This window comes from Cucumis sativus, chromosome 4 (genome assembly GCF_000004075.3).
Source record: "Cucumis sativus cultivar 9930 chromosome 4, Cucumber_9930_V3, whole genome shotgun sequence".
Taxonomy (NCBI): domain Eukaryota; kingdom Viridiplantae; phylum Streptophyta; class Magnoliopsida; order Cucurbitales; family Cucurbitaceae; genus Cucumis; species Cucumis sativus.
In genome coordinates this window covers 24147339-24279861 of record NC_026658.2, presented here as the reverse complement: position 1 = coordinate 24279861, position 132523 = coordinate 24147339, and the positions used below count along the sequence as shown (strand labels likewise).

General features: G+C 32.2%; 16 protein-coding genes and 1 long non-coding RNA gene across 35 annotated transcripts in view; 7 read left to right on the top strand and 10 right to left on the bottom strand.

Annotated features, from left to right (window-relative positions):
- Window positions 1–26282: 26282 nt before the first annotated feature.
- On the bottom strand, window positions 26283–28771 carry LOC105435299 (BRI1 kinase inhibitor 1). Its single transcript, XM_011655804.2, has one exon. The coding sequence runs from the start codon at window positions 27408–27410 to the stop codon at window positions 26496–26498; it is 915 nt and encodes a 304-aa protein (XP_011654106.1). The 5' UTR covers window positions 27411–28771; the 3' UTR covers window positions 26283–26495.
- A 1569-nt stretch (window positions 28772–30340) lies between these two features.
- On the bottom strand, window positions 30341–35336 carry LOC101211986 (probable protein phosphatase 2C 12). Of its 3 annotated transcripts, none has more exons than XM_031884192.1 (10): window positions 35011–35336; window positions 34317–34604; window positions 33980–34151; window positions 33389–33542; window positions 33237–33300; window positions 33022–33129; window positions 31921–32046; window positions 31577–31812; window positions 31225–31427; window positions 30341–31112 (listed from the first exon to the last, which is right to left on the bottom strand). In XM_031884192.1, exons 2-10 carry the CDS (start codon window positions 34512–34514, stop codon window positions 31087–31089), a joined length of 1287 nt encoding a protein of 428 aa, XP_031740052.1. In that variant the 5' UTR covers window positions 34515–34604; window positions 35011–35336; the 3' UTR covers window positions 30341–31086. The 3 variants fall into 3 exon arrangements, with proteins under 3 accessions (XP_031740052.1, XP_004141247.1, XP_031740053.1); XM_004141199.3 differs by having other exon boundaries at window positions 35114–35336; XM_031884193.1 differs by having other exon boundaries at window positions 34317–34589; window positions 35114–35336.
- A 2070-nt stretch (window positions 35337–37406) lies between these two features.
- On the bottom strand, window positions 37407–41665 carry LOC101223178 (putative dihydroflavonol 4-reductase). 2 transcript variants are annotated; one of them, XM_031884168.1, is made up of 5 exons: window positions 41224–41665; window positions 40954–41082; window positions 40663–40827; window positions 38872–39177; window positions 37407–38150 (listed from the first exon to the last, which is right to left on the bottom strand). In XM_031884168.1, exons 1-5 carry the CDS (start codon window positions 41488–41490, stop codon window positions 38148–38150), a joined length of 870 nt encoding a protein of 289 aa, XP_031740028.1. In that variant the 5' UTR covers window positions 41491–41665; the 3' UTR covers window positions 37407–38147. The 2 variants fall into 2 exon arrangements, with proteins under 2 accessions (XP_031740028.1, XP_011654104.1); XM_011655802.2 differs by lacking the exon at window positions 37407–38150 and adding an exon at window positions 38274–38564 and having other exon boundaries at window positions 41224–41652.
- Window positions 41666–41723: 58 nt separating this feature from the next.
- Window positions 41724–44618, bottom strand: LOC101212227. Its single transcript, XM_004141200.3, has 7 exons — window positions 44235–44618; window positions 43649–43706; window positions 43472–43552; window positions 43335–43373; window positions 42976–43215; window positions 42754–42895; window positions 41724–42516 (listed from the first exon to the last, which is right to left on the bottom strand). The coding sequence occupies exons 1-7, from the start codon at window positions 44411–44413 to the stop codon at window positions 42029–42031; spliced, it is 1227 nt and encodes a 408-aa protein (XP_004141248.1). The 5' UTR covers window positions 44414–44618; the 3' UTR covers window positions 41724–42028.
- A 2949-nt stretch (window positions 44619–47567) lies between these two features.
- LOC101212714 lies at window positions 47568–49218 on the top strand. The gene is made up of 2 exons (XM_011655801.2): window positions 47568–48036; window positions 48281–49218. The coding sequence occupies exon 2, from the start codon at window positions 48521–48523 to the stop codon at window positions 48977–48979; it is 459 nt and encodes a 152-aa protein (XP_011654103.1). The 5' UTR covers window positions 47568–48036; window positions 48281–48520; the 3' UTR covers window positions 48980–49218.
- Window positions 49219–49818: 600 nt separating this feature from the next.
- On the top strand, window positions 49819–52618 carry LOC101222945 (probable carboxylesterase 2). Its single transcript, XM_011655799.2, has 2 exons — window positions 49819–50447; window positions 52031–52618. Exons 1-2 carry the CDS (start codon window positions 49959–49961, stop codon window positions 52520–52522), a joined length of 981 nt encoding a protein of 326 aa, XP_011654101.1. The 5' UTR covers window positions 49819–49958; the 3' UTR covers window positions 52523–52618.
- Window positions 52564–56045, bottom strand: LOC101216036 (26S proteasome non-ATPase regulatory subunit 14 homolog). Its single transcript, XM_011655800.2, has 6 exons — window positions 55763–56045; window positions 55327–55504; window positions 53954–54035; window positions 53541–53717; window positions 53247–53414; window positions 52564–53007 (listed from the first exon to the last, which is right to left on the bottom strand). The coding sequence occupies exons 1-6, from the start codon at window positions 55893–55895 to the stop codon at window positions 52816–52818; spliced, it is 930 nt and encodes a 309-aa protein (XP_011654102.1). The 5' UTR covers window positions 55896–56045; the 3' UTR covers window positions 52564–52815.
- A 503-nt stretch (window positions 56046–56548) lies between these two features.
- Window positions 56549–59918, bottom strand: LOC101212471 (26S proteasome non-ATPase regulatory subunit 14 homolog). The gene is made up of 6 exons (XM_011655797.2): window positions 59644–59918; window positions 59211–59388; window positions 57922–58003; window positions 57492–57668; window positions 57255–57422; window positions 56549–57006 (listed from the first exon to the last, which is right to left on the bottom strand). The coding sequence occupies exons 1-6, from the start codon at window positions 59774–59776 to the stop codon at window positions 56815–56817; spliced, it is 930 nt and encodes a 309-aa protein (XP_011654099.2). The 5' UTR covers window positions 59777–59918; the 3' UTR covers window positions 56549–56814.
- A 3473-nt stretch (window positions 59919–63391) lies between these two features.
- LOC101222471 lies at window positions 63392–69959 on the top strand. 4 transcript variants are annotated; one of them, XM_004141325.3, is made up of 10 exons: window positions 63395–64368; window positions 64889–66034; window positions 66216–67370; window positions 67479–67520; window positions 67738–67814; window positions 68390–68474; window positions 68572–68655; window positions 68798–68899; window positions 68980–69078; window positions 69434–69959. In XM_004141325.3, the coding sequence occupies exons 1-10, from the start codon at window positions 63619–63621 to the stop codon at window positions 69542–69544; spliced, it is 3651 nt and encodes a 1216-aa protein (XP_004141373.1). In that variant the 5' UTR covers window positions 63395–63618; the 3' UTR covers window positions 69545–69959. The 4 variants fall into 4 exon arrangements, 2 of the variants coding, with proteins under 2 accessions (XP_004141373.1, XP_031740337.1); XM_031884477.1 differs by having other exon boundaries at window positions 64200–64368; window positions 64932–66034; XR_004216153.1 differs by lacking the exons at window positions 68798–68899; window positions 68980–69078; window positions 69434–69959 and adding an exon at window positions 68077–68129 and having other exon boundaries at window positions 63393–64368; window positions 68572–68605.
- Window positions 69960–70413: 454 nt separating this feature from the next.
- Window positions 70414–83371, top strand: LOC101211749 (probable inactive heme oxygenase 2, chloroplastic). Of its 7 annotated transcripts, none has more exons than XM_031884455.1 (8): window positions 70415–71143; window positions 72729–72952; window positions 73334–73441; window positions 73549–73680; window positions 76360–76403; window positions 79165–79388; window positions 81602–81775; window positions 82708–83371. In XM_031884455.1, exons 1-4 carry the CDS (start codon window positions 70579–70581, stop codon window positions 73639–73641), a joined length of 990 nt encoding a protein of 329 aa, XP_031740315.1. In that variant the 5' UTR covers window positions 70415–70578; the 3' UTR covers window positions 73642–73680; window positions 76360–76403; window positions 79165–79388; window positions 81602–81775; window positions 82708–83371. The 7 variants fall into 7 exon arrangements, with proteins under 7 accessions (XP_031740317.1, XP_031740315.1, XP_031740313.1 ...); XM_031884453.1 differs by having other exon boundaries at window positions 82616–83371; XM_031884457.1 differs by having other exon boundaries at window positions 70414–71143; window positions 76325–76403; window positions 81602–83343.
- A 4985-nt stretch (window positions 83372–88356) lies between these two features.
- On the top strand, window positions 88357–92426 carry LOC101211504 (polyadenylate-binding protein RBP47). The gene is made up of 6 exons (XM_004141197.3): window positions 88357–89015; window positions 89852–90335; window positions 91114–91181; window positions 91263–91393; window positions 91521–91617; window positions 91929–92426. Exons 1-6 carry the CDS (start codon window positions 88689–88691, stop codon window positions 92100–92102), a joined length of 1281 nt encoding a protein of 426 aa, XP_004141245.1. The 5' UTR covers window positions 88357–88688; the 3' UTR covers window positions 92103–92426.
- A 6384-nt stretch (window positions 92427–98810) lies between these two features.
- On the top strand, window positions 98811–104620 carry LOC101211254. 6 transcript variants are annotated; one of them, XM_011655791.2, is made up of 13 exons: window positions 98811–99185; window positions 100200–100428; window positions 100890–100959; window positions 101538–101639; window positions 101737–101853; window positions 102028–102217; window positions 102372–102526; window positions 102614–102972; window positions 103075–103174; window positions 103295–103354; window positions 103462–103545; window positions 103637–103753; window positions 104086–104385. In XM_011655791.2, exons 3-13 carry the CDS (start codon window positions 100900–100902, stop codon window positions 104383–104385), a joined length of 1644 nt encoding a protein of 547 aa, XP_011654093.1. In that variant the 5' UTR covers window positions 98811–99185; window positions 100200–100428; window positions 100890–100899. The 6 variants fall into 6 exon arrangements, with proteins under 6 accessions (XP_011654093.1, XP_011654095.1, XP_011654094.1 ...); XM_011655792.2 differs by lacking the exon at window positions 98811–99185 and adding an exon at window positions 99818–99863; XM_011655793.2 differs by lacking the exon at window positions 100890–100959 and having other exon boundaries at window positions 98812–99185.
- Window positions 104426–108259, bottom strand: LOC116403206. Its single transcript, XR_004215854.1, has 3 exons — window positions 107916–108259; window positions 107528–107638; window positions 104426–104653 (listed from the first exon to the last, which is right to left on the bottom strand). It is a non-coding gene; the product is annotated as an uncharacterized LOC116403206 (long non-coding RNA).
- A 660-nt stretch (window positions 108260–108919) lies between these two features.
- LOC101222235 lies at window positions 108920–109801 on the top strand. The gene has a single exon (XM_004141324.1). The coding sequence runs from the start codon at window positions 108920–108922 to the stop codon at window positions 109799–109801; it is 882 nt and encodes a 293-aa protein (XP_004141372.1).
- Window positions 109802–111273: 1472 nt separating this feature from the next.
- On the bottom strand, window positions 111274–118085 carry LOC101211004. 2 transcript variants are annotated; one of them, XM_004141195.3, is made up of 19 exons: window positions 117695–118082; window positions 117428–117612; window positions 117203–117307; window positions 116990–117061; window positions 116723–116870; window positions 116249–116331; window positions 115853–115908; window positions 115206–115342; window positions 115016–115106; window positions 114846–114911; window positions 114469–114691; window positions 113843–113944; window positions 113615–113700; window positions 113378–113500; window positions 112796–112865; window positions 112618–112709; window positions 112384–112488; window positions 112172–112300; window positions 111274–111551 (listed from the first exon to the last, which is right to left on the bottom strand). In XM_004141195.3, exons 1-18 carry the CDS (start codon window positions 118039–118041, stop codon window positions 112187–112189), a joined length of 2205 nt encoding a protein of 734 aa, XP_004141243.1. In that variant the 5' UTR covers window positions 118042–118082; the 3' UTR covers window positions 111274–111551; window positions 112172–112186. The 2 variants fall into 2 exon arrangements, with proteins under 2 accessions (XP_004141243.1, XP_031739653.1); XM_031883793.1 differs by lacking the exons at window positions 111274–111551; window positions 112172–112300; window positions 112384–112488; window positions 112618–112709 and having other exon boundaries at window positions 112796–112899; window positions 117695–118085.
- A 1135-nt stretch (window positions 118086–119220) lies between these two features.
- LOC101221995 lies at window positions 119221–126153 on the bottom strand. The gene is made up of 18 exons (XM_011655789.2): window positions 125749–126153; window positions 125422–125609; window positions 125216–125320; window positions 124985–125056; window positions 124694–124841; window positions 124489–124571; window positions 124349–124404; window positions 124001–124137; window positions 123784–123874; window positions 123631–123696; window positions 123330–123552; window positions 122621–122722; window positions 122114–122199; window positions 121891–122013; window positions 120760–120829; window positions 120558–120649; window positions 119894–119998; window positions 119221–119619 (listed from the first exon to the last, which is right to left on the bottom strand). Exons 1-18 carry the CDS (start codon window positions 125928–125930, stop codon window positions 119539–119541), a joined length of 2010 nt encoding a protein of 669 aa, XP_011654091.2. The 5' UTR covers window positions 125931–126153; the 3' UTR covers window positions 119221–119538.
- A 3966-nt stretch (window positions 126154–130119) lies between these two features.
- The window catches only part of LOC101221766, a 20259-nt gene continuing 17855 nt past the window's right edge, over window positions 130120–132523 (bottom strand). The window contains exons 15-18 of the mRNA XM_031884339.1: window positions 131505–131574; window positions 131300–131391; window positions 130610–130714; window positions 130120–130329 (exon numbers count right to left, since the gene is read on the bottom strand). Of these exons, the coding sequence (XP_031740199.1) occupies window positions 130249–130329; window positions 130610–130714; window positions 131300–131391; window positions 131505–131574 (348 nt within the window). The 3' untranslated portion in view covers window positions 130120–130248. The remainder of the gene's footprint in view (window positions 130330–130609; window positions 130715–131299; window positions 131392–131504; window positions 131575–132523) is intronic.

The window sequence follows — 132523 nt, the reverse complement described above, 5'->3', positions numbered from 1 at the left end:
AGTGTGATTTGGGATGTGACTATATATATAACAAAACAAAAACAACATTTATTTCCATTAGTTCCAATGAAAGGTGCAATTCAATTGTAATATTAAAGACAAGTGAGATTCCTTTGTTACAATGTGGTCAAATGTTGAATAATTCAACCAAAGATTGATGAGTGCAATATATTATAATTATTAATATATGCTTTCTTTTTTCCGAATATTATTGGACCTATCCTTGAAGTTAAATGATTAAACTTTGCGGGAGAAAATTAATATAAAAAAAGGAAAGGGGAAATTTCTTACATGCTTTCCTTCATTCCCTCCAAGCTTTTATGGAATTTTAAAGAAAAACATTTTTTTGTTGTTGCTTCTAAAACCTTTTAAGAAAACTATATACTAAAATATAAAAAAGTTACATAATTTTTTTAAGAAAAAAACCACTTCTCACGAATCTCTTCTGCATATTGTTAATATAGCAAATGCGACTATTAAAAGACTAGAGAGTTATCTTCTTTTAAATTTACTTTTTTTGTAATTTAAAAAATATAGTGACATGAGTTTTTATTATCATTAAAAAGAAGAAAATTTGATATTTTTACGAGTGTTTCTTGAATATAATAATTAAAAATAGTTGAATAATCAAAATATTTCAAACTAATTTGATCTTATGATTAAAAAGTATATTAATTTGCCTTTTTAATTATATATGTTGTGAAAAAAGATTAGAGAGAGCACCTCGACATTCATTAATAAAATATATTACTCTTTACCTTGAGACCCAAGGAACCTACTTTACTTTAGAAAAATGAATTATTTTAATCGAGAATAATTAAAATTTCAAAATCAAAAGTATTGTATAAATTCTTTTAAATCATATACTTAAATAATCACCGTCTTACTCTAGACGTCAAAATCCGATGACATTTCATCAACATTCTAACGTGTTTTTGAATGTTTAAACTTCAAACTAAAAACAGAGTCAGCCGTTGAAATCCATCACAAAGCACAGTTCCTAAATTGTACGACACTCTAAAGCCGAATTGGATTCCAATTTTGTAGCCGCACCAATCCCAATACAGAACACAAAGATAACTCCGCATCTCAATTCTCTAATCACCGCCATTAATTTCCATTTTTCTCTATAAATTCCCCTATTCCCCCACTTTCCATTTTCAACAACAAATCAAATCAAATCCAACTCCCCAATTTCCCAAACCACAATCAACTACAGAACCATGTCGTCGATGTTCCGTCCAAAAACGAAATCGAATTCACCGCCCGTCTCGTCGGAAAGCGCCTACTCTGCCAAAGAACTGAGACAGATCTTTAACCAAATGGATACGAATGAAGACGGAGGATTAGGATTGTTCGAGATCAAGAACGCATTGAAGAAACTGGACGCTGAAATGCCAGTTCATCTCGCTTACAGTGCTCTGTGTCACGCAGATCGAAACAGAGATGGAAAGCTTGGCGAGGAAGAGATCGATCAGTTCGTAAAGTACATGATGAGCAAAGGTTATGTTGTCTGATTTTTATTTACTGCCCCGCCGCCTCCCACGACGGCTTGTTGATCATATCGTCGGTTTCTATAAACTTGTCCAATAAATGGCGGCTGCTTCTTATGTGTATTTTTCTTTTATTTTACTTTCGAACCTCTGTTGCCTTTAATTTATTGACAATATATATCTCAATCAGTTGTATTTTAATTGTATATATCTTCAGTTCGTATGTGTTGTTATGTTTAGCTAATTACTCATTTTGTGTTCATCACACTTTCAAAAATTGATAGCACCATGGCAAGCAATGATATAGATGATAAGCAATTTTCTTACAACTACTATGCCAACTTTTTTCAACCCGAAAATTGGAAAAATTGGAATCCAATTCTACTTTTTATCTTACTTTACTGGAATCGGTATCTCCAAGGTTCAATCCTCATCCTACAAAATAAAAGAAAACAGTAAAGAGAGTTTATTAGATAACAATACATGATTAAACAATAGGATGAGATACATGAGTTATGTATGTAAATTAATAATTTATCACATTGGATTATTTTATTAAATTGGGTCTATTACATGATCTATTTAATTAAGACCAAAAATTCCTAATTGAGTATGGATTGAAGGGGTAAAATGGTGTAAGGATCATAATTAAACTAGTATATAAAAAGACTTCGAGCCTACTTTCATGTATTCCATAGAGAGAAAGATCACAATAACGACGTTCAAGGTTTTGATTGAGGTAGACGATAGTCATTTTTATTTTATAGTCATTTTATAGCCATCATCATTTGCTTGAAGATGGATCAATATGTAATTTGAAACAGTTATATGTTCAAATTCTTAACAAATATTATACATTTAAAATTTGATTGATACAATCTGTCAAGTTTATGATGTATATATTTATTTTGCTATATATGAAAATGGTAAGAAAAAATGGATCAGCATCTAACAATTTTTTTGAAAAGAGTTTTTTTTTTTACTTGGGAGTGGGGCAGCTAGAATTATATATATATATATATATATATATATGGCCATTATTACTACAGTGTGTGATAATATATCACTACCTAAAATTCTCTTGTTGGTGACTATATACCAAACAAAAAAAAGAAAGCATAATTCATTTCAAAATTCTCACTTTTACCACTTAACTAACATATTCTTTATATCTTTGGAAAATAAGGAATGAAGAATTTGCATGTATGTTTGTCTTCAACATATGATATTCAAAACGTTTTTAGAGTAACAAAAATCGATCTTTTATGGTTAATTATTATTACTATTAAAACGTACTAAATTTTTGTTGATATAGTCTGACCTTTGGTCCACTCGTTTAGTTGAGCTGAGTTCATGTTGGTTAATGTTAATTAGCCTATCTCTTTAAGTTCAAATATTATAGCTAAAGTTGGATGTCTTAACTACTATATATTCTCATGTCTAACAACTCTTTTTAATTACGCACTATCGATATATATTCTCTTTCTTTGTAGCGTCCATTAGCTTGTTTGAATGTTTTGCACCATACCTTTTATGTGAAAGATGAGAATTTTCTAAAAAGATGAAAACGATCGATGTCAAAATCAACTCATGATGTAAGTTGAATGCGAACAGAAATTGAAAAAGATGACGACTTAAACAAATGACAATAATTTAGATCTCATTTGGTTATTTATTTTTATTTTTTAATATTTAGCCTATACTTTCAACTTTCTACATTTTACGATTTAAAAGCCCAAGCCATAATTTTAAACTAAAAAATGCAGTTTTTAAAAATTTGTTTTTGTTTTTCAAATTTGACTAGAAAAATATGCAAATGGTAGTAAGAAATGAAAAAGGAGAATAAACTTAATTTTTAAATTAAAAAATCAAAAAGCCAAATACCAAACTCAAATTATTTTGAAATTTCACAGATCAAAATTGTTTTTAACTTTTTACATTTTCACATACTTAAAATTGACAAAAGCAAATATATAGCAACGATATAGTACTCTCATGGTCTATTCGTTATAGACTATATCATTAATGATTTATCATTAATTGACCAAAGACAAGTCTATCATCAACGATAGAATTTGCTATTTACAAGTTATACATTTCGTTAATTATTACCCCAGGTTGTAATCACCTTACTAGAAAATTATTCCTACAGCAGTTTGTTTGATAAAATAGTTTTTACAAATTTGATATTCTTGTCCAAAATCAATAACATATTTGTAAGAGTATAATATTTGGATTGGTAAATTTAAATTATATTTAAAAAAACATGTTGTTAATTTCATACACATGTTTAAAATTATCGAATTATATTCGTTTAGGTAGAAAAATAGTATGATATTTAAATTTTAATTTTTATCAGAATTAAAATTGCCCACACAGATATATATATATATATATATATAAATCGAATTATATATATAGCTTTGTTTGTAAGCCATACATTACTTTTGAAGATTCCATCGCTTAGCTTTTCCTTCCTAACAAACCTCTCTTATTTTTAATTCTCGTTTTCTGTACCTTTGTTGATTCTATTTTAATTCATTGGATAACTTTTTAATTTTATTTTAGTTTTATGATTTTTATCAATTATTTCTCTAGCTAGCTTAATGGATTACAAAAATTTGAAGAAATTAGAATCAATACTTTATCTTTTCAACTACAACTTGATCGATATATAAGATCATAAAATTCGCTAGACCTAACTCAATTCGTAATAGAGTAAATCTCAAACTAAAATGGTCAAATGATTGATAGAAGAAAATATTAAAACATTTTTGAAATTAGAGACGTTCATTTAACCCGTGGAGTAAGGGTCCCATGAGAATCTGTCGCGAAACAGAAATACTCGAACAGATAATGATCGAAGTGAGAATTATTTTTCTAATTCATAGTTCAGATGGCCCGGGGATGGGAAATATATTCCCCAACCTCCATCCCCATGGCACCCCAAAAGAATATATATATATAATTTTATTTTAAATTTACATTCAAGAATCTTTTAAATGAATGATTAGATATCTTTACCCAATTTTTTTATAAAAAAAACCTTATTCTTGACATTGCAATGTGATTAATTAATTTAATATCAATCAAATTCATCATTATTTGGAGTATCTATTTCATTTCACAAATTCTATTTTGACATATTTTTAATTCGAAAATTTTCTAAATTTATATCCAAAGAATAATTTATATTCAAATGTCAGCAATTTGAAATTTTCAAATCTATATACTTTTCTAATTGATTATAACTAAATCTTTTTAACATTAATCTTAACTACCGTTTTAAACGTGAAGTATATGGATACATTTGGTTTTTCTTCTTTTAACAAATTCTTCTTATATTAATTTAGAGTGTTTATTTTGTTTTAAACTTTGAAATATATAGGATTAATTCATAGTTCATAATTTCTTGTCATTACCAACGATCAACCTCAAAAGATCAATGATAGCACCACTTCTTATATTTTAACAAACTTTTTTAGTTTGTATCTTCAAATTCTTGATGCATGCATGCATGTCGTTTTTTGTGTAATATTACCAATTGACATACAATCTCACTCTTAGATTAGTGATCGTCGATTTTTCTTATTTAAGTTTCTTTATATTGGTGGAGTACGTAACTTTGATAATCGAGAGATGGAAAGCTTTTGAATCTATTTTGAGATTATGCTTTTGAATCTATTTTGAGATTATGGTGTGGAGTTATGGGGAGGGTTTGGGATCAAACTCTTAATTTACCTCCAACAAAAAAAATTGAAACTATTGACAAACTAAATCAAAATCACTAAATTTTCTATCATTGTTATTAGACTCTTATCTTATCGTGTATTAATAATAAGTTAATATTTGGAGTATAGTTTATCAAATATATTAATATATTTCATTAAATTTTAATAATTTTATATTAATATTATGAATCTAATAGGTATATTTATAGTTTTATTTTCTCTGTTTGAAAAGAGAGAGAGAAAACCAAGTCCAACAAATATTCGAAAGAGATAGAAGAAAATTCAAATTCAATGCCAATCCAAATACCAAAATGCTCCCCTAACTTTTTAGGGCCAAATATTGAAAAGGCAGCGTCAAAGCCGAAGGAAATGAGCAATAAATAGCAGTTTTGCCCTTCAACACTTTCTTCAACTCAAACAACATATTTCTTCAACCTCCTCCTCATCATCATCCCGTAAACTTATAATAATAATAATAATAATAATAATAATAAAAAGAAAATTCCATGGCTTTGAGTTTCGTCTTCAGCAACGGCGTTAGCGACTACAAGCGATGTCCTGTTCCTTTCTCCAGAGATCAGCTTCGTGATATTTTCCTCAAGCACGACGGCGACGGCGATGGCCGTCTTTCACGTCTGGAGTTGAAATCGGCCTTTGAATCCTTAGGGTCTAATTGGAGCCGTTTCAGAGCTCGCCAGTCACTCAAAGCCGCGGATGCCGACGGCGATGGTTACGTTACTCTCGATGAACTTGATCGCCTTCTTGATTACGCTGTAAGATGCGAATACGCTATTATTTGAATCCTTCGTCTTAGTTCTTTGTTTTGTCATATTGTAAACTATTTGTATTACCACAACTAAGTGAAGTCTATGCTTCTTATTTCTTCTCGAGATCGGAGTTTCAAATCTTTCCGTTCCCCCCGCCGCGAGTTCGCCACTTGTTGTAGTTTGAAGTCTACATGTATTATATACTCAAAATAAATTTCAATAACTGCCCTTCACCTTCTATTATTTCCTTTTTTTATCTTTTATACTTTCAAGCTTTTTGCTTGATCTTAGATGAGACCAACTTTTTTATCTTTTATATTCGATGGGGCAATTTACATGCCCTAATTGAGCTGATTAACAATAAAATTACTACTTTAAACGGATGGATGATTACGTTTGTGTTTTGTAATCATTTTCAATTTTGTATTATCAAATTAAAGAACTTATAGTTCACTGCAAGAAATTGGAATTTTTCCGATGCACAAAAACTTGTTTGGAAATGTCGGAAAAAAGAGTACCTAATGGTGTATATCCCGACGTATTCATCCAACGTCGGGAGTTATCCTTCTATTAAATCCTTTAGTTTTACATAATTGAAAGAGAAAAGAGAAAGAAAAAATGAGAGAGAGGGAGACCGAGAAGAAGAAGAGGAGATCTCACCTCTACTGTAGGGTTTTTTTATATTAGTTTGATGTAATTTATTTTTATTTAGATTAGAAATTATGTTTTGAATTAGAAATTTGGTTTTTGAATTAGTTTTTGTGTGAGGAATAGGATTTTGAATTATGTTTTAGGAATAATATTATGTTTTATGAGGGGATGATTAGAATGGTTGATTAAAAATTAAAGGGGTTTAGGATTGGATTAGAATTTTTAAGGAGGGGGTGTTGAATTAATAATTAAAGATGGGTGAATAAAAAATTAATGGGAGGGGGTGAATACAAGAAATAAATGTATATACCTTCCATTTAAAATTGAAGGATTTTTTTTAAAGAAAATAGAGGAACTCCCGACGCACATCATTGTGTGTTGGGAGTTTCGAGACATCTTCTGACACTATATTTACATCGTCTTCGACGTTCATACAACGTCGGGAGATGTCTAGAAACTCCCAACACATTTTTTCCAACTTGGGCGTATATTTATGCGTCGGAAAAGGCTTTTTCAACGTTTTTCATATATCTCCCGACGATTTTGTACGGAGAGCCCCTTTTCTTGTAGTGGTTTGATTAAAGGATCGCTGTTTGAATTTTATGTGGAACCCACTTACTTGTTAACATTATTAGAATTATAAACTAACCAATAGGTTCTAGCAATGCTTAACCAAAAATATGATAGATTATATCCATGGTAACAATATCGTAACAACTTAACTTGATAATTCTAAAATCAAACAACGAACATAGATTCATTAATGAAATTTTATTAAGATCAAACTACTTTTCTTTATGGTTGGGTAAACATGGTAAATAAGAATAACTATCATCACTATCTAGATCAAATGCAACCTTTTGGGATGAAGCCAAACTAAAATTTATCAAACTCTAGGTTTCCATATTATTTTTATATTCCATATTTGTTGTGGTACTAAAAAGGTACAATGTGTATTTCTGTGTTTAATGGAATAAAATAGTAAGCAAATTTCATTAGTAATGCAAAATGTGGAAAAAAAAAAAAAACTTCTTATTCTCAAATTAAACTCCCATGAAAACAGTTTCAATTTCTTTCAATTAAACTCGGCCTCTAGATAATTGATATTTCTTTCAATTATTGAGTATATATTAGGTTGGCAAGTTACTCGATTTTGAATTTGCTCTAACAATCATCGCAAAAAGGAACACGTTAATTATTTTGTAGAGCAATTATAATTAGTTGCAATTTTAGAAATAATAATTAAGTATATAACAAAATTTAAAAAAATTGTAAATACACTAAAATATATAGTCATAGACTTCTATCTTTAATTGACCAATATTTACAATATTATCTATGGGCGATAAGATTTCTAGTTTGACAGATTTTAGTGTATTTACAAATTTTTTAAAGTATTACTATCATATTTTAAATAAAGAAGAAGGAAGGAAAGAAAGAAATAGCATATGGTTGAATGGGTATGGATATAAAAACTAGAGGCTGTAGAATTTGGTGGTTGTAATAGAAAAGCCCATGGGCTTTGGCTTATTTATTTCAGAAGAATATTGTTGTATTTCGTGGGCCTCTTCTCCACCTGATTGCATCGCCCAATTTATTGCCTCATAGGGAGGGCTCAGGTATTTGCTTCTTGGATAATAATTTGTATGAAATTATCTCTTATTAGATAATACTATTTTCTACTCACAAACCATCTTCTTACTTAACCGACTATAGTTCTACTTATTAAAAACAAACAATATTCTAACTAAAACCACTATAGTTCAAACTAATCATCCAACTAAAATTATATTTTCTACCATTTTTTTTTAAAAAAAACTATATCGTGACAATGTAATTATATGAAATCTTTAATTATCGTTAAACTCAAACCATACATTTAATTGTATATACCAAAATTGCACGAATGAAATCGTGTAATCTGAAAATTCAATCAAGAAAATCATTCAAACAAAATGTCTTCATTATTTTTTAATTTATAGCCATTTTGCTTATGTTGATATATTCTTCTATATAAGCCTTTAAGCCTTTTAGTGTTATATTCATATTTTTACGCTATATCTTCATTTACACATAAATATATATATATATATATATATCATTTACACATAAATTCAAAACAATCAGTACAGAGTATGCTTATTATAATTTTAATATTTATAATTCAATCTTACTATGTCCTTTTATATATATATATATTGAAAATGAGTTGTTTTAGTTTTTTTTTGTTTAGGAAGAATTTTTAACTTAACGAATTAACGAAATAAAGCTGAGAATTAAAATAATATAAAATAAAATAAGATTTAATCTAACTTGGGTAGGATTAGGAAAAGTCATATATTGATCTTAGACAGTTAAATCTCAAATCCTCTAAAAATACACTATTATAACTCCATGCGTTATTTTAAAAACTTCTAATTATTGTAACACCTAGTTTTTTTCTTTTCTTTTGTTTGGTAAGTTTTTCCTCTCCAAAATTACAAATTTATCGATGAAGGATCAATTGCATTTTTTATGAATAAAAAATTTGGCATCTAACCTTTATAATAATAGATATGTTATATATTGGCAATACCCCTAGTTTTTTTATAATCTAATGAATTTTTGGTGACCAATATAAGTATTAGATGATTATATTTGTATTGTATTAGGAAATGAGTGGATTGAGGTAGCTGTATAACAGTTGTATGTGTCTTATTTTTAATTTCATAAATGAAAAACTTATACATACAAATAAATAAATAAAATCAAAATGGAATACTCCACTTAGGGCTCTGTTTCTTTTAGACAAATGGTCGTTGTTACATTAATTAATTGAAGAATAATATTTTTATTATACTATATGCTTTTTAAGCTTTATAAATAAACATGTGCCACACCAATTTTTACACATATATATCGCCTGCACCGGCTCATACTTCACACACTTTATTTATTTGTTAATTATAATTACACTTTAATTTTCTTCTTCTTCCTTTTCTAACTGATGGAACCAAATCTAATTTCTACATTATAATAACCACATTAATTAATTTAATTAATCATTACAATAAAATATATTCTTTAAAATCTTATCTATCATAACAATGTTCTTTTTCTTTTATTAATATGAGGTTGCTATAAATAAATATTATGATGGTTGGAGACGATACTTGGGAATTTTCGAGAAGATTTATCTACTGAAATTTCACATATTGATAATATTAAAATAAAATTTAAAAGATAAAAAAGAGACGTTTTCAAAAATAGTAAAATATTAAAAATATTTATAAAGAACAGCTGTAATTAATTTTTTTTACTATATTTTATAATTAGTTTTAATATTTGGTCATTTATATTAAGATTTTAAAATATAAAATGATATTTAAACTCTTTTTATTTGAGAGTGTGAGTGATTATTCTTGGAATAAATTAAATAGAATATAGAAAATGGAGAATGGAGAATTTTTGTTTAATATAATTTGGGGAATAGACACAAAGAATGTATTACCCATCCTGTCTTCAACATATTATCATATTCCTTTTGTCCCTTTTTTTTTTTTTTCTTTTTTGTACATCAATATCTTTCTTTTATTATTTTATTTAAATTTTGGTCTTTTTAAAGTTTATTTATACATTAATTCCAATAATTGTGTCTATTTACAATAATTCCATTATAAGCTCACTCCTTATTTTTCTTTGAATTATGCTTTTCTTTTCTTTAATTTCCCCCATTTTTTAAAAGAAAATTGTACAATAATTTCATTAATTGTACATTAAAGCATAATTTCATTCTGAAGACACCTATTATTTTTCTTTCAATTGAATGTTCTGTTTTTCATCCAATAATGATTTTTTAAATTACATAAGTTAAGCTTAAAGATCCATATAATTTATTTTTAGAAAAATATCAATGTCAATTTATTCCTCAAAATCAACTTTCGGTTGATAAATATGGTGTTAAACTTTCATTTTATTTTTTTCATACAAAATAAGTAAAAGGTCGAATCAAAAGAATAAAAAAGGCAAATTCACTTTAAATACAGAATTTTAGTTATATTCATTAGCTAAATTTTAAAATTTTCACTTATGGTTTCTTTAAAAATAATTTGCATTGATTTTAAGATAATCTTTATTAAAATGTCTAGCTCGATTTACATTGGAAAAATTATGAAATTTAATTGAGATAATTATAAATTTAACTCAATAATTTTTTTTAATAATGAACTTTGACAAATAAGAATGTAAATTGATACACGTGAGTCTAACAGGAAACGATTTTATGAATAATTGTTAAGTATATACTTTTTAGAAAATTATAAATATAACTAATAGATTTATATGTTTGATAAATTCTTATAATCTATAAGTGATATTGGTATAGATCAAATTTTATTAATATTTTGAATTTAATCGTCATCTTTCGTAATTTTTCATTCTAAAATTTATAAATTCAATAAAACATTATAATAAAATTCATAACCAAAGATAATCCTCTATCATAAAATGAAAAGAAGAAAACAAGGTACAAAAGAAATATATCAATACAACAGCTTTATGCTAAAGTTTGTGAATTGTCAGTTCTAAGAAGGAATAATATATCTCAACCTTATAAATTAAACCATTTTTTTCATCACAATTTATAGATTTTCTTTAATTAAATACTTCAACTCTTAATTATTTCTCTAATAATTATGAATTTCACTACAGATGAAACAACACTTGAAAATGCTAACGAACTTCTTTAAGTACATTTTCAAAACTTGGATTGATTTTGAAAATGTACATAGAAACTTAATACAAAAGCATAAATACTTACATTAGAGATATTAGAGATAGTAATAAGGGTTATAAACTTAAATTTAGAAAAGTAGAAACAAAAAATCGGTTATTAAAATAGAGCTTCAAATAATACATCAATCATTCATCAAAATTTAATAGTATAATTAATTCTACCATGGTAACAATGTAACAGTTGTAGTTTATAAACACATCCAATTTTGTTCATCTACCTATCAATGAATTAAACTTCCCTTAACAATATCTTTAATAATATTGTTCATACTATAAAATAAAATTTAAAGGTTAAATGATTATAAATTAAAAATATATTAACTCCAGTTTATTAGCATTGAGATCAATATATTTTTTAATCGATTTATTTTTTGAAAAAATAAAAATAAACATTTTAACATTTTTAAACGAATTAACATGTATACGACTTATATTATATTTATATTAGTAACATTTTTTTTTATTGTTTATTATTCTTTTATACTTTGATTTAGTATTATGGCCAAAGCAACTAGGATGGATTAAAAAATTGACATGAGTTTGTCTTTAAATATCTTGCTTTAAAAATATAAAAAAAAGTTAAGAATACTTGAAAAATAGCAAAAAAAAAAAAAAAAAAAACAAAAAATACTGATGTTATTATATTTTCTAAATTGTAAAAGTAATAAATTTAAAAGTCGATAGTCGTCTGATATTATTAATCACTTGTTATATTTGCCATGCATATTCAACAATATGCAAAAAAAGAGATGTGATGAGTTGTTTTTCTCTAAATGTTTTTGTCATATAATGCAACTTTTCAAAAAGTTATCTTAATTTATCTTTTGCCTTTTGACGATGAGACAAGTATATATGTATAAAAAGTGACAAAAGATAAGAAAAGAAACAATTAAAAATTCTTTTGTGTTTTAATAATGAACACGTGTCGTGCTAGTGAAAATGTCAAAAGCTATAAAGTAGCATTTATTTGTGTCCATAGAAAAAGATACCAAGACAAACATAAGACGTATTATATACAAATGTTTTCATTTTTTTTCTTCTAAAACTATAATAACAAAATAAAAAATCATAAATTAAATTGTTCAACATACCATACTTGTTAGAAAGAAGAAACCAACCCTTGTCACACCTCAACTAGAAAAGAAAATTACATAAAACATTTAAGTAAATAAATATCTTAAGAAACAACTACGAACCAAAACCTCACAAATAAAAGAGTCGAGCATCACCAATTATTCATATGCCAGTTTAATGTAATTGTAAGAAAAGTAAGAGAGTACACATAAAAAAACTACTTACTTCTATTTATCTTTTTAGTCTCTCTTTTTTTTTCTTATCCCTTCTACTTTAGGTTTGTTTACTTTTATCTACACGAACATGAAACAATCACAATCAATTAATAGGATTTTTACTACTAAATATATTCTACTCAGATCATTTTCCAATAATATTTTAGCCTTAATTCTTCATTTATTTATAATTACTTTAATATATTTTGAATTTATACAACGTATATCTTTTTATTAATTTGATTTTTAAAAGAAAATGATTATCATTGATATTGTTTTTATATATATTTAACATTTTTCTTATAAAATAAGGATTAGTTTAAATTTAAATTGGAGTAAATTAGAAGTCACGGTGGAGAAGGAAACAAGTGAGAAATAAAAATGATAAGCTCAATCTAAGAATGTTGAAAAGTTGTATTTTTGGATGCTTTCCATAAGAGTGTTTAAATTCATATACATCTAAGTGATGACAATCCACATATTCATCTTATATGAAGCAAAATAAACATGATAATTCAAATAGTTATTTCAATTAAAAAAAATATTGAATTACTAACAAATAAATACAAAACATTTTGCATAGACAAATAATATATTGTTTTTTAGGTTAAAATCTTATTTTAGTTCATAAACTCTGTATCGAGTTCTATTTTGGTTTATAAATTTTAGAAAATGTCCTTTTTCGTCCCAGAAGTTTTTAATTTTTAAGAAGAAAAAAACTTACTTTGATCCATGTTATTAGAATTTCATTGAGTCTTACTAATTTATTCTATATTTGAATGATTAGACTTTAGATTCATCGTATTAATCAAATTGATAAATATTTAGAAAATCTTACTAATTTATTCTATAATCTTTTACGTCAACACTACATTTGAATCAAATAAAACCTAAATTAAAAACTAATCTTGTTTAAAAAAAACTTAAATCTCTCACATCCTCTCATCGCTCCTCCTCCTTTTTTATTTTTATTTCAAATTGAAATGTGGAAACAAATGATCAAAAGGATGACATTGAGTAGAATAAAAAAATAAATATAATGACAAGGTAAACTAGAAAAATAAAATATATATAACACATGTATATAAAATAAACTCACAAAATTGCAGGTAAATATTTTCACAAAGATTCACAACCCCCCCCGAGAGGAAGAAGAAAAAAAAAACACCCCAATGAATCACAAAAAACGTCAAACTTGAGACACTAAAAACTGTGTATGTGGATGAGAATTGCATCTTAGCATGTGAGTTGAGAAAGTGACAGTTGAACGACAATGCATCAAAATGATGATGAACAAAATTCTTGAAGACAAAGTAACTTTTTTAGTTCTCCGATGAAACATCTATTTACCATACAGTCTTTGATTAAAAATTAAAACCCTAGATTGGTAAGAGTTAATTATATTATTTAGTAGCATTATCATCGAGATATAGAAGTCATCTCATCATTTCGTTAGAGTTAACGATATTTTATATAATAAGACATAAAGTTTAGAAACCAAAATAAGATTTAAACCTATCATTTAAAAAAAACAAAACTAGAAATAAAAAAAAAAACCAACTACGACCGATGAATATTATTAAAATATTAAAATGTAATGTTTCCCCAATTTACGTTTTATTTTATATTTTTAAAAAATTATTTTGTTCACATATTTAGAATCAAACCTCTTCTATCTCAAATCAAATGTCATATCAATTACTAAGTTAAAAGCTCCATTAATTAGAAAAATGAAATGTCATAGTATGACCAAATATTACTATTCTCTTTTTTAACATCTCAAACCGTTAACTATCTTTAAATATTCACGGTCATTTTTCAAAAATTTTAATTTCAATTTTTGCGTTAAATTTTATATCAATGAATTGATGCTCTGTCTATATTTTTTTAATTACCATAAACGGAAACAAACTTTACAGATCTTGTCATGTCGCTCTATCTTGTTTTATTCTTAGTCCAAATTAAGCTAAAAAAGAACTCTATTGGTATAAATTCGAGTCAAATATATCTCAAAACTATAAGATTACCATACATGTATTTAGATTGATTAAGCACACGATGTATTTAGATTGATTAAGCACACGTAATAATATCTCTCCATTCAAACTAATAACTAAGGAGAACTCAACTACAAGAACATAAGATACATAATCATATCGTCCTATTATGTGACATGCAAAAACTCTAATATTTTTGATCGTATCCAATGCTCGATTGAGTCTTGTCTTAAATTTTTAAATGGTTTTTTTTTCATTAATTACACATGGAAAAATAAAATAAAATACTAATAAAATGTAGAAGGAATATAAATTTATGAAGGTGGGTGGAAGTGGAAGTGGGAGTCTACATTGAAAAAAGATTCTTTACAATTTTACTTTCTTCAAAGTGCCAAATGATGACATTAATCTTAACCCTATTTTTATCGTTTAACATTTATATTTCTTCTGGATCATATTCTTCTGTTTCTTTTTTCTAATAAAAAGAACAGGCAGAGAATTATTTCTAAATACAATGAATTATTGGATTCCAATATCTTTCCATATCACAATCTAATTTTAAATTTCAAGTTCATGTTCCCAAAAAAAAATTAACAAAAGCATAAACTTAAAGATAACTCCAACTATACACATAATTAATTGAAAATTTCCAACCTCCAGAATTTGAATTCATTGCTTTAAATCTGATTTTGTTCCTAAGCTTTTCTAAAATTTGAAAATGGAAACATCTATTTTTTAATAATTTTTAAAAGTTATCAAACATACACCCAAATTTTTAAATTATATTGATAATAAATATTAATAGAGATGGATAGAATCCAAAATTGTCGTTAATTTATTTTATAATTTTAAAAATGTTATTGTTAAAAGCACGTTTAGATTAACTTAAAAAAATGATTTATTTTTATTAAAATCAATTTAAAATAAACTTTATAAATACTTCAATAGTTAATTTTTTTTTTGTTCTTTTTGACTGTCAAACCCTCCAAATTAAACTAATTATACGATAATGAATTAAATAATGACATTAAATCTAAAAGTAGTTTGAAGAAATTGAATTGTTTTAGTAAAAAAATTAAAGATGAAGATTTTCAAGTACAGTAAATATAAATGTGAAATGAAAATTATTATCAATGAAAACATGTTTTCTTTTTCCCTCTTCTCTCGTTTTAAATATTTTCATTTTTTAATCCAAAACGTTGCTTCTTAATTAATCTTTTTATTATTATTATTAAACATGTATTAAAAGAAACTTTGACAATGTATGTTAATTTATTACAGGAGTTGAAACTTTTAAAAGTTAAAGCTTTAATTAGTTTAGAAAACAAATTGACTTGATTTAAATGTTTTACCACGAGTAACATTAACTTACTGTGTTGGATAAAAAGCAAAAGAGTTAACATATACTATATGCTTGTGAAATTACCATGAAGTACATTTATCATAAGTTTTGATTTTTCTTTTTAATTGTACTTCAATTTTTTAATTGTTTTTTTCTGTTTTAAATTTTTTGTTTATTAAAATAAAAAATTATATATGTTTAAATAACTTATTTTATTAAAAAAATTAGAAGTACCAACCATATCTATTTTAAAAAAATTAATCTTCTAAAACAAAAAAACAGAAACGAAATGAGAGTTAATCCACATGTCTTAAAGAAGTCTAAGTTTTTGAAATTACGAGGCTTACCAAATAAGTTAATTTTAGAGACTCGCTACCTTCCTTAAGTTGATTAACACTATATATATTCATTTAATTCATCGGTCCTACGAGGACTCGTTACTAAACGGAGAGAAAAATTGGAAATTCAATAATTGAATAATTGAGTTTTTGTCATACAAAATTAGCACTTTTTAAAGATATGTTCAAACAATTTTTTTCAATCCACACTAAGATTTATTTATTTTTTCAACTTATCAATTATTTTGAATCTTGTCGGGAGTAATTTTTTTCAAATATTTCCCATACTTTTCCAAAATAGTTACCTTCACCCTGTATGATATCAAAATCAAAACTAATTATATATCAAAATCTTAGTAATTTTTTAAACCTTTAAATCCGTTTTTAGATGGACATAAGACTTAGGTATAATATTGAGTAAAATAGTTGAATTTTGAATTTCTTTTAAAATATACCAAATTTGAAAAAATTACTAGAATCTTAGTTTGATTGTTGAGAAGGTCGAAAACAATCAATAAAGTGAAATTTTTTATTTTATTTTAAGAGTGGTAAATCTCGAACGATTTGTTTGAAGGATTAATATTAACGTATTTTATTGAACAATAATTATATAAAATTTTAAGAAGTCTTGAAACAACGCTTTCCCTCTCTCATCTTACCCGATTCACCATTCATTAATGTCATCTCTTACAAAGTTTGATTAATCTATGATGGATATGTTGTTGTATGGTTTTATTTTCTTTAATAAAAAAACTTTATCGTTATCTGTGTAATTGAAAACTTGTTTAAGACTTTTTCTTGCTTTATGACCTTGAATGTTCTATTATATTAATTTATTTATAAATAAATAATGTATTAATATTTAGAAATAGTGGAATTTAGCGCTTTAAAAATCTTTGCATATTACATGTAGAATATTATTGTTGATTTTATAATCTTGTATTTAAATAATATTTTTTTTTGAAAATGTGTCATTTAATTAAGCATTTAAGAAAATAAAGAATTATTTGGTTGAAATTAATCAATAATTAGTAAAAAGAAACAAACAAAAATGGGAATGGAAATGGGGAAGGCTAATTCATCTACTCTCGTTCATTAAACCAAAAAATTATTATTCAAAATTGGAAAAGATATACAGAAAATAAACATATCATTTGTTATTTTTTATGTTAACCCCTTTCATTTTATCTATTCTTACACAATTATATAGCACAACTTATTTATTTACTATTTATTTCGTGTAGTAATTTACTTTTATCTATTAGCTTTATAAACAATAACAGTTAACAATATGTAGTTGAGATTTAAGCATCCAATGGTAAAATAGAATAAGTATAAAGTAAACTATATTAACATGATCTCTATCTGAATAGTCACAATAAGCATTACATCATGGACATACTATCAATCTTTGTCAAAATTTGATGCCTTCACCCACATATTCAAAAAAAAAAAAAAAAAAAGAAGCAAACTTTATTTTTCCTCTCCCTCACCCAAAATATTTCTGACTTTGACAGAACAATTCTGACGTTCAAGAATCTAAACCCTAAACTAAAAGAAAGGAAATGTTAGAAAAATATATAAATAATAATTAATTTAATATCCCCCACATGACTAATAAAACTCCTATATATAAAGACAACATATGCAGAACCCAAAACACAACTACACTTCAAAAGCTCTTTACAAGCAAATAGTGAGAGCAAAAGAGAGGAAGGAAGAAGAATTGTAGGGATAAAAATGTCGAGAAAAAGCAAAAACTACTACCCAAGGGCAAAGCTATCAAGAGAACAGTTACTTCTGATCTTCAGAAACCATGACAGCGACAAGGACGGCCGTCTCAGCACCACCGAGCTCACTGAAGCCTTCCGATATATCGGCGCCTTTCTCCCGACCTACCGAGCTCGCCACGCTCTTCTTCATGCCGACTCTGACAGAGATGGATTCATCGGCGAGAAGGATTTCGAGTCACTTGTTAATTATGCTGAGCAACGCCAATATACCATCATTTGATATATTCTTTTACCTTTTATTTTCTATTCTTTTCTTTTTTGAGTTTCTTTTTCCCTTTACTATATATGGTTTAAATGATTTCAGTGTATAATCTGTGGGACGTACTATAAAAAAAGATGAAAAATCATGTGTGATCAAGATTATATATGATTTTTCATATTTTACTTTACGATCCATCAACAAATTATACTCGAGATCGTGAAACTATTACTAAATAACTGTTTGTGAGTGTTTAGGGTCAAGTTCAAATCTTTATTTCCATTTGTTCTAATCAAAAACTGCTTATAGTAACTCTTCTTTTTCTTTTTTCTTTTTTTAAATAAAGGATACTCTCTCTTGTTGTAAACTGCTTCTAAGAAATATCTTTGAATAAAGAGATACTTTCTTATTGTGTATATGTACGAAATGATAATTAATATATTATTTATTGAATTATGTTCGTCAATATATAATTTTTTAAGTATATTAAATCAACAAATTTAGTATCATAGTTTAAAAGATCGATGGTCTACAGACTCTACACTTCAATTCCTATATTTGAATTCTATTTGAGCTAAAAAAAAAAAAAAGAGAAAGTCAGTGATTAATTAATTAGTTGTGCATATGGAAATTCCTTTATCATTTTTCTACTTACTAAGGTCCAAATATAGAATGGCATGCTGTCCTTTAGGATAACACATTATTGTTTTGTATTTTATTTAATAATTTTGATGATTTTGTATTTTTTCCCCTCATTTTATTAATTTGTTATGATATATTAAGTTTTTTAATTTTAATATAATTGATAACGTTTGACATTATCTAAAGTTTGGTTATTATTGCAGTAGATATATTTGAACATTTTTTCCTAGAAGAAAAAAGAGAGATGCATGAAGTTAATTAAGTGTCGCCTAGAGTGCAACTATGTATATATTACCTTTTTCAAAATGTAATTTTGGATTGAGATGAATTAAAAATCATAAGAAATCAAAATAATGAACTAATTAATAGATTAAGAGATTCAATCATAACATTATTTTTTAGGGTATTAATTTAAATTTGGCTATTTGATGCCTTTGATTAGTTGCATATTTCAACTGTCAGTGTTACTTTTTGGCTTAAGGAAAAGGTTCCTATGCCATGCTTTAAATAAAACCAACCTTTATTTTCTGTTTTCATGAATTTGTAAATGTTAGGACAAACTCTTTTGTTAAACACAATATGCTATAAACTTATAAGGGAATCAATAAGAATCCATAACAAAGAATAAAATTAAAGTTTCCCACTAATTAACTCTTTAAAATTCGCTTGGATAAATAATAATAATAAAATAATTTAATATTTGTACTATATCAATTTTGAGGTTAGGTTTAGGTTTGATTGTTCCATCCAACATTTCAAAGGCTGTTTTGAAATTAATTATGCTGTTGGTTGCCCCTAAAATTGAAAAAAGGAATAATTTTTTTTAAAGAATCTTCTAAATGTGTTTATATAAAGTGATGTGGTATCACATGTGTTATATTGTTCAAGATTGAGAATAGTGGTTGTAGTAATTAAAGTTTAGATTCATGTAACTTACTTTTTTGCTTTATATTATTCCCTCTTCTCACAAAGTTTAATTACTCTCGAAATTTACGAAAACATAGGAGAGATGACATGAGTGCTAATATATAACTAGGACGAAGAATATCTTTTTCATTCTTTAGTTTTGAATTTAGTTCCTATTTAATATTTAAGTTTTAAAATGTTAAACGTTAAGTTTTGAGTTTGATTGAAAGACGAGCTGAGTGATATTAGAAATATACAAAACTCCTTCACATACCAACTACATTTCTTACTCGAGTAATCTAATTTTAACTACATTTTTCTTTCCAAAAAAGAATGGTTTAATGTCCGAAAACTCTTAAAATTGTAATTGAAAATATATTATTACTGTCTACCAATTGTAAAGTATATTAGAAAACATAGAAAAATGTTAATTAGGGAGTAGATGCTGATCTTAGTTAAGCCTAGTTTACAAGTGGTATAATATAAGTGTGTGTGTTTATTAGATCATTTTCCAAAAGAATCAGAATTTTTTTTAAGAAAAAGATGAACGTGTTCGATATTCTCTTTCAAAATAAATAAATATTGCATTTTTTTTAAAAAAAAATTACGTCTGTTTTTTTCTCAAATTGTCAATTGATTTCCCTCTTTTCAAATTCTAAAAACAATTTAAATTACTTTTTTATTTGAAATTTTAAGTTGCGTTGGTACAAAATATATATTGGAAGGAATCAATTTAGAAATTATTTGGTTTCAGTTTTTAGTTTATAAGAATGAGTTTCTTACAGCTTCTTGTACTGTAATTTTAATTCATATTGTTTAATTCAGCAACACTCAAAATTTTAACCAAAATCAAGAGCAAAAATTAGTTTCTAAAACTATTTTTCAGATTTTAAAAAATTGAGTTAATAATTTTTAAAAGAGCCAAACAAGAAATTAAATATGTTGAAAGTAATAATACATATCATAGGGTCTTATATATTCTTTTTAATTAAGAAGGTCAAAAATAGAGTTTGGGTCTTAATTAAACCATAAATTAGCTCTAAGAAAGAAGGAAAAATAGATAAATAAATAGATGGGGTTTCTTCAAAAATTAAAAAAAATGATAAACTATTTTACTCTCAAACCCCTAAAACACAAAATTTATTACATGTCATTTTGTCTAAATATTTTGTTAAATCTTATAATTTTAACAGTTCTTCCATAGTCATTACCCACTCATTTTCAAAAATTATCTGTTTGTTTCAAAGTAAAAAAATGTTTTTAAATATAATAAAATGAGCTAGAATATCTACAGGTACATTTTGTTATATTTATATAAATAAATAAAAAAGTTTTTGAATCAGTCAGTTTTGAAAAATAAGTTTAAAAAAATCTTTCTATATAAAAAAATTTAATTTAATATTGGCACGACAATAAAAAAAGATCCTTTTGAAAGAATAAAACTTAGGCGCATCCCGAACATCGCCTACCTTCGTACATCCCAACAATTTGTTATGTGGCAAGTCTTTTATTACTTCTATGGAATATTTTAATTATTTGTTTAACGTGAATGATGAAAAAGAGATGCATAAAATATAAAACATTTCAAGATACACCCTAAGTATCACCCATTCGTAGTAAACTAGAATTCAATTTTAAACTAATGCATTTCTATTTTTATTCGTATTAAAGCAAAACCCACGTCTTAAATCCATGGATCGAGGAGGCAAACTTCGTTATTGCAAAGAAAATGCTCCTCAACTTTGATATCGATATTTGTGTCAAAAATATCCGTAATCTTTTAAAAGTTTCAAAAATACACTTTTACACTTTAAAAATAACTCAAAAATACTCTTAACATTAGTTTTTGAATTGAAACGGTTAAATTTGGAAAGTTTCAAAAATACATTTGAACTTAAGAAAAGTTAATAAATTCTCTTATTTATCCAAAACTCTCACCAATTAAAATCAAAATAAAAATTTTAAGTTAAGATAATTGTTTTAAATTTATTTAACTACTAACACACGTTGATATATCATACAAACACAACTAATCTTAATAATGTTTATTATTATAATTAACATATAATTAATTGATAAATAGAAAAATGTATTTGACTATTAACACAGTGTGATAGTTTCACACATCTATAAGTGTGAGATTTTTTTTATTTGACTAGTTATTATTTTATTATATTTTAAGGAAGATCTATTTTGAAACTCCGTGAGATTTGTCTAATTTTATGTTTTCAATCTTGATTGATATATCAAAATCTTAATTTACAAAATTTTGATTTTAATGAACATTTTTTTAAAATTATAAAAACAAATTCAAAAAATAATTTTAATTTAGTAATATTATTTTTAAATAAGTAAACATGTATATTATTTATTTTATATTTATATTGTGTCATTTTCATATTTACTTTTGTGATTCGTGAATTTTTCTACGATGTAATGGAAATATATATTCACCTCCTCTATCGATATCGAACCTATGAAAATATCAAAATATCAATAAAAATATCCACATCAATGAGAATTTTCTATAGTTTTAACTTAAAATTTTTATTTTTATTTTGAGCGTTAAGAAATTTGATGTAAAATTTGAATTAATGAAAACATTTTTGAATTTTTATAAGTTTAGTGATATTTATGAAACATTTTAATCGTTCACGAGTATTTTTGAAACAAAACTTTAACAATTTTCATTCAAAACTAACGGTAATTATATTTCTGAACTAATTTAGAAAGTTTAAAGACATTTTTTAAACATTTTGGAAGTTTACAATTGTTTTTAACACAAGCATCCACATTGTTTTAAAAAAAATTAGCCTTGTTTTTATTAAAGAAAAAAAAAGAATTGATAATTTTTTATATTATATTAAATTTAATGGTTAAATTCAATATAAAAAGTTTAAATTTAATGTTTTTTCCATATCATCTTGCTATGTTAACATTTATAATTTTTTTTATATTAAAATTTAATAGATTTTCAAGAGATCGAACTCTTTAAACTTTATGGACCACGCCAATTAAATGTATCTATGGTTCGAGATTTAAGAACTAAAGAGATATTTTTTTTTTCTTTCATAAATAATTTCAACCAATTGAAATAACTTTCCAAGAAAAAGAAATACATATAGAAATTAACGCTAAGTTATGGGGATACCAACCTTAATTTTGAGGAATAAGTTGAAGTCAAATTGAGATATTTGGAAAGATAAATTTAAGAATCAAAGATTTGGAAAGAGAAATATGGAAAACACTTTACCCAATAGTTTTAAACATATATTCCTACGTTACATTGCCCCTAAGCTTATCCATTCAAATACACATTTTAGAAAAAAATAAGAGAAATTGTAATGCTTTTGCCAAAATCAATTTTTTCCTATATATTTTCTATAACAAACTTTTTTAGATATCAATCCTCAAACCATTATTAGGATAAAGTTTTTTTCCTATCTTCATTCTTCATGGATACACGGACTAAGAAAAGTTAGGGTCTTGATGTTCATGCCACTACAAAAAAAAATCACACACTAGTTTTTTAGCTCAGAAAATACGTTCTTCAATATTTTCATCGCATTAGTTTTTACTAGCGTTTTTTGATCACCTTCCGGTCGATCATTCGAAGGCAACTTTTGCTAACCCACCTTCCTCTCCCTTTAATACTGCTTTTGCTACCTCATAATCTCATAGTTTGCTTTCTACCACTTCTTCCCTCCTCAGTTTAGGGTTTCTTGCAATTTCTTTCCTCCTTAAACCTCCATAACTGCAGGGATTTGATAAGAGGGATATATTTGTTCATTTGCTAACCATAATTATTGGAGGGATTTGATAACAATGATATATTTGTCCATTTCTACATTCTAGATTAGTAGATTTAGTTGTTTATCCAAACTGTGTATAGACCATTTTATTAGACAATGCATGGAAAATAGGCCCAAACTTGCCTCTTTGGGCCAAATAAATCACATCTTTGATCTCAATATATTAGAAGAGTTTTTTCTTTCTTTTCCTTTTTAATTATATATACTATGTGAATGAGATATCATATAACGCCAAAGAATGATTGTTTTAAAATGTTTATATATAGAATTGAGGGTTTTTTTTTAGGAATAAAAAGATCATAGACTAAACTGTACAAAGATTAAAGGGTAAGAATCAGTAACATCAGAATTAAAAGTTTGGTTGCTTTTATTTGTTTCAAGATAGTTTTTTTTTTTAATTTCATGATAAGATCTAATAGAAACAAATTCCTCCCAATCAACTTAAAAAGTGTATTTTTTTATTGACTTTTTAATTGTTTAAAAAAGTATTTATAAATGTAAAATAAATATTTATAAATATTTAAAAAGTTAATCCAAATGCACTTTAGATTATAGATTCAAACATCGTTACAAATCAACTTTTCTAAGACAATAAGAAGTCTTTACCTAACAACAAACGAGAGGGGGAGTAAAAACAACTTTTATTAAAGATCAATTTCGTAATTTTCAATCTAAAATATTTGTTTAAAAAAGTTACGGTTAAAATAATAATTTTAGTTATTGAACTCTTATAAAGCCATAACTTAGTCCCTAATGATTGAGTATTGATAAGGTAAATTTAGCTTTCGTCATTTACAATTTATAGCCATTTAATTCTTATTGTAGAAAAATATTATGAAAACTTATGCAATTTCTTACGCATATAAATGGGTAAGTTGATCATAATCAATATATTCTATAAACTATAAAGATCACAAGAAAGTTGTATGATTACAAATTAAAAAATAAACAGTACGTAATTAAAAAGTTTAAGAAGTAAATTATTTATAAATTGAATTTTAAATTATTAGTGACCACAATAGCTTTTAATCTATAATGGTAAAGTCATTATTTGAAAAGCCATAGAGAGGTATGACCAATCTGGAATTTTTCATAATGCTTGGAGTCGCCATCTTTGTTAGGATCAACCAATTTCAAATTAGATGAATGAAAAGGCAAAAAGCAAAAAGCAAAAAGTGAAGAAACTTGGCTTGCTAAATTTTTTGTCTAACTTGTGAAAAAGCAATCCTAATCTTCTCTGTTCAAAAGGGTTTTGTGATCTTTTTGAAACCATTCACATGATTGGTGAGCCACTTTAATTATGAACCCCCATTACCTCGATCTCAGCTCCAAAAATGGTCCTCAATCGCTTGCCAATGCCGTCGCACGGGCGGCTGAAAGCCCTCTTCCACCACCCACTCGTGCGCTCTTGATGTAAATTCAAAAACCCTTTTATGTTTTTGGATCTCTCTTTATATCTATCTCTCTTTTTATGCACTTTTATCCGTTTCTGCAATTCCATTTTCTCTATGATTGTTGAAAAGACTGAGATCCCTTTTTGTGTGGGACTACTGATTACTGGGTAGTGATATGATCATGTGGGGTACTTTATATACTACGAATATGGCCAATCAAGGCACCTATATCTCATCATCATCGTCATGATTGTCTATGATGGAATACCTTGAATTCGTTATTTGTTTCTCCAAATATCCAAGCATTTAGGGTCTTACTCTATGTTATAAATTGTATTCATATTTATGTTATTTACATTGTTTATGATTTTGATTCTAGAGTTTAGAGAAGTACTAAATCTCTATGCAGATTCTCTATGTTTTTGTTTTTCCTTGATTGTTGATTGTTGATTCCGTAGGACTCTGGATTCTTTTGATGGTTCAAAGATGATTAGAGTTTTGAGTGGGCTTTTGAATTATTGTTATCCCTTTGTATTATGGTACTTTTGGTTTTGGGGGGTAGTCTTTTTTTAAATCTGTGGCTATGGTTTTGTTGGACTCACTTGCATAACCCATTCCAACGCGTCCCTACTCTGAAATCTGATTCAAGCTCTTTTTCCACAAACCCGAAATTTGTTTGAGATATCAGTCTCTTTTCTCGTGGGGTTGGCCCGGCTCTGAATTAAAGTTCTTATGAGCTTTTTCATTTTCCCTTGTGAAGTTCTTATGAAGCTTCACTTTCAGTTTTACTCAGCAATCTTGTGGTTGGAATTCATAATGTTAAGAGTAAGATGATGATGATGAGAGATAGAGAGATAGAGAGAGAGGTGGGGAAAGAGTTCTGTGGTATGTCAATTCTAGGACAAGTTCGGTTATGGAAATATGCCAATTTCTAGCCTCAACTTTATGGAAAAATTTGAACCTTTTTCAATTGATTTTCTGAAATATTTATGTTAAGGTTTAATTAAACAGTGAAACCTATCTGTCTTTGATGAATGAACTTTTTCATAGCATTGTCAGCAAAGCGACTGAAAAAAAAATTCTGTTCTATGATGTTCTTCATTTATTGATTCATTCAATTCTTTGCATTAATAACACATGAAAAAGCGTAGTCTATGCACAAGCCAAGGAGGTTTTTAAAATTATTATAATTCACGATCAAGAATAGTGTATAAGAACAATTAATCATTGGCCTTTTTACATTAAATACCAACTTCATTTCTCTGAGATTTTGGAAGCCATGCAAGCAGTTTAAATGATTGACACCTCTGTGTGTGGATATTTTACAGAAATCCGTGTTTGCAAGCAAAAGAAGATTTACTGTTAATCTCAACTCTTGACATTGGTTTTATCTTCTTTAGCAATGGAGTTCTTACAGTGAGCAATCGCAGCTTGAATTGCAGATTGCAACTCTTCCATGGTGCTATCACTTGTAGCATAACTCATAGATGGAGTCGCAACGAGAAGGCCGCTATTTGTCGGGGATGTTCTCATGGATGCTGGTGCTGAGAATTCTCCTCTTCTTCCTCTCAATTCTTGCTTGTTTCGAGGATTCAAATTGCCCGAAAATGAATAAGCTTGACGACGAATATGCAGGTTCTCTTTCCTCCATCTGAAGAACAACAATGGCCTAACCACTCTTGCATATCGTTTTAGAACCTGACTAACATCAAACCCCAACTTCCTCTTGTGCTTTGCTTTATCGTCTTGCTCGGTAATCTCGCATCCTTTTCGCCATCTCGAAAATCCAAACAACGAGAAAGGCTTGGATTTGGTTCTCCCACCTGTTTCAGTAGGTTCAGTTTCCAGATTCTTGACGCTGCTGGTGCTACAACTTGAGCTGTCCTTGAGGGGCTCTTCATTGTCCCATATCTCTTTGATTGGGATGGTGAAACTGTCCATGGAATTGGTGGAGGAACGAGGCGAAGAAGGAAGATGGGACAGGAGATGGAGGGGAAGCAAGTGGCCATGGAAGAAGATATCATCTGCAGGAGACAAATCAATGGCAAAGGAAGGTGGAGTTGGTTTGTTTCTGTCAGAAGAGGAAGAATGGAGAGAAATTGTGAAGGAAAATTCATGTGAAGGAGAAGAAGAAGCTGAAGGAAGAAGAGGGGAAGTTGTTGATGATGAGTCTTGAATTGGTTGTTGGGTTTCTTTTTCTTCAACCTTAAACTTCTCTGTTTCTTGCTTCTTGTACTCTGCAAAATTCTCTGCTGTGGTATTGTGGTTCCGATTGGAGTTCATAATTCAGATTCTTAGATACTGTGTCTCTAAATTCAACTTTTGGAGAAAGATAAGGAGATTATGAAGTAGTGGAGAGATAGAAAGAGAGAGAGAGAGAGAGAGAAAGGATCTTGTCTATTGACTTGCCTGAAAGCTGAGAATGGAATGTCTTTTGTGGAAATAGCAACCCATTGAATTTAGGTTTGGTTTAAGTACATTTTTCCTCTTCATGTACAGAAATATGGGTCCCCAATTCAATCCAACAGCTATTAAAGTACTAAGTACTTTGATCATAGGGATCCCCTTCAGAAATAGCTTTTTTTCTGACATTATTATATCTTCAATAAATTAGAAAAATACTTCGGAAGATCAATGCTCTAATCTCTCGCTCTTACCATTATTGAACTCAAGAATTAAATAAACAAAAAACACACACACTCTCTCTCTCAGATAATATGATTTTTTTTGAGAAAATAGAAACTCAATTGTTTATTATTACAGTAGTAGAAGAAAACCCATTTTTGGAGATAATATTTTTATTTGAGAAAGTGGCCAATATGACAAATTAGATTGAAAATGACAAATGAAGAATATGTAATGTCAGTCAATCAATTTGAAAATTAATGAGTGTAATGTCTTTTTAACTTTCTTTCCATGTTGTCCTTTTAATTCAGCAATCAAAACTGTCTTAAGTTGGTCACTAAAACCATAGCAAATTACCTAACAATCATGAAAAAGTCACTCAATCTTTTGACATTTTCTTCTGCTCCAGAAATATTAATTCAAACAACAAATACAACCTTAATTTCTTATCTTCTTAGCTACTATTATTAATATCATTATTAGACATTAGTGGTGTTTCGAATTTTCTTCCTATTTTTATTTTTAAAAAAATAAAAATAAATATATTTTAATCACATTAAATTATTAAATATTTAGAATGGAGATCCAAGCACAACATAATATTTGATTTGTGGGGAAGTATGGGGAAGACACTTTTCACAGCTAATCAATCCAGACATTTCTGTTCTCTAATTATTTATCGTATTTTCATTTTAATTTATTGAAAGAGAAAAATAGAACTTAATGTAATTAAGGGTGATGAAGAAAATTTTGTCGTGTTTGGAGCCCAAATTATTAACTTTGTTAAGATTTAGAAAATGATGTATATCAACTGTTTACAGCACGTGCCTCCCCCTCCTAAACCAACATATCATTTCAAAAAGTTGTACCGACACAGTTTTTCTTATATCAATTTCAATCCTCCATTTTATCAATTCACATCCTATTTTTCATTTTTTCAATATGGTTTATCACACCATCCCATCAGGGCAAACCCTACTAATAAGAACGATCCTCTAGGTCCGTTCAACTGTTAATCACGCTCTAGTTTTAGGGCAGTGTCTCGGACATAGAAGTGCAACCTATAGAACAGGTTCTATTAAGGTAAAGTCAGTAGTTTCATTTAACATATTTCAAAATAGTTTTTCTTTGAAAAAAATCACATATTGTTCTTGATTTCTAAAAGGAAAAAAAAAATCATTTCTAGACTAAGATTCGACAGCACACGTGATGGGAGAAAAAAAGGAGAGAAATTACAATATGAGATGGAAAAAAAAGGAAGATAAGAATTTTCAAGCAGTTTGGTGGAATAGTAGACCCACACACGTGTGAAGGGTGGTCCAATCCAATACAGAAGCAGCAGAGGGTTACTTTTGAGGTTTTTTGAATTAGCTCTCAGGTCAACAACAAAATCATAGAGAAATAATGTAAGAGCCATCCATCAGAGAGAGATAATGTAAGAGCCATCCATCAGAGAGAGAGAGAGAGAAAGAGAAAGAGAAAGAGAGAGAGAGGACATTTCATAAATTTCATATCTCAATATCACTCGAAATGTTAGAGAGAGGATTGAATGTGAAGTGTTTTGGACCTCTGAAGCTTGTGGGTTTGTTTTCTATTTTTATTTATTTTTATATCTACGAGTGTTAAAGTCCGTTTATGCACATCTCGACTGATCTAACAACCCAATAGATTTTACAACATTTAAGAATTAAGAAAATACGTAGAAAATTAATTCATATGAAAATGACCAGAATTGATTGAACTTATGAGTTTGCAAAGAAAATTATTACTGTTGTTATGTCAAAAGACAAACATTGTTAACGGAAAAGAGCGGTATTGGGCAAGTTAGCTAAGAAGGAAAGGCTTTGATTAAGATAAGTATCGAAAGGATCTGTGGGTGAGAGTAAATGAAGAAGATGAGTGGATATGAGTATCTCAAATCATAACAAGAGAAATAAAAGGAAAAGAAAAGCACAGGACTTGTGAAAATGGGTCCTTAGAATCTTTGTCACGACTTGCATTTACAGGTTATTAATGCACCTTTCAATTTTTTCTATCTAAAATGATAATTGAATGAATCTTAAGGTCAAACTTCCTACAAATCTGTTTTTGAGATCAAAATATGCAAATCTCTTATGTTTCTATTTCTCTTTCACTCTCTCTCTCTCTCTCACACACACACACTTCATCTGATCAATAAAACGACCAGACTCTACTCGACATTGCTCGTAATAATGGGGGTAATGGAGGAATAGTCAAAGAAAGAAAAAGAAACTTTTAGATTTCTCACGTCTCTACGCTCAAAAGGAATAAAATCTAAAACACAAGACAATAACAAGTCCCTATTAGCTAGCTTGCAGTTCACGTGTGGGTTGGCTTCTACTGCCAAATACAACCAAAACAGTGTCTACTTCTTGCCTTGTGGCTTGTGACCACAACACGCACTAACCTCGGGTCGTCTATATCTATGGTTTCGCTTTCCTATCGCACAATAAGAGAAGAAAATCAGTAAGAGGGAGGATAAGTGAACAGAAAGGCCAGATTCAAGGGTACATATTGGTTCAAAGAGTTGGCAAAATAAAGACTGGTCAAAACGTAGGAGATGTCAATGTCTAAATAACCGAATTTGGATCGAATTCTTGAATCCATTCAGGTAAGAATAACAGAAAAACATAAAAGAGTTCAATTCGTACATACAAACTAAAGTAATGGGTATTGGACGATTTTCTTTTCCTCGGAAAAAGGGGCCTGCCAATATTTTCTATTGATATGGTTCATCATCTTGAACATGTCAGAGAATGTAATCAAATCTGTATGAACAATTCATCTAGGCAGCTGTGTTGCAAGGGATTTCCTCCTAACCAACAGTGAGCTAAAAATATCTAATTGAATCCCCCTATATATTAAATTACAATGACTAATATGTTCATTCAGTGGTATTGTAAGTTGGAAGGACAAGCAGATAATGAGATGAATGGAGAAACTAAAATGATTTACCTTCACTCTTCAGTGTCATATACAGGCGACTTTATCGAAAGCTTTCCCAAGATGTGAGGCAAGCACGTCAATCATAAACTGGTGTCAGAAAACAGTATCCAAAAGCAATCAACTCTAACTAGCAATCTCCTGCCTTGAATAGTAACACTAGAGAGCTATATTTCCCAATGGAATTGTCGTGGAATCCAAAAAGTGATCCAAATTCTCAATGAAAGCAATGAGAATTGAGGAAAACCTCCGAGAGGGGTCCATTTCCGAGATGAAGGTCAACTCTGAACAATTTCTAAGACTGGCCATTTTCAAGATCGCAATCAACGCTGCTCAGTGCACCCACAATGAAGTGTAATTGAAGAGTATGCTAGTCACTTCCGCTGCTGTGTCTATCTGTGCAGACGCATAAGGATAATCTTTAAGCAATTAAGGACCAAATCTGTACAAACAATTTGAAAAGACAAACACGCATACTCAACCATACACAAACACAAGATCCACAGACCTCCAGATGATCTTTTTCCTTCCATAGCTTCTTTCTTCTCTGTGCAACTTGAGCATAGAAAAGGTCCATCCCAAGCACGCAATTTCCCTCGGTTAGATGAGCCGGCATATATGGAGACACCCTCCCGTGGTTGGATCTCAATTTGGCATATTGCACATACAAACAGCTTAAACATGTTGCAGACTGGATACTTGGAATCTAACCTGCATTTCAGAAGTTGAAGTCAAGAGCATATTTACCATAACTTAGCACCATTACTAGAAAAGTAACAGTAAACCAGAATTCCCCATCTGAGTTGATCATTAAAATGTTAGCTGAATTAATTTAACTTCTCTGCTGTTAATGCACAAACCTTTCTGACAGCATAGCCGATCCTTCCTCAAATAATTCCTCGACAACATCTGGCTCATTATATTCCCTCTCAAAATGAGAAGATGATTCAGAAGACCTTTTGCGGAACATTGATTTAAACATTCCTTTTACCTGCTTCTTTGGTGGTGGCAAAGCAGTAGATGGTTTCTCCCTTGGTAATACGTCAATCACAATACATGTAGTATCATCTCGAAGTCCCTTTGACTGAACTGCTTCCTGGAAAGAAATGCATTCAATTAGTAGAAAATCAACATAACATTAAAGAAAGTTCTTGTAGCAGTACAAAAACAAGGACTAAGATAATCAATTTGTAACAATCCATACTTTCACAATCTGTGCGGCAGCAGTTTCCACTGGCATCCCCCGACAACAATCATAGGCCGTTTCAGCTGATAAAGCATCCCAAACACCATCACTTGAAATAATAACCCTACCACCAGTAGAAGATAGCTGCAAGATTAAATAAGAGCATGAATTTACTTGATAAAAAGAATGTCGTTTCAGATGCAGATTACACAAATATGTTGCAGTTCAATTAAATATCAAAAACTAAAACCAAGAAAGCAAATGGTTCCCTGACAACAATGAACTAAAAAAACATAAATAGTTTACTGATAGCTGAAAATAAGACCAGAAGTCAAGAATCTGGCCTCTCCTCCATTTAATATATCCTTAACCACAAAAAAGACAATGTCTACGTTTATCCTGTCTCTTTAGCTTTTCCTATTTATAAACTCTCTATCCTTCAACGGTTACATTGGCCATTTACTCGCTCATACACAGCTGTGTAACCATCGAAGACTAATAGTACTTTCTCATCTTTAAACCAACTCTAAAGTCTAAACTGCTTAAAACAGGATGTATTGGTTTCCTCTGACATCTCCTGCTACACAACTCCCATGAGTCTTATATATAAAATTCATCTGCAATTCAATTGGACCACATATTACCTAGCTCGGTTAGTAAGATACAGTTCCCATAACTGTAAAACATATTAATTTAACATTCAACGAAAATCAGTGCAAGAGTATTAAGATTTTTCCATAATCACCTATGAGACCTACAATCCAGTAAAATAAAGCTCCAATCTTATCCTCATACAAGGATATAATACGTTTGACTATTATGGATATCAAAGGATATTGAAGATCCAAAACAAGGTTCACATGCAGATCACATGCCAAAACATGGGGAAAGAAATTATAATAATAAATTAATGAGTCGCCATCTGTGCCCAGCCAGAAGCAGTTATATTAGCTTATATTCACATTTGGAAAAAGGAGTTTCTATAGGCAACAGCCTTATGCTAAATTTCAATGGCAAAACTATTACATAGAAAGAGAATTGGTTTGTAGCGAGCAAGGATGACTATAACTTTTAAATATATAACACGTAGAAAGAAAACATTGCTGGACAGAAAGCTACCTTAACTTGCTTCACGTGGGGAACAGGCACTATAAACTCGCCAACATCCATATCACCAATTGATCGTGATAGACACAAGCCACCAGGCCAGCATCTCAACGGACCAATCTAAGAAAAACAAAGGGCAAGCAAGTTAAGCATACAAAAGTCAGTCTTGGAAAATTAAAGTTGAAAAGGTAAGAATAGCTCATAAAAAATCAGTCAAACAACTGTACCTCTGCACCACCACCAGTATTCAGCCGGCCCACCTCACCACCACTAGCAATTATACGTTCTCTCCTATTCAAAAGCATTCAAGAATCTTAAGCACAATAATAATAACTAAAGTGGGTGGTAAAAATCATATTGCAATAAAAGGACCACATACTCTTCTTCGTTGCTTTCTAGTCTATGATCTGCAGATAAGTAGTATATGCCACCTTCAGATGATTCTAAAGTGCAACGGGAATCACCAACAGAGGCAACAGTGAGAACCCATCCCTCAATGATCATGAAGGTGACTGTGGTTCCTGATGTTTGTGCTGAAATAACAACAAATAGCAAGGCATCATTATCTCAAGGTTTTAAAATGTCCATACCAGAATTGCAATTTCTGGGTGGGGAACTTTTAAGAGAAGTTGTAAAAAAGATAAGGCCACAGACGTGCAGCCCATAGACTTTTGGTTATCGAGCAGAATTGGCTATGTCAAATACTTTCAAGACTAATTCTGAGCAAACAAAAATCATAAGGTCACGCATACTTTTTCTTTTTTCCTCCAAATGAAGTTGCAAATTTGCAATCTTGAAAGCACCATAATGGTAAACAAAAGTTTCCCCAACCCTTTCATCACCATACAAAATAAAATGAACTCCATTCCACAATCTTCTCTTTCTCAGGTGGGTGACAGTGGATTACCCCTAGAGGAGGTAACCAAGAACAACTAAGACCAAAAATTTAGTTACATGGAGATAGTCTCACCTTTTGCTTGAAAATCTTTGTCTGTCTTCACAAAACCTGCAACCAAGGCCCTTGGCAATGCTGCAACCCATTCGTCTCGGTTGAGATCCGATGGAATAGCAGCTAAAACATTGTTCAATAAATTCTCCTTAGAATAAATAGCAGCTGCAGATCCATTATGTCCATCAAAAAGCTGCAAAAATGAGAATTCAATTTTAATTTACAAACAGAAGTCCAATCTAATGCAGCAAAATTTCACATTCTCAGAAGTGGACATGATATACAGCATAGATGTTAAAAGTAAACCGCCGATCAAATAGAGTACATCAACTTTTTCAAGCAAACAAAGAGAACCTACCCCAAAAACCGAATAGGTTGAAACTCCATCTCCGACCACTCTCTCGCATTCCGTCTTTAGTAATGTAAAATCCTCGCCTTTCTTACTCTGACTCGCCTGACCATGTACGATTTCCGGTCTCTCAATCTTCTCAATCGCCAATTCACGCTTCAGGAGCACGGAAAGCGGGACTGTATGATGTTCACTCCTCGTGGACATTGTATTTCGCGTCCTCAAAATTTCAAAACGGCCTTCCGCAGAAAATAGGCACCGTCCAACTCTAAATCGTCATATCTAATCGAACAAATCCTGCAAGATAGATCATCAAAAACCGGAAGAACCAGACACTTCACATGCACATACACCAACATTGTGGAAACAAAAACCAAAAACAAATTTCGTACAAGAAATCACACATCTAATCATACGCTTCAAGGATACAAATCACACCATCATTACTGCCAAACTTTCGAGATCTCCAACAGGAAGATAAAAAAGTCTCACAAAAACAAAACCATATGTACAAAAAATAAAAAAACAAAAATAACAACATTACACAAACGAATCCATTCATAATTTACCACGAATTCATCATCGGAAACAACTTAAGCCTCTAGTTTGATCCTAAACAAATTATTCAGAGAGAAAAGAAAAACGCAACGACAACATAAATAAATTCGATGCAGTTCACCCGAGGATCAAACGATTATCATACCTTAGTAACATTCCAAAATCTTCGAAACCCCAACCCCAACCCCAACGCCAAAATAAAAGAAAACAAGAACGGGAAAAGGAAAAGAATTAGAAAGAGGATTTACAGGCAAGAGGAGAGGAAAAGTGAGGCGATTGAATAATGAATAACTACACCAAAATTGGAAAAAATTGCATCAATCGAATTGATTTCTTCGATCGAGAAACGCGGATCCCGGCATCCTGCAAAAATTCCATAGCTCTTTCGAGCGCGCGCGAGAGAGAGAGAGAGAGAGAGAGAAAGGAAAGAGAGAGAGATGTAATTGGAAGGGAAAAAAAAATTTAAAAAAAAAGCGTAAATGAAGGAGTTTTGTGGGTGTCCTTTTTGTGTGTTTTACAGGTGACATGGCATCATTTTAAATAAATGAAATAAAAAATTATAAATGTAATTAGTTAATTTGGCGCCCCGAGCCGGCTAGAAGCCGACATAGCTGTCTTTGGCGCTTGCGGCGCCTTCAAAACCGTTGATTCTCCATTTTCCCTTCCCTTCACTTCTTCACTTACTTTCTTATTAAATTCATTAAATAAATAAATAACATGCCGGTCACGTTTACTGTCTGGGCCTGCTTTTCTTGGGCCCACTCAGTTAATGGGCCCTACTATATCTTTTCTTTTCCACATTGGATCCGGTCCACTTCCAACCCGTCTCCACTCCCTTTCACTTCCCATTTGCCACGTGTTGCCTTTTTACCTCCTCTGTAAGTCTATATCCATTTTTTTCTATTTTATTTGTTGTTCTCTTTCTTTCTGTTTATTATTACTAACCATGTGAAAATTAAATTATTTATGTTATCCTCTTTCTTCCTCTACTAGTTGAACCAGCAGTCCTGTAGTGACGCATACGGATGCTTAGGAGGTAGAATTGTGAACTTTAAACTTAGAAAGTGTCCCGATCCCAACAAATAAGTAGTTGATAAAATATAAAATTGATGTTTTTTTTAGTATTAGAATCTACAAATTTCTCGGGACAAATAAGAAGTAGAGCTCACAACTCTACATTTATCGAGTTTTACTCTCCCGAATATTTAGGCCAAATATTCCTTTAGTAATGATTAATGATTGGTATTTTTTTAAGGTTGTTTTTCGAATATAGCAAAATAAATCTAAATATATATAACAAAATGTCAAATTTTATCAATTATTATTTTTTATATTGAAAAGTATAAAAGATATATTTTGTTGTACTAAATCTATCGTTTTACAGCCCCAAGCATAACAAACTACACATAATCACAAGTGAATGTGTAAGTAATTATAAGTTGTCTCACTCGGAAAAGAGTAAATAATCTCCCTAAAAGGAGTTATGAATTTACTTTTGTATATTTAGTTGAATTATACGCTTCCTATACTCACCTATGTATTCAGAAACCAAAAACATAATTAAAAAAATACCCTTTAAAAAAATGAAAAGTTATAAAAAAAATAGTAAATTTAACCAAATAGTAAGAATTTCAAATTATATCAATAATAGAGATTGATATAAGTCTAAGTTTCTATTTTAATAGAACTCAAAATTTTAGTATAATTTGTAAATATTTTAATTTATTTTATTATTATTGGAAATAATTATAAAAAGAATAAGGTGGGTCAAATTTGTATATATATATTTAAAAAGATATATGGATTTAGAAAAGAGAAACAAATAAAAGAGCGGATAGAGAAGGAAATAATGGAGGCTCGAGGGGCAATGTGATTGAATGGGTAAATCGAAATAATAATAATGAAAGCGAATAAAAGTCCGATTGGGGTGCTGGGGACAGCGTCAGGTTTGTGCTTTGCGAAATTAGCGGCGCCGTTAGTTGGAAGTTAATTGGGAAAAGAAAGAAAAAGAAACAAAAACCGCGTGAAGAAGTGAAACCCAACCACACCTCCACCACCACCACCACCACCAAGTCAAAACCAACTCAACTTTCTTTTCATTCATTGCCCATATTAAACGTTCCAAATCTCAATTTCCTTTTAATCTTCTTCTATACAAATATTATATTTTACCATGTGGAAAAAATATCATTCAAAACTATGAACTAATAATTCTAAAACACTCTCATTTGTTGACTATATATAAAACATGATATTCTCTCATTACAGCTATTTAGGTAGAAAATGGTTACATGTATAGAGGTGTAATCAAGATCTAAACATGATCTTTTATTTTCTTGTGTTTCATTCGTAATAAATGGATGGGGGGGCTATTTGAATAGAAGTGTGGAAGGTGAGCCGAGGAGGAAGAGGTAAAAGGTTAGAGATGGGATTCGGCGTTGTTGTAGTTGTGTTGGGCCAGTGCACGGCAACGCCAAAAACTCAAAAATCCCCATCTCTCATGCGCCTGTCTTGCTTTAAATAAATCCAATACTATTATTATTGTTTAAAATGTTTGTTCTATTTATTTATTTATAGTTGTTATTGTTATTATTATTATCCACAGCTGTTAACAACCCAACGCCCTCCAAACACCCTTTCTTCTTCTTTTCTTGTCAATCCCCTTAATTCAACCATACAATACAACACACATATATGACAATATCAAAACTCAATTCCCTACCTTTTACCTACGAAACTTCCTCTTACCTCCCGCCCCATGTGACTTCCCACAAATAACCAAACCACTTATTGGTCTAACAACCTGTTCAACTCAACTTTAAAATCTCTCTAATCTCTCTTTAATGTCACTTTACTAGTTTGAGTTAACTTAACTATTGCGGACCTCTTTGTACACTCCTGGTTGGCCTGCTTCTTTGATGAATCTTCCAAGTTGACCCGTTTGAGAGTACTTAGACAATTGTAGAGAATGCATTGTTCAAGTAAAGTTAAAAGTCCTTCTTTAGAGTTTATTTCATTCCCTTTGAGATTGTCGAATAAGGTTACTTAAATGTGGTACCGAACAATGTAGAGAGAATTACGATCCTCAAGGTTGCAGAGCATCAAGATTGAGTTTGACTTGATTGTTTCTCGATAGGTATATTCCTTTCAGCTCAATTAGTCTCAACTCAAAACTTAAAGGTTTGTCTTTTTTCTTTCGGAACAGACATTTCCTCATGCCACCTCTTAGTTTTACTTGATCTTGAGTCGACTTATGAACTTGTCTGGAGCAACCTTCAACATTCACTGTCGAACCATAATTAGAATTACTGTTCATATTAATACATTACAAAATAAATTTGCTAACTTAGTATTTTAATAGAAAATTCTGAGAAATATTATGATGAACACTCTATCACAGGGAGAGCGTGACTAAAATCCAAAGCTATTTTTTAAAATAAAATGGGGGATCACAGCTAACTTTTCAGTTTATAATCAAAGTTTGGTATTGCAGCTCTTTATTTTTTTAAGAGTGATATTACAGCAACAAAAGAAATTTGCAACATAGATCCATCTTTTTTAATATTTTATCAAACCCAAGCTCTTTAGCCATGCTAGCATTTCTTCTAATCCTTCTTTTAAGCTTCGGGGGTTATAATCCAGCTCTTGTTTTGCTTTCTCACAGGAATATGCCCACTGGTGTCTCAAAACCTTCACAGTCTGCTCCACCAACAGAAAAACAAAACAAAAGGTGTATTCCTTCAACTCCAAATATGTTGTTTATTAATATAGTAATATCTAAAGTGCTTCCCCCATTGAATAATAGATGGCTCTATGGTGGGTGCAAAAATTTTGGTAAGCATTTTGTTTTTTTGTTCTTGAAAATTAAACATATTTTCTCTTCCTTTTTTTTTTTTACGATGTTTTGCATCCCTTTTAGGTATTTGATTGTTGTCCATGTTGAGTACAAGAGATGCAAGAAATTTTCGTAACAAAAAATAAAGACCAGGAGAGTTCGATGACTCACCGGAGGGCTGATGAGAGGAAGTTTCCCTGTGATTCGAGAGATGAAAACTGAAACCCAGCCATAGGTTTCAATTAACCACAATGGAATATTAAAGATTGGTTTCTTCGTACCAGTAATGGCTGCAGCTGCATCAAAAACTTCTACAAATGATGCATTTTCTCCTGTTAGAAGATACCTCTCACCTACTCGACCTTTCTGCATTGCTACAATATGCCCTTCTACCACATCATCGACGTGGCTAAAGGAAAACTTGTCCTTTCCTTGGCCTAAATATCCGGGTAGTCGCCCATTGAACCGTTCAATCAGCTGATAAGAAATAACAACAGTAACACAAATGACTCATTGTGAGAGAAAGCAAAGTGAGGTTAAACTAGTAACAGATGAAGATCGGTAAAATACTTCACAGATTAAAATATATTGACTTCATACAAACAAGTCAAAAAATTCCAAAGTTCCCCATTTTCAGTGTCACAAGGCTTCCAAAAGATGGATAAGCATATGCTTTTCTATTGAAGAATAAAAAAAAATATACCAAAATATAATTTGCATAATTTCTGCAGTTCTCAAATGATTAGTAGGGTAGTAGGATAACAGATGCGAATGAATGGGAAGGGGAAGAGAATAATCCGGTCAAAGCGAGGGAAAAAAGAGCCAAAGAAGTAACGGTTAGGCATAGAGGTTAATAAGAGTCATGGGTGTAATAAAATGACTTTGGATTTAATGGGTTCAACCTAGATAGTTACCCATTTAGGATTTAAAGGTTCTACAAGTTTTCTTATAACTCAAACGTTGTAAAGTTAAGGGTTGTCTATTGTGATTAATTGAGATACATGCAAGGTATCCAATCACTAACTTTTTTGTTCTTTATTTTGTATTTTTTTAAAAAATGATTTATTTTACCTAACTAATTTTTCATTACCTAACATAATCAACTCAATGTATAGGAGAAAGGCTAATAATGTTAATATACTCGCTAATGCATTAAACCGCCTCATTAATTATTAATTCACCAGGTTTCTTCATAAATTCCTCTAAAGGATATAAAAAGCTTTTATGAACTTCATTAAAAAAAAATGAAAAGTGGGCTCCTAATAACCTTTTATAACAGTCTTGAGAATACTAAATCACAAGCAAGTGGGTTTCAAACTTGCAACCTTTTACAAAAAGTAGAGATGTCTTTCTTTCAAGAGTATTATATTTTATCTAGCAGTAAAACACCAAATACCTTTTTAAATGTATTTAAAGTGTTTAAAAGCGATCGTGTAATTTGTAATTTTTTTAAATCACCTTTGACTGTGTAAGAAAATTAGTTAAAGTTTCAAAAGTGGTCTAAAAACTGTGTAAGAAAATTGGTTAAAGTTTCAAAAGTGGTCTAAAAGAATATTCACAGTGTCATATTTATGCCTCCCACGAAATTGTTCAAATATAATTTGTCACCATAAAAAATGAGATAAGTGAATATAAATCCATCTGGGAATGCACCTAAGTACTATCCTAATCATCACTACAAAAGTGTCCGTGTTGGGTAAACCTCAATCTAAAGAATAATCAGAACAAAAAGAAGGAAGTAGCAGTCTAAAAACTCATTTGAGCAGTCAAAAGTGATTTATCTCGGGATTTCCAGCGTAACAACTATAATTTTTCTTGTCCATGATTATTTTGCTACCAAAAATGAAGATATGAATTCAAATTGAGTGTTATTCCACTGAAAGACCTTTTGATGGTTAAGCTAGTACTGAATGACTTGAACAAGCGGCAACATAAATTTATGAGAGAAAAAGCAGTCATTACCATGCGAGCAACAACATTCCCAGCCGTGACTTTTCCAACACCATAGATAACTCCGGGATAAACCGGCACTATCGGAATCCCCTCAGATGCAGCTTGCAATGCAATCTTGTCAGCAGTGGCCTTCGATTTCTCGTACTCTGTACAAAAGAACTTCTCGTGATGAACCTGCCATCATCACAGTCGCGTTCACAGAAATTTGAAAACATCAATGAAGGTCAACAGCATTTATTCATGGATCACAAAAGCAAGGAGGAAGAATAATTTTCTGAAAATTTAAATCCTAATGGTTACCTGGCTTTCAACGGCAACATATCCATCAGTTGAGCCAAGCGCAAAAAAGGATGACGTATAAATAATCTTCTCGATTGTCTTCGTCTCTCTAACCGCTTGCAATACGTTCTGCAACCCTCGTACATTGACCTAACATGAACAATCCGATAATTTACTATATCGTCAAATTTTGAAAGAAATCCGATGAGCTCAGCCGAAACCCAGATGTCTGAAACATTTTCCGGGAAACTTTCATTTCAATCAACGTTTTGACGAAACCTAAGGACTTACAGAAATGAATTTCGATGGATCAGGAAGCCACGGCTCGACCATTGCAGCCGCGTGGAAGACGACATGGCAGCCCGAGCATGCCTCTAGAAGCGACTGGTAATCCGTGATATCGCCATGAACGAGCTCCAGAGCAGAAGGATCATGAGGAAGAGAAGAAAGGTCGCTGGTCGGACGGACCAAAGCCCTAACGGAGAAGCCTCGATTCAATAATGCACGGCACAGCCTTCCACCTAGATACCCAGATGCCCCAGTAACAAGAATCTTCATACTTTCAACGAAGGCAAAGCGACTGAACTTGCCGAAAAGCTTGAAATGCCTTAACAATGCCGAGAATTATATATGCCTATACGCTACATTATCAAATCTCTACACAAATTTACACATTACTGTGAAACGTGAAGGAAGAGAATTTGTAGTAATTAGCAATCTTTTACAAGTGCTCAAAGTTGGTAGTTTTAGTCTTTTTAGATGTTACTTTTTTTATAGAAGCCAGTAGCCACTGCTAAAAATATCTACCACTTTATTTAAATCTTTTTTAAATGGCAGTTTCTTTCAACATTTATTCATTTGAAGGCTATGTTTTTCCTCATTGATTTACAAATTTGCAGTGGGGACTGCATTGCTGCACCTCTGCTTTACATTTACATTCTTGCTTGGTCCAAAGTTTCCTAATAGTCAAAGTTTTCAAGAAACCATTAATTCCTTGTCTCAGCACTTATGGCAGTGGCCATGTTCTCAAGCAAGACGTGCAATTGATGGCATGGCAACAGATGAGTTTCAGTTTGGCTTTTCTCGTGATGAATGGCTACAGTCTCGAACGACGCATCAGTTTGATGGGATTGAAGGAGGTATGTCGCCGCGTGTGCTCACGCAAGACAGCTTTTGAAGAACTTGATGATCCAATATCCCAATCCTCAACGTTCTTTGGAACACAAGCATCGTAAAGGATTTGACCGAGAACTCCATGAGGAATGGTACTCGGCGTGTTAGATAGCCGCATTACTCCTTCCATGTGTTCATCGCGCATGGATCCTATGATTCTATAGTCAAAGCCGTCCATCGCACTGGAGAAGAGAAGATGGTCGTCTGGAGCAAGAGCAGAGTCTCGAAAACTACTTGATGGAGATGCAGCTTTTCTAACGTCGGGTGTTGTATTGCAAGAGTCACAATTCATTTTATCTACGGCAGTTACTTCTTCATTGGGTCTAGTTCTTTGACAGTAAACTCCAGCGGCCTTACTTAGCAACTCCGTGACAGCAGCTCTATATTCAATGGGAAAATGCAGATAATGCCCTACAACGTACAATCAGAAAACAAGGTTTCAAACCCGGTATAATACCGACAGAATTGTTGGCTAGAAAAAAACAGAAATATTACTGCAAATTACTTGCACACTTTGATAACGTGTGTGCCACCAACTCCAATCACAAATGACCAAGAGGACAATAGTGTATTGCTATTCTATAACACAGACTCTAATAGAGAAGATCAACGTCTATACATACAGAATGCAGAAGTTTAGGAACAAACCTACATGTGGGGAGCCATTCCACTTGATTAATTTAACATCTCCCCCAAGATCTTGTAATCGTTGAGCAAAATTGAAGATTGTCTGATAGGGAGCAAGATCATCCTCTTCCGAGCACAAAATAAGATAAGGAGCTTTCATACTCTGCATTCGAGCATTGTTTGGTGAATTTAAATCTTGCTGATTTGAAATGAATTGAAAGCAGTAAATATTAAATTCCTTACAACTGAGGCATAAAGAGTTTGCCAATATTCTGCACGGTGAGATTCAAATCTGTTGAGGAAGAGTGCATCAAGACCGGAAGCAATGTTATGTGCTGCCCATGACGCTATTCTTGGTGGTTGGGATGCTTTCATCACAGTTGGATGAAGAATAAATCGAGTTCCCAAGTCGCTGGTAAAATCAACTGGACTGGAATCATAAATATAGCCAGCAACACAGTCCCTGACCAGTTGATAATCATCCTATAGCCAGAGTTTAACATAAACCAATTGAAAATTTTCAGGGAAAACCATATGGGTTCCTCTCATGTGATAGGATGACATCTTTGAAGAAAGATTAAACAACAAAGAATAAATTTTACCGAACTATGTTGTTGCGATTCATGATATCCCTCGATAATCTGCCATGATATGAAAGGCAAATGTGAGAGAAGAGTTGATCGTCCTCCCCCCTTTGTGGTTTAAGCAAATTATAATAGAAAAATAAGACAGAGCTCACCTGGAGAACCTTATACATGCATGCTTTAGGCCCACCAGAAAAAGATGCAAATACTATGGGGCATCTCTTTATTTTTAGCTCCTGAAAGTAAATATCACAAGTTTATAGCATATTTAGATAGCTCATACTTGAACAACGAATTTAACTTCGCACTTCAAAATTGTACCAAGTTCTAACCTCGATTAGTTCTTTAAGAATGTCAAATGCCAGAGATGCAGCCTTATCGGGGAAGAACCTGCTCCAAATGTTCATCAAAATTAGACATACAAAAAAAGTCAATGTAGCTTATTATAAAAGCTAAGGGTTCATTTCTTGCCATCCAAACGTCTTAGCAGGGAACAAAACCCCATACTGAAGTAAAAACGAAAACAATCTCAAGCAAAACAAACTTCAGAACCACCCAGCCTTAGATCCACTACCATATGAATCAAGGCATTAATGTCTTCAATTTTTCAGCCAACAAAAAATGGAAATCCAAAATCAAATATCCCAATTCCCTTTTAGTATCAACGATCTCCCAAATGGATCCCATATCGCTAAGTGTACTCGTTAAATGAACACTACAACAGACGCAGATGGAATTTGAAGACTAGACTAGCCTAGCCGCTAGAAATCTTTAGAATCTGGTAAATAAATTTGTCTTTCTTAAGCAATTCAAACACATACGGTATCTAGTAGTAGCTCATAGATTTTAACAACAGTATACAAATCTGACAATCAAACCGGAAAAAAGAAACAAGTAAAATTCGGAAGTTGAACTCACATATTGAGGAATTGAGAATGGCAAACGAGTGAATTCCAACCCAGAGAGGAATACATATCCACATATCGTTTCAGGTGCCTCTCCTGACTAGACATCCATGCGAAGGCCACAACAATCCCTTCAACTTTCCCGACACGTTCTCTTCTTCCCCAGTAAAACCTTCCTCCAAATCCCCACATCTTTCTCCTCCGAATCCAAAATCCTGTAAATCTTGCAGCTCCAGATAATGAAGCACTAGCCACTCAGTTCGTCGTTTTGTCTTCCTCAAGCTTTTCTCCTGAAAAATATCGGGAGGATGAAGAGGATTGTAATGGGAATATGTAGAATTTAGTGACCGAATAAAGTAGAAGAAGCGGAGGCAATTGCCCAGAATTGCAATCCGAAGTTCTCTTAACATTTTCATTTTAATTATTTGTTGAAATTCAATGGTTAGTGACCCCACTGCGCTGCGTCTCGCCTAAGAAATCGTGCCACGTCATTTCCACGATTGCAATTTCCCCCATTGACATGGAAATGTATTTGCCTTAACGTTCTAACATAGTGTTGTTTTTGTATTACACTAATTATTTACCTTTTTTTTACTAATCCACGTAATATTTTTGTTTTAATTCAATAATATACAATTAAAAAGATAGAATATTTTAGCTCAATTGCTATTAATATATGTTTGATGATTAAGTGGTTTGTGGTCTAAATTATCATTCCATTTATACTAAAGAAAACGCTTAGTTATAGGTAATCAAAAATTAAATGAAAATTAATTAAAAAATTATTTGCTTTATAGTTTTTGAAACGAAACTTAAATTTAGTTGATAGGATTTTGTTTTAAGTTATTTGAATAAAATATGTGAGAGTGAACTTAATCTGTAGTTATTACTATAATTTTGCATCTTTGAAACAATAGGTTCGATTTGATTGTATCCATTCTTACGTGGCTACTTGAAACCTAGTTTTTTTTAGTGATTATCCTAATATTCACAGTTCAAATCTAATTTTAAATTGGTGGTTTATTTTCTATGAGATTTTTTCTTAAATATAAAAAAAAAGATATTAACAAACTATTCACCCCATATAACAAATTACTAAAAATAAAAATTTTGTCGAATGTTTTATTTTTTTTATTTAAAAATATTTTGATACTATTTAAATTCTATAATATGTTTTTTTTATGTTTTAAAACTATACTAAATTTCACAAAAATAACAAATTGAATGGAGAAATAGACCAAAATAAGAAAATTAAAGAATGTGACTTGTCATTTTTACGAGAGTGAGAGTGTCAAATTTAGAGTGAGTACCACTTTTTATTATACTTATCTTGATAGGTATATATAGATGGAAATAAAGTGGAGGTAAAAAAGTATCTATCTCGATTCGGATAATGTCAACCTCAAAGTGAGCAGTATTGAGTGATAAAACTACCACTTATTTAAATGTTAGTGAGATCTAATTCCACTCTTCATATGGAACCTCATAAAAACTATTATATGTCGTTAGTTTGCATTAAATATGTATTCTATCATGGACAATCACACGAGTCAACTCAACCACACTCCAAAAATATTTGTCAACTCAAAGTTATAGTGTTTAACTCTTTTTCTTTTTTATTTTTTACATTTTTGTTGGGTAAAGTACGATAATTTAAACCTTCATTATCGTAATAAATATAACATGTCAGTCATGTGTACTCCATTTTATGCATTAACTTAACATTAATTGATATGCTTTTCTACCGTAAGATTGGATGTTCCTCGGTGACCATTCACATAATTGTTGGTTGTAAAAAAGAAAAACAATTACTATTTAAATTAAATTCCTTAACACAATGTGATTTTATATTATCAATTTTTTTTTAAATAAAAGCAAGAGAATAATTCAATACCCATTACGTTGTGAAGTTTCTCCAAACAAAAGCTTCCCAACCTAATGAGCAAATTACAATCAAAATCTTGTATTATTGCCTAAATTCAAAACTTCGAACTTGGAAAAACGTTGGCTAATAGCTAATTAATGCCTAATCTAAAAGTTACGTGTACATATAAAATTGCTATATTTCTTTAATTGTTGACTATATAATAATAATAAATAACAAAAAAAAAAAAAGCTGATTTGTTGACAAATTAAGAAAAATGATCAAACATTATTATTATTTATTTATTTTTGAGTACCAACCAAACCATCTTAATTAGGGTGGATGGATGAGGACGAAAATAATTAATTTTGATAATGATTTCAAACTTTATTAAGGAATGAGTAAAATTAATTATTTGGCTGGGACTGACTTCCCGTTACGAGTTCCGTTTTCCACGTCACGTGCCGCTCGTGGCCGGCCATACTTACTGATTGCGTCTTTTTTTTTTTTTGCCTTTTTTGCCCTTTATTGGAATGTGTCGTTATCGTATGATATGAATTGTTCTTTGCCATCAAAAGACAAAGCGCTCGCCAGTCGCCACCGATCGAGCCCTTATCCCATACGGCAGCGCTCCATGCTAACCCAATAATATAATTTATAATTTGGGAAAAGTATATCTAAGTTGTATATATTAAATTAATTTTAGTTGATAAAATTCTAAATTTTTATTTAATAAGTTATTGAGTACATAACTTTTAAACTTCTAATAGGTTTTTGAAGTTTAGAAGCGTTATAATTTTATGTTTAATTAGTTAGATATTTTAAAATTTTAAGTCAACCAAATTTTTAGGATAAAATTGGAATTTTTTTTGTTAAATTTGGTTGCGCGTCAAAAATAGTTAATAAAATAGACAAAATATTTATACAAACTTTGATAATTGTTGTTATTCTTTAAAAAAAATATAAATAATGTTTTTTTTTAATTAACATTTGAATTTTAAAAGTTGAAGATGTTTACAATACATAATATATTAGATATATGTTTGAAAATTTTAAAAAATATATATATTGATAACGCGTTAATATTTTTTAAACCTATCAACTAAGAAAACTATAATAGCGGGATAGATATTTAAATATAAAAATTGTGAGAGCAAATGTGTGTTATATCATTGTCTATTTTTTGTGGTTACTACAAAAGTATGACTAAATTTTATTTTAAGTGCATCGATAAATTATAGAATACATATAATGATAGGATCTCGAAAGAACAATCAAACTTCATGATAGCTAGGGGTAATCCTCAAGATAACCAATGAGGGATGCAAACCTCTAACCATAACAAGATCGAGCTTCCAAAATATGGATGGACCAACCGAAAAAGATCCTCTCACAACAAACAATAAGAAGAGAACTCAAAAAATCACAATCATTCCACAAAGCATCAAAATTGAGCTTCAAGCTATCATAATCGGACAGAAACCAAACTCTCCCAAAGAGAGGTCTTGGCCTATCGAGCTCATAAAACTCTGTCAAACAGTGCTATTTTGTTCGAGAACTAGTCGCAATAATCAATCAAATTTTTATAGTTCCACACATCCCATAGAAGGAAGGTCGTGACATACGATCCAAACCCTCAATGATCCAACAATTGATAGGGGTCCAACAATCTCTTAAAACATTAGAAAGTACACAAGGCAGGAAAAAAGAATAGCCAAAACATATTTTAGTAAACTTGCACCCCCAAAGAAAAGGACAAACATGTATTTCAACTATAATCAGTTTAATATCTAATTTGCACTCTTTTCTTTATTACTGCACTTTGTTCAAAGTTCAAAATCCTTGTAATGGATTAAAGCTCAGAAAATTCATCTTCAAAGAACTAGTTGATCGGACTCGGATTAAAGTTGAAAACGTCGATGAAAGCGGCTGGCTGCTCTCCGATTAACTGGTGAGTTTCCTTTTCTTTCCCTATTTCTTTCTTTTTGGGATGACAGTAGGGATTTTGGATTCAATTATTTTGCCATTAATTCTGATATTGTATCGATTTCCGATGCCGCATTCACAACTCCGGTTTTGTTGACATGGCGGTTTAGTATCATTGATCGTGCTTGTTCTTGATTGGCTGTTTGCGTTGTTATTCAATGCTGTTGATAGAATCCGTTGAGTTCATAAATCGATATGAAATTTCGCAGGATGAGAAGATCGAATTAGACGCAAGGAAATATCGGGCTCGTAATTGAAGTTCAGCGCGACAGACTTCTTCCAAAAATCGATTCGATTCCATATCAGTTTGAGGACAGCAAGGTGCTTGTAAAAATGCCTCAACGAAATTAGCATAAGAATCAAGAAAGACATCGACTAGGTGTTTGTGAAAATGCCTCAACGAAATTAGCACAAGAATCAAGAAAGACATTGAGTAGGTGTTTGTGAAAATGCCTCAACGAAATAGGCATAAGAGTCAAGAAAGGGAGAGTGTGAACTCAGAAGGAGGAATCGCCGCTTGGAATGTGTTTGACAGTGTGAAGACCACAACGAAGACTCCTGAAGCTCTAATGGGGGAGATCGGTGCTGCAATTTCAAATTTAGAATATGCTCGAACCACTGCGTATTTAGAATCTCCAATATCTCCCGATGAGCCAGAGGATGAGGAACCTAGTGCGAATTCAAGAAGTCAGTATGATGTTCGAATGGCGGATGGAGCTTACAAGGCAGGTTGTAAAGCATTAACCGTTGGTAAGCTTGACGAGGCTCTTCATTCGTTGAATGTTTCTCTTTCGAAATGCCCACCTGAGAAATCATCTGCTGTTGCTAAGATTCAATCTTTGATCTCCCTCACGTCTCAGCAACTTCAGATCAGATCTTCTAATTGCCAAGAAATTTCAGAAGATTGATTGGTTTGATTCAATATATGTTTTCTTCCATCCATATTTGTTCCTCATTCTTTTTCCCTGGATCAGAATCTCTCTCATTGTTCTTTAATAATCATGTTTGACTGTGTGTATATACGTTTTTCATTTGTTCAATTTTCTTTTTTGTAAGCAAGCAAGGACTTGTTTTTCCTTGAGGACGCTTCCTAATATAGCCTATGTCTACCTTTTCTAAATCGATGAAAAAGTAGTAAATTTAAAAATCATGCTTGTACCCTCTAATCTTTAAGAAAAATTTTTAAAATATCAAATTTTACAAAAAAAAAGAATTTACGGTGACTATCATTGATAGTTATAGCAGGTAAATATTTTAATTTATTTTGTTATTTTATTTTTTTAAACAAAAAATATATATATTATATCACAAGTTATGAATTAGTAGTGAGATGTACAAAGATAGATGCAACTCGAGATGCACTTAAATTCTTTTACGAATTTTGTTTTCAATAAAAAATTTACACACGAAGTTTAATTACTAGTTAAAAAGTATATTTGGATTGAAAAGTAGTAAGATGATTGTTACTTGAGATCATTCCTAATATTCGTTGTTGTATGGCTAGTGGAATAGAAATTTAAGGCAGCGTTGTTATCAAACCCATTGTTTGAGTCAAATACTTTGTGGGTCGCACACAACTATAAAACATCAATTCAATAATTTATTAAGTCTCTACTAACATTTTCACAACTAAATAACTTCAAATTAAAGTCTTGCACAACTCTAGTGGCATTGATGAGTCGTAGTCATCTGCATTGCAGCAACCATATGGTTAGTTGTTAATTGCTATACATGTATGGTGAACATTTGAAATTATAAAGGATAGAGTTTGACATATATCTCTTCACCAATTATATGATAATTTCAAATCAAACCTCTTCATTTTCCCTTCTTTTTCCAATCAATTATTTCAATTATCAGCACAGTCTTATCTTTTTTTAACCTCAAATGGCTACAGACTTAAACAACCCCGAGCTGGATGTCGAGCTTCTTCCTTACCTTCGACTCTACAAAAACGGCGTCGTTGAGAGGCTTCTCGGGACACGTGTCACTCCCCCTGGCCTCGATTCTCGCACAGGAGTTCACTCTAAAGACATCGTTATCGTTCCCGATACCGGCGTCTCAGCTCGGCTTTACCGTCCCACCGCCGTAGACCCTGGCCGGAAACTTCCATTGGTTGTTTACTTTCACGGCGGTGCGTTTCTTGTAGCCTCCAGTGCTGAACCTGTTTACCATAACAATTGTCTTATCCCGCTTGCCGCCGAGGCCCAAACCGTCCTCCTCTCGGTCAACTATAGATTAGCGCCGGAGCATCCTCTTCCCGCCGCTTATGACGATTCTTGGGCGGCGCTGCAGTGGATTGCCGCTCAGTCGAAGTCCTCCGCCGATGAGCCCGGGCATGAGCCTTGGCTTAAAGAGCTAGTTGATTTTGAGAAGGTATTGTTAGTTAGAATCAAACTCCCTCCTATAACCTTAGTAATATATTAGGTTAAAATATTGTTTTCTTAGGGTTTTTTCAAAAATTTTAAAAAACAAACAAACAAACTATTTACATTAACAAAATTTATCATACAGTTTTTTTATGAACTCTAAATATTTTGTTCATTTCTCATTTTTTTTATTTTTTGCAAATTCTTTGTGCAATTTTAGACTCTTTATTTATAACACTGATTTTTTCTTTTAGTATATTTTTAAAAGTTATATTAAAAAGTTATAAATAGCATTTTTCTTAAAAAAAACAATAAACTAGCACGTTAAGAATTAGTTTTAAGATTTATTAAATGTATCTAGATTAAAATTATACAATTAAAAATATAGAAACTAAAATTAAACAAACTTCAACTTAAAATTAAAATTAGATTTATATATTAAATTGTTTAATGAAAAAATAAAGGTATTTTGAAATTAATAATATTTTATTAAAAGTGATTTTAGTTTTAGCCAACTAAAAAGTAACTTTGTATAATTGATAAACTGAATTTAGAATGAGAGGTTCAATTTTCATTCCACAGTGTCCAATTATTACTGTTTTTATTTTTCTTTTCTGAAAAGTATGTTTAACGGATCTTTAAATTTTAAATTTTAGTGTATACTAATATCATTTTTTTTAAAGAAAGGAAGCCGTCATTAATTAAAAGGGAAGTGATATTAAAAGGTTTAACCGAGTAATTATTGATCATTGTAAAGAAAAATAAAGTTCATAACAAAAGTTATTTTCTTTTTGGTTGAAATGCAATTTTAGATAACATGTTTGGAACTTATGGCTGGTTTTTTTAAGTTTACTTCTTCAATGTTATACTATTTAATGGTTGAAAAATATTCTTAGAAAACATTTTTGTTTGCCCATGGTTTTTCTTTACTCTTTCTTCATCTTGACTCGTCTCATTTTTTCACTTGTAGTGAATCACAGTTGCTTATACCTTAAACCCCATATTTGAAGTGGTGTAGCTTGTGTTTGTTTTTTCGTTTCCGCACAACATGATTTAGAATCAATCAAATTCAGTTCAACTTGAAGCTAATTGGAATTCGACACCTTATGAATTTCGTTTTTCTTTCAACTATTTGAACATATGCACTAGAAGTTTTTCTACTCATTTTTGTTTTCTGCAGGGAAGAGTTGAGGGTGGGGCTGGGAGTGGAAGTCTTTGTGATTTAACTCATTGAAGTGTTTTAACCCAAAAGCCAATCAACATTTCAATGAGATTGTTTTGAAATTTTTTTTAAAAAAATCTGTGATGGAGATGGAGTAGAGACAGAGAGAAAGGATGAAGAAAAGGAGAAAGAAATAGGAAGAGAAGAGAGAAAAGAACTAAATGCACCTATTCTTTGGAAAAAGAACTTTTAAACCTATTCTTTAAAATTGAAAGATTAAAACAGATAATTTGAAAACTTATTAACTAAATGCACCTGTTCATCAAAACAGGAAACAAAAGAGTATATTTTTTTTCTTTCCAATATTACATATCTCAATTAATTAAGGTGCAATAAATTAGAAAGGCTAAATTATATTATTTGAACAGGTGTTCTTGGTAGGTGACAGTGCGGGTGGAAACATCTGCCACCACATGGCCCTGCGAGCCAAAAACTCGAACCTGGGCGCCAAAATCAAAATTGTAGGAATCGCCCTAATTCAACCATACTTCTGGGGACAGGAGCCCATTGGATCGGAGATCACTGAGCATCACAAAAAAGCAGAGGTGGATAGTTGGTGGAACTTTGTCTGCCCATCGGATAGAGGAAATGACGATCTCCTCATCAATCCCTTCTCCGATGGGTCACCTGCGATCGATGGCCTCGCCGGTGAGAGGGTGCTGGTTATCGTTGCAGGGAAAGACATCCTGAGGGAAAGAGGGAAGCTTTACTATGAAACTCTTGCGAACAGTGAGTGGAAAGGGAAAGTGGAGTTTTATGAGACGGAAGGTGAGGACCATGCATTTCATATGTTAAACCCATCTTCCGAGAAAGCCAAAGCCCTTCTCAAACGTTTGGCTTTCTTCCTTAACCAAGATTAAAGCTTCAAATTTGTTCTGTTTTAGCTACTATACTCAACTGATGGATTATGAACACTATTATCTTCTCATTCACATCCCCAAGCATATTGAAACCAATTGCTGTCGTGTAGAAACGAAAACACCTCTCGTTCTAAGATCCAATAAAATATTAATGTGATGAAAGTGAAAGACAGGCAGGACAAAGAGTTTAAAACAAACGCGTTTAACAATCACAGACCCTGCAACTCTGGACGAAGAATCCTCGGAGTGTTTTCTGGCAGGGGATGTAGAGTTCTTTAATGACCATAGTTTGATTAGAACACAACTGTATCGAGCATTGTTCCTAATGTCTGTATGATGTTCGATGACATCAAATTGGAGACATGTTCTTCCAGGTGCTTCTTAGCATCTTGCCTTCCCACGTTTGCAATTGCAAGTTTTTCTGGTGGCAATTCATCTTCCTCTTGTACTGCCTTGTTGTACTTGATAGCCAAGTTCAGCATTTCCTGTACGGTATATAACAGACCCATAAATCACAACACAGATTATGCACAATGAAATACAATTTTATCGGTGTTAGCTGTAAAAGTAAATTGTCGGGATAACTGATCACAGCCCTTTCTTGATTGGATAAGTACAATTAGAGAGTAATTGAATTGTTTGGCAACGCAAGAAACTCATTTTATTCGATATTCCAAGAAGAGATGCAACCTCTAGAAGGTTAAAACAAAAAAGACATGCTTACCTGGACAGTCTGCTCATTAGTTTTCGAGTGTGTATCAAATCGTCGAAGTGTTAGGCCATCAGTCCATTTCTTCTTGTGAAGATTAAGCAACATCTTCTCTTCAAGTTCATTTTTCCTATAGTTAATTGCAATAGAGTAATAATGGCGATTCAATCCATGGATTAATGCCTGAAAACAATCATACGAGTCAGTGGAACTGAAAGCAATAATGATTTGATTGTATTTGTTCAACACTCACTTTCTAGGTAAGAATGTTTAACACTCACTTTCTAGGTAAGAATGTTCAATACTCACTTGAATAGATGGTTTATTAAGATGGCCGAGGTTTGAAGTTGTTTGACGAGGTTCTTGGCCAAGCATCATTGTCTGAGGATTAATTAGACGAAAGGCATCGATAACCACCTTTCCCTTGACACTTTGGATTGGATCCACAACTACAGCAACAGCTCGCTGATTAAGAGCTTCAAAACTCTGCAAACGATGACAAAAGTAAGCACATTTCACATTATAATCTCATTTGCAAATCTACATTACACTCTTTCCTTAGCTGGAAGACCACCCAATCAAAGAAAATGTGCAGTAAAAAATTATTTCAAAATAATAAGAATATACTAGTACAAGAAAAAGAAAAGGAATTCACCCCTAAAATGATTAACAATGAGGTGGATAACAATACGAAAAATCGAGGCTGTTTTAGAACCACAAACCTGTTGAGTATTGATGTCGACACCAGAGAGCCAACATCCAAATCCAGGATGAGAGTGGTACCATCCCACAACCATCTCAGGGCTGAAGGCAAAAAATAAATGGTTAAAGTTAGAGGTAAAGGGCAGTAAAAGATTATATGTCTATAACGAGTTCAATCTTCATTCTTCAGTATAATTAAAGTAGAAAAGACTGGACTCTAATAATGCTGGATTCATCTATCAATATAGATACATGAACAAGGGAAGAACCGAGAAGCTTCCCCTATCTCCCAAAACACTCTCAAATCACAGACGAGCAAAAATGTAGCTCCGCACAAGGCCTACTCTTACCCTTCCATTAGCTCATAGACATGAACTCATTACTTTATTTTTTTAAAAAAAAAGGAAACGAGTCTCAATATTATTAATAATGGAAATAGAGAGACAAAGCTCAAAGTACATGAGGGACATACAAAGAGCAAAGGGGAAGGGGGAGGATCAGCGGGCGCACCCAAGCATCTCAACTAGGTTGACACCCCCCTTTAGCGCCCTCATCACATCCATAAGCGAAAATAAAAACCCACATAGTAGGTTAAATAAAATCAATACAACAGAACAATAACAAAGTAAATGCCACAGTACAAGGCCAAAAAAATGATAAAGCAAGGCAGCAAGCCAAAAACAAAGCAAAAACAATAGATATCCTTGATTGAACTCATTACTTTATTTAATTCTAACTATACCTTCATTTGATGAAAATGTCAATTGACATACCAAAAGTAAAAATGATGGAGAAGCGTCTAAAAATGGGGAGTCTTTCAAATGAAACAAGGTGCACAACCAAATAAATGGTTATAAAAGAAGATAGTATAGTGAGTGGTGCTCCATGAAAATGTGAATGATATTAAAATTAAAACGAATTGAGCCCACATTCAGGGAATAATTTCCTAAGAGAAGAGTTGGAATCAGCATGAGAAATGATTCTGATTCTGATTCTGGACAAACAAAGGCCCAGAGGAAAAAACAGGAAAAAAAATTGGTGGCCAGCCAACTAAAATCACTCCAAAGTGCATATTGTGCAACAGAGAAATTGTCAAAAGATTTTCTTGGCTAGAGTTCAACCATCCTGGGATCCTGTACATATCCATTTTCATAGATCATAGATTTCAATAAAATTTAAGTAAACCTATGTAAGTTTTATACTAAAATCAGGTCTATTCCAAAGATTAAACACGCAATGGACAGTACAATACCTCCCAGTCACCACAGGCGAGGACATACAACTAAAATTTAAAAAGGGGAGCTGTTTCTTTCAGGATCTAAAGTTTCATTTTCAGCAACTGAATCTTTAAGATCCAACAAATGTAGTCATTACGGTAAGTAAATAAAATTACCGTCCAGTTTGTTTAAGCATGTCAAGCATATTGGTCTGGAATACATGATCAACAGCTTCGACACTAACACCCGTACCACTTTGCGGCATAGCAAATACATCGACCACGCGCACGGTGTACTCGTCAACAAATTCCCCCAACATCAGACCCATCACCTCCATAGGAACCCCAGCTCTTCCTATTATAACGCACATTGAAGTGGAAATAAGATAAACGGGAAGTTTATTTGAAGCTTCACAATCTTAATTACCAATGACCTAAACCACATCCAACATCCTAAACCTAAAACCGAGCAAAACCATCCAAATTCGTTGATAATATAGAAGGGGAGAGTCGACAAGACCTCTCAACATTAAATTAGTAGAGATTGTGAACACATTCGAAAGAATAGGAATCTAAGAAACAAGAAAAGCGGCAACTTCAATTCGAATAGTACCGTGCTTAAGCATCTTCAGAAGCGCGAGGGATGAGATGTAGACCTGCTCCGACGAATCAAGAGTGGGCGAGTCCGGCGGTGGGTGCCCCAATGAACCTCCGGCACCGGCGAACATTCTCTGTAGCCGCTCCATTCGTAAAGCTTTCCCTCAGCGTCGATCTTTCCGGCGGCCGGGAATGTAAGACTTCTAGTTTCTTTGGCAACAAGACTTCCCTCGTCTGGTTCTTAAAAATGGTGATTGCGGGAGATGGGAAAACGTCTTATCAAAATGGCAATTATGCCCCTTGTACTTTTACATAAATTTATTGTTTTCCTTTTTTAAAAAAAAATCACTATAAATTACAAAACGGATTTAAATAAAAATATAACAAAATTTTATATTATATAAATAATAAACATTAAACTTCTATAAGTTTGTATGAATGCAGATAAATACTACAATAAAGTTATTCTATGAATGTGAAGAATGATGTAAAAAAATGACTTATTTAATATTCGTAAAAATATATACTAAGAGAAAAATAAAGTTACCATAAGACGAAGTTAGTTAATAAGTTTGCAAATACCAATGTAACGTTCTCTATTAAATTTATCATCAAATTAAAGGATTGATTAAAATGACAGATAGATTATCATATTTGTGTTGTATGAATATTTTTATAGATATTTGAAAATGTTTTTTTATTATTTTGATTATTATATTTATTTTCTATGAATATTTTTCGGATTGAAAAATATTTTGATTATTATGTTTTGAGGAAATTTCATACATTTACACAATGGTCCAAATTATGAACACTATCTTTTTCATTCACATCCCAAGCATTGAAACCAATAGTTGTCCTGTAAAAACGAAACCACCTCTCATTCTAAGATCCAATAAAACATTAATGTAATGAAAGTGAAACACAGGCAGGAATTCTTAGCAATGGAAGAGTTTTTAAGCACTATTTAACTTGTTTTTAACAGTCAGACACCCTGCAACTTTGAATGAAGAATCTTCTGAATGTTCCTGGCAGGGGATGTAGAGTTCTTTAACGACCATAGTTCGATTAGAACACAACTGTATCGAGCATTGTTCCTAATGTCTGTATGATGTTCGATGACATCAAATTGGAGACATGTTCTTCCAGGTGCTTCTTAGCATCTTGCCTTCCCACGTTTGCAATTGCAAGTTTTTCTGGTGGCAACTCATCTTCCTCTTGTACTGCCTTGTTGTACTTGATAGCCAAGTTCAGCATTTCCTGCACGGTATATAACAAATCCTTAATCACAACAAAGATTATGCACAATGAAATACAATTTTATCGAGGTTAGCTGTGAAAAGTGAATCGTCAAGTTAATTGATCACAGCACTTTCTTTATTAGATAAGTACAATTAGAGAGCAATTGAATTGTTTGGCAACGCAAGAAACTCATTTTATTCATTTTATTCGATATTGCAAGAAGAGATGCAACCTCTAGAAGGTTAAAACATAAAAGACATGCTTACCTGGACAGTCTGCTCATTAGTTTTCGAGTGTGTATCAAATCGTTGAAGTGTTAGGCCATCAGTCCATTTCTTCTTGTGAAGATTAAGCAACATCTTCTCCTCAAGTTCATTTTTCCTATAGTTAATTGCAATAGAGTAATAATGGCGATTCAATCCATGGATTAATGCCTGAAATCAATCGTATGAGTCAGTGGCATGAAAGCAAGAATTATTTAAAAGTATTTGTTCAACACTCACTTGAATAGATGGCTTATTAAGATGGCCGAGGTTTGATGTTGTTTGACGTGGTTCTTGACCAAGCATCATTGTCTGGGGATTAATTAGACGAAAGGCATCGATAACCACCTTTCCCTTGACACTCTGGATTGGATCCACAACTACAGCAACAGCTCGCTGATTAAGAGCTTCAAAACTCTACAAATGAAGACAAGTAAGCGCATATCACATTAGAATCTCAATTGCAAATCTTCATTACATTTTTTCCTAGCTGGAAGACCTCCTTGACCCAATAAAATAAAATGTTCAGTAAAAAAAATTATTACAAAATTATAAAATTCCAGAGAGAAGAATATTATACAAGAAAAAGAAATGGCAATCACCCCGAGAAAGATTCAACAATGAGGTGCATAACAATATGTAAAATGGAGGCTGTTTAAAAACTACAAACCTGTTGAGTGTTGATGTCGACACCAGACAGCCAACAACCAAATCCAGGATGAGAGTGGTACCATCCTACAACCATCTCAGGACTGAACAAAAAAAATACATGGTTAGCATTCAAGGTAAAAGGCAGCAGAAGATTATAAGTCAATAATGAGTTCAATCTTAACTCTTCGGTACAATTGAAGTGTAAAAGGCTGGACTCTGATAATGCTGGATCTATCTATCAATATAGATACATGAACAGGGGAAGAAAACAGGGGCTTCCCCTATCCTCCAAAACACTCTCAAATCACAAGGCCTACTCCTACCCTTCCCCCTTCCGTTTGTCCATGGTAGCTACATAATCTCATGGGATCACTTAATAAACTAATTACAGAAGATGTTCAATTCACCACCAATTTTTCCTCGGACGCCTCCTCGTGTAGCCTAATAGGAGTACTATCAGAATCTACAAATGCTAGGGACAACGCGAAAGTGTTTGTTCAAACAAGCAATCATGGTTTGGGGTCGGGGTTGGGGGGGGGGGGGGGTCCTGGGATGAAAACAATAGAGGTCATGTGTAGTGAGGACTGACATCCATGAACTCATTACTTTATTTCATTCTCACCATACCTTCATTTGTTGAAAATGTCAACTGACATACCCAAACCAAACCAAAGCTAAAGAAAATATAATGTAGAGAGTCAGAGACGCCCAAAAATGGAGAGTCTTTCAAATGAAACAAGGTGCACAACCAAATAAATGGTTATAAAAGAAGATAGTATAGTGAGTGGTGCTCCATGAAAACGGGAATGATGTTAAAACTAAAATGAGTTGAGTCCACATTCAGGGAATAATTTCCTAAGAGAAGTAAAGAGTTGAAATCAGAATGAGAAATGATTCTGGACAAACAAAGGTCCAGCGGTACAAATAGAAAAGAAAATTGCAGCCCAGCTAACTAAAATACCTCCGAAGCGCATATTGTTCAACAGAGATTGTCAAAAAAAAATTCTTGGCTAGAGTTCGACCATCCTGGGATCCTCTAAAATATCCATTTTCATAGATAATAGATTTCAATGAAATTTAAGTAAACCTATGTAAATCTTATGCTAAAATCAGATCTATTCCAAAGATTAAACACGCACTGGACAGCACAAGCCCTCCCAGTCACTACAGGCGGGGACATACAACTAAAATTTAAAAAAAGGAGCTGTTTCTTTCAGCATCTAAAGTTTCATTTTCAGCAACTTAACCTTTAAGATCCAGCAAATGTAGTCATTACAAATCTCAAGCAATATAAGTAAATAAAATTACCGTCCAGTTTGTTTAAGCATGTCAAGCATATTGGTCTGGAATACATGATCAACAGCTTCGACACTAACACCCGTACCACTTTGCGGCATAGCAAATACATCGACCACGCGCACGGTGTACTCGTCAACAAATTCCCCCAACATCAGACCCATCACCTCCATGGGAACCCCAGCTCTTCCTATTAAGCACATTGAAGTGGAAATTACATAAACGGGGAGTTCATTTAAAGCTTCACAATCAATTACCAATAACCTAAACCACATCCAACACCCTAAACCTAAAACCGAGCAAAACCATCCAAATTCGTTGGTAATATAGAAGGGGAGAGTCGAAAAACCCTCTAAACATTAAATTAGGAAAAGACTGTGAACACACTCGAATGAATATGGGTGGAAAAAAACAAGAAAAGTGGCAACTTCAATTCGAACAGTACCGTGCTTAAGCATCTTCAGAAGCGCGAGGGAGGAGATGTAGACCTGCTCCGACGAATCAAGAGTGGGCGAGTCCGGCGGAGGGTGGCCCAGTGAACCTCCGGCACCGGCGAACATTCTCTGTAGGCGCTCCATTCGTAAAGTTTTCCCTCAGCGTCGATCTGATCCGGCTGCCGGGCATGCAAGACTTTTAACTTTCTTTGGCAACAAGGCTTCCCTCGTCTGGTTCTTAAAAATGAAGATTAAGGGAGGTGGAACACCGTCCTAACAAAATGACAATTTTGCCCCTTAAACTTTTACATAGATTTATTGTTTTAATATTTTGTTTAACATATATACCCACGTCATTACTTAATATTATTTTTAAGTAAATTAATTAGATATTTTTTTAAAGATATCGTAAAATTATCGAAAATATATAGAGTTACTCGATATATGTATAAAATAGTCTAAGAGAGCCCGATGAATAAAATAGTCTAAGAGAGCCCAACGAAGTTAAGAAATAGACATGAACAATAATTAAGAAAGAAATGACATTATGAGAAATGTAATAAAATTTAGTTAGTTTATAGATGAACAAATTTCAACTCTGTCCTTCGTTTTTAATTACAACTTCAATAGTATTTAAGTTTTAGAGGAAATTGAAAAGTTTATAAGTCATATGTCAACTGAAATTACGTACTTATATTCATGCCAAAACAACAAATTTTTAAATAGCAAATTGAAAAATAGTACAAATTAGAAAAATAAATATAATATACAGCACACGTGAAGAATGCAAAAATGACAGGTTTTTTACACTTATATCATGGATATCATACTATTAGTGATGACTTCTATCGATTACGTAAGGCTTAATGTATCAATGTGTTTTTTCATTAATTTATCTCTAATGGCTTGAACTTTTAATATCTAAGTGATATAAATGTTGATAGCATGACTTAAAATCAATAATTTATTTCAATAAAAGTTGTTGTTATATCAGTTTTAATTTATACTATTAGTGACTGAACCTACCATATGGATAGCATGTTAATAGTGATTTGAATCTATTACTGATACCATACTAATATTGTGTCTTCTCTTTGTTCATTTATGATAAAACACAAACAACCATTACATTGATATTGTTGATACACACTAGCATGTTATGGATATTACTCAAGGATGGTATCACCAATAGATATTAATATAATAATAACATCGATAGTAGGTATAAAAAATATCAATTGATATCCTAATTAAACTTCATAAATCAAAAACTTATATATTTACCAGTGATATATCACTTAAAAAATGTATGCTTATAATGATGTCTCTTATACTTGCTATCAACAACGCCATTCAAATGTAATTATTGACAGATAACGCTAGTGACATAATTTTACGTTGATAGCAATACAAAAAATGACTCATAGTAGCTATCACGAATATCAATTGATAGCAATATCACTGATAGAATATATGAGTGATAGCAACTGATGTCATATTTCTCAAATTAAAAACTATCATTTATAGTAGTCATCAGCGATAGCAGCTAACTATAACAATTGATGTCATATTTCTCAAATTCAAAGGTACTCTATCATCTATAGACTATAATTGATCAAAATTATCAATCATGTTTGATACCAAATATATCAAATAACATATTTCTCAAATTAAAAGCTAGCATTGACAACATATATCAATGTATATTAGCTATCAATTGCTATGAATGATTACTCTAAAATTAAGAAAACCGGGAAAAAAAATATTTGTAGCGGTGACAAGTTATTATTGATAATAGTTATCAACGATAATAATTGACAACAACTAACAATGATATTCACTAATTCTAGTTATTGACGATAGCTTTCAAAATTAAAAATTCAAGATGCGTGTGAAGTAATCATTTTTCAAATTAAAGCTACCAGTGGTATTACCACCGAAAACAATTATTCATGATAGATTAATAACTACTATCACTCATAGTCATAGAAAATATCGACTGTATTGCACGTGTAAAGATTATATTGTTGACTTTTTATATTTAAATATTTATAATTAAACAAAATAATATGTCACTAAAAGTAACTTTTTTGTAGTTTAATTGAGTATGGAGATTCAAACTACGAACTTCGTGGGTATATACTAATACACTTTGATGACAAATGAGCTACGTTCTTTTTTAGCACTATAAATAATTTTAAATTAAATTAAACAAAACACCTAAGTTTTAATTTATAAGTAAACATTAACGTATAGAGAGTGATAAATTACCTCTTCAACTATATAACAATGGGTCTCAAAACATCTATTTTTTATTCGTTTATGGATTCATAGTAACAGTTTTATATGAATGTAGCTTGAAAAAAATATAAGATCACGTATTCACATTAATCGTGAACAATAAAATATAGTTCTAAATAAATACATTTTATGAAAAATGATGTAATATAACAATTCAAATCTTAAAATAAAATGTAACGTAAAATAAATGAGAAATAAGAAAATCTACCTTCAACTTGAACTTAAACTATCCCAAAGGACGAAGAAAAATAAAGAAAAACAGTTAGTTTATTTTCAACTACATAGAAAGATAAAACTACATTATAATGAACGACATTATATCATTTTTTATATTTTTTTCTCTAAAATCATATATTTATTTGACTCTTTTAAATTATATTTAAAAGTAAATCAATGTCCTATAAAATATATATTACTTCAACTATTTCTCTAAAATCATCAAGATTAATATCTTGTAACACAAAAATATATTTATATAACGTAATATCAAACTCAAACATGAATGATGAAATTTGGATCAACCAATGTTATATTATATTACATAATAGAAATTATTATTAAAAAAAACATACACCTTTGCCATAAAAAAATTTAAATATTTATAAATAATGGTTATTTGAAATCTCATTATTAAATATAAGTTCATGTTTTTTAAAAATAAAATTATTGAAACAAATAAATAAAAACTAGAATTTAAGAATTTAAAAAGATAATTATAAGTTAATATTGATTTTATTCTTTATATTAAATAAATAAAAGGAAATAATAAAATCAATTATAAAATAATATAATTCATAAACTTATTTTAAAAACTCATTCACAATTTTTATAAATTAAAGGAATGAAATGAATAGGTAAAAATATATAGAATTTTGATAATTTGAAAAGATAATCATTTTTTATTTTATTTTTTATATTAAACAAATAAAAACAAACAATGAATCAATTATAAAATAATACAATTCATATAAAATACATGAAATATAAATAGCCTAGTTTTTTTTTTTTTTTTTATAATTTAATCATTAAATATAAATTCATAATCTTCAGAAAATAAATTATAGAAGTAAATAGATAAAAACTTTTATAATCTATATAATGAAGTTAAAAGAATTTGAAAAGATAATTATTGATTTTATTATTTACATTAATGAAATAAAATAAATAATAAATCAATTATACAATAATATAATTCATAAACTTCTTTTTTTTCTTCTAAATTTAAGTCTTTTTCTTCTAAATTTAACTCACAACTAATATTTATGTTAAAGTATAGAATAACGTTATAAATTTAAAATTTAACAAAAGAGTAGAGTCATTCCCAAAATGATTTATTTTTAAGACATTTTTAATATAGTAAGGTAGTAAGATATATGTTATTGTTTTATTATTGATATATATATCTTATTACTTTAGGCCTTTTTTTTTTTTACTATTTATGCAACTAGTTATCATTCATCGCTTGGGAGGTTCGCATCTACGAGAAAATTCCCTATGGACTTTCTTTACCGTATAACTCGCCCATTGTTGTCCCGCCATATATTTCGCATTTGCGTTGTCCTCCGAGGAACGATCAACGAAGAAGATCAGCGAGATAATCTATTCCATTCCCTCTCTTAGCTGACAAAATTTGTTCGAATTAAGAACTGGGAAATAGTTATCTTCAAGTTTTGGATAAAGAAATTATGCTTCGTGCTTGGGCGAGAAGTCGGTGTTCTTATCGTTTGATTCATCTTCGTCGTTGCTCATCGTCGTCTTCGTCTTCTACTGCGCAAAAATCAATCGAGGGCTCGAATAATCTTCAGAATTCGCATCTAGTATCACCCCCGGCTCCTATTTTGCACCGTCCACAGAGAAGTTTGTTGCCTAGTGCGTCACCCACTTCTTTTTCTCGCACTTCGATTGTAACTGTCTCCGCTGCTGTTGTTTCTGCTTTAGTCGCTTCCATTGTTTTTCTTACCTCTGACAGTTGGTCTGATCGCTCCCATGAGAGTTATAATCATCTGTATGATGGGATTGAAGGGGCGGCTCAGAGATCTACCGATTCATTTAAGAAGATTTTTCATCACATTAAACAAACTGGCGTTGCCGCTTCGGTTCTCTGGCAGTCGTTAAGGTCGGTTATGTCGTCTGCCAATCATGAGGTTCGGTCCGGGTTTGAACTCAGGGTCGCGGCATTGCTGGCCGACATTGCTGCAGCCAATGCCAGCCGTAGGGCGGCGATTGTTGGGGCTGGAGGCGGTGCTGTGGTGGACTGGTTGCTCGAGTCGGTGGCGGTTCCTCGGGATGGAGGTGGAAGCCAGGCTGAGTCGGCCAGAGCGCTGGCCTACTTGATTGCTGATCCTGATGTGTCTGCTTCCGTCCTTGGTAGGCCTCGTGCTGTTCCAAATCTTTTGAGGTTCATCTTCTCATGTCAGCCTCGGCGAACGAAACAGGTAAAATTTATGATATACATTTGGGATTAATAAAGTTTTAACATGTTTCTTGTGCAAAAAAGAAAAAGAAATTAGACATACATTAGAATTTTAGTACTTGAGACAAATAACACAAGTCTTAGACAAGTACATGATACAAATACGGCGAGTTTCTTTTCTTTTCAATGCCTTATTTGCCTTTTTATCACGCATACCAAAACCTGCCTAGCACGTCTAAAATTTGGAAAGCAATTTTCTTGATTAAAGGAAATTAAGGTTTTTGGGTAGAGTAACAATTGCCTTCCCATGAAATGGCTTGAAAACGGACGTTGAGTGAAATTGGTAGATAAGGTAATAGTACACGCGGCTTCAGAAAACATGATAACGTAATATGATGTTGTCACTTGATGCCACTGAAGCAGTCGGCTCTTTGGTATTTTGCTCTCGAAACAAAATATAAAATACTGTTCTCAGGTTTTTGTTGATATTCCCCCCTTAAGTCTTGTTTTCCATTGATATTTGTCGCCTTTTTGTGGGACAGCATCCAAGACGTAGTTCATTCGATATTTCTGATTCTTTGAAAGGTAGGAGCATGCTTGTGGCTGCCATCATGGATATTGTAACATCCAATTGTGATAGGTTAGAGAATCTAGCTTTTGAGCCATCTTTGCCTGCACATGCCGAAACTAGAGATATTGCAGCAGCTATTCAAGTTATTGAAGAGGGTGGTTTGGAATTTGATGAACCAAATGGCGGTGATGATGAAGATGGTGGAAGAGGAATCAAAGGAATAGGAATTAAGATTCTTGGAGGCACTACTATTTTGGGTCTGTCGAGAGTAAGTGGGTTTGTGAAGTTGGCATATTCCGATGGTGGTCATGTAGAACTGGTAAAAAATACATCTAAAACTTCAGTATCAGAGAAGCATGATAGCTCTCTCATTGCTAATTCTTCTGTTGTTCCTGGTTTGTGGGATGATTTGCATTGTGAGCATGTTGCTGTACCTTTTGCAGCGTGGGCGTTGGCAAATTGGTCAATGGCGTCAGAACTGAACAGATTGCACATCCATGAACTAGATCAAGATGGACATGCTGTTATGACTGCTTTAATGGCACCTGAAAGGTCGGTGAAATGGCATGGAAGTTTGGTGGCTAGGCTTTTACTAGAGGACCGTAATCTCCCGTTAAATGATTCTGTTTCTGATTGGAGCTCAAGTCTTCTTTCTACTGTTTCTCATGCAAGTAAAAATGATGACATCCCTTTGGCTCAGGCTGCTCTGTGTGCATTTTTGGCTTCTGTTGAACGTTTCCCTGAGGCACAAAAGAAGATAATGGAGAGGGGTTTGCATCTAATGAGAGATGCTGCTGTGCGGACCCAAAAACATGGAGAGGTTCAAGAATCGTTAGCAAAAGCATTAGAGTTACTGAGCACTGGATGCATGCATCTATCAGCTGAAGAGAGTCAGAGATGGTCTGCTATATTACTTCAATGGGTCTTTGGCAAAATTTCCTCTGAATCCTTGAGGTCTTCTGCAACTAAAATTTTGTCTTGCATCCTTGAAGACTACGGACCAAGCTCCATACCTATTTCTCAAGGATGGTTGGCCATATTGCTGACTGAAATACTAGGTTCTATCAAAAAGCCTGCAGCGAATGGAGCTACTCAGCTTCAAAATGACAAAGTGAAGGTTTGCAAACATCTTTATTTTCTACACTCAATTGCTCATTGTGTTATTCACTAACATCAAAATGATTTTTACATGCTGCTTAGAGCACACACATGTATTTATGTCATACTGTAGTGCATTTACAAACGAGGATATTTTGTCAATCTTATTTTACTGAAGTTCTCTTGATGGAATTTTGCAGACGAAGATTGAGCAGTCAAACATTGTTTTTGCCAGTCAAGTTGCTAGTCAGCTAGCGAGTGCTGTTGTGAACCTGGCGGTACACCAGTTTGGGGCAACTACTGATTCATTAGATACCTCTCCGTTGGCAGATTTACTTTCACGTGAACCTTTTGTAGCTCCGTTAAAGAGTATAAAAAAAGAGAATAGTCCAAAGTTTGATGCAGCAGATTCTGCAATGGCAACGTTAAAGGGGATTAAAGCACTGACCGAAGTTTGTGCAGACGATTCTTCATGTCAGAGCAGAATAGCTGATTTTGGCATTCTCTTTTTGCTGAGACGCCTTTTGTTATGTGATGATTATGAGAAGCTGGCAGCCATGGAAGCTTATGATGCATCTAGAGTCCTTGAGGCTCAAGAACTTGTATCAAATGCCTCTGGGGAACCATCACTTTCAGAGAAGAAGAATGATTCGTCTAGTGTCCGAGTACCCCCTACAGCTCACATCCGTAGACATGCTGCGCGGCTTTTAACCATCCTTTCACTTCTAGAGAAAGTCCAGAAGGAGATTTTCTCGGATGAAGAATTTTGTAGATGGCTTGAGGACTGTGCCAATGGGGCCATTCCTGGTTGCCATGATGCTAAACTGCAAAGTTATGCTAGAGCCACACTGTTGAATATATTTTGTATTAACCGTAGAGCTTCTGAAAATGGGTCTCTCTCTGATTCCGAGTCTGCTGAGTCTACAAACAGGAAAAAGAATTGTCCCCGTTATGATGATATGGTTTTTTTAATAAATCCTGAACTGCCTCACTGGAAGGTTCATGAAGAAAAGGAGCAGGACACTGTTGGAAAGGATGAATCTTCTCTTTCACAGGCTAATTTCATTGATAGTGATGGTGCAGCTGTGGCAAGGCATGGAAATGATAACACCTCTTTATCTCATGTGTCTCAGAATGATTCTAGGCCAGATTCTCCTTTGGTAGATGTTGTTTTTATTCATGGCCTCCGAGGTGGACCTTACAAGTCATGGCGCATATCTGAGGACAAATCCTCCACAAAATCTGGACTGGTAGAGAAGATTGACCAGGAGGCAGGGAAACTTGGGACGTTTTGGCCAGGTGAATGGCTTTCATCTGACTTCCCAAGGGCTCGTATGTTTACCCTTAAATACAAGGTATTTTAAAAAATAAATAGTTCATTTATTGAAAAACCATAAACTTCAGTTGCAAAGTTGAAAATGATCTGTGCGTCTAAAAGATTTGGTTTTATAAATCTTGTGCAGACAAATCTCACTCAGTGGTCTGGGGCTAGCCTTCCTCTTCAGGTTCATTTAACTTGTAATTTAGCAATTCCTTGAAGTTCATAAAAAACCAAATCATAAACTTGTAATGTTGCTCATTAGGGATTTTAGCTGATAGGTTGATTAAATTATTCTTCTCTTCTCTTTACCGAGCTTTAGCAGTCTAATGGATTGAGAGTATTTGTTATTGTTGCCTTTGTTGAATGCTTGATCATCAACTTTTAATTTTTAAAACTTGAAGGAAGTCAGCTCCATGCTACTGGATAAGCTCGTCGCTGCTGGAATTGGGGATCGGCCTGTTGTATTTGTTACTCACAGGTTTGTACAAAAACGGCACCCAAGTCTAGCTTGGTTTTCTGTTTGTTCTGATGTGAAATCTTTCACCTTGACAAATATTGTTTTCCGCTTAGATTTATACATTTTTGTCAGATCTTAGCATGGTAGGAGTTTATTTTGTCATCCTTCCTCCTGTTTTTTGAGTTGGATCTCTTTCACTGCTTAAATGCTGCCTTCTTGATCCGGAGATATTTTTTGTTCTTCACATTAAAGATATTCTTTTTGCTGTTTTTGTTCGTCGAAGGTTGAAGATGCTTTATTGTATTCACCGTCAATTGCCAAATCTTTGAAAGCCTGGTACCTCAGCCATTTAATTGATTTTCTAGCCTTCTTATTGCAGAGTTCGTTTGGGTTCTTTTCTTTTTTGCTTGAAAAAGTGTATAAGGTTGCTCGTTACTAGTTTTTGTAATGCACTCAAGTTATAGGCGCCAGCAAGTAGTCGTATCTTTTAGTTTGATTTATCTATTCCGTGTCTATTTATTCACTATTATTCTTTTTTTTTTTTGTTCTTCATGTGAAGGAAACCCTCTAACCAAATGCAACATTCTTGTTTGCAGCATGGGAGGGCTGGTTGTCAAGCAAATGTTGTATAAAGCCAAGACAGAAAATATCGATAACCTTGTGAAGAATACTGTGGGAGTTGTATGTTACATTCAAATATTTGTTTTACTTGCTTTGTTTTCTATCTTAGTGCCTTCAATCTTCTTATCAGTCATATCTGGTTGACCACTGACTTCAGGTCTTCTATAGCTGCCCACATTTTGGCAGCAAACTAGCAGACATGCCTTGGCGAATGGGTCTTGTGTTCCGCCCTGCTCCTACTGTTAGTATTTGACTCCATTAACAAAGTGACTCTGTTTGCGAAGCAACTAATCGTTTGATTTCTTGTTTTTTCTTCGAAAACTACTTCAAATCTTTCTCATCAATATATATACTATAATCAAATTATATTTCTTGTTATTCAGATAGGAGAGCTGAGAAGTGGGTCTCCTAGATTGGTGGAGTTGAATGATTTTCTTCGTCACCTCCATAAGAAAGGATTGCTTGAGGTCCTTAGTTTCTGTGAGGTAGTCTACTTGAGTTGAAATACAATGTTCTTTCGTGTTTATACTTCAGAATAATGATGGCAGCTTATGATTATGTGCAGACGAAGGTGACTCCAATTGTTGAAGGTTATGGAGGATGGGCTTTCCGAATGGAAATTGTTCCCATTGAATCTGCATATCCTGGATTCGGCGAACTAGTTGTAAGTATGATTAACGATTAGTTTGTAATCACAGAATTCTGGACATAAGTTTCAATTATCATCAGCTATTATTTTTGGAGTTTGGCCTAGTATACCATGAAAATTGTCAACTGATTTTTTCCATTTGATTCGAGGATTTTTGGTTTTTTGAAACTGTAAGCTTACTTCCTCTCATTTCTTAATTTTCACAAATAAAAAACTAAGAACCAAATTTTTTTACCAACTCGAGGTTTTTATTTTTCTTTTGGGACTTGCATCTTATTAACCGATCTTATATGTTCTTATCTTGTTAACCAATCCAGTTGCTAAACCACTTGTGTCTTACAAATCTTTCTTCTCTTTCATCACTATACAGGTATTAGAATCAACGGATCACATAAATTCGTGTAAGCCCCTCAGCCGCACTGACCCTTCATACACTGAGACATTGGAATTTTTGCAGAAATTGAAATCTCGCTATGGTTAGGAAAGTACAATTTTTTTTTTTTTTTGTATATAGTCGTTAGAGGATGGCTTACACAACGTTCTGATACATTAGACACAAGGATTGAAATATGGATGGATATAACATTCTTCCTCTACCAAAATGCAAGTGACATCATCGACAATCTGAATGCTAACATAGCATAGAAGATACATCCATCAGCCTTAAAGTTTCATCATTCATTAAAATGTATTTTCCCCTTTTTCCTGTAACATTGTGTTGATACAAGGTTAGGGGCAGAAAGGGAGATTGTATTGTACATACATACCAACATTTGATGTAAATTTTCTTTCACTATCCAATTACAGTTACTACCATTTGAACGTAGGAGATGAAATGTATCAAATATTCAATAAATTAAATTTGTATAATTTTACAGGTTTCATTTTCGATTTTAGTTCATTTTGATTTCTATATTATTTTGGTTTATTTTGAAACTAAAGAATAATAAAAATATGAGAGGAAAATGAACATGAAGCCATAATAAAGTAGAATTGAAGGTTCTCTTTTAAGAAAATAAATTATGGATTAAAAAACTATTAATCTTTCGTTCTATCTACATTCATGACTTTTTTATAGAGTAAATTAGTACTTCTTTTTTTGTTAAATTATGTGAAATTTGTAGATTGAAATATTATATTAGAACTAAATCGAACATAGTTTAACTTGATTACAATATATTATCTGATAGAATGTCAGACAAAATGTGTTATAATACGAGTATAAGAGTTAAAAAACATATACATCAATTTACATGGTAAATATAGTATCAACTCCAAATTAGAAATTGATTACCCGCTCGAAATACAAAAATGTGGAAGGGCAATATCTACTACCCGCTAAAAAGAGCGTGGATGAGGATGGGTAAGGCTAGTAGACCTTTTCTCACGGGAAGCCCAACCCAGTTTGATGCTTCACTGAAGCCCGGCCTTCACGTCAGATTCCAATCTTCCAGGGACTCCGGCGAAGTTAGACATTGCTGACCAAAAATCCTCACCCTCCCCGTTCCCGCGCCGATGACGCTGCCGGAGAGTGTATCGCTGCATTATTTTCAACTAATTTCTTCAACGCATGCCTCTGTTTCTTCCTCCACCTTCTTATGTCCTTCAAGACCTTTGATGAATTGTAAAATTGTGATGACTCGGAAGATGTCATTCAGAAATGGAGGTGCTCTGAGGTTATGCTGCTCGGATTCAAATCATTCTGCTCCTTTGACTTCCACAACTGCGGCAGCCACGGGCGGCCCTGCTCCTCCAGTTCTGAAGAGGAGGAAGAGGTACAGGAGAGAGTATCCTGGCGAGAGCAAAGGCATTACTGAGGAGTTGAGGTTTGTCGCCATGAGACTTCTTAATGTTAACGGTAAAAAGTTGTCTGGTGATGCTGTGGATTCATCCAGCGAAGATGAAGTAGGGGAGAAAGGTGATGGAGATTTGGCGTTGAGTGACGATGACAATGATGAGAACGGGGATGGAACACAGACTTGGGACCCGAGTTTGGAAGGATTCCTTAAATATTTGGTTGATAGTAAGCTCGTCTTCAGCACCGTGGAGCGAATCGTTGATGAATCCAGCGACGTTGCTTGTAAGTTTCCTCTCACCATTTTCTCTTCCAGATTGCTTATATTTCGTTTATGCTTAGACGAGAGGATGCATGATAATGTTGGGGACTAATACTGGTTTCTGCGACCGTAGAGATTTGACTGTTGGTACTATTTTTATCCTTCCTACTTATGGCAAAAGTGAACCTCGATGCATGTCTTTTTACTTATTTTAAAGATCAGTGTCTTTCCTATGCATGCTTTTGTGCTTGAAGATGTACGCACTCATATTTTAAAATTTTAGGGTTCTCAATTAAGTTCTTGTGTAAGGATTTTCAAGATAGTGACAACTCCCTTGCCTCTGGTTGCTTGTTATTCCTCTTTGAATCTTTCTAATATCTCCTGTTACTGGCAGCAGGATATCCTCTCTAATGCTCCCTAGATATCTCTATGGCTCTTTGACAACTTTCAACAAGGAGCCCCAAATCAGCTAAAAACTTAATTACAAATGGCTTAAAAAATGAATGGAAATGAAAACACCCAGAAAAGGTAACAAGTCGAGCTGCTTCAAGCTTGATTGAAAAATACTTCGTGTGCCCTGGAAGACTTGCTGAAATCTTCCACCTCACTAAAAAAAGCTGCACGTGCACTATTGAAAAAGCCCATTCAAGCTCCAATTCTTCGAACAGAATTCTGAAAGGAAGAAAGAAATACAAAGGAAAAGGCCAAACATGAAATCTCTCACTTTACGAAAAACCATTATCTTGCTTCAACAATCCTTCCCATATGGCCTGGGAATCACCGGATTCCCATTCAATTTTTGAGATTAAATGTCTGAGGAACCAAAAATCATATCTACTTTCAGTGCTCAAGCCAAAACTAACCCACATTTCTCAACAAAGGACTTCAAATGATCTGGAATATCACATTGATGAGCTTGTGAGGGACTTCCAGTGGCCTGTTTCTCAAAAATTAAATCTCCCTTAGTCTGGAACAGAGAATTTAGATCAATCTCTAAAGGGTCCTTCAACAGTTGATCTTCCTTCTCATCTAATCTTATCAAATCACTTTCCTCACAGCTCACACTAAATGGAAAGTCAAAATATGAAACAAGCTTCTTTTTTTATGAGGGGACCGGAGTTTGGCTAGGAGAACCTCTCAAGAATTTTACCTTTGAATTAGGTATAGAAAAAATAGAGTATTTAAAATGTGGATGGATCGTGCTTTGAAGAACTGACCTGTTTGGAAAAGAATGGGCTTGAAGATGGGCACAATTTGATTCTAAAAGATCAGGATTTTGATCTGAAATCAACTTTGCCATTGTAAATCTCTTTTTGAGAGACCTCCTTCAACCTCTTTCTTCTAACAAAGTGTTTTGGGAATGGTTTAAAGAGGTTCGGGAAAGGCTTTGATTTTGAATGTGATTCTCAGGGTTGTTTGAATGGTTCTATATAAAAAAAAAAGTAATTTGATGATGTGCACTCTTGGCTAGTATTTTTAAAAACTAACCAACTTGGTATAAAGTTTTTGATTTATTAAGAAATGGAAAAGCATGTTTACTGTTGACTGACGATTGGTTTCAGTTCATTTTTATTTTCAAAAGGCTGAAATCATGTATTTTGATTGCAGATAGTTACTTCAGAAAATCAGGGATGGAACGTTCAGAAGGTCTTGCAAAGGATCTAGAATGGTTTCGCGAACAGGGTATTGTGATACCTGAGCCTACCATTCCAGGAGTTTCTTATGCCAAGTATCTGGAGGAACTTGCTGAGAGGAGTGCCCCTTTATTCCTTTGCCATTACTACAATATATACTTTTCACATATAGCAGGTGGGCAAGTGATAGCTAAACGGGTATGTGTGAAGCCTTCTGACGTTTTTGCATTCACAATCTGATGCTACTGGGATCTGAGTTAAAAAAGAAACCTTTATTCTATAAGCTCTTCTACTAGAACTTATTATACGAAGATGATTAGTAGGCTAGTAGCCTTTCTTCATGGAAAGAAGCTGCCTCTGCCTGTGATTTTATATTTGAGTCACGAGTTATAAACCAACCTTTGGGCATTGCTTATATAAATAAGTAGTGTTTGATGACTTGTCGCCTCCTTCATGCAAAAAACGCCCGACAAGAATTGATTGTTTATCCTAAAAATTATTGTTACTTAAGAACTTACATGTATTTATATTGCTTGTTAGCTGATAAAAATTTATCATGATTATAATCTTTTCCCAAAGGTTTCTGAGAGACTTCTTGAAGGAAGAGAGCTTGAATTTTATACATGGGCTGGGGATGCAGAAGAATTGCTGAAAAATGTTCGTGAGAAGCTTAACATGCTTGGAGAGGTTGATTTCGTGGAATATTTAGTAAATTGGTTTTAGTTAATACTGTTTTTTTTAGATCTTGCTTTACCATTTTGTAATCCTATGTTGCTATGTGGGTGCTAATGCAGCACTGGTCTCGGGATGACAGAAATAAATGCTTGAGAGAAGCAACCAAGACATTCCGCTTTTTGGGACAGATAGTTCGTTTGATCATCTCATGACTGGCTGTTTTAAATGCTACAACTGTGAAGGTGTTCCTGGTAATGCAACAATCTTGTTTATGCTTCTCTTTATACCTTTGCTTCATTCATAAGTCAATTTCCTTTGCCTTACATTCTCAGTAGGCACAAGACCAGAATGCCTAGGAGCCAACAAATTTGTAAAGGCACATGTTTATTCACACGAGCCAAACATATTATAACTTTACAACCTCAAGAAAATACATAAATGTTTGATGTACTTTAAAACATCAAACTTAGATCATGTTCCCATTTTTTCCTTGTCCTTTTATGTCATCCATCTATTTCTCCTTTCTCTTTCAATTGTTGCTGCATGCTATCATCCTTTCTATTCATTGTTCCTCTTCCTCATCATTGCACCTGCAGACTTCCTCTTTCCACCGTGAGATTCATTAGGTCCACTGTCTAGATAGATTCCTGCCAACATGCAGACACATTCATAGTAATAGTTCAAAATTCTGGATGGCCGAATATATGAAAAGGGTAATTGAAAGTAGTGATTATTCCTTAATCATTTAGAACTTAGTTGCAGCCTCAGGTAAAAGAAAAGATGGATATTTTTAATTCTTGAAATCTCTTTAAACAAGAAAGGGGTAAAATTAGACCAAGAGCGGGGGTAGAGGAAATCTCTTCCCCTCCCACAAAACTACATCTAAACAACTTTCGGATGGTTAGTGTTAAACTTGATAGTATGGAGTTCCATCTCAAAATCAATTAGCAATAGAGGAGTAGCCCATCTATCTTATATGGAGTATGAGTCCCCTTGGTTTTTCCAATGTGAGACTCTCAATTTCTCCAACATACCCTTTTAAGATGGTGCCTCTTTGGGTTCACCTATCTTAGATTGAATACCCGTTTAGGCGATTGGCTTACTGGGCTCTAATATCATGTCAAATTTAATAGTATGGGGGTCCATCTCAAAATCAATTGGCAATTAGAGGAGTAGCTCATCTATCTTATATAGAGTATATGTCTCCTTGGTTTTTCCAATGTGAGACTCTCAACTTCTCCAACAAGTGTTTGTGATATATGATTAAATTTTCCTTCAACCACCAACTTAAGCTTTTGAGTGAATTGACGATTTAATATGGTATCAGCGCAGGTGGTTCATGGAGGTCCTGTGTTCAAACCCCTGCATTATCGTTTCCTCCCCAATTAAAATCGATTCCCCACATAGAAAAAATCAAAGAGATTCATACTCTATATAAGATATGGACTACTCCTCCCATTGCTAATTGGTTTTGAGATGGAGCCCCCTACTATCAAATTTAACATGGTATCATAGTCCAGTAAGCTCAAACGGTTATTTGGTCCAAGATAGATGAATCCGAAGAGGCACCATCTTGAAGGGGCATGTTGGGGAAGTTGAGAGTCTCACATTAAAAAAACCAAAAATCTCATACCCATATAAGATAGATGAGCTACTCCTCTAATTGCCAAATGGTTTTGGTATGGAATCCCATACTATCAAGTTTAACATGGTATCAGAGCAGGTGGTTTAGGGAGGTCCTGTGTTCAAGCCACTACATTATCGTTTCCTCTCCAATTAAAATCGATTCCACTTGTTGGGCCTTTCAAATATTTCAAGCCCACAAAGATTGATGTGCTTGATAAATATTAAATATATATCTTTTTCACTTCCGCCCTTTCACAAAAACTGACTGTTCTTATATTGATAAAAGAGGCTGTATTGACTTTTATAATTATGTATAAAATAGTAAGATCAATGACAAAGGAAGAGGAAACAATTTGAAAGTTCGTCGATTTTTCTATTTCAAGTTATGGAAAGATTGGACATGAATGAATGACGAGGCAAACTTTCGCAATAAAACATGTTATGAAGATACTACGTTGCAGTCTTCACAATTACTTCTAGGGGAGCTTGTAAAAAATTTTATGATAATAGGGCCTATGTCATTACATTTTCTAAATTGTAACAGTAGTAAAATTAAAAGCCGATAACCCTTTGATAGCTCTCTGATAACCCTTTGATGGCTCTCTAATAGGCTTATGATAGTCGTCTGATATCACTAATTACTTGCATATTTGTCATATTTGCAATATTCACAATATGTAAAAAAGAGGTGTCATGGGCTGTTATTTTCTAAATATTTCTCTTACTTCTATCCAAAGAGGCTTGTAGTAAATTCGATAACCAACTAGGATGTAGGGTACATTTTACATTTTTTTCCTTTCGTAGAACTTAAGATTGTCTCCAAGATTAGTTGCCTTAGAGTGAGTAAACTACAATCGCTACATATATTTTTAATAAAACATACTTATTATACTGTATAAACTAGTGTAATGATAAAGACTTAAAGAATGAAAAGAATCTGATTAATATATGTGTAAAAACTATCTCTAAATAAACAATATTACAGTCTACAAAATCAAATGCATATTCAACCTCCATTACGGTTAGAAAATTCCTTAAAAAAATGCTGCACAAGTTGTGAGTAATTGAAGAGTCGAGGACAAAGAAACGGACCAGTTATTTAATAAGAAAAAATTAGGTGCTTCAACTGAGATTGAGGCACATTTGATTCAATAATCAGAAAAGTTTATATTGTTTTCCTTTTTCCTTTTCTGCATCTAGCATGGCCTCACCCTGATTTTCGGTAGTCTCTAAATTTTGATATATGAACGAAGATATATCTTAACATAGGACCAGTCTCATTTTCGAACTCGTTTTCTTTGAAGTTGTGCTGCTACGTGTAAAGTTTCTGGAGGACTAATACTAACAGGTGAGATATCTCCCAAGTCTATCACTAAATTAGTTCCACATAGTTGATTAACTTACCAAGATTGATACTTTTATTTTTATTTTATGAATCATCGGCCATATGTTGATTGTTGGATATTTTTCCATTCTGTTTTGAACCAATATCTTGTGTCCCGAAACATGCCTAAAATCATGCGCTTAGTATATTCTGTACCATTTAAATTTTGGATGGAATGAGGGAGAGAGAAAGGCACTAAATGTTGTTATGCTGCATGTTGTTTGCTTAGGTAGGGGCTGTTTACTACGATATACGATATTAATGATTAGTTGTTGGTTTCTGTCTACAGTTACAGTTTGGAAAAAATTGAGAACAGAACCAAGCCCTATGAAAAAGCATAGAACAACAGATCTTTAGGAGAGGGTTCCTGTAACATCATTTAAATTGAAATTAGTTTGGTTCCTTTTCGTTGACCTGCGATGCAGGGTTCGTCTTTGTATATATAATCTCCTTTATAAGAAACAAATTTCATTATATGGAATTTACAAAAGAAGGACAAGGAGCCCAAGCAAAGGAGTAATAGAAGATTTCTCCAATTGGTCAAGTGTAGTCAGATCGTAAGAATTGAAAAAATTAGTACATCTGCACCAAGTCATAGCAAGGTAGCCAGTATGATAAAAAAAAAAGTGTCAAAAGATCTCCCCTTTTCATTGAAGAGGCGGTTGTTCCTTTCCTTCCATAATGTTCACAAGAAAGCACGAAGCATGCATGCCAATATAATCTGTCAAACAGAGATTTTCTCACCAAGTGTTCATAAGATTACCTACAATTTAGAAATCTAAGGATGGTAAAGTGTCTACTGGCAGACATGTAGAGCACGGGAACCAGCATTGTTTTTTAGATATCCCATAGCACAGCATGTTCTGCTTTAATAATTTTATGATGGCTGTGAGGTTAGGGGTTGGGGATTCCTATTTACATTGTTCATCTCTGTCAAGTTGTTCAGCTTCTCAGACTAACTTGTCTATTAAGAATCAGATAAAGTGCAACTTAAACTGAAATATGCAGAATTTTAGGTTTTTTTGTGTTAGGTCGGAGTGAAAATTGCATTAATTCCTTATGGATATTCACTGGAATGACAAGTAATTTAGTTTGTTTTCTGAGATGCACGTAGAAGAGTTCCATATAGCTGCAGTTTTTTTTAAAATTATTATTTAAATTTTTATTAATGTTATAACTCACTAGTATAAGATTTATGAGAATTGCTTATGATATTTTTGCCTTGGTAGTTGGTTGTTATGAACTTATTGATAAAAAGAAGGTTGCATAAGTTTTTTAAAAATATAATTTTTTAATGAAATAAACATTTTTCTTATCAGAAGGGGTGCAAGGTTCTATATTTTCATTATTATTATGATCTTTAAATAAACAGTAAAGAGATGAAGATTATCTAAAAATAAAATACCAACATTTTAGTTCAACTTTAATTACTTTTTGACCGTTAGATGATGGCAAAAGTTATTTTGTTTAATATTAATGTTAGATCAACTTTGATTTTAAAACAGCATAAAATATCTATACTTGAAACTCACCAGATCATACGACATCATAATACCTGATGCTAACAAGTAAAAGTATAAACTTCTTATACTATTTTATTAGAATATGTTCCTATTTGAAAATAAACAAGCTTGTATTATCTGAGGGTGAGAGGTTTTAGGTTCAAATCTCTCACCCTCAGCTGATAACCTCAAATCTCTCACCCCTCAGCTGATATATATATATATATATATATCATAATTTTAGCTCTAACAACAATTTGCTGAATAATTGGGAGTTGGACCTTTACTTACCAGCACTGGTCCAAGGTTTGACCCTGGTCCAAGGTTTGACCCCAGAAGATTCGAACATGGAACCCCTAAGATAGTATGAACTAGAGACACCAAACTTGCCAACAGAGCTGTTGGGCCAAATACTCTAGAGCTACTAAATCTAAATCTCTTTAATTTTTTGAGCTTATGAAACTTTTTTTTTATTCTTCATTTGCTTTTTGGAAATAATTATTTGAGCTTATGATACTTTTTTTTTATGAAAGTATTATTCTTCATAAACTGAGTACAAAAGTTTACGTTATTTTTTATTCATTGTGGGAAAATAAGTAAAGAAACCCTTATTTTACTAATTAAGAAAAAAAAATGAATTGCATAATTTTAACAAACTCAATACAAGTTATGCTGCCCTGCTGGGTTTATTAAGCAAATATACGGATGGAGAAATTTTGTTGGACAGAGCTAAAATGTTTCTATATTGGATAGTTTCAATTAATGACAACTCCTCAATAAACAGAGAATGAGCTTCTTATTTTTCCTTTCAATTTTTATTTTGATGCCTTACAACACCATTAATTTAGGTTATCTGATAGCTTCACTATTCACTTCGAACTACAACTTGGAATGTACTGTCATCCATATAACCATCAATTTTAATAGTGCTCTAGTTTTTTTTTCTTTAAAAGAAAAAAAAAAACAAGATTCTGCCATATGATCTTAATTTTTGCATCTAATAACATTTCTTTTGATTAATCTTCAAGCATGTTATTATATTAATGACTAACGAAAACCATAGAATTACTGTCAAAACCATTAATGGTATTGTAGAAACTGGTATATGTAGATGAATACGAAAGTTAAACAATTCAATGGCAATATAGGTACATGGATCTACAATCTGAATTTGAATTACACACGATAAGATTTCAAATAATATAGCTTTTTTTTTTCTTCAGGGGTAGCAGTTGACAATGTTCAGAAAATGGCACTCTCTTTCAATCAATCAAAGCTGCAATGAGTCTACAGAGTTGCCCCCATTCAAAGGCTTTGATACTCTGATTGGTAATGAAAAGCAAATCAGCGACTTTTGACAGTGGTGGCTGAAGGTATGGAGTCAGTGACCTTCCCCAACTTGAGGAGCTAACCCCATTATTTTCAACATTCCATCAAATACCATCAGGTACACATTCTAAAGTACTTTAGAGAACCATTGGATTCATTTGACTTAGCTTTGGTGGGGTTTAAAGCTTTCTACACCTTCCTTTTTCTCACATTTTATACATACATTTTTCTTTAATTTTTTGTGTGTATATATTTCAAAATCATTATCAGTAATGCGCACTTGGTCAATTATCACTTTCACTTTGCCTAGTGGCTCAACATCGTTCAAGACAGTGACACACAGCACAAAATCAAATTGGCACTTTCATTCTTGATATGGTTAAGAATCTATCGAAAAGATTAAATATTAGGTTATATGTTTCGTTTGTGTTCAGAGTATCATATTAGTCTTTTAAATTTCAAAAAATTTCATTTACTTGTTTGAAATGCAAGGTGTGCTTCTATTTGATTTTTTCTCATTAATACCATCAACGGATTATCGAGTTGACATGTGTTCCCTCTCCCCCTTTTTTCTCTTTTTTTGAAAAGGATACAAAGCGTTTCATTAGCTAGAAAATGAAAAGAGACCAACACTCAAAAATACAAAAGAAACTAGTAACTAAAACATAAAATGACGAAGCAAAAACACAAAAACTAGAAACCAAAACCAAAGCTTAAGATACTCTGAAAAAAACAGTCCAACAACGATACAGTCTAGGATTGTGAATCCTTTAAGGGTTTGGGGAGTTAGCTCCATGAAAAGCCTTTAAACAAGCCGAATCAAACTTAGCGACAGAGATGTGGATTTTTTTTTAAAAAATGTGATAATTTCTTTCCAACCAAAGCAAGTTTCCTTTACTGCCGCACAGAAGATGACGAAAACTATCCCTGACTTTCAGAAAACCCAACTAATAAACCACTATGGATTGGCCTACTGGTAAAAAAATGAGACATAGTTTCAATAACTAACTAAGAGGTCCCGAGTTTAATTCATGGTGGTTACCTATCTAATAATTAATTTTTTACAAGTTTTCTTTATACTTGAACATTATAGGGTCAAAGTTTTCTTATACATGAATGTTATAGGATCAAACGGGTTGTCCCGTGAGATTAATCAAAGTCTGTGTAAGTGAGTCCGAGCGCTCACAGATTTAAAAAAAAAAAAGACTAGCTAATATTGAATAAACCAAATAAGAGCCAACAACAAGGTTGAGCATATGCTTTATAACACTCTTTGCTTTATCTCATGGTCAAGCATGATTCATTGGGCATGTTATATCAGGATTCTCGACATCAATGATAGGATTTGAATAGAAGTACAATCTAAAATTCAAGGCATGTTTGATAACTATTTGATATTTAGTTTTTGAAAATTAAGCTGTACTTCTACTTCTAAATTCTTGCTTTTGTATCTAGTATCTACTTTCTACCGATGTTAAAAAAACCAAACCGAGTCTTGAAAATTAAATAAGCCATTTTCGTTTCTAAAATTTGACCAAGAACTATACTCTTTAACTTAAGAAAGATAAAAATCATGGTAAGAAATTACGAGGAAATAAAATTAGTTTTCAAAATCTAAATGGTCGGAGCTTAACTTGAAACTTTTTAAAATTTGCTTACCAAATAGACATAAATATTATACAAGTATATATTTATAGTTTAACTAATATCTTGTTAGGTTTACTTTTATTTACTCAAATTCTTGTGATGATTTTTTTTTCTCTACTTTATAGAGTAATCTATGTTTGGTCCCATGTTAATGATATGAGCACACTCGATTAATATCAATTAATATTGAATTCAACATAAGGATGAGTGTTTGAAAGTTTTTATACTTTAAAATATGAATTTATGAGGATGTTTGAGCTTAAGTTCTTGAGTTTGATGATAATTCAACCGATATTAAACGCTTATCATTGCTTATTATTGTCTAATTAAGTTTGGATGATTACATAATCCCACATAATTTATATATAAATCATTTCTTGAGATATTATTATATATTAAAACCATACCACCGTTAACGGTGTTGAGCTTGTTTTTGTAATGAATCTACTCCTGCATTTGCATTTCCCTTACTTGTAACGGATATTTTTAAAAATTATATTATATTAATACCACCATTATCGGTGTTAAATCATTGTGCTATTTGAACATAAGTTTTAGTTCAGTTTACTTCAACAAAAGAAAAAAAGTTTGTTTTCCCGTTTGATTAATTTAATAATTAGAAAGATGTGGTTTTAGTAACTGTTACCTCATTTGAATTTTGGATTCTCGTCATTTCAACTGCAGAGTGAATCTACTTTATCTGCGGGGAACGCTATTTTCCCCCTGTTTATCTTTTTCAATCTTTGACATCTGATTAAGGAGAATTTAGGCTGTGAAAGAGTGAATTATCCTTGTGATAGTTCTCCATTGGTTGTTCATCTTGCACAGGTTTTCTAATTCGTTCGGCCACATGCTAAGGTTAGTATACTGAATTAAAAAGCCCAACACTTTCCTTTTCTTTTATGTATAGTTTAGGTGCAACCTTTATCAAATGATAAAATCAACTTTAAAAGCTTCATTACACCTCTACTGTTTAAAAGCCTCAAAACCCTTAAAAATTATTTGGTCTCTATTTAAACTGGTTTTCTAAGTGCTTAAAAAGTACAAGTATTTCTAAGTACTTAGAAAATCCATCCAAACAGGTTTTTTTTAGGGTTACCAAGAATTTTGATGGAGTAGAAATAATTTGAGGCACTAATGATAACTTGTTACTTGTTATATTATATTCTTCCATGGAACCTTCTCAAATAAATAATTTAAAAAACAAATCCTTCAATTGAACCATTAGTGATAAATTGACTTGAAAGGCCATTAAAAGGCATTTCCAAACTTTAGGAACTTGTCCAATTTTAATTAAAGCTTTCTTGAATAGGATTATGCACTTCAAAACATATCAGGAAAATATAGTAGTTTAGAAGCATACTAAAGTTTTCTTGAATAGGATTATGCACTTTATATTTCCTTTTTCTAGTGATAATCTTTTTTAATAACATATGTTCACTTTTTTTAAATAAAATTATGTTTTGAAACTAATCTAGTTTTTTGGGAAAAACTAAATAACAAAAAAAAGTTATTGTTTCTAATAGAGTTCTATTGACAGAATTTTGATCTATTACTATTGTTTTTTTTTTTTTTTTGTAAAAATTGGGAGCGAGGGATTTGAACCCGAAACTTGTTGGTCCTTTAAGTACATGAAGGAGTCAATGGAGCTAGACTCTTATTGGCAATTTTGATCAATAGTTATTTTTCAATTCTTAGGATGGAAGTTGTATGTATAATTTGGTGGTATGGTTATTTGAGGACATTGGAGAGCAACTCGAATTGTTGTGCTAAATAAGATCCAAATACAGATAAAAAGACAAAGGTGAGGAAGAAAAGCAAGAGAAAACAAACAGCCGTTGGTTTGGGTAAACAAGGCAAAATATTTGTCACTGTTGGATTTAGGAGAAGCATTTGCCGTTTGAAGTGCTTTGCTTTTTCAACACACTAGTTCTCAATCTAATAAGATCCCCAACGAATCTCAACCCATTTGATTCTCTACCATTATCAATTGCCTTTTGGAATATCAAAAGAATCTTAATCATTCTATTGGTATCTTTTTCTATTTTCTATTTGATGAAGTATTACATTTGTATTATCTTCGTCTTAACATAACGCCGCCCTCTAATTTCTTGGTCAAAGAAGACGGACCTCTTGGTATAGCTTTGTAATCATAGCTAGGATAACATGTTTCTGTCGTAACCATAAATTATATGTTCGAACATAAAAGAGCAAGATGATTATTTGTTCAATAGAGTTTTACTGTGTCTCAAGCTTGAGATGATTAAAAGCAGTGTGATGCCTTTAGTCATCCTTACGCACAACAATCCAACATTGTCAAGATACTTATTATTGTCAAGATACTTATTACCTTTGAAACCACTCAATGTAGTGATGGTGTTCAAGTGCTATAAAAGGATCTTAATCTTTGGTTTTTAGTACTCTAATTTGAAGCATGAAATAGTTAACAAGCTCCATTGTTTGCCTTTAAGATGGATTTCTGTGTGATTTGTAATAATTTTTCATTTGGTAAATTTCTTTAGCTCGTGATTTTTGTTTTTTCACTTTAATTTGTGTGTTCCCATTTATTTGCTTTGTTTTAATACGTGTATGAAGATTTACACGTATTGAAGGTACATCATACAACAATAATAAATTATTAAAATTGTTATAGTCAATTGAACTATGTTTAAATTGACAAATAAGGAGGAAAGGGAAGCACGTGAAAGTAAAGCATAATGGAGGTAGAGATGGTAAAGTTTTTAGTCAAAATTGGGTTTGGTAGTAGAGAGTTTTAGTAAGTGGGTTTGGCACTTTGGGTTGGTTTCTTTATTCCAAAATAGCAACTGATTCTATTTGGATGCAATTTACATATTCCCTTTGGAAATGAGTCATTCTAAAATGGAACTTCCTTTTTTTGCATGGGACATGCAAATTTGCTAATGGAGCAACAACAATATTTTGCCCTTTGAAAAGATACCAAAAGACTATATTTCTCTCTCTCTCTTCACACTTTCTTGCTCTAGGAGAATCTTGGGGCACATAATCATTCTCCTCTTTCAAATCTACAGTTTTTCTTTCCTTTTCTCCTACCCAATTCCCAATTCCCAATTCCAATTTACCTTTTCTTAATTACAAAAAAAAAAAATAATAAATAAACATGTTTTCTTTTACCTTTCCAAATTAAAATTCCATGATGTATTTTTTTTTTCACTTGATAATTATTTGGTTTTCCAAAATCAAAAGTGTATGAACACTACATTCTATTCATTATTTTTTTATACACTTTTTACTATCTATTTTCATTATATATATATATATATATATATATATATATATATATATATATATATATATATTTAAAAAAATAAATGGAGTTTTGAGAACTAAAACAAGCATTTTTTTTTTAAATTTGATAATTTAATTGAAGATTAAAGTATTTCTTTTAACAATGGTTAAAATTATAATTGAGCAAGGGGGAGAAAACAAACCTAAACGGTTTATGGGTTTTAGTTATTAAAAACTAAATTGATAAGTACTCCTCTTGTTGATGTTATATATATGTGTTCAAAATTTAAGCCAAGAAAAATAAAAAAAAATAGTTTTTCAAAACTTTGTTTTTATGTTTATAAATCTATCAAGAATTCAAAATGAAGTTTAGAGAAATTAAATAAGCTTAATCTTAAAAAAGCCATAGTAGTAATCAAGTGAGGCAGAAATCGTTACCAAAATTATGCCTTAGAGTCTAGCTTTGCTAATCTTATATGTATATATATATTTAGTAGACATGATACTGATTGAAGTCAAAGTCATTTTTTTATTCAAAATCCTTAATTGGGTGGTCTTAGACCTTATTATTCTATAACCCTCTTTTGGGGGGAACTAACTTATTTATTATTGATTGTTAAAAAATTGATAGAAGTCAAAATTAAAGGAGGTTTTTGGAATATGAATTTTTACCCAACTTTAAAAAGTTAATATTTATCAATTAAAGAAAAAAATTAGAAGAAAAAATCTTTATCAAATAAATTCTAAAACAAAAATTAGAATTTGTATAAAAAAAAAGATCAGTACAGGAATTTAAAAAATTAGAACAAGTACATTTGGCTTTAAAATAAGTAAATTTGTAATGATTTCAATGAAAGTATATATATACACATTGTATTTAGATGTAATCAAAAAAATAATTTATCTTTAAATACACATATATCTTAAAAAGGTGATACCTAACTGCAATCTATACCACACTCATTTACGTACATTTTTTTCAATCGTAAAAAATAAAATGTATATATGAAAAAAAAGTAATTTACCACACAATTCCTTGTGATTGAATATTGAGGTGATGCACAAAGATAAGGGTAATTTGAGGGCACCCATGTATTTTGTTTGAGTTAAATATTTATGTTAGTATGAGATCACAACAGTTAGTGAATGAGTTAAAATTAACACGACGGTTTTTTCCCCCTCAAAATTTATGGATAGTCATTAACACTATAGGAAAAAAGGAATCAAAGTTCATCTTTCTGATTTCGTATAACAGTGGTTAGTTCTAATGATGAAGGGACAACGTCTAGAGTTTCTTTAGTGCCAATGAATATAATCGATTTTAAAATCTCTCTTTCGACAAGATGACGATCGACGTAAGGAGTTTATCTTCTAACGGGAATTTTTTTACTATACTTCTGACGGTGCCAATGGCGTCAAGAGAGGATCTTCCAATGCGTTTTTGTGCTATTTTTTAACAGTTGTATGCATCGAGAGTACTTTTTCATAACGATATATATATGGACCTTATTACATAAAAAAAATAAGGGTTAACCAAATAAAATAATATATATTTATTTAAAATGAGGGATTAGATGAGAAAAAGAAAAAAGAAATTCCAACAATAATGAGCACTAACACAAAAGCACATGAGTATCTTCCTTGAACCAAAAAAATATCTATAAATACTTCTATTTGTTCAAAGCTTGGAATCATCCCAACACCTTTTCTCTTCTCTCTCATTTGAGTTATAACCTAAGATTTCTCTCCATTTCTCAAACAACTAAAATGAGTACTCCATCAATTAAGCTCATCTCTACCTTCGTTGCCATCCTCATTTTATCTTCTACCTTCCATGTATCACACACTCAAGCAAGAATGCCACCGACGAAGAATCTCGATCGCGTCGAAATTTCCAAAGATCTCCATCCAAAAATTGAAGAAACGGTTGCCGTTGCTCCTCTTAAGTCGGAACCACTAGCATTTGATCGTGACACTTTCTTTACTACTAGCAACGCGGAGGTGCTAGGCGGCGACTTTCGTCCAACCACCCCGGGCCATAGCCCTGGGGCCGGTCACTCTGTTGCACCAACCAGCCACATGGATTCTAAAATACATTAAGATTAGATCATATTTTATAAATCACTTATTATACAAGTTATTAATCATGATATATAGTTAGTAACTTAGTTTAGTTATGTATTTATATTTTATTATGTTCATAATGCATGTTTTATTGTTATGGATATGTACTTCAAATCTATTTATAATGTATAATTAGTTATGGGAGTTTGGATTTTTTATTTTTCTATATGTACTTTCTCAACTTTTTTCATGACGAGATGAGAATGAACTTTCGACTGTTTTTAGGATAGATGTCGTGTTAATACGACTAATTAATTTAAGTTTACTTAATTTAGCAACTCTTTCCATAGTCATTAACTAATATTTCATTTAACAATATAAATTCAAATAAAAGAAATAAATCGGTGTTGTCGAATTAAACCACGAATTGAAAATGATAGATGATCAAAGGAAAATAGCATGAATACTACTTAAAATTGAATAAGGATACATGACATATAATATATCTTTCATTTCATCTTATGAAAAACATGTTTAAAATCATAAATTTATATTTCTAAAACTTATTGTATTTTTGTAAAGCACAAAACATATTTAAATAAAATTAATAAGGATTCTTTATGCTTTCTCAATGTATAGGCCTTAAAATACTAATTATCAGTCACTATCAATATCACTACATTAGGTTGTAATTAACTTCTTAAATACCTTAGATTTAGATCATAGGCAGTTATTTAACTACAAATGAATTGAATGGTTGGATTTATCTATCGACACTTAAAAAAAAAAACAAGTTTACTGCAACTTAAATATAGTTAACTTAATGCAATTTAATTAACTTCAAAAAGTTATTTTTAAATATTGTATGTTTGTCCATTCTTTTAGTTTTTATTTTCTTTTACATCCCCTTATTCTCCTATTCTTTTCTAATTTTCCTTTTATTTTTTAAAAAATGGTTATTTGGTCAAAATCATGTATTAAATATGAAAAAAAAATATTTTTTTTAAAAAAATTCAAACTGTTATTTGATTGTTCAAGATAGTTCGTGTACCAAATATAAAATATATTGAAAAAAGTAGTTGGAATATTTGAGTAGAAAAATCTAAAAATCTTATAATAATTATATATTAGACTTACGGATGATAAAAATTGAATATCAAAGTTTTATAAACTTAAATATTTAATTATTATTTTTGAAAATTTAAGAATATAATTAAGTGTAATTTTCCCTATAATTACATACCAAACAAAAAGTAAGATAAATCAATCTAATAATTTATTTAGAAAATGGAGTATGGTGGACAACTGGACATTCCTCAATTTGATCCAAAACTACTTGGGCCCAAAGACACTGAATTTGATCCAAAGAAAACAATGGCCCATCTAAATAAATAAGAGTTTTCAAATACAGCAAACAAACTCGTAATAAAATTTTACTTTTTATTTACGATAGATTATGATGAGCCATCAAGTGTAAATATAATAGATCCATTGAAAACAAGGATGGATTGAACCAGAGTTGGTTTGAAAAAAAAATCCAAATCGACATCTTTCAAAGATTCCAAAGGTCTAAGTCGGCTCAAGCCAATCCAAACCAAGTAACGGTTGGTTTGTATTTCTTTATAGTCAAGGATAATTTGAAAAAACCGAGAAAGTAAATTAGATAGTAGTTTGATCGAAAACCGACTCACGCTGATGGATAATTACTCTTCAAGTCTACTAGGTAAAACTAAAATTTGGGTATATTTATAAGTTTTTGAAGGATTTTGGGTATGTTAAAACAAAATTCCTAATATATATATATATATGTATAAATAAATCACTGAAGAAAATATAAAAGAAGAAAAAATTGATGAGGTAATTTGGGTTAAAAGAGGAAATAAATAAAAGTACAAAAATGTTAATGAAGAAATAAGCATTCCTAATTTGAAGGAAGAAGAAATAAAAAGGTTTTTTTTTTGTAAAATTTCCTATTTTAAGAAAAGGGAAGAATGAAAAGAAAAAGTAATTAAGAGTGATTATTATTAAGAGAAGTATATAAGGAAATAGTAAGATGCTGACATCATATCAACTTGGGGGTTAGAGAAGAAAAAGGGTAATTGGCGGCGGATCAAGCCATTGCTCCGGACACCATTCTAAAATCAACAATCCAGATTCAATTCTCTCCCTTAATCCAAGGGTGTGTATAGCCCACCGCATTCCCCCATAAACAAAAAACTTCCGGTTTCTATCTCTTTCTTTCCAATCTTCCAATAAATCCTTCAAACTTACACCCTAATCCACTCCCTCTTTCACTTTCACTTTCACTTTCACTTTCTAACTCTCTGATTCTTTCTCTTTTTCTCTGATTCCTTTTCCCATTTTGGGTTTTGATTTTTACATTAAATTCTGCTTCATTGTTTTTCTTCCACTTTAATACGGAGGAAGGAAGGAAGATAAGATGCAAAACAACGGTTCTGATTCGCAGCCACAGGAACCAAATCAACGGCATCAACAACAGCCGCACCCATGGATACCGCCAATGCAGTACCCGCCGCCGCCCATGGTAATGCCGCATCATATGATGACGCCACAGCATTATATGGCGCCGCCGTTACCGCCGCCGTATATGCATTATCATCATCAATATCACCACCATCATCTCCCTATTCAACCTTCGCAACCGCTGAAGGGATCTGGTAGTGAAAATAAGACGATTTGGGTCGGTGACTTGCATCATTGGATGGACGAGAGTTACCTCCATTCCTGCTTCTCTTCTGTCGGCGAGGTTTGCTTTCTATCTTCTTTTCCAATTATCTCTCTGTTTTTTTTACGCGTTTTTTTTTTTTTAGTTTGGTGATTAATGTGTAACATTCGCTCTATGTACATTACTAATCTAATAAGTTGTTACGATGAATCGATGATGGGTTGTTTGGTGACTTGCTGGAATTTTCGTCGTTGAAGTTCTCAATTAAATCGGTCTTTAGAAAGTGATACATTCTCTTCGTTATAGTAAGGGTATAAATATTGAATGTTTCCTTAGTTTCTTATTTTGGTGATTTTTGTTTTTTTGGTGGTTTCCGTACTTGATTGTCGTTGTACAATTTCAACACGGAAGAGCAGAACTACATGACAATTATAAATTTGATCAAATATTTGATTTTGTTTTTGAAAATTAAAAAACAGTTTTTGCTACTCTTAGGCAGTGAACATTTACTGGAGTTGACTGTTGCAGATTTGATTACGTTTTTTTCTTATATTAGTAAGCTAGAGAAGAATCTGCTTAAAAGTGTAGCACTGTATTTTGTAAAAATGTTTTTGGAATTAAACAATTCTGAATGAGAGAATTGGCTGTTTGTTTTAAGACTTTTAGATGTTTAGAATGACTGTATCTCCTAACCTCTCAAATTCACAGCCTATTGAGAAATATTGTGAAATGTATATGAAGAAATACTATAGTAGGTTATGTTGTTAGTAAATGAAAGAATACATTCTCTAGTAATTGACATTTTACATCCCGTGGTGTTCTGTGACAATCTTTTTTCTTGTTGAACATTTTTGAATTGTTCTTTGGTTGACATGATCACGTTGAACATTGATTGTTCTATTTTCTGTATGATGCAGATTTCGTCTATGAAAGTCATTCGTAACAAGCAAACGGGTTTGTCTGAAGGGTATGGATTTGTAGAATTTTTATCTCATACAACTGCTGAGAAAGTTCTTCAGAACTATTCGGGAATGTTCATGCCAAGTACAGAGCAGACTTTCCGCCTGAATTGGGCGACATTTAGTACTGGTGACAAGCGATCAGATAATGATCCCGATCTTTCTATTTTCGTTGGAGACTTAGCTGCAGATGTTACCGATTCTTTGTTGTACGAAACATTTTCTAGTAAATTTCCTTCTGTTAAAGCAGCAAAAGTTGTAATTGATGCCAACACTGGTCGTTCAAAGGGTTATGGTTTTGTGCGGTTTGGAGATGACAATGAAAGGTCTCAGGCCATGACTGAAATGAATGGTATATATTGTTCAAGCAGACCCATGCGCATCGGTGCTGCAACACCCAGAAAGTCTTCTGGATATCAGCAGCAGCATTCTTCACAAGGAGGTATGTTTAAATTTTATGGTTTAGTGTGCTTAGCCTAAAACCACTTCCAAGAAGGATTAGGAATCGGATTATTTTTTGGGGAGGGTGTGCAGTTCTGGGATAAATAAAAATATGAAAGGTTTCTTTTCTCCGCAGGACAATTGGTTTAAGACTTCAGGTCATGTATCAAAAAAGGTTATGAAAATAAGAACTATAATACTAACAAAGAGGGTGTGCAGTTTGATTTCGTTTTACTTAAGAAATTTTGTTGAGGTTAATGTTTGTGTGTCAAAACATAATGTTAGATAACAAAAGACCTAACTTTCTATTATATTGACTTATGGTCAAACAAGGGTTGCAAGTCAGTTTACTTCCTGTGCGTGTAATTCAGGCTGAAGATATTATCTATTTGTTATACTTTTCATTTTTCAGGCATCCAATAATGCAACATATTTATTTAAGTGGTTTTCTTTTCTGACTGCCATTTTTATTAATAAGATAGGCCATCCAGGGTAAATTTGTGTTAGCAAGTTTTGAATTGAAGCCATTTGTATGGTAGGAGACAACATTAATAGAGTAATCTAAATTCTCCTAGAGCAAAAATAGTTATGAAAAAGCATCTTCAAAGAAAATGATCTTTTTGAAATCATTGTTAGTTTGGGTACGACTTCCTTTTCTCTTCTCGTTTCAATCCAAATGAAACAATTTTAAGGATTTATATCTTTGAATACCTAATTTCTTAGGGTTTACTCATGCTTTGTGAACTGCATATATATATGCTGTCCTTTGGTTTTGATAGGAGGATATTCAACAAATGGTTACTTCAGCCAAGGTCTCCAATCTGAAGGAGATTCTGCAAATACAACTGTGAGTTGCTTTCGTTATTCTTGTTTGCATAGCTAGATAATTCACCTTCTATTCTTGGGTTAACCTGAGCTTTTCTTTTAGATATTTGTTGGAGGGCTTGATCCTAATGTCACTGATGAAGACCTGAGGCAACCTTTCTCACAGTACGGTGAGATTGTATCTGTTAAAATACCAGTTGGTAAAGGATGTGGATTTGTCCAATTTGCCAACAGGTAAAAAGTTTGTAATCAGGTTTTCCTATCATATAAACAATGAAATAGTATATCCATCTGGTTATTAGTATTGTTAACAAATAAGTTCTAATTTCTGTTGCATATTCTTCTCAATTTTCCTTTTCAGAAATGATGCTGAAGAGGCTTTGCAGAAACTAAATGGAACTGTAATTGGCAAGCAAACTGTTCGTCTTTCTTGGGGTCGAAATCCAGCAAATAAGCAGGCAAATTACCCTTCTCTGCTAATTTGTAAATGATAACAAAAGAACTATGCATATAAAGTCCGAATTTTACTATGGTTGATGAAGTTCCATGTTTAATATTTTTTCCTTAAAAAAAGAAGTGTTTGCCTAACTAAAAACTCGTGGTAGCTTGTGTTCTTTCTGTCTGAACTCTGTCACAGTTACAGAACTGTATTCGGAAACCCGTAGTCGAGAAATACCATTGCTTCTGAATTCTTATCATCAGACTCGTTTGATTGTTAGTTAAATCAAACTTAACAGTATTTTTTCTTGCATTTGTTGAGGTTTAACAGTTCAGAGATTTTGGGAACCAATGGAATGGAGCTTACTACGGAGGGCACATATATGATGGATATGGATATGGGTTGGCATCTCCTCACGATCCAAGTATGTATCACGCAGCTTATGGAGCTTATACTGTCTATGGAAACCATCAGCAACAAGTAGAACAGATGAAGTTACTTTAGCTCCTAATTAATCCATCCTTAGGCACTTTCCAAGTAGAACAGGTGAAGTTACCATAGCTTCTGAATTCACTTGGTTTTTTAGATTTTTTTCCCCATATTAATTATCCTCCATCTGGCCTAGTGGAACTGAATTTTGATGACATAAGCTAGTTTCTCTCATCTCGTAGGGGATATTTATATATTTATTTCATTCAGATTGTTACTCTTACTGAGATTGATAACAAACTTAATTATTAGGATAATATATGATCTCGAAATAGTGTATGCATGTTACAATGTCTCGGTTATATACCTATACTTTGGTCAGTCATTTGATTTCCAGTTTGGTTGTGTGTATTTGGTGAGAATTTTGGATGTCTTTGGTTGGCATCTTATTGTGTACTCTGTGTGATGATATGTGGTTAGGTTAGTATCTGTTTGATTGCAAATGAGTTAATGTGTTGAGTATTTTAATGAAAGAGAGATTTCATAACTAGTTTTCAGCTAACATTTTTGGTACATTTTAATTATCTTTTAATAGACTCTCTCTCTCTCTCTTTTTGGTGTTTTTACAGATATACTAATAGAAAATAGTAAATATACATCTCATCTCATATATTGTTTAGTATATAAGATGGTATATTGTTCAAATTGGAGAAGCTTTTCTTTTCTTGTGTAGAGTTTTATAATCGCAAGAAATTTTGCTTAGCATGCCTCTTTTGGTATTAACATTATTTTATCAAATGGTAAGTAGGGTTGAAAATGTAGATGAAGCAGTGGAAAAAATCTATTGAGTGTGGGTGAGCATTGGTCGGTCGTAATTCGTTTTACAACCAAATTAACTTCGATTATGGAGTATAAACCAACCCGTTACTAGTTAGTCAATCGGTCGGTTTCCCTTTATCTTCAACTAATTGCTTTCGATTCATTCGGTTTTTTTTTCATAAATAAATAGTTATCGAACCTGTTTTTTTCTTTTTAATTTATATATTCTTTTAGCGGTGGAATTAGTTTTTTCATGTGATATAATATATCCATTTGTTTGGACAAGTTTGAGAGTTGGTCATCTCTAGAGAGGAGATTTTTGGACACTATTTAAGTGGGTACTACATACTCCCCTATCCTATATCTCATTCCATCCAAACCTTTTCGGTTGATACCAATATCTTCCACTTGTCCATTTTCTCTACCCTTTTTCCATTTTTTTATTCTTTAAAAATTAATTATTACAATTTCATTTATTTGTTTTCAATTTGATTGCGCATACACATTGTTTTTGTTGGTTCAATCTTTACATTTCTATTTGTGATCTAATGTTAAAAGTTATATCCGATATGCTTTATTTTATTATTCATAGAGAGAAAGAAGAAGAAGAGAATTGAGTTCAATCAACATGTTTCCGGAAACATCCACCTAAATTGAAGATTAATGTATCACCCTTAATTTAAAAATGGTTTTGTTTTTAATAAAGTTAAATAGACATTAAGTCTAAGAATATAATAAAATTATATGGGAGGAATTTTCTTTTGCCTACGTCCAATGGTATCACAGTATTTTGGCTCACAATTTAATACAAAAGAATTGACACAATTTAGAATAGTTTATGACATAATTTTTTTAGAAATAAATTCATTAAAACTATCAAATCATAGGATCAATCAAGAACGTCACATGTCTACAAGAGTACAAATTAGTGTTACAAGTTCTAGGCTCTTACTCAGCATCCGATTCGAGCCCACGTTTTTGCAACTCAAGCTGTCAACAAGCTTCGCAGCCCAAAAAAAAAAAAAAAAGAAAAGGCAATGGGGTAAATGAGATTCTGAAATGAAATGGGTAGACACTACACATTGACTTTGTTGGGACAATCACTTTATATACTTTAATCAATCTTTTAATGTAATATCACTATTCATCTGTAAAGTCTGCAACTTCCTTTTTACGCAAAACCCTCAGCTTTAGAACCTCAAATCATGAAGACATTTCAGAAGCATAATTGAAATTGAGTGTCCTTTCAGAAAATAATAATAATAATATTAGAAGCAAGAAGAAGAAGAAGAAGAAGAAGAAAGGAGGACCCACAAATTGAAGGCTGCAAAGCCCAATAAGCCAAGTCAAAAGCTATGGCTAAGTTTGTTTGGGATTGTGTTTCCATTGCAATTGGGGAATTGTAAAAGAAGCTTTTTAGATAGTAGTATAGCCTGGTTGTGCCTTGTCAATGTCACACCTCCGCCGTGGCCCTACGACTACGGTAAAACCACTGCAGTTGGGGTAGCTCAGCCCCCACACCGGCATGGAGTTTTAGCACGGGCAATTAGGTCCCCCCACGGTTGTAGAAAGTATAATTGGTAGCCACAGCAATGCCCTTAGGCTTTCTTTTCTTTTACATTGTGATGCCTCCATTTCAACATTATGACCTTTTTATCACTCCATTGAAAACAATATTATTTGTACCATTTGCCAAACTCAACGGTTAACAGCACGATGGAGAGTACTTCTCAATTAGAAATCAATTTTGTCCCTTTTAAAGTTGTTATAAACTCATGTTTAGAATTATTTGAAACAAATTTTAATGACAAAAACTACATTTGATTTGAAGGTAAAATTTAATTCTTGATTTGATTATCTATTTTTCTTTAAAAAAAATCAATATTTTTAGAAAAACACGGCTTATATATAAATTATTGTTAATATTATTACTATTATTTGCTAAGATAGTGAGTCGAAGATGAAGATAGGAAGACTAAACATCTATCATAGCTTGAGTTTCAAAACCCCTTGGTAGACCACTCATAGGATATCTTCCAAAATCCAACAATTTAGAAGAAGAAGAAAAAAATGATATGAGGAGAGAACATTAATTAATTAAAATTTTTAATTTCTCTTGTACATCTAAGTGTACTAGTAATCAAATTTAATTTGGGGTTGGAATCCCTCTATTCTAATAGTTAATATTGATTTAATTAATTATATTAAAAAATAAAAATAAAAATTAGAAAAGTATGATGACATTATATTTGGAATTGGAAGTACTTTATAATACAAATATATAATAATTTGATGACAGAAGAATGACAGGTTTGTTGCATGAAAATAAGTTTGTTTTTTGTTATGGGATTTGATACTGAGGCTTATACTTTATGTGCACAAAATGGAAATTAAGTATAATAACAGATAAGGAAAGAAAGGAATTTTCACAATCACATAATAAGAAAGACAGAAGCTGTAGCAGATAAGAAGGTACAATTGTTTTTAAAGGCCATATAAAATCATCAATTTCTATTTCATTTTCAAAAAGTGTTTCTTAAAAAAAAAAAGCCTTTAAAAAGCTAAAACCCCAAAAGTAGTTGCCTTTATACAAAAACAATTGCTGGTATGAGAAATTATGTGTTTTTCAAAGTAAGAAATCACCTTTTTTAGTGAACTTTACTATAAAGTTCCTCCAAATTATAATCTTAGGCCCCTCAGTAGTAGTACTCCTTATCTCCCGATACAAGAAGGCTTTATAATGTGAGAGATAATTAATTTGGGTAAATTAGGTTTTAATTTACTTCATTTTTACTTTAGAGTAGAGATTAGTATTAGGTTTGTATCTCATTAACTAATTAGTGTTTAGTCTAATGAAATATAATTCCTATCCTACGTATATATCTCTATGTACTCTTCAAAAGTTTACTTACTATCATAAATTACCACCCTCTTCTCATTGGTCGGAGTAGATTTGAATACTTCTTCATCCATACGTTTGTTAATATTTAGTCAAAAAGTGTTTAAATTTGTTAGTATTTGGGATTTGTTTATGTTTGTTGTCATTGCAAGGCCTCTATGGACTTAACCTTCTTTTCGGTTCTCTCAATTTAGTGTCGTTTTTCTAGATAACTAATTGTCTAGTGTGGTGTTGAGTCTAGCCTATCATATTTCAATGTCTAAGTTAGCACACGAATTAGTACAATTTTGCTAAACACATAAAAGTTAGGCTAAATTAAGCTCTGATTTGGAGATTACTAACTCTTATTTGAGGTCATCAAATCCAACTATTTATAATTCTATTTTTCTAACATTTTTTGTGATTACGCATAACTCTTGTCATGTTAAACTTGTTCCGATGCTCTAGGTTGTAGGGTTTTTGATCGAACACATGACTAAAGTTATTTTCCGTTTGATATATTAAAAATATCAAAATATAGATCTAAATTAATAAACAAACAATTTACCAATTTCAAATGAATTAAAATACTTATTATAACATTATAATTATATTAGACTACGTACTTTTTTTTATCCTAGTATGTTTTAACGTTTTCATAACTTAACCCTTTATGTTAAATTCATGAAAACGTAGATGAAAATTCAATACTAAAACTAAAATTTTCATTTTACGGTTATTAAATTATATATAATATAAACTATGTTTTAATACATTGTCTTATTATTAAATCAAGTATAAAAGTTAGAATAACCTAAGAAAAGAAACTTCACATTTACAAATTTTTAGTACAAAAATATAATTACAAGTAAAACAAAATAGAGGTACATTATATAATTTATATTCATGTTAGAAAAAGATTTCAATATTTTATTTATAACCATAGAAAGAAGAAAAGTACTTTTAAATTGGGCAGCTAAATCCAAAGGCATTCAATTCACACAACTACATAAAATCCCATTACTTTAATTACAAACTTGGATGCTTTAACCTGAAACCCCACACCAAAATTCACTTTTCAAGTTCCAAAAATGGTCCATTCTTATTGGTTGAAATATTATTTTGATCAATGTAGCATTTTATTCCCTTCTACTCTCTTCAAATTGGTTCAATTATAATAATCATAATCATAATCATAATAACTTTCCTATATTAAATTAATATGTTTCATAAATTTATAGATAATAATAAAAAAATCTAATTACTTGGTTGAAAAAAAAAAGTATTTAAGACCGAAATTTGAAGTGTTTTTGATTGCTTTTCAAAAGGGACTAAAAATATGTTAGGCAAACAATTTAAAATCCAAATATATAGTAAATGCAAAGGGAAAATAATACTTTATGGAAATTTCAAAATTTGATATTGTTGTGTATATGTTGAAAGAGTAGGTGGGGGGTTGAAGCTGAAACTGAAGTCTCAGAACACAAAGTACAACTGTGGAAGTAAAAAAATGAATTATAATAACAAACATTATAATATATATATATATATATATATATATATATATATATATATATATTTATACATATAATATAGTATAAGATTTAAAAGAATCTGAGTAGGACCTTTGGACCTTATTTTTATGCATAAAAATGTCTTCTCTTAGCACATTTAGACATGCCAATCATTCATCACTGTCTACTCTAAATTTCCCTTTAAATATGTATTCTCGTCGACATCTTTTTTCTTCTTTTAAATTGTACCACCATTCTCTTTTCTCCAAACGTCGGTGAAACTTTTAGAAAAAGAAAATTCTATCCACTTTAAATTTATATTAAAAAATCGCTAATTAATCTATATCTCTAAACTTTATACTTTGTTTAAAATGTTGAAGAATGCTCGTACTATATTAGTATATGGACAAGGGTTTGTTTCAATCTATAACATAATGTATACATACCTATTTCCCTCTTTTTTGTAATCATTTTCGATACTTTCATAACGTTTTCAATACAATAATTTCAAAATATGGTCTACTTACAATTAATACATAGAAATCAATTTGATTGAGTGATTAAATATGTTTGATACCAAATTGAATAATATTAATAATCATGAGGAATTAATAAACGTATTGCAAAGTTTTTTGTTTTTTATTTTTTCCATTTTTTTTGAAAAAAGCATTATATTGGATTTGTATGAAAATTAATTGATTTAGTCAATAAATTCATCTTCTTCATTGTTGTTGCAAACGACACCGACAAAAGAAGGAGACCCACTCCTTCATCAAAGAGCTTTGCTCTCTTATAAAATAAAATAAAATAAATTTAGTTTCCTTTTTCCTATTGTTTTTCTTTTTACAAAAGGACAAACTATTTTTATTATTTGGGTAAAAAGAAAGAGAAAATGTATTGAGATTTATAAAAGAGTTCCAATTCAATTTCCTATTTCAATCATTGAGATGTTGAATGTTATTTGTAGTATTGCATTTCAAATATGAGTGATGTATTTTATATACAGTGGTGGAATTTTTAATTTTGTAGATCTCTAATTTATAATTAAGAGGGAAATTTAAATTCAATTCTTAACATTTAGGTAGTATACCATATCACTAATAGAAGTTGAATATAATTCTTTTTAACATGGTACGAAGAAGAATCTTACATCATAAAAGAACTAAAGAGGCTTCAAGCCATAGGACTGAAGTAGGCGTAATGTGAGTGTTCGACAATTTGACTCGAGTTGATAAATATATAACAATCAAGAAATAATTGAGTTAGAATTGGAGTAATATTGTAATCTCGAGTGTTAGAAATGTCTCTAACACTATTATCGTTACATGTAACGATAAACCTATGTGGAAGGGTAACTTGTAAAGTCTTACCAGATGGTTCCAATTGATTTTGTGTTTTTAGAACATCCAATCCTCACTTTGGCGTATGAACGTAAACTTAAAATCTAATGTATATAATTTATATTAATTTTACTAATATTGTTCAAGTCAAATTACGCCTCTGCTTCCGCTCTCAAACAATATTCCTCAATGAATTTGGCATTAATTGCAAAACGGATGATGAAGGGACTGCAAAAATTTGTTAGGTCGTGCATATGTCCTTTTCCGCTTCAATCTGACGTTTTCGCTTTTAAGATTGCTTCAGGTAATACTAATTTCTCGATTGATTGAGTCTCTGAAGAACAACCAGGTATATTAATCACGCTCTTCTTCTCATTTGTCCTGCAAAATCCTGTGTCTACAATCAAATATGATAACCTTTCACTCTCCAACTACAATTTCCTACTTATTAATTTTGTTTCGAGTTTGAAATTTTAGAATAACAGCTTCCCAGTTCTGCTTTGATGGGCCGTCTTGTGAATGCACATGAACTGTTCGACAAGATGCAAATGGGTTTTGGCAATGGAATTACAGCTGGGGTTACTGTTGAAATGCCTTTGAGAAACATGTAAACACTTCTGGCTACCTACTTTATTAATTACGTAGAGTTTTAATGATTCAAAGTACACAAAAATATTTAAAACTTCTTTGAAGAACTCGGCAGCCCCGATACTTTTGGAATTCAAATAAGCACTAGTCTCATCCCAACTGTGATTAGAATAGGGTCCCCAATAATTAAATTCCCCCCATCCTCGAAAAGATTATTGCTTTATTACTTTTGTTGATCATGAAGCATTAAAATATTTCTGCTTTGAAGTCTCTGTCACGTGGTTGTGAGTGCTTACTTTCATTTTTTTTTTTAATTTCCCACAAGTTTTTTTTAGTCGAAAAGTGACCATTTGTATCATGAAAGCATCCATTATTCCATGTGTAAGTGACAAAATAGCCAAATTTGCTTTTCAAAAAACAGAGATTTTATTAAATACTGTTTTTCCAGCCAGAAGCTTGTTTTTAAAGAAATCAATTGTATTCGACATATGCATTGAAGAGGTTGAAGGGACCTCGAGCATTGGATAAGATACTTCATTTGTTATCAATTATCTTTTCTTGATGGATAAGGAAGAAAAGGTAGGTGAACGGCATAAATTGGTACTAAGTGAACAATTCGTTTTCTTTCCCTCCTTTCAAGTCAGCCCTGAAAATGCAAATCTGTTAGGATTCATATGAAGGGCAAAGCTGAGAAATGGTTTGTATATTTCTTGTATTGAAAGGGATTATTATAATGAGCTTAGGTATTAGGTAAGTAATTAAAAACCAATACTAATATTATACATATGAATCTAACCTGTCCATTGTTCAGCACTTCTGCTTTGGATCTTCCAAAAGAAGTAAAAATTTATTAATTAGTTGGCAAGCATGTGAAACTAGCAGCCTTTGCCGTCAAATTCATTCCTTACTAATATTTTATGTAATCGCCTCTCATATGTGCTTCCAAAATCACTAACAATCGCAACCCACATGGAATTTGGTTAATATTTAACCAATGAAATCTTAATTACTCTGGTTGTACTCTGTTTTTCAGGCTTAATTATATTTTGCGAGTCCATTCCCAAGAGAAAGAAAGTGGGCAAGAAAGAAAGGATATAAAGGAGATGGGCTTCGAAAGAGAAGGCACACGTTGTTCCATGATGACACAGACATGTTGTGGACCATAGGGAGGGGGGGATATGCAAGAGCTGTTTATGGTGCTATTTGTGGCACAGAGATGCACCTAAACTTTCTGCAAAGCCATTTGTTTTACCTTTCACTTGGTGAGTAATCTCTCTCTCTCTCTCTCCCCCCTCCCTCTCTCTCTCTAAGATAGGCTTTTCAAGCGGTGGAAGATATGGTAAATTACTCCCAGAGTCGGTAGACACAGTTGTCTGTGGCTGTCACATAACAGTATCTTAAATAGACTTCCATGTGTCCGAGACTCCTCACAATTTGTTATTCCAAAAATTAAAGTTTCAATTCTTGTTTCATCTCACTGATCGAGGAATGTCGAAATTGGGCGGTAAATCTTTGTATTGGTCTTTCGCCATGGAAGTTCTTATGGGCCTATGAAAAAATGAATCTCTTTTCTGCTCAGAAAGGTCTGATCTCTATTTAAGGCTATTCAATACGCTACGATCCCTTCTTTGTCTCGTTCGATGGAATTTGCTTTGTTTTGATATATTGACATTGAGAAGATAATTGAGTTAGTGAATTGGGTTTTGGTTGTGATATCCGGCAGTTTTGAAGACATGGATCGCAAAGGAAGGACAAGGCTTCAGTCTATGAGAGCATCTGCGAATCATGAAAAAGTAATCCCAGCCTTAAATCCAAGTCTAGTGCGTAGTAGTTCTAAGTAGGTCGCTATAGTTTCTAACCTTATTTATTGCTTGTTTTGAAAAACGGTTTGTCCTGTAGATGGGGGAAACCCATGAAAAAAATGTATAGAAATCGACTTCTTTTATACAAAAGTTGAAATCCCAGAACAAGTTCAAGTTTCAGAGGTAGGATGAATGCTTTATCCAACCGGAATTCTGCATCTCTGAACATCTTAGATGGACAAAGCTTACCTTCTTCTTCCCCGTCAAATTTCTTTTTATGTTTGCCAATCTCCCAATCTTGACCAAAATTTTCTGGGAAATTATACCTTTTTTTTTCCCTTGCCTAGTTTGGCAGATTCTGATACTCCAGCCTCCAGTATTTTTCCACTAAAGACGCCAAAGTTATCTCTTTTATTCTGCATCTGATTGAGTTCTAATTTACAAGACTTCTTCTCCTTTTCTATGCAAATTATGTCACCCATTCTGTTACCTCTGGCTAGAACAACTCCTCCTTCGATACTATTGTAATTTGCTACAACTAAAAGTTTGAATTCTGAATTTCTGTAAAGGGAAACGTGGATATGCCGGAGGCGAATTTTCTTGATGCAGCAAAAGCATCCACGAGTGGACGGGTTTCAAGCAGACAGAGAAAAGTGGCTTTACAACAAGACGTATGAACTAAATTTAACGTAGTCTGATCCCAATGTAAAATCGTTAATTACTTTATTTTCATAACTTTATATTGGGTTTGACATTATGAATCATCAGGTTGACAAGCTGAAGAAGAAGCTCAGACATGAAGAAAATGTGGGTCGAGCTTTGAAGAGAGCTTTCACCAGACCTTTAGGAGCTTTACCACGCCTCCCTCCTTTCCTTCCTCCCAATGTACGTATTTGAAATCCCTTATTCTACAGAAAGATTAAAAACAATGGTAATCAAAATTCTTGCTAGGAAAATAGATCTATTGAAATTGTAAACAGTGAGTTGGTTGGTGAAACTACCTCCGATCTCAACCAAACAAAGAGAATTCTAATGTAAGACCTAATTTCACACCTTTAGATGCTAGAACTTCTTGCGGAAGTAGCTGTTCTTGAAGAGGAGGTAGTGCGGCTTGAAGAGCAAGTTGTGCTTTTCAGGCAGGATCTATATCAGGAAGCTGTCAACATTTCGTCCTCCAAGAAGACCATGGAGCTTTCCCCGAAAAACAATTCTAAGCAAGCTCAATCCAAACTTTCAGTTCAGAAAACTGGTAACAGATCGGCAACTATGAAGAATCCATTTTTGTTATATGAACTTGGAGCCATTGAATTATAAACGTTGAATAATGTTCGCTCACAATTGCATTTTGTCAGCTGAATTGGCTTTTGAACCAATTTTTTTTTCGGTTCTATTTTCTATTTCAGATAATGTTGTGGGAAAGGAAAACGAATCCCGTATGAATTCGACGAGTAACAACAAGGGGTCTTCAATCAAGAAAATCCATACGATAAAGACTCCAGTCAAGAAACCTCCAGTTCGTAACAAATCATCAGAGAAACCAAATTCTCCAAAACTGAATGTGAGTATAAATCTTCAGAAGTGTCGTGTCATATGGTTATAATTCATTTTCAGAATTGTTATACATTTTATTCCCTCATATTTTCAGTTAGAAAACAGAACGGCAAATCCAGAAAATGCTGAAGCAAGACAACTCCGTGCTCCAGATGACAAGGTATCCGGTGACGATAGTCCAAACAGTATATCTGAAAATATTTTGAAATGCTTATCAAGCATTCTATTGAGAATGAGCTCAATCAAGAATAGAGGTGCTACCGAAAGTTTGCATCTATTCTCAATGGTAACTACAATGCAAACTGAAGAAACAGATCTTCCGGACCCGTATGGTATATGTTCAGAATTTGGAAGGCGAGATATTGGTCCATACAAGAATGTGCATACAGTTGAAGCTTGTTCAATTAATACAAAGCGGACAACAAACTCATTGTTTCTTTTTCAAAGATTGAAGTAAGTATTGTGCTACTGATAATTCTACATCGATGACATCACTTCATGCTACGGTTTTCGAATTTAAATATCAAGCATTGCCTCAATTCTTCTAAATTTCAGACTCCTTCTGGGGAAACTTGCTTCTGTCAACTTGCAACGTCTTACACATCAGGAGAAACTTGCTTTTTGGATCAACATCTACAACTCCTGCATGATAAATGTAAGTATTATTTCTCTGGATTTTCACTCAAGGGACCCTTCTAGTTAGTCATTTATCTCTGTGAATGCCTCGGTTCATTTTATTTTTTTGGTACATACTTACATGATTGAATTTCTGTAGGCATTCCTAGAACATGGAATACCAGAAAGTCCCGAGATGGTTGTTGCCTTGATGCAAAAGGTACATATTATTAATTATCCTTCTGCTCTACTCTGCCCACGCTGTACAGCTTTGTTCACTTTTTCATATTTTGGTAAACTAACTCATAATAATAATGCATCCACCAGGCAACAATTAATGTGAGCGGGCACTTGCTAAATGCTATAACTATTGAGCATTTCATCTTGAGGCTGCCTTACCATTCACAATATGTAAGCTGCTAATTTCAATAATATATTGTGATTTTCAACTTTGAGGTTGAAATTAGAAAATACATTGTTTTCTGATTCAATTTGTTCATAGGCTTTTTCAAAGAGCGCAAAATATGATGAGAAGACATTTAGAAGTATTTTTGGCTTGGAGTTATCAGAACCATTGGTTACATTCGCACTATCATGTGGAAGCTGGTCTTCCCCTGCTGTAAGTACTTAAAAACACATCAACAGTTTTCCCTGTCTTTACATCTACTTTTGGTTGAAGTTTTAGTCCAACGGTGAAAATTTGAGTAAAATCTTAAATATCATTTCCTTTTTCTTCGCATCACCCTTCAATTATTCTGCATCTCTTTCTAAAGATAGTTGGTTCCCAATAAATGAAAATTCTCATTAATTATCCAGACAAATCTTATAACCTACTCATTTCCCTCGTCCAATTAATGTCAAGTGGCTTATCCATGCGTGATTTAAAAGACACTGACGTTTTTTCATTGTCTGATTCCACTAATAATTTTCATGAACTTTTGCTTATTGAAGGTGAGAGTATACACAGCATCCCAAGTAGAGAACGAGCTAGAATTAGCAAAGAGAGAGTACTTAGAAGCTGCAGTCGGAATTTCATCAGAGAAATTTGGAATCCCAAAGCTTTTGGATTGGTATTTGCTAGACTTTGCTAAAGACTTGGACTCCTTGGTTGATTGGGTGTGCCTTCAACTACCAAGTGAATTAGGAAAAGAAGCAATTAAGTTGATGGAGGGGAGAAGAAACCAGCCTCTTTCTCAGTTTGTTAAAGTAATACCTTATGAATTTAGTTTTAGATACCTTCTCTGCACATAGAATCATCCATAGTCCACTTGATTTTTCCTTTGTGAATGTGTTTTTTTTTTCAGCCATGGTTAAGTTTTAGTAGTAAGTAGTACACTGTATGATAGCTATAAAGAATATAGATTTTTGATGTACAATAATATGTACATTGTTTGAAAATAGTGCCTAATGGTAGCAGGCAGCAGCCCTGCAAGCAAGGCAGGTTGAGAAATTTAAGCACCATATCACAACAAGTGTTTGCTATTTATTGAAAGCCTTTCTGTTACGCCATGCTTAAGACCTGTAGGAGAAAAAATCATAAATAAACGAAAAAAAAAAAAAACAACCAAAACAACCTAACAAAAAATTTCATTAATAGATCAACCGTATTGAACTAAAATGCTTTTGGCCGCTTTACCTACAATTCGAAGTTATTATTGATCAAACTAACTAAAACCATAACGTGTTAAAATACCTTTTACTCGAATGAAATCGGACAGATCACTTTTTGCTTGTCAAACAATGTATCAATCAATTTACATTGTTTGTTTACAGATATGAAGATAGATTCATGTGTCAATACAAATAAACTAACACCCAATATTTTGAAACAATTCCTTATTTGGATGCACAGTGAATAGGGAATTTTAGCAATGACCTAAAAGGTAAATTTAGACATGAAATTCATGGCTTAACTTTTATATAAAAAATTTAAATAATACCTACACCAAAGGTAGCTCAAAACATTAGATGAAGGTCAAAGTCAAGGAGAATAATACAATTGTGTTTTTTTCTTTCTTTTTTGCAATTAACAAAAAAAGAGAGTTTCGAAAAGAATTTTTTTAAAAAAATACATGTCTTGTATATTGTTTAAAAAACAAAAACAAGGTTATGAAGAGAAAAGAAAGTATAAGGGAGGTGTTTGTGTGTGAGATTGATGTTGACTTGGCCACAGATGGCGTTGATTTGATGGTTAAAAGCATTAAAAAAGATTGCCAACTGTATTTGGCTGTAACGCAAAAGAAAGGGGTTTGCTGAAGAAGGAATGAAGACAATAACATAATATTACTCATTTAATCAAAACCTGCCAACTCACAGCACATGTCATCACTCCACAGTGAAATACCAAATTCACATGTGGCCTTCACAATATGACATTATGTTCTTCACCACTTCCCCCATAAACCCAATGCTTAAACTCCAAACTTTGTGGGTCACAGTTTTATCATTTATTACCATTTTTCCTTTTCATACACACACACACATAATACTACAACTCAACCTGTTCATATCTGATATAGTTAGAAAAAAATAAGGTATGAAATTTAAAAAAATTTGATAGTTCAAAAAGATGTCATTAACATTTCAATGTTTAAATTCAAAATGCATTTGTTTGTGCTCCTAATTTATTTTATCCGAATGAAACATTACAATTTCAATGCCAATGAGTTAAATTTATATATATGAACACACTATGACGTGGGGTAAGATATCATGTGTCTTCTAAGTAATTCGATACAACTCAGAGTTGCAGTCTTTGCAAGTTGTCCAATGGAAGAAGTTTGAGGTATAGAACTCTAATCTTCTAAATCTTACGTATTTTGGGACGAATTCTGAAAGGAATCTAAGCTAGTCGTCCCCTACTAAAGAGATAGTTTGAATAACGAATCAAAAAGCTGGAAGATTCTAAGCTTTGGGATGTTGAAAGGAATGGTAGATGAGGAAGAGGTTTCAATCTTGTCTTAATAGGAAGAAATTAGATTCTAATCAATTAGAGTGGTCCTTGCAATCCTCTTTACCTAAAATGAGCAAACCTCACCCACCACTCACAATGCCCACCCATATTGAAGGGCAACAACAAACTGCTTAGTGTGATCACTACACAGTGCAGATAAAAGATAAAATCATGAGAGTGACTACTCATGTTCTTTCTAAATCCATTTCTTTCCCACCTCCCTCACTCGTGAGAGGGTGAAACAACGACATTATTAAACGTTTAGGAGTTTTACTATTTCAAATTTCTCTTTTATTATTTTTTACTCAACATCTCTCCCACTCATTTACTCAAACTTTAATTTTAACTCCAAAGAGTTTATATTCTAGACTGAAATAATTAGCACCTCAAATGCAAGCTATTTATTTACCTCAGATTATAGTAACCACAATCTGAGATTTGTTTGGTAATTTGCATTTGCTAACAGTTTTAGTGTTTTACCTTTTAGAATTAAACTTTTAAACTTACCTTTTCTGAAAGGGATCTAATCAGCGTGGTGCCCGTCTTGGGTTCTTGTTGGGGAGTTTGGTTGCTTCCATCTATTTAAATTTTCTGAAATTAAGTCCATCCGTACAGGGTTCAAAAGAGGAGAGAATGATAAAATAGTTTATGTTTGAGGACCCAGTGTTTGATTTTGTTGTCTCCTGAGATTTGGTGGACATTGAACATCGTATACTTCAGAAATCAAGCTATTAAAAAGACAACGTGTGATTGGTCGTCGTGAAAACTACTAGCATTTCGTTGGACTAAAACAAGAGTGGGAGAAAATCTAATCGACAAACTGAAAAGTGGTTTTTAAGTAAAATTATGCAAGTAAATATAAATTGTCCTAACAAGAAAAGAAAGTATTTTTTAGTCCTACTGAAAATCTCAAGTGAAACACAGACTCGAAACTTTTATAAGATAGTTAAACATTTTTATTATTAGTTAAATAGATGGAGTTTCAAGAACAAAGATCAAGATTTTAAAAGCCCTAAACTTTGTCTATGAAAATCTCAAGTGAAACACAGACTCCAAAATTTTATAAGATAGTTAAACATTTTTATTATTAGTTAAATAGATGGAGTTTCAAGAACAAAGATCAAGATTTTAAAAGCCCTAAACTTGGTCTATGAAACCTTAAGTTAGGCTTGGAAAGTATAGATTTGTGTAATCAGTGTTTGGATATTGTATGTAATAATAGATCTACATCAATATATCAAGTTATACGTAGTATAAAATGCAAGTTTCATATACCCTATCAAGTACACGAACTTAGAACCTAAAACACAGAATTTAAGATGATAACACAGCTTTAACGAATCAAATATGTCCAAACTTCCTAACTTTATTGGTTTGACCAAAAGGGCCGATAAAGATGAGATTCCAAGATAAGAACAGCTAACAAAGGGAAGTAGGTACCTGAAAAGGACTGAGGTCGGCCCACAAATTCCAAGGTTCAGAGTAAGACTTCAGGATGTGGGCCAAGGCCCAGTTTGCCCCCACTTGGCCCAATTAGATTAGCCAGTTTGTCTGCATGAAATTTGTGAAGGACACGTCAGCATAAAGAATGATATGTGGCAATTTTGTAACCTCGACACCTCTTCTAACCAATGGGAAAATTGAAACCATCTAGACGCAACATTAGAGGAATGGAATGCAATTTCAACTAAAATATTCAACCACCATTTCCCCATCTAGAAGAATGATTGAGTCTAAAACGGAGGCTGACCCATTAATTTTCAGATAATTTATTAAACACCTTCAAAATCTCCCTGGTTGAATTAATTTGCAACGGAAGAAATGGCACCTCATTTAAAAATTTATCATAATCTCTTAGAATCTTATTTCAAGACTTTCAAATCACTCCCCTCAATACAATCTCCCCCTTGTTTGTGCTGCTTTCATATGGAGTGAATTGCAAACTCCCCAAGTACCTGTTCACAATTTTTTAGTTTGAAAATCAAACCTAGTCTTATAATTTTTTGTCTCCACATAACACAATCGGTTGCATGAAAAAGAAACCAGTGAATAAACTTCGGTTACACAATAGATAAAAAAAGTCGTACTCCATATTTTACGAGGTCAATCTCAACCAAAATAAAAATATGAATAGGATCAACAGGTTCAATAAAATTGAATTGGATAAAAGAGTTCATACCTACTAACCATTTTTCTCTCCCATATTAAAGTTTTATCTCTTCCAAAGAAAATATTCCACCGCCAGAAAGTCCTTGATCAATAACCATCAAAAGGGTGAGGTGGGCACCAAACTAATAAGCTAAGTTCAATTCATTTTCCAGATGGTGAGAGCTATGAAACAGAAAGTAGGCTTGGTCTCAGAATTTCGTCATGCTTGTGTAATAAGAAACACTAAATGACAATGAATAGCTTTACCTTTACCAACCAAAATTTACAAATTCTTACCATTCACTTGTAGTTGTTAGGTGCACGACTTCCATCTACTTGACTGAAATTTTCACCCTTTTGAAGTCTAGTCTCGCCAACAATCCTAAATCCAGAAGCCCCCATTTGCTTTAGTTTTTCATAAATTAGTTGCATGTATTCACATGTGTGTATAAGTTTAAAGAAAAACATAATGTGTAACTTGCCCATAAAGATGTCACCTCATCGCTTCTCTTCTTGTGGTCAACAAACTCCGCAATATATTTATTCATCTTCCTTTCCTTCATTCAAGTAACATACTTGGCAATTGTAGCTTGGTCTATATTGGGATTGCTTCTCTATCAATCTTGTCTGTCTTCTGTTCAAAAGTGAGACAAGAAACAAAGGGGTTCAGAGAATATTATCAGAATGGAGGTGGCAGTACCATCGCCAAGCAGGGATTACCATTTCCATGGTGGTAGATCTAGGGTCTCGACTATTCCAACAACTAACGTTTTTGGAAACTACTTCTACAGCGCACCCTCTAGTCCAATGCGCATGTCTGAATTTGATAGGGGCTTTAATGAGTCGCAATCTTCCCGAAAGGATGAACCAGAAATGGAGGATGAAGATTTTGCATTTGATATATGCCAGCAGTTAGAGGCAACCACACTATCAGCCGACGAGCTATTTGATGATGGTAAAATCCGGCCACTAGAGACACCACCACAATCACCAATATCTCAACAAAATAAAATCTTTCAGAATACGTACTCTACTGAAAGGAGGAAAGGTCCAACAGAAACGATAAATGAGAAAACAGAAAGGAAAAAGGAACAGAAGAGAGGGAGAGGAAGAAACCCAGCCTTGTCGTCCTCAGCTTCCCGGAGAGCAGTAAGGTCGCTCTCCCCCAATAGAGTTTCTTCATCTCCATGGGATGAGAAACAGTTGAGGCTGACTCCAGGATCTCCTGCCACTGGTACCAATTCCAATACCACCTCATCTAAGGGTAGTAGAAGATGGAGACTAAGGGACCTGTTCCGCAGTGCATCCGAAGGACGGGGAACAGGAAAAGATCCTCTAAGGAAATATTCAACCGTACACAAGAAACCAGAAGAGGTCAAGCATATGAGCATCAAATTTAACCATAGCAGAAATGGACCAGTTTCAGTCTATGAGCCACATTTTTCATTGAATAAAGCAGCATCAGAGGACAAGAAGAAGACTTTCCTGCCGTACAAGGGGATTTTGGGAGGACTCCTCTTCAATCCAGCAGCCCATATGCATACCAACTTTCGGTCCAACCGCTGATGAATCCAGGATTAACTTACCTTTAGTGTGATTTCCGATTTTTTTTTCCAAATTTCATTTGTTTCTTCAACATCTGAAAAGGTGACCAAAATTGAGTCATTTCTACTTTTTGATGTGCTATTCAACAGCAAACCAAATGCTCGATCGAAGACAAATTCTCGATAATAACAATATTCTATTGAATGGTTGAAGCAAATAAACATATGTATCAAACCCAGCTTTCCATTTGATTTGAACTGATTTGGTCTCCAGGATGACATATATTCATAACTACGATAACATTTAAACTCAATCTAGAAAAACTAAAATGAAAAATTAAAAGCTGACCTAATATGCATAATGTACCTAGGCTGCTACCTTATAGATTTCACCGTGGAATTTCCCAAAATTGACAGTAGAACATTATTTTAGTCTGCTTCTTCCATTACTGAGTTGTTTGTAGATCGTTAGGCCGTACAGCATTCCTAGACCGATGGTTTCAAACAGGGTTAAGATGTCCGTGAGCAGATTCTGGATGCATTCAAATCTCCAAGGGACTGTATCCAACCCAATACTAGCACGAATATCACCAAAAGATAGGTAGACAATTAAACACGGTTAGCTGGGGCATGCAGACTACTTGCTGAGTTATTGTCGCCAGAATACTGATAAACACTAACTTTCATGTATTCACTAAAGTAACTTGATTCCAAACTTTTGTACGACAGACCACCTCCATCACTGATTCGTTATGTTCAAGCTTCTTCATCAATATTCTATATTGCCTAGTTGTCACAGGAACAAAACGAGACCTAGGAGTGTGTGTAATTAACTAGTCCAACAATTAGAAAAAATAACAGTTAGAAAACACAGGAGATGTGGAAGTTCAACCGGGGAAGCTGGATAAGCAGGAAAGAGTACTAACTAGATGAAAAAAAAGCTCACACCATACCCTTACTAGCCTGAGCAGAAATACATTCTACTTTCCATATTTCGTAACTGAAGCTTGTCATTGGGTAGGACTGCAAGAAAAAGGCTACTAGCGCGAAGACGTCACTAGTTCCCCAAAATTTTACATAAGAACCAGATGAAACTCAAAGCAAGCGGTATCCACACAAATAACCTCTAAGTCCTACATATGCTCGACTAAGACTGTTGTTACTAAACAAGGCAAGAACGGGTGTAGCATAATTAACTTTGGAGAAAATGATATTAAAGCAATGGGATGCACGAAGAAGGTAGTAGGAATTAAATTTTTGAGGTAGGAAGGAAAACAGTCAGTTGTTGGGGCCTAGGGGCATCAGCATCCAACTTTCTTTTGAAAAGAGCACCAGATCAGTCAAATGCTTAACAGTTCTGTAACACCTCCCCATAATTTAAAACAAGTATTGGATTTGGTTCTTTAGTCTTTCCTACCAAAAGACGGGTTAAAATTTAAACATGAATACTATGTACAAAGCTTTAAAAGAAATTTCAGTGACAAGGAAATACGTAGATGGGACAAGTAGAATAATACCTTTACTTATCAATGTATTATGTATTTAATTAAAAAAAGATTACAGTTAATAAAATTGTAAATATAATGAAATGTTTTTATTCAATAAAATTATCCTTCAAAAGATTGTAGATAAAGCAATCAAACCCATCAAAGACATTCATCGTGGTTTGAAGCAACTCCAAACTTCTACATCAGAGTATATAAATGGACTTGGAGCAAGAAAGCCAACAGGCCCAACACAATCCAAATGAATTCATATGACTCCCAACTAGCCTGCAAGATCGGAGTCTTGGTTAAATCATATGGTTGGTGGTGGTTAGCGTAGCAAATAAAATAAAATGAGAAAATAACAAAATTAATAACTGAAAAGATCATTTAATCTAGATGATTTTGTCACAATACGTAGGTAACATTAAATAAATTCCATCAAGTGTTATTTTGGGAGCTAGCACCTTCCTCAATCACAATAGCATTAAACACAAATTTCAAGTTTTTCAAAGTGCATATCATAACTTGAAATAGATGATTATTTGTACCTAAAACAATTGGTTTTGGTGAAACTTTAAAAAGAAATTGTACAGGTATTAGATGTTCTTTTTAGCAGACAGGGTCGTTCTATTCATGATCCCAAAGAAAGCTAGCTTGGGAGATGGGGCTCCAAGTAGTAAATGGTACTATAAAGGAGAGGTTGTAAAAGCCAGGAAGAACTTTACAATCACGTGACACAAACCTACACAATCAGAAATTCTGAAGTGGCTCCCTTAACCAGGTACAGACAGAAATTCTAGACCAACCATAGTTACCCAAAAGCCTGAGTTTCATTAATTACAGAAGATCTTAAAAAGAATTATTTCATTTAATTCACAAAGTAGAAGCTTTCCAAACGTACATACCAGCATGTTAGATCCTTAGTCAAAGTTGTCGATTTTGAGCGGGTTAATAGCGTCTGCAACTTGGAAACGTCCTACTGTTCGTGCGAAGAACATCATTTGTTGTTCCAGGGTAAATTTAATATTCTCTGCCTGTATTAAATACACAAACTTACCATTCTATACCTCAACGCCAAAACTCAGAAGTATCACTTACAAGATGCAGTAGGATGTACCTTGCGGAAACCATGTTGCTCTCCTTCATACTCAACTAGCGCAACAGGCAAGCCTTTTTCCTTCAATGCATTATATATCTTACGCGATTGATTAGGCAGTACGACCTGGATATTCAATAAAGTGTAAAACCCATCAAACAACTGGCTTTCATTACAATGAAGAAATGAAGTCGATAATGTTGCATGCTTTACATCAACATTATCAGAAGAAAAATAATAGATCAATTGGCATACTTTGTCCTCCAATCCTTGGAAGAGAATTATAGGGCAAGAAAATTTGTCAACAAAATTGATTGGTGACCTGTCGAAGTAATCTTTTTCATTCCCTGCAATCCATTATAATTGGATCAGAGCTTTCTTGAAATGAGAAAGCAATTAAATACAAGATACTGTTTTTGTTCCTTTAACTCACCAACAAGATTGTCAATATAATGAGATTCAAACTTGTGTGTATCTGCTCTCAACAAGCGTAAGTCAGCTATCTATTCAAAGATCATGGGAGCTACAATCAATCAACTGTTGTACGGTTATTTAAAAAAAGAAAATAATCAACTGCTGTACTGTATATAGTTTCAAACTTTAGCAAACAATATATTATATATAAAGAAGAAGGAAGCTACGACCAAAAGGAAAGGGATAAATGAACAAGTAATCCATGTAATCCTTGGGGAAAAAATCTATAACATCAACACAATTGGAGATAATAGTGGGTTGTTGACAACCAACAGTAGTAATCTCTTTTCTTAGACTATAAAATCACAAGCAAGCATTGGAGCTGAACTTCTATAAGTACCAGATGCTTCCATTACTTGCCTTTGGCAATGGGTGATTAATGTACTGTTGAAAATTATGTCAGACTATACCACAGGCTTGTCATACTATACCATAGCCTTTAATTTTTGTTTCAATGCAAGCAGTAGTTTTGGTTTGAGAGAGCTACGCTTATCATTTGGGTGATTATGAGAGACCATATTAGCATAAGCTAGATGCTCACCCCATACAAGGAAGCTCCAGCCTTAAATGTATCTCTAAAAGCAAGAGCAGCTAAGGTGGTATATCCCCCAGCAGATCCCCCAGTGATGCATAACTGTTCTCCATCAACCTTTCCAGATTCCACCTGGAGAAAACAATATGGTTTGTTATTACTCAAGGTTTAAGGTTAGAAAGGTGTTTCAATAATTTATCATGAAAACAATAGTTCTAAAGAAAAGAGATTGTAGGAGGGTGCCACCAAAAATCTTGCACAACTGCAGCAGTCATTGACATCAACAATTCCCCACTGCCTCAAAAGCCTTTCTCGGTACTCTCTCCCATAACCTATAGCCAAGTTATAAATACCTTAGTGAATAACTATGTTAACTGTGATAGTATTCCTCAATAGAGGATCTAATTGGAAAGTATCAGGCAACTCAGCCATGTACATACAAGAAATTCAGCCGGGAAATGGTTGCAAACATACCCGTGCTGCCACCATAATTGACATCAACATAACCCCAGCCACGACTAGTCCAGTACTGAATACTAGGATTTAAATTTCCACGTGTTTCAGCAGTTGGCCCTCCTGAGTTCAATATCTATCAAATATATATTTTTGCAAGAACTATGCCATAACTACAAATAAATGCCAGTAAGACTTACTTCTAATTTTGCAACAATTTTTAAGGTTATGTACGAAATATTTTTTTCCCATCTCTTACAAAATAATAAAATATATTTTAAAAGTCCTTTAAAATAAACAACATATATTCCTATTGAAAGTAGAAATGTAGAAAAAACACAAATTTACGTGGAAATCCTAGTACAGGGAGAAAAATCACGATGCTAATGTTTCTTATTATTTTCTTGTGATAATAAAGGTACGAAGGGGAAAATATTTATAGGAACACGAGCCTAATTAAAATAATAAAAAATTAAAGCAAAGTAAATCTCCACTACCCTTGGGCTTTCAACATGACCCAAGCCCACTATTTCTAGCAATTCCAACACCCAACTTGACAGCAAAACGTTGTAAAGATTTTCAGTATAATGGTTCAAATTATTTCCCCCAACTATGAAAGGTTAATGACTATCAAAGTAATTGAATACCATGGCTTTTCAACAACAGTGGAGGCTTTTCATTCGGACTAGCCTGATATTTAGGGTTGGACGGTGGATAAAAGTAAGCATAAGCATTTTGTCCAGGAACTTCAGTTGGAAACTCAATGAACTCAGGAAGGCTGAAGTACGACTTAAATTTCAAAATATCTGGTGAAGATGACCAGATAATAGTGAAGCCTACTACTTCCAAGGATCGTTCATTTAGGGTAACCTGTATGGAAAAAGTAGCATTGTCAAACGTCAAAGAAAGCCAGAAAGTATTTTATCTGAAGTTTTATGACAACGAGCTTTTGAAATTTAAGCAATATAGAAGCCAAAAAGCAGTGCAGATGAAATAAGACATTGTATGGCAGGAAAAAAGAAACCTTGGCAATAGATGATGGATGAAGTCCTGATGATCCTTCAACATATATACAATCACTTCCCAGAGCCTGAAAGTATAGACACGTTTAACTAACATAAGAGAATATAACTGGAGAAGAAAAAAAAAAGGAATACTCTACAAAGCTGAGACATAAAAAGATCTTGAGTATACAATATTCTCAATATCTGTGAATGGGATATCAAGCAAGGATAGTGAGCTTTGCGTCTCATCCAAAACTCCAAGATATGATCGCCCCCGCTGTCTGCAAGAACAATGGCAGGAAAAGCAGTTGATTATCTACAAAACTTAAAGAGGAAAAAACGCAGCATGAGGCATACAAAAAAGGAACTTCTTCGGTCACCTGTAGCTGCAGACTATGATGTTTCTTCCATCGCCAGTCTTTAATAAATCATAAGAGTTTGTGCCAAAAACCCATAAGGGTCGGGAAAATTCGGCACTTAAAGAATATATTGGAGCCACTTCATTGTTAGCCTCAAACTGTTCCATAATACGCAAAAGTTAGAAGTGCCATCATTTCCAATTGGCGATAGTTTTATCAGAACTATGGAACCACAAAGTTAGTTAAAGCATAGAAGACCCATATCAAATGACTTTTTTAAAGTTTCAAAAAACCCCGTGATGGATTACAAAAGACCTCTCCAATTAAAGAGGAAGGAGGAAAAGCTATAGTAGTGGAAAAGCCTATGTTAAACATTCTGATAATAGAATGGTTACAAACTTAGTTTTTTTCCTCCATTATATGTTTGCTTGAGTAATTTTAAAATAATTCTACATCAGATGATCAAAGAATCCACCCTACAAAAGTGTATTCACAGAAAGTTCACTTATCTAGGAAATTTAATATATGCATTAAAGAGAACTCATTCCAAGAACCATCTTTTTGCCTACTTGATTTCAAAAACAAACTACAACATGCACGTCTATAGTTCTGCAATTGAAACAAAATGCAGGCAAATAAAAAAAAAATTAAAAAAAAGAGAACTTTACCCATTTATAGAGATTCCAAAACCCAGTTTGTCTATCGGTAATAAAGTACAGTTCTCCTGCAGATTCCCAAAATAAATAAATAAATAAAAATCAAGGTAACCTCAACCATTACATTCAGCAATGATAGCCAGTTTTAGAAGTTCAATCACAATCCTCTAAAATCGGATAATTTAGTAAGATCCACAGCCCTCCCATGGCAGGAAAAGAAAATATAAGCAATAAATGACACTAACTTAGTTGACCTCTGATAGAAGTTTTACACACTGTAGCGTATGACATGGACACTAAACTAATCCGAGCAACCAACAGCTTTTTTTAGAAAATCTACTTCCAACACTCTAATGCCAAAAGGCTGACCACCAGCTCTTTGATCATTTCAAAACCTAGCATACATACCCTGAGCTGACCACTTTGGTTCAGTAGGAGATTCCACAAGCTTCGGATCACCACCAGCAACACAGACTCGTTTATAGACCTCTCTGCAAGAGCATCAAAAGCATGGAGATCATAATCGAGAACTTCAGTTTTAAACTATATCAGATTTTTTTTTTTTTTTGACATGGAAGACCATAATTACAAAAGAATATATAGCATACAATTCAACCATAATTAAACTATATCAGATATAAAAACAACATACAATTTAGAGCAGGCAGAGATATAACTAACTTCTATAAAGAGAACTATTATTACAAGCAGAACATATTTATTTTCTAGTAGAGTTCTAATGCATTTTAACAGAAATTAGAATTCAAATCAAAATTAACATACGAAATTTATATGATGGGATACGTTAACTGTTAACACCTAAAACCAAGAGACGCCTTAGAAAAGCAAGATCAACTATCAAAGGCGAATGGTTCAACTAACCCATTCTCAGAAAGGTAGCCAACCCAGAGCTCAGATTTATCCCAAGGCATGTTAGGATGACCCCATTCAATCCATGCAATCCGTTCCCCTTTGGGATCCACTCGTGGGAAGGCATAGAAATCATTTCCTCCAACTAAGACCTTCGGTTCTGAAAGTCATACCAAGAACTAGCACAAATTACAGTCTGCTTATGTAGTCAATAATTTGAATTCCTCAGCAACAACGTATTATGTCAAACTATGTACGCGCAGGAGAAAGTATACATACCATTAATATCCTTGCCGTCAAGTTCCACTGACACAATTGTGGTGATTGGATTCAAGCTACTTTGACGTCCATCTACCAAAACGAAATAAATAAAGCATGATTATACATGTGGTCTAAATAAAAAGTAAAAAATAAGAAAGTCCAATAATAAAGATACCAGTAACACCTAATTCCTGGATTCTGATTGAAAATACACTAATTGAAAATTTGTACCTTCTTGGACGGTAATAAAACGATTGAAACGAGAATCAAACACCCCATCTGCATAACTAACTGATCGTCCACCGTAATCGGGAGTTAGTGCTTGCGGAGACAAATCTGCATGCGTGAAAACTTAACTCATCAGCCTTTACATTACATTCTTAGTTTCAGGGCAGTGAGCAATCAAAACATCACTTTCAACATACAAAACTCTAGACTAACCAATTGCTAGTTCACCTGAATTTAAAGATTGCTTGTAAAGTCTTTGATCGCTGTAATTGGAAAAGACAACGATGTCACCAGCCACCGTGAACGCACCACCACCGTATTCCTGCGTTGTGTTCCGCACTGAAAACTCCTTCGGAGTAATATCACAAGGCTCGTCCCCTTCCTTTACAGATTCCTTAACAAGCACTCCCCTCCTGAACCATTACAAATGAAATTACAAGAATAGGAATACCTGAACTGAAATGCAACAAAATGTTTAGTCATTTCGATGGTTACCCGGACTCGGTGGGGCGTGATTCGAGCCAGATAAGGTGGCCATTGGCGGTGACGGCAGTGCCACCAAGTCGCTTGGAGGCGCCAGTAACAACGTCGGCAGTAATTGGAGAGCTCCAGGAGCCGTAAGGGGCAGTGATTTTGGGGAGCTGGTCTGAAAGTTGTGGGGGGTCATTGGTGGTGTTTGGTGAAGAAGACATCGATGAAGTCATGGTTTTGTTGTAGCTCCGGAACTGCTTTCGAGTGGAGAGTGTGTTGATGGAAGCTCTATTTAAGGGGTTGAAATTGGAAATAAACAAAGAGGATGGAGAAGGAAAACGAAAAAGTCGTAGTAGTGCACACGGACTCATCGAACCCAGCTTGTCGCTCGGTTGAGCATAAGTGCATGCACAAACATCATATCTCCCTTTTATAGCTACTTTTTTTTTTCTTCTTTCAGGACTATGTCTATAGTTTTTGTTATGTGTTCAATTAAGTTTCTTTTAAGTATGATAAGCAATTGATCTAAATTCAAATTCACTACAAACATTAAACCATATAATTTGTTGGTTGTTTTTGTAATACTTCCATTTGCTTCTTTCTTATACTTCCATTTGCTTCTTTCTTGTTTCTTTTTGTTTTTTAATTTTGTTTTTTCATGTCTTCTTCTATTTTTCCTTCTTCTTATATTGTCTATTCTTAGAGTTGTTATTCGTTCTACATAAGCTAGAAAGGGATAGAAGAGAAACAAGAACTGAGAGACAAGACAGCTTCGAGCAAGAATTAGTATTTAGGCACTATAATCAAAAAACAAGAAATGGATACTTGAAATGAGAAAGAGAAACGGGAGGTTGTTCAGAGTGAGAAAAAGGGTTTAGTTCTTACTGCATATTAGTATTAATATCTCTTTTCGATTTCTTTAAATTTCTGTCATTTTACATTTTGATCCCAATTTTTGGCCATCATGCAAAATTCCCATTTATAAGGCACCTAATTCAGCTGACTGTTGGCCCATCAACTGTCATGGGCCGTAATAAATGGGTTTGATTTGGGGCCATTTACACCATTTACAATTTGTTTTCTTTTCTATTTTAAGATCGTAAAAAATTAGTAAAGGACAAATTTAGCAATTAAATTTAAAATAATTAAGTATACACCAACATTTTTAAAAAATTGTAAATATAGTAAAAAATTATAAATATAGTAAAATTTGTCAAATTCTATCGATGATAGACCTTGTAAAAATTGGTATATCACCAATAGATCATACGAGTCTATCAGGGATACAAGTCTATTCGCGATAGTTTTGCTATATTTACAATTTTTTCTAAAGGTTGCTATATCCTTAATTATTTTTCCTCAAATTGCCATCAATTACAGCTATCCAAAAAACTAATGGTACCACAAATTCGCCTTCATTCTCAACTCAATTTTCAGTCTCCATTCTTCAAAATCATTTCAATATTAACCAAATGGCAACTTCTATTCAAAAAATAATAATAGTTCTACACTTTAACTATATTAAAGATAAGAGAACTAAAAGAAAAAAATTATAAGAATTCAGTTTTTAATTATTGAAACATAAACTTTACATCAGTTTTGTTGTTTGTTATCGAACAAAACTGAAACTAAGACCAACAGTTTTGGCTCATATTCATAAATTTTGGCAGCCATACAAGATCTTGAACTTTTTAAATATTATAAATTTTCAACATATTTAACCATTTTGGATGTTTACCATATAATTTCTGAATTTACAGTCTTTATTTATTAAGGTACATAATAATTCATTCGGTCCCATAAAGTTGTTAAAAACTTCAAACCGACCAACAACGAGGCTTTGAGGGAAACAATGTGATTGAACTGATCTAATCAGCAACTTCAAAGTGTCCCACCATTCTTGCAAAGAACAGCATTTGTTGTTCCAACGTAAATTTTATATTCTCCGCCTGTGCAAACACTCTAGCTTTAGCTTGTAATTTTCTTTGATAAACTGATATTCCAAACTCAACTTACAATATAGATTGAAGAGTACAGTTTAACTTGAGAAGAAAATGTGTTTCTTAGAAAAAAAAACTCATTTTCATTTAACTTTTGATTAAAAAAAAACGGTTTAAACTACACATCAAAAGTTGTTTTTGGTGGTTGTCAAACAATCAAAAATATGATTTATTAATTAGTAAACACTTGAAAATATGTTTCAAACAAACTCAAAGTGTATACCTTGCGAAAGCCGTGTTGTTCTCCTTCGTATTCAATTAAAGCCACATGAAGGCCCTTCTCTTTCAATGCTTGGTAGATCTTACGTGCTTGAACAGGAGGCACAACCTGAACAAAATTGAATTAGAGAAGGAAAAGCAAAGAAAAACGAATTATATATTACAAATTTGGTCTTTCATGTTCGGAAAAAAATAGAATTTAGTCCCTATGGCTTGAGAAATCTTCCAAAATAGTTCATATGGTAGGAAGCATTCACGAGAAATCTATCAAAAACAATGGAGATTGTTTACAAGGTTTTATCAAACTATAAGAACTAAATTCTAGGGGTGGTGTGTATCGAGGAATCACGCAGTCAATTTTTCTATCAAAATGCCATCAAACTAACGATTGTCGGTTTAGTAAATCCTTAAATTGACCTTTACCCTGAAGGAGTCCAAACTGACCATAAATAATCTTTTGCAATTCTTTTGCTATGTTGATTTGAATTTTTCCAAAATAGACACCAACCGAATCCCTCATCTCCGACCAACCACCTTCAATTTGGTTCGTTTTATTTCGTTGGCTCATATTTTGGTCTAACATGCTCGTCCCCACTAAATTCTAACTTTCTCCTTACAAAATGGATCAAATTTGTAATTTAACCAAAAAAAAAAGGTAAAAGGCTTACTTTGTCATCCAATCCTTGGAACAAGATTAATGGACAAGAGAATTTTTCGACAAAATTAATTGGCGACCTTTCATAAAAGTCTCTTTCATCTCCTGCAATCCAGAAAGTTGAATCAGGCACTAAGGCACTAAGAAGTAGTAATGGGATTTCTAAACAAACTCAATGGAAAATGTGAGATTCCGCTATCTTTTTTCAAACTCACCAACAAGATTACCAATATAATGAGATTCAAATTTGTGCATTTCAGCATTCAACATATGCAAGTCGGCTACCTGTTCCAAACAACCAAATAAACCCGTACACATCAAACATAATTAGGGTGCATTTCAATTGACCTTCTAATGTTTATAAACATTTTTTAAAATGTTTAAAAAGTTAATCCAAACATGGACTTGGTAAGACAAACAAAAGAATCGACCGTTTAAGTATTCATTTTTTTACTAAAAAAACAATAGAAAGGGGCAAAATTTATGTCTATATATCTACCTATATTGATATATATTGCAATAAATACAGAAATGATAGAATCATTTTGGATTGGAACAAATACAGTTCTTCCATAGAGATTAAAGAAGATAGACAAGAAATCCAATTGGAGGAAGTAAACAATGGTATCAAATTTCCAACTGCCATCTTCCATTTGAACTCAATTCTAATACAAACCTAACACATTTTATACTAATTGTTAATTTAGTTGGACATACTTTAAATCTAAATTAAATACAACTCTAACCTGAAAATAAAAGATTGAAAAGTTGAAATTAGCTAATTTAAGATATAAAAACAAAACAAACAAAGAGTAACCAAGGTTAAAAAAAATAATGAGACACCTTGTCATAGGATGGGACATGTACGAAGAAAAAACAGCCCTTGTTAAAATTATATTTAATAATATTAAATGACTATTCAATCCCATTAATGATAGTCTTTTCACTTTTCATTTAATCCGTTTTTGTATTCTCTTATTGAACCCTAGTCTTACCAATTTCCCTTTTCCCTTTTAGATCCTCTAATCACACGATCCTCTAGACATAGTACTTCTTAATTTTTGTTTTGTTTCCTTTCTTTATCAAGCTTTTGATTTACATATTGTTTTCTTTTTTTTCATCTTTTATTTAAACTTTTAAAATATAAAACTGTCTCTCTCAACATATCTTTTCACAAGATTATATTAAATTAAAGAAAAATGTTGCTCAAAACCACATATCAGACACAAATCCAAGGTGTATCTAGATGAATCCGTATCAGATACATATCTGATATGGATTCCATCTGCTTTGATACAAATTATTATAATCGTACTTTAGAAACAACCATATGATTGGTCACTTACACCATACAAGGAAGCTCCTGCCTTGAATGTATCTCTGAAAGCAAGAGCAGCTAGGGTAGTGTATCCCCCAGCAGATTCCCCAGCGATGCACAATCGTTCTGCATCAACTACTCCTGAATCGACCTACACAAATAAGTATTACGTGTAATGTTTTAAACATGTTATTAAGAATTGAGCATAACTTTCAAATTTTGAAGGAAAATCGATGTCAAAAGAGATCCACCAAATATTTCGCACAGCTGCAACAGTCATTGACGTCAACAATTCCCCACTTCCTCAAAAGCCTTTCTCGATAGGCCCTCCCGTAACCTTCAGAAAAGAAGTACCTCGTGATATAATACGCTATAACACAAAAATGCACCTTTTTTCTTCAATAAACCAAACAAACCACAATAGTTATTAGGATAGGCACATAAGTCAAATAGCACCCCAATTGGCGGTTCATGCAGATGAAATGAAAATAAGAAGTATTTGCACAAGTATCATCCACCACTTACACCAATATAATTTAGAGTGAACCAATGCACAATCGCTTCAAGAATATCTAAATGAAAACTTCAACTAGGCTAAGAATCCAAAATCCATTCATATCATGCCTATATTCTTAGTATGTCAAAAGCTGAAATTTGACATCAGAGAATCATAATTAAGGCACTCCAATGGGAAAATTGTACTATTATATTAAAACACAGACAACTTCTGCAAAATAATAATGCACAAGTGTACATACCAGAGCTTCCACCATAGTTAACATTGACAAAAGCCCATCCTCGACTAGTCCAATACTGAACTCTTAGGTTTAATATTCCACGCGATTCATCCGTTGGGCCTCCTGTAATAACTCATACATAAACTATATAAACAAGGAGATGGCGATATATTTGTGAGTTCAACGGTGCCCTGTGTTAATGACAATTCATTTTTAGAGTTCTATTTCAAGACTTGTTTCCTAACTAATTCTAGTATTGTTTTCACATTTCTTAAAAACATGTTTGAATTTAGTAAAATTTTTAAAAATAAGGCACAATTTTGAAATATATTTTTGTAAAAAGTAGTTTCTAATACTTGTTTTAGTTTTTGAAATTTAGTTAGGAATCTAAATATTTATTTAACAAAGATGAAACCTATTTTAAATAAAATGTATAACATTTTAGTGTCATGGGCAATCTTTGTTCAAGAAATCAATGACCAACATTTTCGAAAAAAACTAGAAAATCATGTATAAATACATGTGTGTATCAATGACCAGTATGTTTGAGTTGTAGGAATAATTCTCGTCAAAATTCTTTTGATAATTAGTTGATCAGCTTGAATGATATTTCCTACAGTGTGAAATGCAACTATTACTAAAATTTCTGCCTTTTTATTTTAATAAAAGAACAGGAACAAAGTCACATTGCTATTTAGCCATTGTCAAATTTAAGCTGCCTTGTACATACCATGGCTTTCCAGCAACAATGGAGGCTTTTCATCCCCACTAGAATGGTAAATGGGATTGAAGGGTGGATAAAAGTAGGCATAAGCCTTTTCACCAGGCACTTCTGTTGCAAATTCTATTAACTTTGGAGTACTGAAGTACGACTTATATGTCAAAATATCAGGCGATGATGACCAGATAATAGTGAACTCATCTACTTTCAAGCTTTTATCTTTCAGAGTAACCTACACACATAAAGAACCATTGACGTGATATGCAAAATCTTAGGTTAAAAATAGAAAATGAAAGAATAACAACATTACCTTAGCAATTGATGGTGGATGAAAGGCTGACGCTCCCTCCACATAAAAACAATGGTTCCCAATAGTCTGCAAAGGTAAAAGAAACTCCTCTTACATACCACTCACATGCACAATAGACCTTTGTGAGAACGGAAGAGATGATTGCGATAGTACAATGTTATCAATATCTGAAAAGGGAATATCAAGCAGAGATGGAGAGCTTTGTCCATCACCCAGAACTCCAAGATATGACCTCCCATGCTGCCTGAATGAAATGGAAAAACCATTATCTTGATGAAAAAGTTTACCATTTGGTATGTGCATATTGAAACATAAAAAGACAAGAAAAATACAAGATAACGCAAGTGCAACACACCAAAGTTTTGATTACCTATAGCTGCAAATTATATAGTTTTCTCCTTCATTGCCAGGTAAGAAACCATAAGAGTTTATGCCAAAAACCCAAAATGGTCGCGAAAACTCCGCATTCAAAGAATAAACTGGAGACACCTCATTATCTGCCTCAAACTAAACCATAACAACACAAGGGAAAGAAAGGCTGAGTTCTTGGTATAATTAATGCGCTCATTCAGCTCAATATAATCAACAGAAATATGAACAGTTCAACATTGTCCCAATTTTGTTGCGTATGTTTACATACTATTTCTTGGGACCTCATGGCAAGATTGGTAGTTAAGACAGCATATCATTGAAGCAAAAACTAAACAAGAAAACGTACCCATTTGTATAGATTCCAGAACCCATTTTTCCTATCAGTAACAAAAAAAAGTTCTCCTGCACGTTCCAAACAGATGAACTAATAATTGTAAGAAATTGGGACATGAAACAGTTCATTAATCAAATGGCATAAGCGAGTACCCTCAGAAGACCACTTAGGCTCAGTTGGTGATTCCACTAGCTCTGGTTCACAACCAGCAACACAGACACGCTTGTTGATTTCACTGCAGAGTAGAAGCTATATCATGACATTGGTATACAGAAAATATTAATGTTCGAAGCAAAGATGTCAATGCAGTAAGAAAAGAGTATCCGTAAGGAGTTACTTAAACAACCTCGAACTCACCCATTATCAGAAAAGTAACCAACCCAAAGCTCTGATTTGTCCCATGACATGTTAGGGTGATGCCATTGGATCCATGCAATCCGTTTCCCTTTGGGATCCACTCGAGGAAAAGCATAAAAGTCACTTCCCTCAACAAGTACCTCTGGATCTGCAAATTAAATTCAAGCAAGATGCAAAGTACAACAACACAATTCATCAGCAAAAAAGATCCACCTCAGAGAAAACTCCTACATTTAGGTTTCCATTAGTATCTAGCTTCATTTTGTATGAAACAGCATACCTCTTCCTTACCTTCTATAGCCTTCCCTTCGAGTTTTATAGATACAATGGTCGTAGTTGGACTTGAGCTACTGATGCGCCGATCTACCAAAGATTGAAGTAAAATTTTAACATACAAATAAATCTTCCCAAAATTTACGCAGCAGTATTTCTTATCAAAGGAAATATCGAAAAAAGATAGATATGTTATAGACCCTATCATATAGGCCCCAAATGGTAACATAATCATACACTAATATCTACCTTCCCGTACAGCGATATAACGATTGAAACATAAATCAAACACTCCATCAGCATAACTAACCAACGGACCACCATAATCTGGAGTAAGGGGCCGAGGAGCAGAATCTGGCATCATAGATAACACAAGCTATAAGAAATACAAACTTGAAATATTAAGTTATAAGTTCATTGACTTAATCTTGATCATAGGTCAACATTGGTGCAACCATGGGGTTTAATTGATTGCTTATACAGTCTCTGATCCTCAAAATTAGAGAAGACTACTGTGTCCCCAGACACCATGAAAGCACCACCGCCGTACTCCTGTGCAGTAGTCCGAACTGAAAACTCCTTTGGAGTAACATCAATATTCTCACCGCCAAGCTTCTCCGGTTCCTTGACAAGAACTTCCCGCCTAAACCAATTCAACATTTCAAACTGAAAATGAACTTACGCTGAATAAAGCTAATTACAGTTTAATTATAACAAATGGGTTCAACTGTCGTTAGAATTTCCATTTAGAAACACAAAGGAAAGTAGTTCATTAGCCATACCCAGATTCAGAGGGCCGTGATTCAAGCCAGACAAGGCGACCGGAACCATCAACAACAGCACCGCCGATTCGCTTGGAGGCGCCGGACACAACGTCGGCGGTGATCGGAGACTTCCATGAGCCATAGGGTGCAGTAATTTTATCTAGTTGGTTAGTAACTGAAGATGCGACAGAGGAAGCCATTGTTCTTGTTAGAGCGGTGATTCAGTCAGTGTCGGTTATGGGTGCGATTGAACAAGTGGGAGATATTCGACGGGCGTTTGGAGTGGCATAAACATCTATGTGTGGCGCCTCGATTCGGGGGGGAAGAGAAAAATTTGGGTCCACGTGAACTTTGAGACGAATGGTTAAAGAAGAATGAATCTCCATGTTTCAAACCTGTGAAAAGCATAATATTTTCATATCCATGAAGCAATTGAGATTTCTTCAAGTTTTGTTAGAATAATAATACAATAGTAAATAGTAATTACTATTTAAATACATCACATAATAAACTTTAATTATAAATTTTAAATTCTTATTTTATTTACGTTTTTTATCAAACTAAAATAATATAGACATCGAGTGCTTCCACGTGCTATTATAATTCAAACTAAAATATCACATACTCAATTCAAATTATTATAATCAAACCCTAATAAATAAAATCTGTCTGAACACGTAATCCCATAAATGTAGAATATTTTTTTCCATAAAATATCAATTTTTGCACTCAACTTTGTTCATTTTGATATTTAAAGTTGTGCTATTTTTTTTTATTTATTTAAAGGAAGTAAGTTTAAGTGTTGTTATTAAGTATAAATTAATAAAAAATCGTAAAGGTATTATTCGAACATGGAGTAAATTTAAGCCATTTCCAAATAGAAATTCTATAACATTCCTTTGATATCTACAAAAAATATTTGTAAAATACAAATATGGTAATCTAAAAACGTCGGACGTCTGTGGTTTAATATATCTACAAGAGCATATAAGATTCTGGTTATCTACTTTTTTTCAAAAAACAAATAGCTCCTTAAGATCAATATATGAATAGAAATTGTTGATACCTCGTTATAAATCAAATGTTGCATTAGTATACTCTCTCTTAAAAAACAAAGCAAACATGATCTTATAGAATATCTACACCTCATCACCTCCCTATTTCATTTTATTTCGCTATTTATACTTCAATCTACAACTTATTGTTTTTCTCCTCTTTAATCTTTGTGTCAAACGTTTGACATTTTTTTCGTTGAACAAAATAGCTTGTTTAGTTCAAGTATATAAACTATAGAAAAAGGAAATAGAGTAACTGAAGCATTTATGACTTATATACTCTTTTACTCCTATTAATTATTAGGAACTCTCGAGCGTCTACTCTATGTCGATTTTAGGTGGAATTAGGTAACGTTTTTAGGTGGAATTAGGTAACGTTTTGGTTTTTATATTTTATCAATGTGCAATTATCTACAATATTTACAAACATAAAATAAAAAACAAATAATACAATATGACTTGTTTTAATCTGTAGACCTTATTTTGCAAAAACAAAAGTTTATAAGAAAAAAAAATAATTTGATTACATGAATGATTCCATGGTGCACATGAATAATAAATTTATAAATAAAATGGTTAGTTGCAAATTTAGCAATTAAATTCAAATTAATTAAGTATATAGCACAATTTTAAAAAAATTGCAAATATAGTAAAGTTTATCAAATTCTATCACTGATACACTAATAGACCATGTTGCAAATATTGGTCTATCACTGATATACCATATAAAGTCTATCAGCAATACAAGTTTATCACTGATAGTTTTACTATATTTGTAATTTTTTTTTAAATGTTGCTATATCCTTAATTATTATTGCTAAAATAGTTGTTCGTTCCAATTACTCTAAATAAAATGATTTAAGAACAATGTGAGAAACAATGAGAAAGAAATATTAAATTAAAAAAACTACAAATAAGTATTTATTATTTTGTTTAATTCAATTGAAAGTGATTAAAGGATAAGAATGAGCCACGTGATGAAAAATAAGTCAAAGTTATTGGAAATTATTTGTAAAATTTGAAAAGCTGTAGATGACTCTTAACGGTATCTATTAATGATATGCAAAAATAAAATAATAATAAATGTATGGTATCATTAGAATGTGAAGAGATGAACCATACAAAAACCCCAAGGGGAGACTTGTCTTTTCAAGTGCAAGCAAGTATTTCAATCATTTCAATCATTTCATTCAAATACAATATCACTAACAAAATATCATATAATTGTGTGTTATAACCTTATTTTTAAAATTTAGCCTGATAGATTTCTAAATTTCAATAGATTTGTTATATTTATAAAACTTTTAAAATGTTTTACTATATATATTAGGATTTTTTTTAAAAATAATGTAAAATTTGAAACATATTTCAAAAATAGGGTAGTTGCAAAACTATTTTCAAAAATAGGTGTTTTGAGGTGAAGTCGTGGACGGGGTACACGACTTCCATGCAGTGGCCCCCACATACTCTATTTTTTCCTTATTTTTATATTTATACTACACTGGGCCTCACATTTTTTAATTTTCTCATTATTTATATACGTGGGTCCCACACACTTCATTTTTTCTCATTATTTATATATACATACTCACATATAATATAATATATATATTATACATTCAAATTCTAAAAATATCTTTCTTTATTAAATTAATTTATTTTTTTATTTTTTTCTTTATATATATTTAAATATATATATAATTTTGGTTAAGAAATAATTAAATTAAATTAGAAAAGATGAATTAATAAGAAAATTTGAAGATTGAGATATTAAATAAATAAATATATATATATATATAAATTATTATTATTATTACTCTTTTAATTTGTTTAATATATTTTTAATAACATGTTTTGTTAATATATGAGATTTTTTTAAAAAAAATTGAAAATTGGAAAAAAAATATATGTATAATTTTGATTAAGAAAGAATTAAATTAAATTAGAAAAATGAATTTAATAAGAAAAATTGAAGATTGAAGATTGTGATATTTAAATATATATAAAGAAAAAAATAAAAAAATAAATTAATTTAATAAAGAAAGATATTTTTAGAATTTGAATGTATAATATATATATTATATTATATTATATGTGAGTATGTATATATAAATAATGAGAAAAAATGAAGTGTGTGGGACCCACTTATATAAATAATGAGTAAATTAAAAAATGTGGGGCCCAGTGTAGTATAAATATAAAAATAAGGAAAAAATAGAGTATGTGGGGGCCAGTCGTGTACCCCGTCCACGACTTCACCTCAAAACACCTATTTTTGAAAATAGTTTTGCAACTACCCTATTTTTGAAATATGTTTCAAATTTTACATTATTTTTAAAAAAAATCCTATATATTAATATTTCTAACTTAATTATTATATTTACAAATATCTTTTTTTTACCTATGATTCCAATTTTGGGTGATCCTATTAAATTCTCATTTATAAGTCATCTAACTTAGCGGACTCTTGGTGCATCAACTGTTGTGGGCTGTAATGAATAAGTTTGAGTTTGACCTGTTGTAAATATAATAATTAAAATCAAGATAATTAAGTATATAATAATATTTTTAAAAAATCATAAAGATAGGTTATAATCTATTAATGATAGAACATGTTGTAAATATTGATTTTTAATCGATAAATTTTGTTATATTTGCAATTTTTTAAAAATATGGTTATATACTTAATTATTAGTAGGATTGTCAAAAATAACAAATTTGACAAAATATTTACAAGTTATAATAAAATTTGAAACTGTAACAAACATTTGATAGCCATTGACTCTCTATGATATCGATAGCCAATGATAAATCTATCATATTGATAACCAATGATAAAAGAATATCACTAGCTATTATTGATACAATAAAAAAAGTTTGTTATGATTGATAAATATTTTAATTTATTTTGATATTTTTAAAAAAGTATATAATTATTCCTAAAATTGTCATTAGTTATAATCACCCTTTTTAAACTAATTAGACGACAAATTGCCTTCATTCTCAACTCAATTTTCAATCTTCATTCTTCCAAATCCTTTCAACATTAACCAAATGGAAACTTTGATTAAAAAAATAATAATAATTCTACACTTTAACTATATTAAAAGAAAAAAAATGATAAAAATTCAGTTTTTAATCGTTGAAACATGAACTGTTCATCAGTTTTGTTGTTTGATTATCTAACAAAACTGAAACTGAAACTAACAGTTTTGGTTCATAAATTTTGGTAGCCATACAAGATCTTGAACTTTTTAACATTATAAATTTTCACATATTCAACCATTCTTGGAATTAATGGATGTATACCATATAATTTCTGAATTTATACTCCTGAGGGTAAAAAGGCAGTGGCAGGCACTATATATTTCATATTTGTATTATGAGTCCCATAATGTTGTACTTAAAAACTTCAAACCAACCAACATCGAAACTTTGAAGGAAACAGTGTGATTGAACTGATCTAATCAGCAACTTCAAAGTGTCCCACCATTCTTGCAAAGAACAGCATTTGTTGTTCCAACGTAAATTTTATATTCTCCGCCTGTGCAAACACTCCAGCTTTAGCTTGTAATTTCCTTTGATAAACTGATATTCCAAACTCAACTTACAATATAGATTAAAGAGTACAGTTTAACTTGAGAAGAAAATGTGTTTCTTACAAAAAAAAAAAAAACTCATTTTCATTTTAAACTTTTGATTAAAAAAACGGTTTAAACTACACATCAAAAGTTGTTTTTGGTGGTCGTCAAACAATAAAAAATATGATTTATTAATTAGTAAACACTTTGAAAATATGTTTCAAACAAACTCAAAGTGTATACCTTGCGAAAGCCGTGTTGTTCTCCTTCGTATTCAATTAAAGCCACATGGAGGCCCTTCTCTTTCAATGCTTGGTAGATCTTACGTGCTTGAATAGGAGGCACAACCTGAACAAAGTTGAATTAGAGAAGGGAAAACAAAGAAAAATTAATTATATATTACACCTTTGGCCTTTCATGTTTGGAGAAAGTTAGAATTTAATCCTTAATGGCTCGAAAAATCTTCCAAAATAGTTCATATGGTAGGAAGCATTCACTAGAAATTGATCAAAAATCATAGAGTTTGTTTAGGAGGTTTTTGTCAAACTATAAGAACTAAATTCTATGGATGTGTATCAGTCGATTGGAGTCAGTTTTCCTATCAAATTGTCACCAAACTCACTATGGTCGGTTTAGTGAATGATCAAACTGACTTTGACCGTGAAGAAGTGCAAACCGACCTTGATCGTGAAGAAGTGTAAACCGACCCTAAATAGTCTTTTGCAATTCTTTTGCATTGTTGATTTCGATTTTTCCCAAACCGACATCAACCAAATCCCTCATCTCCGACCAACCACCTTCAATTTTGTTGGTTTTGTTTGATCGACTCAGTTTTTTGGTCTATCATGCTCTTCCATGCTAAATTCTAACTTTCTGGACCAAATCTGTAATTTAACTCAAAAAAAAAAAGAAAAAAAAACTTAAACTGCTTACTTTGTCATCCAATCCCTGGAACAAGATTAATGGACATGAAAATTTCTCAACAAAATTAATCGGCGACCTTTCATAAAAGTCTATTTCATCTCCTGCAATCCACAAAGTTGAATCAGGACTAAGAAGTAGTAATGGGACTAAGAAGTAGTAATGGGATTTCTAAAGAAACTCAAATTGAGATCCCATTATATTTTTCCAAACTCACCAACAAGATTATCAAGATAATGAGATTCAAATTTGTGTGTTTCAGCCTTCAACATGCTCAAGTCAGATATCTGTTCCAAACAAACCAAATAAATAAATAAAACCTTCAACATCAACGAAAATTAGAGTACATTTCGATTGACCTTCTAACGTTTATAAACATTCTTTTTACACTTATAAAACTAATCTAAACATGGACGTGGTGTACACATCGAAATTAAAATTTCAAATTCCATCTTCCATCTTCCATTTGAACTCAGTCTAATCCAAACCTAATAGATTTTATTCTCATAGTTAATTTAGTTTGACATACTTTAAATCTAAATTAAATACAACTCTAACCTGAAAATAAAAGGTTGAAAAGTAGAAATTAGCTAATTTAAGATATAAACAAAACAAACAAATAGTAAACAAGGTTAAAAAAAGTGAAAGAGAAACCTTGTCATAGTATGGGACACGTACAAAGAAAAAATAGCCCTTCTTAAATGATATTTAATAATATTAAATGACTCTTCAATCCCATTAATAATAGTCTTTTCACTTTTCATTTAATCTTCTTTGTTTTTGTATTCTCTTATTGAACCCTTCGTCTTCCCAATTTCCCTTTTTTTTCAAGGTCCTCTAATCGCAAGCATCATCTTCGTCTCCAACTAACACGTCGGCAACGATAGACATGGTACTTAATTTTTGTTTTGTTTCTTTTTTCTTTATTAAGCTTTTGATTTACTTATAGTTTTTTTTTTCTTTTATTTAAACTTTTAAAATATAAAACTATATCTCTCAACATATCTTTTCACAAGATTAAATTAAATAAAAGTGTTGCTCAGAATCACATATCAGACACAAATCCAAGGTGTATCTAGATGAATCCGTATCAGATACATATCTGATATGGATTCCATCTCTTCCCTAACGTATCGGTAGCTGACGAAATGTGCAATTCTTAAAACACAGCACTTTAAAACAAAAGGTATTACACAATAAAAAAAGAATAAAGTCCCTTTGCAAAGAGATACACCA

Bases quoted from the DNA above. Each gene is read 5' to 3' on its own strand.
- LOC101222471 (XM_004141325.3), top strand. From the start codon at position 63,619: ATGCTTCGTGCTTGGGCGAGAAGTCGGTGTTCTTATCGTTTGATTCAT. The intron at 66,035-66,215 runs GTTTGCAAACAT...GGAATTTTGCAG, and splicing joins TTCAAAATGACAAAGTGAAG to ACGAAGATTGAGCAGTCAAA. The intron at 68,475-68,571 runs GTATGTTACATT...CACTGACTTCAG, and splicing joins TGAAGAATACTGTGGGAGTT to GTCTTCTATAGCTGCCCACA.
- LOC101211504 (XM_004141197.3), top strand. From the start codon at position 88,689: ATGCAAAACAACGGTTCTGATTCGCAGCCACAGGAACCAAATCAACGG. The intron at 89,016-89,851 runs GTTTGCTTTCTA...TGTATGATGCAG, and splicing joins GCTTCTCTTCTGTCGGCGAG to ATTTCGTCTATGAAAGTCAT. The intron at 91,618-91,928 runs GCAAATTACCCT...GAGGTTTAACAG, and splicing joins GAAATCCAGCAAATAAGCAG to TTCAGAGATTTTGGGAACCA.
- LOC101211004 (XM_004141195.3), bottom strand. From the start codon at position 118,041: ATGAGTCCGTGTGCACTACTACGACTTTTTCGTTTTCCTTCTCCATCC. The intron at 116,871-116,989 runs GTATGTATACTT...TATGACTTTCAG, and splicing joins TGACGGCAAGGATATTAATG to AACCGAAGGTCTTAGTTGGA. The intron at 112,489-112,617 runs GTATGCCAATTG...TTGAATATCCAG, and splicing joins TCCAAGGATTGGAGGACAAA to GTCGTACTGCCTAATCAATC.
- LOC101212471 (XM_011655797.2), bottom strand. From the start codon at position 59,776: ATGGAGCGCCTACAGAGAATGTTCGCCGGTGCCGGAGGTTCACTGGGC. The intron at 59,389-59,643 runs GTACTGTTCGAA...TGTGCTTAATAG, and splicing joins TCTGAAGATGCTTAAGCACG to GAAGAGCTGGGGTTCCCATG. The intron at 57,423-57,491 runs GTGAGTGTTGAA...GATTGATTTCAG, and splicing joins TTAATAAGCCATCTATTCAA to GCATTAATCCATGGATTGAA.
- LOC101222235 (XM_004141324.1), top strand. From the start codon at position 108,920: ATGGAGGTGGCAGTACCATCGCCAAGCAGGGATTACCATTTCCATGGT.
- LOC101211749 (XM_031884455.1), top strand. From the start codon at position 70,579: ATGACGCTGCCGGAGAGTGTATCGCTGCATTATTTTCAACTAATTTCT. The intron at 72,953-73,333 runs GTATGTGTGAAG...CTTTTCCCAAAG, and splicing joins GGCAAGTGATAGCTAAACGG to GTTTCTGAGAGACTTCTTGA. The intron at 73,442-73,548 runs GTTGATTTCGTG...GTGCTAATGCAG, and splicing joins AGCTTAACATGCTTGGAGAG to CACTGGTCTCGGGATGACAG.
- LOC101223178 (XM_011655802.2), bottom strand. From the start codon at position 41,490: ATGAAGATTCTTGTTACTGGGGCATCTGGGTATCTAGGTGGAAGGCTG. The intron at 41,083-41,223 runs GTAAGTCCTTAG...TGTTCATGTTAG, and splicing joins ATCCATCGAAATTCATTTCT to GTCAATGTACGAGGGTTGCA. The intron at 38,565-38,871 runs GTGAGTCATCGA...TTGGTGGAGCAG, and splicing joins TTCCTCTCATCAGCCCTCCG to ACTGTGAAGGTTTTGAGACA.
- LOC101216036 (XM_011655800.2), bottom strand. From the start codon at position 55,895: ATGGAGCGGCTACAGAGAATGTTCGCCGGTGCCGGAGGTTCATTGGGG. The intron at 55,505-55,762 runs GTACTATTCGAA...GCGTTATAATAG, and splicing joins TCTGAAGATGCTTAAGCACG to GAAGAGCTGGGGTTCCTATG. The intron at 53,415-53,540 runs GTGAGTATTGAA...GATTGTTTTCAG, and splicing joins TTAATAAACCATCTATTCAA to GCATTAATCCATGGATTGAA.
- LOC101212227 (XM_004141200.3), bottom strand. From the start codon at position 44,413: ATGTGGGGATTTGGAGGAAGGTTTTACTGGGGAAGAAGAGAACGTGTC. The intron at 43,707-44,234 runs GTGAGTTCAACT...CATTTGGAGCAG, and splicing joins CATTCTCAATTCCTCAATAT to GTTCTTCCCCGATAAGGCTG. The intron at 42,517-42,753 runs GTTTGTTCCTAA...TGTACGTTGTAG, and splicing joins GAATGGCTCCCCACATGTAG to GGCATTATCTGCATTTTCCC.
- LOC101212714 (XM_011655801.2), top strand. From the start codon at position 48,521: ATGCCTCAACGAAATAGGCATAAGAGTCAAGAAAGGGAGAGTGTGAAC.
- LOC105435299 (XM_011655804.2), bottom strand. From the start codon at position 27,410: ATGAACTCCAATCGGAACCACAATACCACAGCAGAGAATTTTGCAGAG.
- LOC101222945 (XM_011655799.2), top strand. From the start codon at position 49,959: ATGGCTACAGACTTAAACAACCCCGAGCTGGATGTCGAGCTTCTTCCT. The intron at 50,448-52,030 runs GTATTGTTAGTT...TTATTTGAACAG, and splicing joins AGCTAGTTGATTTTGAGAAG to GTGTTCTTGGTAGGTGACAG.
- LOC101211254 (XM_004141196.3), top strand. From the start codon at position 100,900: ATGGATCGCAAAGGAAGGACAAGGCTTCAGTCTATGAGAGCATCTGCG. The intron at 102,218-102,371 runs GTAACAGATCGG...TTTCTATTTCAG, and splicing joins ACTTTCAGTTCAGAAAACTG to ATAATGTTGTGGGAAAGGAA. The intron at 102,527-102,613 runs GTGAGTATAAAT...TCATATTTTCAG, and splicing joins CAAATTCTCCAAAACTGAAT to TTAGAAAACAGAACGGCAAA.
- LOC101221995 (XM_011655789.2), bottom strand. From the start codon at position 125,930: ATGGCTTCCTCTGTCGCATCTTCAGTTACTAACCAACTAGATAAAATT. The intron at 122,200-122,620 runs GTATGTACACTT...TCTTTTCTGAAG, and splicing joins TAACTATGGTGGAAGCTCTG to GTTACGGGAGGGCCTATCGA. The intron at 120,830-121,890 runs GTAAGTGACCAA...TGTTTGGAACAG, and splicing joins CAGGAGCTTCCTTGTATGGT to GTAGCCGACTTGCATATGTT.
- LOC101211986 (XM_031884192.1), bottom strand. From the start codon at position 34,514: ATGTCCACGAGGAGTGAACATCATACAGTCCCGCTTTCCGTGCTCCTG. The intron at 32,047-33,021 runs GTAGCTTTCTGT...TTAATCTTGCAG, and splicing joins CCCACGTGAAGCAAGTTAAG to CTATCTTCTACTGGTGGTAG. The intron at 31,813-31,920 runs GTATGGATTGTT...ATTTCTTTCCAG, and splicing joins CTGCCGCACAGATTGTGAAA to GAAGCAGTTCAGTCAAAGGG.